This window comes from Strix uralensis, chromosome 13, assembly GCF_047716275.1.
Source record: "Strix uralensis isolate ZFMK-TIS-50842 chromosome 13, bStrUra1, whole genome shotgun sequence".
Lineage (NCBI taxonomy): Eukaryota > Metazoa > Chordata > Aves > Strigiformes > Strigidae > Strix > Strix uralensis.
In genome coordinates, this window is record NC_133984.1 from 22,419,704 (window position 1) to 22,563,882 (window position 144,179).

Sequence of the window (144,179 nt, forward strand, 5' to 3'; positions counted from 1 at the left end):
TCCTTTTAAAAAATAATTTTAAAACCTCCAATATTTAAGTATACATGGAGATCCAAATCTATTTAAAAATTACCTTTACTTTGATTAATGATTATCAAAGATGACAGATCATAAAATATAAAATAAGATACATTTTAGGGTTTTAGTAGAACTTTAAACCTTAAAATTTCTAGTCTGCATTCAGACTAACCCAAGTCTACAATTTATTCAATGTGTTTTACTGTAGAGTGCTTCAGAAAGAGCAATTTCTTGCTGCAACTCAAGTTTCCAGTCAACTGCAGACATCTTTAAAATACAGCTCTTCAGTAGATAGGATCCTGGCAAGCTAAGTATTCATGTTTGCAGCTGTCACTGCTTTCACAATCATTTCTTCACTTGCAAGCCTAGGCTGCTAAAACCTTTCTCAGACACGCAATCCACAATATTACAAAAAATGCATGATTTAAATGCTAATTTTCCCCACATCTAATTTGGAGACAATTAAATAACTTTAGAATGCACTGCAGATTTTCTTATAGCTGACTTTCTACAAGCAGTCTTATTACCATGTGGATCCCCAACCATTACACTAGTATCATTACACTACTATTAATTAGTGGATCATAGATTATGTGCCAATGCAGCAGTGCAATAGCAAACACAGAGAAAAACTCAATTTCTCTTTGTTACCCAGTTTAATGATGTGTAAATTATGTTTACCTGTATTCCCTTCCATACCACAACCTGTCAAAGTTTTGACAAGGAAGTGCTTTGCAGCTTGCTCTTACCTGGAAGTCTTTTAAATCAGATTACCTGAAACTGTTGTATATTCTACAACATGTGTAAAATGCCTTAACAGTTCAGTTTAAACAGAGACAAAGGTAGACCTTTCCTATTGAAATCAGAGCAAGACTTGATCTTAGCAGTTTATCCAACTCCATCTGTAATCCATCTGTATTTAGCAGAACTCTCTCCTTTCCCAAAAAGGTTAAGAATATTAGAATTATTAATGTTCTTCGGGACATTTTGGCTGATAATCTAGAGATTGTGGGGCTGGAGGCTCCCAGGGAGAGGTCTCTGTGACATATTTACCACATACAGTAGAGAATGCCTTGTTTGAAATATCACTTTTAACTCCCATTTGGCAAAATAAGCAGCAGTGACTTTTTAAGCTTTTTTTTTTTTAAACTATCTAACTAGCCTTTTAGAAGAAAAAAAGCAAACCTTCGTCAGCCACTCATCTGAAGTTCTTACTACTGTAATGCTCTGGGTAACGATTCTCACCCTGATCATATTTATTTTCTTCAGACCTTGAAAGTTTCCATCCATTTTACATCCTCATATCCCCAACAGGATCCCTAAACACAGCTCCATCTCATGCCATGGTGACTCTCCCTCCTGCCCCTGCCTTCCCACAGCTGTTGTATCCTTCTCTCCCATGTTGCAGGTCCACTCTCAGTCCATCCCACTTCTTGTCTCCCCCTTTCATCCTTTGCTTTAATAACCAGTGTATTTTTCAAACAAATAGTCCGGAAACTAAAAACACATGATTCCCAAGGGGTTTGTATCTCATGGCTGAGTGAATTTTAAACTGAATTATACTAAGGCTGCAGTCTAATAAGTCTTATTAGACACTAGAGACTCTACCCAGAAATACCACCTGAATGGCTGTTTAGATAACTAGCAAGGACATAGCTTTGTTCTTCTAAAGTAACAAAACAGAAGCCAGCACATACAGAAGTTCCTTAATTCATATACAACATTTAAAATGCTTATATGTAGCAAATATTTTTAAGTGCATGATAAATAAGTCCAGAAAATTTCAAGAGAGAACAAATGGGGTGTTGGAAAGCATTTATCTATTTCTTCTAATTAAATGACACCGTTGCAGGCTTGAGCTAAAGATGAGTCTGGGTGAAGATGCATGAAAGTCAGGCATACTAATCAGTCTATAAATGAAAACAAGAAAGATGTAGAAATAGTAGCAAGGACATTTTTATCTTTTTTAAGTGACAGGTCAATTGCTTTGTTTGCTGCAAAAAATGTTTGTATTTTTCTGTTAATGAAGACCAAGCTCTCAAAATGGCAAGTAAATGGGTTTTAAAAGTGTCAAATATTTTTTGCCTTATTTGTCAAAGGTACAAATATTCTGCCTGGGAATCATGAAATCATGAAGTCAGAGTTTTCCACAAGAAATAAATATATAAGCAATTTATCAGTTCTCACAGGAAATTAGTCATAATATTACTTGTAATTTTTCTTATGTACAGTTAACAATCACGTATATTAAAACATTTACTTTAAAATTCATGAGATTTGGACACTAAAGAAGTTCTGAAATTGGACATACTATTTTAGAAGCTCATAAATATACATGACTAAAAAGCCATAAATAGCAACATGTCTATCCAAGCTAAGAAATGTGCTACTTTCGTGTTTTTATAGTCATGCATTGAAATGAGATCAGCCAACTACTGTTGGAAAATGGGATATATACACACACCCCCTTGAATATCAGAAATGATGGCCAATGTGCAATGTTAACTAGTGGTCTGATTCAATGCCTCTTAAAATCAGTAGAATGAGCAGACTCTAAAAGAAAAGGTTCAAACTGATTGTTCTGGGATGTTTTGGAATGAAAAAAAGAAATAATAACAAAAGAGAAAAAGCAGGTTTTGGAGTATTATTATGACAAGTCCGTGAAATTATAAGGTAGGGTTGGCTTTGTATTGTTGTCTCCTAGAACCCATCTCATATATACAGTGGTATATAAGCAGGCTTGAACATACTGAAGGTTTATTTGTGATTTAAAGTAGTTCTTCTCCCTATGTACTAAGAAGAAAAATTACCAGAAGTCTTAGAGATTTCCCCAGAAAACAAGTCACTGTTCTTATATCTCCATCCCAAAATATTGCAGTGCTGGTGGAAATTTTAATGAGGCTTTTTAGCATATTACATGTTATAAGATATACCTTTAAAAAGCCATTTCATAATGAAATGGGATCTATTTTTTTTTTCTCCTAAAAAAGGAATGTCCATACTATCACATTTCCAAATCAGTATTTCCCAGGAGAAAAATATGCTGCCAGAAAATTCTCAAAATCTCAACTAGAACTCACCCTTTAAAAATACTATTTAACAAGCTTTTAGGTTTTGCTCTCAAATTAGATATTTGAGCTATTTTGGAAACAAAAACAACTTGAAAAAATACATCTTCTCCATATATATATTATTTTTAGCTTGTTTATGGGTCTAATCTTCAGACTAATGGAAGATGTCTGTCAACAAGAAGAGTTCTGTGCCCAGTGTTTCTGTCAACACGGAGAGGATAGAAGCCTGTGCTACCTGTGTCACCTGCTTCCTAACTGCAACCTGAGGCACCTCAGTCACTTTAACCATCAGCAGAGTAGCAGGATGTGAAGGGCAAGTTCACCGAACCTGGAAGCAGCCACAATAAAATCTTCACATACAGATAAGTGCTTTAGATTCCATCTATTTTTAATTATGCTTGTAAGAATAAACAGGCACTTAACATTATTATTAATGTCTTTTAAAAATCAAACATGAAATTTACTGTGAATACTAATAATTTTATAACTTTCTTTCCCCAGGTAATGCATGCATTCATGCCTGTCACAAAAAACCTGCAATTTACCATGCAACAATGAGCAGTGGAGAAAAGAAGCCCTTTTTTTTTTTTTTTTCCTTTTGCAACTGTTTCTTTGAAAAGTAACAAGTGCAAATTCCCCTACTGTGATTCCCCACTAGCACATATCCTCTTGCTTTTCTGTGTCTTTTGTGTAAGATATGCTCCTCTTCAACACAGAGCTCTGTTCACAGTACACAAAGCATGCTTATCCAGGGCAAAAGTCAGCAAGATGACCCTATGGCATGTTCTAGAAACCAAGCCAAAGAGGTATACATTTGAAGAACAATAGGAGTCAGCAATGCAACCTTAGCAGGCAGTTCCTACTCATGCTACTCTCTACTTTGTTCCTGTGTGATTTTTATTGCTCTTAAATTTTATCTTTGTTGATTCCTGACTGTATATTGGTATAGACTTACCGCCTGGAATGCTTTTGAGACTGCACACAGGAGCAGCGCTATGCAGAAAGTTTTTTTCCAGGTAAGGTTGAAACGTCTTCAAGGCAATGCCTTTGAATCCTTGGCTCTACTGAAATTCTCTCCACTGAGCTTCTCACTAGAGCTAGGACTTCAATCAGCCACCATGAGTCTCTGAAGTGCTATACTTGATAGACAAATGATTTAAACAGTATCAGATCTCCTCCAGAGCTTTCTGCTGTTGTTCAGCTTAAGCTTGCATGCAGAGTATCATTGCTGAAAGGGAGGTTCTGCAACTTCTACATTATCTGTACATTGCTGCCCTTAGAGAACTGGTTCAGGCATGCATGCAGCTGAAAGATAAACCAGGCTGGGGAATGCACTTGCTGAAAAGTAACCCCTGAGAGGCTGAGAGTTTCATGGGGGAAGGTGTCTGCTTCTGCAGAGGGAAGGGATTAGTCTGGAGTGGGAAATTATCGGCACCACATCAGCAGGTTTTAAGACTGCAGTGTTGTTTCCTAACTCAAACTGTTTCTTCTACATTTTACTCCTCCCTTGGCTTGATGAGCCAACAGGTCCCTCCTCCAGTGTTTCTGTCTGTAGAAATTACAATTAAGAAAATGCATACAGAAGTAATCAGCTTGTGAGCTTGTATTTCTCAGCAACTCTGTTCTCAGAGCTTTTCATTCTTTTGAATCTCTTCCTGCCAAGATACAATGCTAGAGCATGCAGCAAAATAAACTATTTTTGTATCGTGCAAAAATGTTCAGACTACAACTAGGACTATGTAAAGATCTTAGAAAAGTCCTACTAGGCACTAAAAAATGTTCTGAGCAGTCTAGCACTGAAGTCATGCACCTAGCATGCCGGAAGGCCTCGGTTTCAGTGTCTCTTCTAAATTAGGCAAAGCATGAAACTGGACCTCACTTCTTGTGAGTCAGGTAAGTGCCATAACTCTACACTCCGGGCTGTCTGGGGCAATGATGGGCCTTGCTGGTTTTTTTCAGTGTTCCCTGTTAGGAAACTTTTGATGAAACTAATATATTGCCACAAAGGTTTTTCAGTTTAAACAGATCTTTGTTTTCTGATGAAAAGCCACTCAGACGGGAAAAAAAAGAAATACCACCTTATTCTAAAAACCAGGAGATGCTGTTTAGTGCTCAGGCTTGACAAAGCCTGGCTTATACGGAGGGTGGAAAAAATGAACACCTGAAGTATTTTCATATTTCGCAGAGAAAGAGAAGTTTATTCCCCACAGTAGCAGCATCCTCTGTTCCATTCTGGCTGCAGCCAAGAGGAAAAAAAAAAAAAACAACAAAAAGCAATGGAGAAGACAGACAAGAAAAAAACTCTTCCTATTCTAGTTTTGAAACAGATATAGGAAAGTTGTGAGGGACCAGCTCATCAGGAAAAAAGATTTCCACCCACACTACTCCACACAGGTCAGCTCAGTGTGCGCACAGCATAGCCTGTGTGATGGAAAATAACACAGCCTCCCAACAGCCAGGGCTCGTGCTGGAAGAGACAGGACGTGATTGAAGAGGAACTGCAAAGCATGTGGGGAAGGATGGCACTCAAGGCTGCTGTCTGCTGACAGAGGTTCTATCACTACCACTCCACCCACCCCTAGCAGGAGTCACAGGCAATAAACTTGCATGGGAAGTCCTGACACTATCACAGTAAGGCCTTGGAGGACTGGAGTCTTGCTACTGTTGAACTGTGCCGTGATGTTTGTAGCCATCTTGGCTAATGCCTCCTCCAGCAGTGTTTCATAAGGCCCATGGGAAGGATATCTTCTGTAGGCTCTGGGATTTTCATAAATCCATGGTGCAATCCAGCTCATGGGTGCTCTCCCTGAATGACTAAATCAACAGTATCATCACATTTACCATTCTGAGGAAGTGTTTCATGTTTTTCTGAGGCTCTGAGATTAAGTATCTTGGTAGATAAACAGTATCTGCAGTCTGACTGTTATTTCTGAAGGAGTGTCAGACAGTGAGAGATCATATGGCTGGATTTCTGAGGATTAGTTGGGAAAAAAAAAAATAACACAAGTTGAAATAGTCACAGGAACTGTGTTACTACATGGAATTTGGAAACGACCCTTCAAATCAACAGTCTGACTAATGCATGAGTCATTATTCATATTCAAAATAGTTGCTTAAAAAAAACCCAAAAAACAAGTTCTGTGGAATTTTAGTAATATATGTATACAAGTTTTCTGTACAAACTAGAAACCACTTAGATTCTTAAGCCTTATAAATTATTGACTTTTGACTAAAAAGCAGACATAATGAAGTACCCAACCATATACTTCAACCATCATTTTATAGCTTGTGCCCAAATGGAGATCTTGTGTATAGATTTACTCTTCTACTAATGCATCCTAATATCACAACCAATTCCTCAGAAAAGACAGCTTGGAGTCTTCTGCAAACAGCTGGCTGAGTTAAATCTTAGTAGTTCTAACCTCAAAGCTTAATTGATTACAGTGAAGATTAAAGCAGACATTTTTCAACTCTGAGATTTATTGGTTACTGTACCAAAGATAGGTTTCTATCACACTAAGGTCAATAAAGACTTTCTACACTTGCAAACAGCAAGGAAATACAATATAATTGCACTTCAGAGTTAGATGAACATCAGCAAAGAAAGGACTGTGAATCTGTGTAGCTAGCAGAAAATATGTTATAGGTTCAAAAATTGAACAATGACTTGAAAGCACTACAAAAAATTATTCTAGATCTCTAAATTTCTTTGGATTTAGAGCAAGCATGATGCAAACAGATGGGAGAAAAATAACAGAATTTAAATTACTTTGTTGTTCAGTTACTGCTTAAAATAGCACCCATTTACATATTAAAGAATATTTATTGGCACATTATATAGAATAAAGAATATTTACTATGTGGCACATTATAAATAATTACGATGGCTTTCAGAAACCAGAGAAATGTTCAGAAGCTTTATGCTACCTCAACCTTTCTACAATGCTTTTGCAACCAAGAAATAACCTTAATCAGCTGAGAAAATTCTTTCAGGCAAAACCTACCTGAAAGCAGTTTTGCAGAAGCAGATTATTAAATTATTTCTTTGCCAGTCTCTCAGACGTTCACGGTGCCTTCATCTGCTTCTTGGGTCTTTGCAGCAAGTGATTGTTTATAAAAAATGTCAGTGTAAATTTTAAGAATTATTTGCTGTGTTTTGAGTACATCAGTGTGCATATGTAAAAACCACTGCCAACAGGGTCAAGTTGGATTTTTACCAGCAGAGGAACAACACAGGATAAGAAAAAAACACATTAGGATGACAAGATGGATGAAATGTAAAGATGTCTGGTTGTCTGAAATCACACACATACACACACACACACAAAAAAAAAAAAGGACAAAAAAATTCTGTAGAAGCCAGTCTTTTAAAGCAGAGGCAGGGTGAAAGACTGGTACAATCTCAGAGAAAAGACCCCAGAAGATGACAGTGGTTTCAGAAAAGAGTAGCCATGGCTGCTCTACCATGGCATGGGTGGAAGCCCCTTATCCAGAATAGTCACACCCAAGACAGGAAGATTCTCTCCAAAGAACATTTGAATGATGAGAAAACAGGGTCTGAAAATTGTACGCAAGTCTGTTTATAGTGTTTCACCCATCTTCCTATTTCTCTTCACCTAATTAATGCAAAAATCAGTCTATATTTTTCTTTTTTTTTTTTTTCTTTTTTCTGACATCCACGTTATTTCAATTACTAGATGGCATGTAAGAGACAAATTGTTAGCACCCAAAGAAGTATGCAGTCTGTGGGAGCAAAAGTCATCCGAGGAGCCTGTACCTGGTCAGAAATCTATTCTAAAAGTGTGCAGGAGGAGCCATGAGAGATGGAAGAGTCTCACACATGGAAAAATCTGAAATCAAAGAGGTCTAGTGGGCTAGGGCCTCAAATCTACACATTACTAAGTGTTCAGCTTACATTCAACGTTTGGTTGCAATATTAGAGATGGTGACACAATTAAGTCCAAGAATGACAGCACTAAGACCGAGTGCTTCTGGTGTGAGCTATTGATAGTTCACTGAAGTAAGCAGAATGACCTTGATTTACATTAGATCATCGCCTGGCTTTGGATAGCTCTGAGAACACAGGTGTCATTGTAGAAAGGAACATGGAAACATCATTCTGCTGACAGAAATCTGGAGTTTACACTGGGATTGCTGGCCTCTTCAGTGCAGTTATGCAGGTAGGAGAACAGTTACCTGTTAACTTTGAGAAATTACTGCTCCCACAAACCAAATACAGTGTGACAAATCCTTCAGGTGTCACAGAAAATTATGAGATTATGTGACACTACTACACAGACTTTTTGTCTGAGGTTACCACTGGTAGCTGTTTTTACCTTTGTGAGAGCTTTAATATCCAATGCATGATATTTAATGATAAATTATTAAAAATTATACATCTTTTTCACCTGTACTTTTTTTTTTTTTTTTTAGAGACTTGCTTTGAGTAGGTGGAACCTCCTTTTACTATTTTCCCACTAAAGATTGTCCTTTCATAGCTATTGCCTACCTCTAGTACAAAAACAATTATTACTGATTACAGTACTTACAGCCCCAGAATTCCTATGACACAAATCCAGGCCCTGTCCAAAGGCCTTATAAGTTGAGTGAATGGTAACAACAATCGAAATATAAACCAAGGCCTCCATAATAATTGCTAATGTTTTCTAAATTAGATTTACACAAGCATATACTTTGCAGGTAATTTTGAACTGAACTCTCTCCTAGGAGTGTGTGCACCAGGAAACTCAACAGCTCAGATGTGAATGATTCAGATGCATCATCAGGAACAACAAGATCCCAATGCATTTAGTCATATTTCACTGCCTCCTACATAACTAATTTAATTTATCTGCTATACTCTGAATCCACTTCTCCATTAGTACCAAAAGAACTGAGGCTTGAAAATCACTCCTGTATGCTATCTAGTGGTCGATCTAAGTACCCATGGATTTAGAAATACATTAGGACAGGAGAATATGCAAAGAGACATGGTGTGGTGAGATTTATTTCAGTTAGCTGTGACCACCCACTTTTTATAACAGCTATCCTGGCTCCCTCTTTAGTCAATAAGTCTCTTCTAGGAGAGGAATAAATGCCCTCTGGCATTAATTGTATATTGGTTTTGGATCCATTAATTCCCTCTAATTTCCGTTGGCTAAGCATGCTGAATGTAAGTCACACTAGGCAGCCTTTGGTAAAATTTAGTACATTGGAGTCCAGACCCAAAGGCTTTAAATTATTAGATTCATTCTTAGGGACCAGAAATTGCATGGCTCAGGTAAACAAATCTCTCTATATTCCTGGAATTGAAGGCAAGCAAATTTCATTTTCTTTTAGACTGCTTAGTTGCTATTAGTGTCACAAATTCTGTTCGTTATTGAATATTCCTGTGGGACAATCCAGACTGGGCCTTTGTCTATGTGGCACATGCTGCTCCACACAACAAAATAACCTGGGAGCAGTCTGTTCTCTATTGCTTTAGGTTACATGGCAACTGAAAGTCTTAGAGGGAGTTGAGCAGCCTGAATGAAAAGCTATTTTTCAGTTTAAAATAGGTGTTGCTGACCATCTCAATGTGTTATTGCCAATCCAATAATAACTTCCTCTGTATACACTTATTAAAATCACAAGTGACTCTAAGCAGAGAAGGGCTGCAAGTATGTTGGAAGACAGGGTTACAACTCAAAATGATGTGACAAACTCAGAAAATACTCCAGGGGGAAAAAAAAAAAAAAAAAGTGCCATTCAATAAAGATAGCTGTAAAGTTTGACACTTGGGCAGGAAGAATAAGCTGCAAAAATACTGGATAGGGAACAATTCATTAGGTAACAGTACTACTGAAAGGAAGCTAGGAACTATAACAGCTCACAAACTCCAAACTATAGAAAGAAAGGAAAAGGCCAAAGGAGGATGCGTAAGTGGGCATATTCTCTATTGGATATGAGACAAAGGCCTCCCCTTCACAGGCTGGGACCACAGCATCAACCTGGGTTCATATTGAGAACTGCACTTCAGGAAAGATAGGGATAATGGTGCCCACTGTAATTTTCATGTTCCTCAGTATAGACATACTCTTTATTTTTAAAATGTCCAGAACGTGTACATTTTTCTACAAAATACCATTGCTAACTGTATTTGGGAATATTAGAAATAATTTACCTTCTGATTTATTGTTTGACATTTAATACAGAGGTGACCAAAAAAGAATCCTGTCACATCAGCCTGGAATTTGTCATGTTTTTAATAAAACATGAAATAACTGTTATTGCTTTACCCATTCTATGCATAAAATAACATTAAAAATGCATGTGGAAACACCAAAATATTTCATTCTGCTTTGCTGACCTGAAATGGAATGTCTAATTTCAGCTAGCCATTAGCTGAGCTGGCCTATCTCAGCTACTTTTCTGCCCAATGGGAACCACAAAACTTCCTTGACCAGATTTCATTTCCTGTTACTTATTGTTGGCTCAAACAGACAAAAGCTAAGGTTGGCCAGAAACGAATTCATGACAGAGAATTTTACTGACAGACTTTTCTTTTGCAGCAACTCTGGAGTTAAAGGAAAAACCATTTAGTATTGAGAAAGCAATTGAAATGAAACCAAAGACCCTCAGCTTTTTCTATTTAAAAAAAAAAATCTTCCATCATGACTAATGTTACTTATCATCTCCCAGAGGTAGGGGTCTATCTTTAAATCCTCATGCATGCAGAGTATCCCACACTAAAGCTTAGACAACCCAACACTGCTAGACACTCTTTTCTGGAAAAAGATCCTATTCTGTATCCTCTCTTCATTGGCCTGATAACTCATTAAAACAGAAAAGGTCATGCTTTGAGTTTGACTCCAAGTATAACAACATAGGTTTCAGGGATTTCCAATCCTTTTCCAGTAAGATTTAGATTTTGCAGCTTGAAAGTGAAAGAGAGTTCTACCATTGACTTCCAAAGGTACATTTGCAGATCAGCTTATTATAATTTGCACTGAATTATTAACGCCGAGCTGACTGATTAATTCAAAATGTGTGTGCTGGTTCTATCAGAGCATACTGTGCTCTACAGAGCAAATGAAATCGGAGCAGATTGAGAGGGGCAGAATTTGTGCAACTTCTTTGCTGACCCCTGCAGGCACAAGCTGATTCTGTCAATTTTTACCTTTGACTACATCTATTTTGTACACTTCTTGCACAACACGGAGCTCAGGAGGAAATTAAATATGGCCTAAATCTACATTCTAATGCAATTCTAATGCACCACATTATTTCCAGTAATAATCTCCCCCCACAGAAAGAACTGATGCATATTATCAAGCATGAATATATTTAATGATTTAAAAGAGAAATGAGTTCATTAAAATATTCATTCACCTCAAAACAGTACTAAATCAGAGGAACAGATGAGGAAATCATTTTTCCAGGTTTTTAAAACAGCACAAATACAAATTAAAGCATTTGATATAAACAATGACATTGACATTTCAGTGCTCAAAATTTAAAAAGATTTCTTTTTCTTTAGACTTTGACCAATCTACCCTTTTGGGGCATATCTATATCATTCATACTTAGCCTCATCATTAGTGTTTTTCAAACTTTCTATCGCCTGGATTTCTTTCCTGGCATCCTCTTCCTGCCTGATTTGCTGTCTCCTCTAGCCCCTCTGGGCTGTCTCCTGGGCTCTCCAGCCCTGGGACACTTGCTGCTGCTTCCCCTCTCCCACTTCTGAGCCAACTCACTCATTCTCTTCCACAGATTTGTGCCCCCATTTCTTACTTCCAGACCTCTGCTTTTGCCTCCATGCTCAGATGTCTTCCATGACTCCTACTGTTCCCTTCTTCTCCACCTCCACACTGCATTTCCTTCTTCCTCCTCCCTCTCAGTGGGTTTGTCTCTGCTTCAGCTCCTCACATCTGCCTCCCACAGCTTGCCTTAGGCTGGTGTGCCCAGCTGGACTCGCTGCTGGGCTCCCCGTTCAGTCCCAGTGTGCTCCACACTGTTACCAGTACCTAGCACCCTTCCTAGCAAGCAGCACCCACCGATGGGGAGAGCTCAGCTGTCCTTTAACGCTATTACCATGAGGGCACCATCCTCTGCCGTACCCGTTCTATACAAGCTGCTATCTCTGAGTAGAGCGATCAAAGTAAAAAATGGAACGTTTGACAATTTTCTGAGTTGTAAGAGATCAAGAGTCCCTATTCATGGAAACACCACACCATATTTAGAGTGACACTTAAAAACAAACAACAAACAAACAAACCAACAAAAATCTAACGTACACAGCTTGTTTTGGAAATCAGACATATAGCTTTACCAGAGGGAAGAACTAGTGTGGACTCCTAATGAAATATAAATATTCCCTGTGGGAAAATAAACAAAACAATGTTCTTTTGCAACAGTAGGTATGAAATCTTACAGTATGAAAAAAAACCCTTTATTTTTTTTAAGCATTTCTATGTTTCCTGAAGCTGTTTACATCATGAAGCCTAGTGCCTTTCTGAAGCAGGTGAGTAATAAAAGATGATTAACCATAGTTCCTTTATCGTATGATCAGAGAACATCGCATGCAGACCTCAAATAAGCTGGATTTGAAGGGCATTCGTCCTATATAGACAAACCCACAATTTTAAGACAGGCGTGGATTACATAAATGGGCAATGGTCTCATGAGCTACTTGAAATGTGGACTGTTATTCCTTGGACATTTGTTCTTTCAATCTATCAAGATCATGAGAGTTTAATATGATTATTGATACCTTCTGTATTTCAGCAAAATTTTAATTGCCCCATGAACTAAGTATAATGGAGGGGAGGGGAATCCACGTAACTGTCTAAACACACTATTTCATTGAAGAACAAAATAAATCAATTTGTCTTACTGAAAAAGATGATGAATACAAATATTAGATAAAAATATTCTAACTTTAATCAGGCATGATTTTAGAATCAGATTTTACTGCAGTTACAAAAGAAGATAAAGCCTTCAAAAACCCCCCCTATTACTATATCTAAAAAAAATTAAGTCTCCATGCTTCCTTAGATGTACCTCTAGGTGAGATTCTCCGGCAGAGGAGGAACAGTCAGCTCTCAGACTTCAGTTGAGAAGGTTTTCTGTCTGGATTCTGTCTGAATTTTCTGTCTGGTTATTCTACAATACTGAAATAAACATAATGTTCCAGGCATGTATAAGATTATAGCAAATGAAAATTTCAGTGACAATATTTGGATCCATCTTCACGTGAAGAAAAGCCGAGAATTCACAGCTTCTACAAATCAGTCTGTGCCTGAGACTCTCTGACTGTGGGCAAGATTTCTTGATCTATGCAGACTGAAACAAAGGAGAAAAAAATTAATGGCTAACTGGAAGGCTAAAAGGTTATAGTTAGTTCTGAATTAAAGGTATGAAAAGGAAAATTAATTCTGAATATTGGGGAATTTATTTTAATTCTGTGTTCTGTTAAACTAGGGCACATGAATTCATGAAAGCAGTATTATGAGGTGACATTTTATAAATTTATGGGCAAACTAATTATAAGTATCCTTCAGGGCATAATTTTGCATTGGATAAAATACAGGAAGAGTATTTTGCTTTCAATTGTTTCCGTAATTCTAAAATGAACTGAAAAATTACTGGTCTTTAACCACTCCCTTCTCTATTAATACTTTTTTATCAGGTTATTGTTCTTTTTCAAATCTCCCCTTTCATCAGGTATTTCCAATAAGACAGGACCTGCTCCGGCTTTCCAAATGTGCAGTGACTTTTAGGTGTGCAGTAGACAGCAGGAAGACAGGCAGACAGCTGAAAGTGCTTTTTAGAACCATTAGATACCTAATGGCATCCTTATGTGCCTAAAACCAGAAAAATACAGCTCAAATTTCCTTCTCCAAACTTTCTAGCGGTATCTACAAAACTGTATATTCCCCTTCTTCAGATATGTGTTTTTCTAAACAGTATTGATCTTTCCAGATTTATTAGCTGCAGAGCATGAAAATACAAATAAAATAAAGTTAACATAAAGAAGGTAAAATCTACAGACTTTAACTAGGTAATTACCACTTGCTCCACCCATGCTCCTCCTGTGCAGTTACTGCCAAGGGTCTTAATCCTGGTCTGTGGCAGTGAACTGAAAAAGTCCTGTTAAAGGACTATAACTTGATCTACAAAGATGGATCAACGGATAAATGCTTTCAGAAATTCAGTTTAATATGTTCTCTAGGAGCATTTCTCTTGTCTCCTTACACGTGTATTTCTCATTCACTCTAACTGTTTAGTTTTAATTTGTCCTCTCTAAGCATATCGTTCATTGCTACATTGCTCTTTTTTCTGAAGGTGAAGAGGAAGTCCTTAGTCAGGTAGACTCTTACAAAAACAGACAATAGAAAGAAGGAAAATTACAAGGCAGTAAGACAATGTTAGGAAAAAAAAAAAACCCACAATTCTGTGAGAAAAATCTATATATTCTTTATCCTTGTAAACAGCTGCAATGTCCTTAGGATAGTTCCTTTTGTGCCTATTCACTCATAAAGATGCAATGTATTCAGTTTCTCTATCTAAATAGAGTTTTTTATCTAACTACCCATTTAAAGTAGTTTGGAAAGAGGTGGAGAGAATAACTTTAGTTTATTGTTTTTGCCCAGAGGGCAGGTAAAGAACAGCCTATTTTTCTATAGATACATAAATCAGAAAAAGGAAATAGATTGAGGTTCCCTGTCTATATCAAATTTGCTATAGGTTCCCATTTCCAATGAATTATTTTTCATTATTTTTGTTATTTTTATTTTGGTATGTGGTTCTTCTGTTTGTTGTTAATTCAAATACTATGAAACTTTGACTGGGGTTTGTATCTGTAAAATCTCCATTGATTTTGATGAAAGCAGAGGTAAGTCAATAACGAGAACTTTAGAAAATCCTCATCTCTCTCTCCAGAGCTATCCATTACTGGACAGAACTAGTATAATTTGATGTTATGCTTTGTCTCAATTCAGAATAAACTATGCAAAACAATTGAGCAAAGGTAAAAAAAATTCATAACAAGTTTGCAAAATTACAGAATATTAAAGAATTAAAAACCCTTAAAAACAATGACTGAATTCTGTAAATCTCCATTCCACAGAAATTAAGACGCAAATTCCTTTAATGAGAACAATATGCAACTACTCAGGTAAGTGTATCCAAAATAAGAGTATGCATGCATACATGATTGAATAAAGCCTCAAAGATTTTCTGTTATAAACTCACCTAGAAAGTGTTATTATGCACAATTTAGTTCATAATTTCAGCTCAGGAAGTCAGTGGTTCAATCCTACTTTACCAATCAAAATGGAGATCTTTAACAATTTCTTGCAAAAATGCATGTGATTCAGAAACTGGCAAAATTAGTGTACTATTCAGTTTGATTATGTTGCCATAATGTAGGTATAGTTAAATAATTGAATGAAAAATATGCTAACTGCCCCATTAAATTTTTATGGTTTCTTTACAGCTTAGATTAAAAAGAATAAGATATTTCAAGTCTTGTGGCCAGCAAGTCAGAGGCAATGGAGTAGTGACACATCAAGTGAAATGCTTCTTTAAGCTTTCCCAATAACTTCAGGACACTGCATGAGTTAAATCAGGCGGGCTGGTGGAGATGATGGAAGAGGTGCTATAAGCACTTGTTCACTGACTAAAGCAGCTTTTCTGGCTTTGAATTGACCTGATCCAATATACGGAAGATTCTCCTATTTCAGCTCAACCAGAATTTTAAAGTCACCCTCAAGCATTCTGAATCAAAGGTAACGTAAAAACGGCTTTTAGCAAAACTGAGGAAAAGAGCATCAAAACTTCAAACCTCTGCCAAACAAAACAAATGAACAAACAGAAATCCCAGAGCAGAATTATATTCAATGAAATCCTACATTAATGCTTAATCTGTTGAGCCATAGGGTACCTTTTAGGCAAGTTAGTTAATTTTTTTCTGTACTGCAATCTCCCCACATACAAAATAGGACAGCAACATTTGCTTGGTTGCAGTGGTTGTGGGAATTTAAACCCTGCACACATCCACGTTTTGCAGACAGTAACAAACATCTATTTGCATAGTGCTGGGCTGGGGAAGGTATTAATCATAAAGAACATTAATCATAAAGAAGAGATCAAGCAGTTCTCTAAATTGTTCTGAAAAGGTTATTAATTATAAAATCCAATATGTGAATTCAGTCTACTTGCACCTCCTCGAGCTTTGGGCATCTAGCTGACCTGCCTAAATCAGCGACCTCATCACTCTCAGCTCCCTCTTAAAACATTTTGGGAGGAGTGATGCTCTAGGTAGCATTCCAGACCCTGCCTGGTATGAATCGCCCTTTGTAGCTGCCTCTTCTTGATGCACACAACCTAAGGTGAGAACTTCAGGTGCTTTGGTTGGAAACCAGAGTTAAGTAGGAAGAATCCAGGTGATAAATCCAAAATTTATGGTAGGTATCCCAATGTACTTGGGATCCAATCCAATTTTGTAATCTCCAGAACTCATGCTTCATTTGTAATAGTACCGATACTTGCTTTGCTGTACAACTTAAGTTCTTGCCCTAACAATATATTACAACCACGCACAGATTTCTGTGTAACAATCCGTCCATTGAAAACTCCAATGTAAGGATGACTTTTACCCCAGTTTTACCCGTGTTGCATGTGCATGTCTTAAAGCACAAACATTTACACAGATCCATGATGCATTCATAAACATAAAAAAGAATGCTTTTACTCTCTTTCTTAATTTTTTGTAAAATGTGTTTTGAGGACTTGGACAATTCCCTTAACACTATTATGCTAGGATACATGTAACAAAAGTTAGAATTTTCACTGATTTAATGACCCCAAGTATGGGCTCTTAGAGACACTGTTATGCCAGGTTAACAGTGTTTTCCTGCAAAATCCATTTACTTCAGACTACAGTGATAACCTATTTAATAGTAATAAGTCAGGGTTGCACAAAGATTTCTGTCTTTTATAATTATATTTAGGAAACAGTTGAGGGGAAACATGAAAAGTGTCATTGATAATACAAGGCACCTGGAAAAAAAAAAGAATGAAAACATAGATGTAGCTGCTCAAATAGTCAAATCGTTGGTTGCTAGGAGGAGGATGCCTTTACTGTTACAAAACCCTCTTCTGAAGCCAGAGATGAAGGAAAAAAATAATTCAATGGGAACTTTAGCAAAACAACTAAAAATAGCTTTCAAATGTTCTCTCCAGCTTCAAGCATTGGTAGAATGGCTGTTTTTTTCCCTCTCTCACCTCTCCATTTTCTTGGTTTTTATTACTTGCTTATTCCTCTTTCAAAACCTGTTCAAAAAAAAAAAATATATATTTTAAATCAACACGTTCTCCTTTTTCCTAAAAGGACAGTGATACTCAGGAAATCACATATATTTTCCATCCAGTAGAGGCCACTGACCCACTGATTTTCCAACTACCATGTAACTAAAACCTCTGGGTTCTTGGTAACACATAGAAGAAGAAGAGTTTTAATTATATTCTTCTCCAGTGAGATGTTCTACTTGGAAATAGATTTTATGTAAAGGAATATTGTAAGAAAATAAAAAAAAAAGAATCACACTTCAATCTGTTCTCTTCCTGTCTACTATTGTTGAGGCAGCTTCAGTGGTTCCCCAGGGCAGTTGATCGACTCTCCCAGCTTCTGCAGCCCTCTGTAACAGCTCTAGAAAAGAGAAACAACTTCTTGGAGAAACAGATTTATGGAGCTACAAAATGGCAGGAGAATCAAAAGCAGATGTAATATTTGAAACTACTTTTATCTTTTTTAACTCACCAGACCTCAAGTTGACCTTGGGCCTTTAACTTGGACTTATTTTAAATTTTCTAAGCCAATTACTATTTCCATTCTATTAATGGGCTGAAAGGATAAAATGCAAGACATACTTGAGTTCCTTTTACATAGTACTGTATTTATAGAATAGTAACCGAATATAGAATATCTGAACAATAAAATCTTGGCCTCACTGATATTAGGAGATTTGCCATCAACTTAAGGATTCCAAAAGTGCTGCAGTAATACAGAATATAAGATTCATGGTGTTTTAAAGATCCCTGTAAGCCAATGATTTCAGTAATGACAGTATAAGCAGAACTGACAACATAGCGTATATCTAAATAGCACTAACACTGTTTCTGACTCCATAAGAAGTTTTGCAGACAGAAGGAGTATCAGGCAAATATTATTAGGTAATTTTATATAATTAATTGTGCTTTTCTGAATATATGAAGATTATTCATCATCTCCCTCATCATTCCTTTCACAACTTGCTGGTATAAATCTCTATTCTGTTTCTATTTGCCATTTCTTTTGTTTGTTTTTTAATCTGTCATCAGAGAAACAGGATCTTTGTCTGGTCAGCAGACTTAATTTTACTTGTCTTTTAGTTCCTTTAGTAATGACTTGAGTTGAGTTTAACCTTGGGAATTATTAATCACAACCTATATGTGCCCGTTTTCACCTTCTGATTACAAAACTGTTAAAGAGATAGTAGAAGCGACTTGTGCAGGACGTACTACAGCTGATTAGCTGACTGGAAATACAATTCAGATCATCTGATTTCCATACGCTGACATGTGTGCTCAATAACTGTCTCTAGAGTAGATAATGGACCCTATAGCCAAGGAAATGAAAGAGGAGCTTTTGCCATGAAGCTCAGGTCTTAAACAGGAGGATGTTCCACTACAAGGTCGCACTAAGGACTTATTAAAAATGGATTGAATAGAAGATCCACCTATGCTGCCAAACAGGCAAATTTTCCTTATTTGTCATCTCCACTGGCCTTCTGATAATATGTTTAGGTTTTCTTTTTATTTTCTTTTGCATTTAGCAGGTGAGAGAAAAAAATGGGATAGGAAAATTTGGCCACCTAAAAAGTGTCTGTTCTTGGCCTTTCATTCCCCTTAAGAACTTTCAAGTAAAAAACCCCAGAGAACTCCCAAATCTTCCACTGGAAATTCAGCTTACACAGCTCTGATCTTTATGATGTACAGCTTTTGCATTTCTGTTCTCTCCAAGAAACGTATGTGAGACTCAGAATCCTATCTAAACAAATCACCAAACATTAGACTCCCCAAGCAAAATAATTAACAAATGTCTGTCTAAATCATCTGTCTTGCATTAGGGTGAAAAAAAAAAAAAAAATAGAGGAAAATCCAGCCACATTCTTTAATGACTAGAGAAACACTCATATAGCAAGATGCCCAACCTGTTTATTTTATCAAAAAGAGCTGTGCCTTGATTAGATTGGGAGAAAATACAGGCTTTATAGTCTCCTTAATCTCAGGGAAAAAGCATAATTAGAACCAATGACTAGAAGCTGAACACAGATAAATTTCAGTTTGAATTCAAGCACAAAGCTGTTTTGTTTTGATTTGGAACAGTGAGGGATAAAGGAAGCAGTGGCTTCTTGTGACTTGCTTGAATCTGAAATCATCACTCAGGTAATTAATTATTGTTTTAACTGGATGAATTTAAATCACCTACAATATACCAGAATCCAGATTAGATGATGCAAATATCTCTTTGTTCCTTATACTCCACACAGACAGTATATGGCAGCAACTTTATAGTAAAGCAGGCTTCCTTTCCCTGTAATTCAGATTACATCATACATAGCATCCCTACATCATGATATTGATACATCATGATAGCTGAACGGAATATGAATTCAGGAAGTTAATTACAAGGAAACCATTTGAAGGTTTTCATCCATTCACCACTACAGCACAAGATACTATCCATGCAATAAGAGTAAAACTTTGAGTTTCCTTCATTTGTGCAAAACGAAAATGCTTTTAATTGTTTCCTGTGTCACAACTACTCTATGTACTTTAAAAGCCTATCAGTGATAGCCAAAAAATGGACAAATTTACCATTAACATTTCCTTATATCTGCAACATCAGCCTACGTAAGAAGAAATCAAATTCTGATTATTGGCTCTTAAACTTTAATTTTTTTAAACTTCTTAGCAAATTCAAGATCTGAAATGCAATAAAAGCCATCCTCTCTGATAAATGGCTTGAAAAGACAACCCTCGCCTTCTTGGTAAGGGTGTTTGTGGTTAGAGAGACAAGAGAATAACCTACCTTCAGCAAGTGTCTCCTGATTGTCTATCATTTTGATGTAAGTACCATTAACAAATTTCATATGCACAGGAATAAATACTTTCCACCCTGTAGTACCTCCTCTGACCTCTGTAGTATCTACTCTATATTACTGACCAGGATTCCACCCTGAGGAACAACATACTTTATAGCTGATCACAAACAAAAAAATTCACTTTCTACCTAAACCATCACACTAAATGTTATTTAACATCAGCAGATGTTTTTCTTCTGAAGCATTTTGCTTTCAGTTAGTAATAAATATCTATAAATAAACTCCTGAGATACTGTTTTGTCCATTCATCTACCCAAATTAAAGCCAAACTGAAATTCATCATTTGAAGGAAGATTTCAAATGTATTTACATTCAATGCTGTCAGATCTGAGTGAATAAACACAACTTCTGTTCTCATTAAAAGAAGGTGGTGCAAAAATAACTGGTGACTCAGCTACTGCAACAAGATACAGATTTATACAACAGTTGTAGGTAACAACACGGGAGCTATACAAGCAGGTTATAAGTCTTAGGAAAGACCTGAATAAGGAATTCCATTGAATTTTCAGGAATTGGACATGATTATTACTGGTTTTCCAGGAAAAGTCTAAAGAGGAAGGTTTTCAGTATATTTTTTCTGTGATCCCAGCTTTTAGGAAAACCAAGGACTTATCTGAAGGCATTGCCTTGAAGAGGCTAGTTTTGAATGTCAAAATAAGGCTTACTTATTGTTTGTTTTGGTTTGGGTTTTTTTGTTTTCTTTTTGGTTTTGTTTTTTTTTCTCAGTGTTAATATTCTCAAGCACACATGACTTGTGCAAAGAACAGCACTAGAAAACAAAGAAAACTCATAGATCTCAAAGCAGAGTATTTGCATACAAACTGTGTTCTAGAAACAGTTCCTGGAAAGTTATGCTAATATCATAGAAGCATAGAACGGTTTGGGTTGGAAGGAACCTTAAAGATCATCCAGTCCCACCCCCCTGCCACGGGCAGGGACAGCTTCCACTAGCCCAGGTTGCTCAAAGCCCCGTCCAACCTGGCCTTGAACCCTTCCAGGGAGGGGGCAGCCACAGCTTCTCTGAGCAACATGTTCCAGGCCTCACCACTCTCATAGTAAAGACTTTCTTCCTGGTATCTAATCTAAATCTACCCTCTTTCAGTTTAAAACTGTTACCCCTCACATGACATCCCTACACTCCCAGATGAAGAGTCCCTCCCCATCTTTTCTGCAGGCCCCCTTTCAGTCCTGGGAGGCTGCTCTAAGGTCTCCCTGGAGCCTTCTCTTCTCCAGGCTGAACACCCCCAACTCTCTCAGCCTGTCCTCACAGGGGAGGTGCTCCAGCCCCCTGAGCATCTTTGCGGCCTCCTCTGGACCCGCTTGAGCAGGTCCATGTCCTTACTCTGGCGGCCCCAGAGCTGGACACAGAACTGCAGGGGAGGTCTCACAAGAGCAGAGCAGAGGGGGACAATCCCCTCCCTCACCCTGCTGGCCACTCTTCTCTTGATGCGGCCCAGGACACGGTTGGCTTCCTGGCCTGTGAGCACACATTGCTGGCTCACAGTCAGTTTTCCATCCACTAATATGCCCAAGTCCTCCGCAGGGCTGCTCGCAATCCTCTTATCACCCATTCTGTATTTGTGCTTGGGATTGCCCTGACCCATGTGCAGGACCTTGCACTTGGCCTTGTCATGCCCTGGAATTATTTGGATTGTATTATTTGGCATGGACCAAAAGCCTTCCTGGGGCCCTTTGAACAGATTAGTAGCTCAGGTGAATAAGCTCTAGTACCCAGGATGGATGTTTCTTAGTCCTTAGTAGCAGTACTAGATGAAAGTCAAACTGCATCTCCTCCAGCACACTTCCAGATCAGATCAACTATATACGCATCAATTCTTTACAAGTGCTTGTTTACCTTGCTCTTTAAACTGTTTTGAACATCTCAACTACCCTAGATTGCTACTTCAGTGTTTAGCTATCTTGTGAAGTAGTTTTTCCTTCATGGAATAGAGTCCATAAGGATACATGAACAGTAACATATTCACAGAATTTATGGAAGCCCAGGGCAAGGAAAGTAACCTCTCAGGACCTCTTTTAAAACGAGGATATAAACCTCCACTAGCCAGTTATGTGGTATTTTTAATCTTCTCTTCTCCACAGCGTCTTGGTCTTTATTCATTGTGTGAATAGGCAAAGTTACTTTCAGCTTCCAGCACGATGAGACCTTTTTTCATCTTTTTGTCTTAAATTGCAAGAAAAATGAAATAAATGTATTATCTATTAGTTAATGATCCACTACCTCCGAATATCCCTTGTTCTGCTTCAATTCATGAGATATATTATTGGGTGCCTTAAGTTCCTGGTTAGATATTGAAAAGTTTATAATTTTCATACCTAAATTAATTTGCAAATTTGCATATGTTCATGGTTTACTTTAATGAATATCAAAGTGAAAAAGCTGTACAAACAAAATCCCATTCTCATACTTGAACCATTACTAACTTTAGCCAAAATAAAATAAGACTTTCTTCCATCAAGAGCCACAGGTTGGTATTTATTCATCTGTACCCCCAATTGTATTAGATATGTCTTATGAGAACTGTCCCTAACGCAAACATTAAGAATATGAAAGCTGCAATGACTCTCCTACAGACACTTTCATTAAAATGCAATACAGTAATAAATCATGCAGAAGCTGCATTAAAAATCCATATTTTTCACAAAATAGAACTCACATCTAAACCACAGATTCATTTTATAGGGGGACAAAGGCAATTTTTTGTCCTACTATTCACTTTTTCCCTGAGTTGCATGTTCAATTATCTCTTAATCAGGGAATGCATTTCTCCTTCCATCTCTCTATATGCTGGCACATAGCACAGGGACATTACTGTGACTTCTCCCCATACTCCAGAAATTTCACAAGTAGCCTGCTGTATGTTTTAGGTGTGATGGTTTAATTATGAATAAGAGTAACAGAGTTGCCTGGGGATTATCGCGCTTTTTTCCTAATTGGAAATAACTTGGCATGGAAATAGAGGAATATGACTTGCTCCAGTAATTAAAAAAAAGGTAAATTTACCTATGTAGAAAAAGCTTTTCAGAATAACATGCAAATATTAAGTGCATAGGCATATCATTAAATGAGAGGCAAAACCAAGACAGTGCTTAACTGGCATTGTTAACAATATTATGCCCACAGATTTTAAATCCTGTTTCACAAATGATATTTCAATGACTCCAGGATGAAAATAAGTCTATATTTCAGAGCCAGCTAGAAGGTGATGGCATTTAGAAACAATAAGACTCTGCATCCACCTGTACCCAGAATAGAAGGAACAGGGACTACTGAACATGGTTATGTTCCAGATACTATTTATTATTGCCAAATGCCCTGCTAGCATCAACTGTTGTGTACCTATATGTGAAGAAAGCACATTCCTTACATTTTCTCATTTTCAACTGTTTTGCCACAAGCAGAAAAGAAAACAAACGCAAAAGAGAGCGAAAGCTGAATCTTTTCTCTAGCCCAAGAGGTAAACTCTCAGTTATACTTTTTTGCCAGTAGCCTGTATTCTGTGTTAGAAAGACAGAGCTAATAAATCTGGATGGTGTATATGCAGGGGAAGTTGTTTTTCAGATTGGGAAAGTGGTACAGAGGCCTCTTCCCTATGATTTTTTTAAAAAGTAATTTCCAGTAATACGTTAAACAAATTCAATTACAAAGCAAATATATCTCAGCTAATGTGAAGATTGGCTGGGCTAGCAAGGAGAAAGAAAGGAAAGATAGAGTTACTGAACACCAAAAAGAGTGTTTGTTGTGCAAAGGCTTATTTCTAGGTTTATTCTCTTATACTTGAAAATCTAGGTGGCACTTAAGTGGACAAAGCAGCACTGAAAACTATTTCTAAATTCTTCAGAGTAAACTGAGAACTAAGAGAGCAAATTTAGGTGGATTTTTATGGTAATTAGTGAGAGATACAAATAAAAATTAAATCCCTCTTCATAACTTCAGTAATATGTGATATAGTAATGCTTTTTTTTTATTATTGTGTATACAGAATAGAGCTTTCAGATGTGATCTTCAGTGTTGAAAAATAGAGAAACCTAAGTGTACATGAAACAAAATGCTTGAAGAAACACAGAAGTGTGTGTGTGTATCTGGGGTTAGAACAAAGGATTTTTTTTTCACTATATGTTTTTGAAAATAAAATATATTTTCTGAAAAAGAAAAAAATAAATCCCAATATATTGCTTTTGGAGAAATGTACAGGCCCAAAATAGGAACCTTTACCAGAAGGGGGAAAATTAAAAAGGATTTCTAGTTCCTCACAGAAGCTGTAATTTGCTCTTTGCATCTTATTCTCTTCTGTGGATGCGGAACTTCAGCAGAACGATAGCTTCCACAAAGTGCCACAATCCTGGGTGCACAGCTTCTGACTGCTGTCATGGACACCAACACATAGTATGAGAGATTACGGAAGAAAATAACAGACATTATCTAGGAATGTTCTCAGGTTCTAATCCCTCAAAATAATTCTCAGATCATATGTAAATAACATGAAATTTTTAACTCCCCTATCTTGTCCTAATCGTACACACTAAAATAAACAATGGCAGGAAAAATAAATCATCACTCTCCAAAGAGCCAGAGCTTCATGGTTCACAGCTTTACATGGTAATTCCTTCTTGTCACTACCTGGTTTGTACACTCAGTGTAATAGATACACTCCATGATGACTGACTTATAAAACTTAGATATCTGGACAGCAATTACTGTCAAAAATATTATGTGAAAAAAACCAGGTAAATTATGATAGCATTTAACAACTTTCTAAAAAAAAAAGGTGCTTTTAGGTTCTAAAGGATGTTATTCCTCTTTTGAAACAATTTATCTAACATTCTTCTGAGGCATTCACCATATCTACCTCCAGTTTCTGATTTATAAATTCCCTGAAGATCTGTTTTCTATAATGCCCACCAATCCAGTCAATACTATCTTGGTCAGTATTAAGGATGACTGAATGTACAACAGACAGATTCCATGAAATTCACTTCATAATAAAGACAAATACATTAAAATGTCATCTGGCATAAACAGCTGAAGTTCAGCCAAATTCACTTTGTGAAAATTTAACTTGTGTTAAACCAACCAAAATGAATTATTATCACAGAACAACTGACAGATGACCAAAAGGTGAAAATAAATATGAGGTCAATTAAATCTTTGACTAGTAATGGATAACACACTTGTTGGCCATGCTGTTCTTACCAGAATAGGAGAAGAATTCACATATTCTGTTTCCAAAGGAAGAACAGAGGTCATAAATTTTAAGACAGTTATGAAGCATTTCTAGGAACAGTTGGCAGGCCATACCAGCATCTAAGTAATATGAGTTAGGAGTCTTCTATCATAATGATTTTCTGACATAAAATTCAGTTTCTGAAGGAACAAAAATTCTCTGGAAACATGTTGATTGTTCACTGGAGATGAATAAAAATGTACTATTTTACTAGGAGTCTAATTGACTAGGATATTTGGAACTACCTAATTGCCTCAAAATACCTCACTTCAGTCAGATTAACCAAGCATTAAACACCATTTTGTTGTGCTATATCTCCTAACATGTACAATAAGTCTGTCTCCCTTTTTTAGCTTGTCAAAGCCCTCAGAAGACATCTTTCAGGAAGCACTGCACCATTTTTCTTGCAGCCAAGCTCTGCTATGCTTCATGGAAACATGTGCCTCATGCATTAAAACAAATAGGATCCCATTAGATCAGGAGGAAAAACAGTGAGAAGATTTAGATTTTCATCAAGTATTAACTGTAATATGACAAAGGTACATCAAACTACATAGGAAGGCAGCTTATTGCTAAGATTAATTTAAATGAAACATCTCGGGTCAATCAGCATCACTAACCATTTAGATTTTATGAATAACAGAACATACTTCACTGTTTCCAAAATATTTTTTTTATCTTTTTCTTTTCTTTTAGAAATTGATTTCCTCTTCTAGTTGCTGAAATGTTAATATAATCTGCAGAACAAACAGTCCAAATACCAATTCTGATAGCTTCCAGTACTGCTCCTTACTGATCTCAGATAGAGCCATCAGAAGTACCTTACAGCCAGTGCTACACGAACATATGGCAACAAAATGTTGGATCTGAAGTGCCCAATGATAGCAGTTGATTTGACCTGAATTTATGAGCATAAAAGTATCTAGTCTACAGGATCTAGCTTCTCTCTGTGGTTAATGAAAGGAGGTAGTGGGAGGCTCATTCTTCTGGGTGATTCTTCTCTTTTTTCTCTCTCTCTCCCTTTACACAATAAGAGAGCACCCCTGTGATCACTCTACAAAATACATGATTTTTAGGTCTCATCCTGGGCTGCATCAAAAGAAACGTGACCAGCAGGTCAAGGGAGGTGCTTTCCCACTCTCCTGAGACCCCACCTGAAGTGCTGTGTCCAGCTCTGGGGTCCCCAGAGTAAGAAGGACATGGACCTGCTCCAGTGGGTCTAGGGGAGGGCACAAAGATGATCAGGGGACTGGAGCACCTCTCCTATAAGGACAGGCTGAGAGAATTGGGATTGTTCTGTCTGAAAAGAGAAGGCTCTGGGGAGACCTTAGAGCAGCCTCCCAGTACTGAAAGGGGGCTACAGGAAAGGGGGGAGGGACTCTTGAGCAGGGAGTGTAGGGATAGGATGGGGGGTAATGGTTTTAAACTGAAAGAGGGCAGATTTAGATCAGATATTAGGAAGAAATTCTTTACTGTGAGGGTGGTGAGACACTGGCACAGGTTGCCCAGAGAAGCTGTGGCTGCCCCCTCCCTGGAAGGGTTCAAGGCCAGGCTGATCGGGCCTTTGGGCAACCTGGGCTAGTGGAAGCTGTCCCTGGCAGGGGGGCTGGAAGTAGATGATCTTTAAGGTCCCTTCCAACCCAAACCATTCTGTGATTTTATGATTCTAAACTAAGTCTAAGCAACTTCTGAAATAGGACACAAGCACTTTTGAAAATATTGCCCGTTATATCTTTTGAGAAAATCATAGTCTTCCTGTCAAACCTAAAAATCAGATGAAAATGTAAAGTGCTGCGTTAGGTAGCTAACATAGTCAACACCACAGCCACTTGGACTGAAACTTCCATTTTAATCTTCCTAGAGTAACTTTCCTGAACTGTCTCTTTCTGTTTTTCTTCTCACTTTGAATTAAATAGAAGTTGCCTTGAATGACGACCAAAAGCTGTGTCCTATAGAGCTGGCTGTATCCACTCATGCAATTGCTAAGTCACCTACTACTGAGGGATCCAAGCACCCAGCCCTCTTCTTTCACGTTCCTTAGTCACTTCAATTTGCAGCTGCACTTCTGCTAAGGTTTTCTGTTGTTTCTTCCCCACTTTCTTTCTCCCTCCCCCGATGGTTACATTTACCTCTGACCTTCATACTATTTGCTAGATTTATTTTTTATTGTTGATTTTCAATCCTCAATTTCATTTTTTGCAAGATTATCTTTGCTGAGCCTTACTGTGCAGCAGCAGCTTTCTTTTCTGCATCTCAGTTCAGCACCGCTCTTGCTTATTTACTGGGAGGGCAGCCTGATTCTCCTTTCTGAGTTAGCATCCTAATTTGTACCAGTGTAATCAGGGGTAAATATATTGATTTTCTGTGAAACATATCATATTTTCATGTGAAAACAAGAGTCCAGTAAGACAAGGAACCATTTCAGAGCTGTAAACAAAATTTTCCTGAAACTTGCCTTATCCTCTCTTTCATTCTGTGAATTTAAGTGATATACTGAGATGTTGTGTGTTAGGCATCACATGCCTTTCCATCCCTGGCACAGAAGGAACTAAATCAGTCAGTCAAGACTATAAAAGGTTCTGGGGTTTAGGTATGAGCTAAACTCAAATATCACTGAACTCACTAAAACCCCTGGAGAAGCTGCATAATACAACCTGTCAAAACGTCAGTCATTTAAGAACTGACAAAAAAAATTACACTGAAAGTCAGTTGATGGAAAAAGGCAAATTTTCATGTTTTCAGACTCCTTTTTAATTGTTTCATTTTATAACTATAGAGTGAATTTGTCTGATTTTTAAAAGGTTAAGATTGCTCGTATGAAATGCAACCAGCTACAGATGCTCTGGGAAAGCAAAAGCAGGCATTAGCTGCTTCCAGACAATTTTTTTCCAACAACTATATGCTCAAAACAATGTAATTCCAGTCAAGACAGAATCTACTGATTGTGCTTCTAGTGTCTTTTGTTAAAGAATAACAGCAGCCTTTCTCTCCTCTATCCCTCCTCCCCCATTTTCTCGCATGAATCAGATTTTTGGCAAAGGGGCTGCACCCTCCTTCTATCTAAAATTTCTCCCCATATGCTGAACAAGATTTAACCTTTTGTACCCATTTATTACATCAGCAGGCCCACATCCGCTGTTGTACATTGGGAAAACAAGCAGTACAGCACTGAACAGAATGGTAATTATAGTACTGGCTTCCACCCCAGGCCTTTCTACAAATGTGGGCATGTGTGCACATACACACAGAGTCAGGAGGGAGAGAGACATTGATATTGAGAAACTAGCTATGGCTTAACAGAAGGGATCCATGGAGTTCATTTTCTTTTGAAACGTTTCCTTCAGAGGGAGCCACTTGGTTTGCCCAGGATGCACTTGGTGGAGATTTACAAACTGATGAGACTCACACACTTAGCACAGCCTTCTCTTTTCATGAGTATGGCGTGTCCCCATGTATGCACAATTCTCAGAAGCTGTTGCCCTGTTATAATCGAAACACAAATTCCTTTGCATTAGATCAAACCAAAGACCACCTACTTGTTCCTTGCAAGAGGCTGCAGCCCTGAGGGAGCTGCCGCACCGTGAATCAGATCACAAGTCAGTCAGAAATTCAGTGAAAGAAGGCAACTGTGACCCCAGACCTGGCTCTTGACTCCTGAAATCCCAGAAGCAAGGTTTCCAGCAGACAACTTTGAGAAATGCTACAGTAAAAAGTCGTATCATGTTTCGGTTCTTTGCATGACAGCCAAGAATATGGGCATCACATACACTCACTATTATTTGAACTGTAGTGAGCCTCCAGATTTGTAAATTTGTATCTTTAATAAATTGGAAATACATAACACACTGCCTGTCCCACCACTGAAGTCCCTTTTAATAAAGATTTATAGAACCTTACTGCCTTCAGATACAGAGGTTAACTACTTCAACGCTTGCTGATACAAAGGCTTCTCTCCCAGTCCATGACTCCAATCTTGCAAAAAGGATCATATCCGAATTTCTTGAGACTACTATCAGGAGTAACTGCTTAGAAAATGAGTGACTACTTATTCCTATAAAATGCTTTGCATACGTTTTAGTCCAAACAGTATGTGATTAAGCTGACTAGCCAGGTATGTAACAATGCAGAATTCAAATATTCAATAGGCAAATCTCTTTGGGAAAGAGATAACTGTCTTATCAGTTATCTTGATAATTTAAAAAATCAATTACAAAATAAATAATTTTTGTAATTTGAAAATTGAAGATGTCTAATTTTTGTGAATAAGTTTATTTCAGTAAGGAAGAGAAGCTTTGTTCTGAAGGTACTGTCAAAAAGTTAAAGCTTCATGATGTGAAACTTTGATTTTTCTAACACATATGTCTACCTTGGATACCAGTATCTCTAAAGAATCCTTTAAAAAAATAAGGATTTTAGCCCCAAACTTTCACTTTAACCTCAAACATTTGCTGGAGTATGGGACTAGAAAGCTTTCCAAAGCTTTTTTGACTAGTCTTTCCCTATTACAGCCCACTGACAGCTAGATTTCTCTATATTCTGATGTGAGGCAAATTAATAAGCTATGAAAAAACACAAGACAGCTGTGAATAACCTAAACCACTACTGTCTGTCATTGTTCTTCCAGCAAGGGAGGAAAAAAGACATTAGAGAAAATTTCAGTAATAAAATTTGACAAAATCTAAAACTGCACCTTATTATTCACGAAAATAAAACAAAAATAGAAAGGAAAAGAAACTAAAATCAGATTGTCCTGGCTAAGCAAAACAGTAGAATTTTCACGTGTGTATGTGTGTACAAACACACACACGTATAAATAAATTCTCAAATTAAGTTGGGGCCTTCTGTTGCTAGATAACTGCTGCTTCTACACACAGAAAACAATTGGGAATACAGTGGTATAATTAGGGACAGAATTTAAATATTAATTTCCTTAATTATGGTATTAGTTATACATTTTAAACAAGAAACAGAACTGATGGTCTTATTTAAGAATTATGCCCTAAAAGTTTTGTAAAACATGACTTTTCAAAGATGAGCTAAAGCTCTTCCTTTCTACTTTTTTGCTGCAAGATTGACCCAGCCTAGTTTTCTTGACTTTTGTTCTCATTATATTATATCTATGGCCTAAAGGAGCTCCATTCACCAGCATTTTTCAGCCCACCACCTGTGAGCTCCAAGCTCAGAAAATACTACATATTTCTAACAAACACATTACACACTTTCAGTTGTTTATATCCAGTGATTATGTACTTCTGCTTTCATTCGTCTGTCTCCTCAGGTCTTCACTAACCAGCCAACAATAAAACACCTAAAGCTTCACATCATAGAGCCATTTAACACCCATCTCTTACTTGCAGTTACTGGGCTATTCCCAAATCAGCACCTCCTTCCTAAATCATGTGGTCTCATAGATATTTATTGGATTGGGTCTCATCCCAGACAACCAGAACAAAAAGAAATGTACTCTACATCTGTTCCCCGTTTACTCTGAAGGTGAAGATATGTTCTGAATTACCCTCCTGCCTGGCTGGAGGCAGAGACTTACAACTAGATTTCATGCAAACCATGGTTATCACCTGACCATGAAGCTATGAGGTAGTTTGGACTGGGTTTCTCTCACTGTGTCCTGCTTAAGTTATTATGAAGCTGTAAATAAATAATTTCTTGGACTCATCTCTCCCATGTCCCAGCTGAATGCCATAACTACCAGCCTATAAACTCAGTTTTTCAGTCTTTATCTTTCATTCTCATCAGTGGTCCAATGAATGCTTAATTAAACACACATTCAATAGCAAATTACCCTGGCAATCAGACTGTCTGAAGCCACAGGGAGCTTTGTAAGTCTGTTATTGGGACTCAGATCAGAATAACTTTGAAAAGTCCATTTGTTTTCTCTCACATACTATTGTGTCTTTTCTTTACCAGGAATCTCTGAGAAAACATGCAAATCAATCTTGCCACTGGCAATTAATAATGTTGATAACTATGAATTCATAAACCTTGTCCATCAGGATCAAACACAGAAGCATGCTCATCTGTAAGATGCTGATGCAGAGGAACAGTTTATAAACTACTCGTTAATGGTAAGGAAAAATGAGAGATTATTTTTGGCCTCTATTTAGTAACAAAGTCTGTAATAACAGCTCCCATACAATAAATTATCTCTAATGTGAAGAATATCAGCAGAATGTCTCATTATGCTCCACACCTTTATCCTTATAAAAGGAGGACATACATCTGAATTTCTCAAATTACATTTTAGATGAGAGATATGTTATGCAAGTGAGTTAGACCATGACAAATGAGGCAAGGTGTTAATTACTGCAGTACTTTCCCTATTGTGGGAGAAATACTAAATCATAGCATCAAACATCCAGCAATACATGACTAAACTTAGGTAAGAGTATAATTTTCTCATTTCTTACTTAAACTTTGACACTATTTAATATACTATGAAAGTACTTCCTAGTTTGACTACCATAACAAACTAGCCATGAATGCTCGTGGCAAAAACTTTATTTACTGTTGACCTCTCCTGCAAGCTTGGATTTTTCAACTACTTGTACTGCACATTTCATGAAAATTTGGTACAACATTCTGGTCCATAGAGATCAACAGGAGACATGGTATTGATCATAACAAGGCCAGGATTTTACTTCCTGTACTTAAGGGAGGAGACAATTTAAGATGCTTTTTTGCAGGGATTGATGAAACTTTCATCAAAATCAATATTTGAAGCTCCTTCCATCAGTCTGTGAACTTGTCACAAATTATTTATCTGCTTATCTCTGCTCAATATGTTTAATAGCAACCTGAATTTCTGATAATGCTTCTTGTAAAATATCTCATTTCTTCTCTTGTTAGTGTCATATTAGGCTACCCTCTCAGTCTCCACTAAGGAATTTCTTTTGAAATGTGAGAGAGGAGCAAGGGAAGACTGTGAAATAACTGAAGTGCTTTGCAAATGCAGAGCTTTGGCCTAGTTCCTGTCAAGAGGAGGATCTCCCATCTTAACTGGGATCATTTCTACATGTTTCTCAGAAATAGAAGTGACGAGAGATGTTTGTTTAATTAGTTCAATACAGTTAAATCTTAGCAAAAAACCCCCATGGTCCCCAGCACTCTGCCCAGCAGAGGAATTTGCAATCAGGCACAGACATCTATGCAGACTTCAATTTCAGTTCAGTAATTTCCCATACCCACAGATACTGGAGGCTCTGCAATTCCCAACAGTATTTAGACCTTGAGCTCATTTCAGTAAGGTATGACATTTTTTATAAATGTTATAGGACGACTTCACGGACTTCAGAAAAGTTAATTTCATCCTCCAATTTAAAAAGAAAAAACCCACTCTCTCCTTATAGCAGCTGACACCAGCAGGACTAAGCAACCTGGTAATTTTCTAATCTGTGCTAATGACAATGATGATTAGCTGCAGGCCAGCTGAGTCACTAAATAGTTGATTTATATCATATTTAAATTGGAGCTCAGAAAACAAAGGGTTTATACTTATCTCTAGTCTCCAAAATTAAAGGTTAAATTTGACCTTGCGATTTGGGGGCTTTTTTTTTTTTTTTTTTTTTTTTTGTTCTTTACCTAGAGTACTTGAAGCTCTTCATGTTCATTGACAATACCATTTGGATATCCAGTTCCACTCTAAAGAGGAACTTTGAAAATTAAAGAATAAGGAAAACAGGGAGGCATTTTACTCCTTTACTAAATCTCCTGGTTTATTCTCTCCCTATTGAAATATAAGTATTTTAGCTAATAGCCATGTAATGGATACATTCCTTCAATTGTCTTGTTCAATAAACAGAATCCCAAGTTGACTGATTTCATATTTCCATGACACTGAACTAAGATTAATAGAAAACAGTACAACTTTAACTGCTAAAATCCCTCTTCCAGTTAGGTAATCGTAATTAGTACTTTGATTTTGCAATATGGTGAAAAATCTTTATTCTATATCTTGCACAGACTTTTAAAATGTTCATTTGTATAGTCCAATAGTCACAAATTGGTTATTTTACCTTATTATATTGGAAGTTTACGGCATTGCACCAAACTTATATAAAAGATCAATGAATTACTAAAATTTCAAAAGGAAAATAAATGGAAAACCAATCATATTCATCTTCACCTACTGAATGATCCGAGGAAATGAGACTTCATCTGGTTATTTTAGAGACATAAACTAATAATAAAACCTATTTTCATTAACAGCAGTGTCTCTCTTTCAAGAATAGGGGAAAAAATAGGGAAAAATTTCTGGAGAACTGTAAATATTAACTGTGGTCAATGGCTCGATGTCTAAGTGGAGAGCAGTGACAAGTGGTGTCCCTCAGGGGTTGGTGTTGGGACCGGCGCTGTTTAACATCTTTGTCAGCGACATGGACAGTGGGATCAAGGCACTCTCAGAAAGTTTGCCGACGACTCCAAGCTGTGTGGTGTGGTTGACACACTGGAGGGAAGGGATGTGCCATCCAGAGGGACCTGGACAGGCTGCAGGTGGGCCCGTGCAAACCTCATGGAGTTCAACAAGGCCAAGCGTAAGGTCCTGCACATGGGTCGGGGCAATCCCAAGCACAAACCCAGGCTGGGCGAGGAGTGGATTGAGAGCAGCCCTGCTGGGAAGGACTTGGGGGTGTTAGTGGGTGGAAAAACTGACTGTGAGCCAGCAATGTGCACTCACAGCCCAGAAAGCCAACCATGTCCTGGGCTGCACCAAGAGCAGTGTGGCCAGCAGGTCGAGGGAGGGGATTGTCCGCCTCTACTCCACTGTCATGAGACCCCACCTGCAGTACTGTGTCCAGCTGTGGGAGCCCCTATGTAAGAAGGACAATGACTTCTTGGAGAGAGTCCAGAGGAGGCCATGAAAATGATCGGGGGGCTGGAGCATCTCCCCTATGAGGACAGGCTGAGAGTTGGGGTTGTTCAGCCTGGAGAAGAGAAGGCTCCAGGGAGACCTTATAGCAGCCTTCCACTACCTAAAGGGGCTACAGGAAAGATGGGGAGGTACTAGAAGGGTATGTAGTGATAGGACAAGGGGTAATGTCTTTAAACTGAAAGGGGGTAGATTTAGGTTAGATGTAAGGAAGAAGTTCTTTACTGTGAGTGTGGTGAGACACTGGAACAGGTTGCCCAGAGAGGTTGTGGATGTCCCCTTCCTGGAAGTGTTCAGGGCAGTAACAGGGATAATCCAAAGTCCATGACCTTTTTTAAATTTCCCCCTGCTGAAATGAATTAACAGACACTTTTTCCCCAGTGTTCCACATGCTAAGAAAATGCAGAAAGTCAGCACCCCTCTCTCTCTCTCAATGAAATTAAACTCATCTATAACTCTCATTCTTCATCCGTCTAGTCAGAACAGGAGTGCTCTTAATTCAAAATAGGGAACAACCTCCATGAAGAATGATGAGGCACTAAGATGAAATAGTTTTTTGCATTTTTCAAGATGGGAGTTCTTATTTTTATTTTGTACCAATACATTCTGCTGCTACAGTATGTTCTTTTGCATAAGACAAGGATGTAATCTAGTTCTATACTATCTAGCTAGTATAATAGAAGGAAAACAGGTTATATCTCTGCTATAACTGTAGCAGTAAGAAAACTACCTGACTAAATTATCCACCTAATTTCACATGTCCAAAGTTAGACAACCACATTTCTGCTGAGACATTTGCAGACTAGTTCTGCAAAGTACTTGATCATTTGCCAGCCTAAAAAGACATAAAAAGCCAAATGGCCTATTTAGATGTTTCAGGGCAGATGCAAGCTTAGGTTCTCTGCCGAGTAAGATCATTACATCCTAGTCTATGCTTAGTCCTCAATCTTTACTGTAGCTATTTAATGCCTCTGAAACTAGGCCACCTATTTATTTGCCTAAGAGTTTGGTTGGAACAGAAGTAGTCATACTAGACTGAGGCAAGGCCTACCTACTTCATCATCTCCACGAGCACCCAACACTAGAGAAAAAAAGGGAAGTAACCAGACACTGAACAATCATTTTCCTCCATTTATTAATTTACAAAAGTCTCTGAAGGCTGAAGCTGGAGGTTTAATATTGTTTCTATATTTTTCTTGGCGTTAGATTTACTCTGAATACTCCTATTTTTTTATCAACGTTTTTGCATCTTGTTTTTCCCTCAACAACTTCCAATGTCAGAGTTCAAAACTAATTGTACGTGGTTTGGTTAAAGAGAAACATATTTTCTTTTTCCAGTTTTAAGCTAATGTCCTTTTTTCCCCATGTGAACTTTTATTGTTTCTTGTCACCTTGACCACCGAAGGCAAACAAGGTTCAAAAAATAACAGCACAGACCTCTAATAAATAGCATTTACAATACTGAATCAGAATGTCTTGTCTAATTCAGAGAGATATTTTGATAATTAATTATCAATATATGTATTCATAAACATGGTAACCCAGTCCCACTTCACTGAATTCACTGAACTTAAATGCATGCTTCTATGAAATGCTTTGAGGTTTAAAGTCTAATATGGTAAAAGTTAAATATAAATCAGCAGCATCTAAACCTTTTTTAAAAGGAAAAAAGAATTCCATACATTAAATTGATTCCTGTTATTAAAAACGGTAACAGTGGTAAAAGGTAATGTTGATGTTACCATTCTACTATTAGAAGAGATGAGGTCTGGGTCCTCAACAAAATATTACTTTTACTTCAAGTAAAATCCCAGTAGCATAGATGTAGACGCACTTTTCCTAACACTGCTAAAATTAAAGACTGTTAATGGTATTCCAGCCCTCTCCAAAAAATTGAGACTTAAGGGTGGTATAATCACATAAAAAGAAAACAGCCTTCTATCTGTCTGTGGCTGAGTAGGAGGCTGAAAAAACTGGATCAATTAAGAAGAATAAAGAAAAACATTTACCAATGTAATTGAGGCACTGGCACTATTATCAAGAAGATAATCCAATATTATCTTCTGACTGCCTTCAAAGAAGAAGCTCTTGTCCACAGATATTTTAAAATAACTAAGTGCACTATCAAACCATAAAACCATTTAAAGGGGAATGCTGAATAAGCCATATGGGACTAGGATAAACTACTCTGGGATTCTGTAGCAGTCACAGAGCATTTCAGATTATGCTCATAATATTTTTTTTCCTCAGGAAGGTTGTGCAATGTACCTTAATGAAGTGCTAATTTGCATACCTAGTATAGAGGTCTGATGAACTGAACCGTACTCAAGCATTTTTTCCCTACCAACAGTAACCTTGTCTTTAAAAAGAGCTACAACACACTATATGTGAGTCTATCTACTGATGAACCTGTATTCTTACAGAAATTTATGTTAAATATGTATCACAATAGTTGGTGTGGCAGGACATGACCCGTCAGGAGTTTTGTAAGTTACTTCCAAAGATATGAAACTTCTCGCAGGTATCAGAATGTATTATAGTGCTTTAAGAATCTCTGAGGAGACCCCTTGCAAATTATCTTCACTGTATATAAGTCATAATTTCATTGAAAGTATGTCTCAAAAATTACCCACATGTGATAGAAGCTGTTATTCTGTGAATTCTGAGATAACAAGAACAGACAGCAAAAAACCTCTAAGGCAGGGGAAAATAACAAAATCCCCCTCAACATAGTTTCTGATGCTCTTGGGTGCTTGCTAGTGTAACGTACAGAGATCCTCTTCAGGTCAAATGAAGGGGTAAGATGTTAACGTTGACCTCAGCTCTTCAAAAGTTAATTTCACTGCTTCTCAGTCAGACTTTACAGTCAAGACAAAATATGTCACAGTGTTTAAAAGCTACTAAAATATATATATCTTCACTTACTACTCCAAAAGAACACGTTGAGAATAGAATTGGGAAATCTCTGTAAAGGAATATAAATATTTTTCTCATATCAATAATCATACATCATCACAGACTCCTAGCATAGTTCAGGTTAGAAGGTCCCTTAGGAGATCACCTAGCCAACCCCCTTCTGTTTAATGCTTGATTCAGATGATGTAGTTTAGGACTTTGTCCACTTGTGTGTTAAGGAATACTTTGGAATATTTTAATCCAGACTGAGACAGGGAAAATATTCCTGTATGTGTGTCAGACAGAGTCAGCTATGGACACTGTTAGTATATCTATGTAGTTATCTAAAATTTAGCAAACTCGGAAAAATATAATTTTAATTAAAATTTTGTTTATACAACCATGACTCTTAGATGTCTGGTTTTTAGTTACACAAATAGTGTTCTGGATAAAGGAGAGATGTAGAAGAGCATCAACCTAACAACATTCTTTTTCTTTAATGAAAGAGAATGTACTACTTAATCATATGATAAGATAATATAGAAGTTAGTTAAGAGAATGGATACAAAAACTATGGAAAAACCTTTGATCAACAAAAATCAATCCCCTAGCCAGACCACTCGCCCCGCTACTGTAGTGTTCTAGCTTTTGAGTGAACTTTTAGACCAAATCTAGCAAACTGATTATGTTTTGACTCACATAACAAAGAAATATTTGAGCCCATGGATGAAGCTAAATTAAAATATATATTCCAGAAGCCTAAGTAACACACTTATCACTAATTGCTGTTCAGGTCAAAGGACCAGTCTAGTTTCAATGCTCAAATCTTCCAGACTAAAACGTATTAGACATAGAAAGCTATTAAAATAACAAACCAGCAAAACCTACTTTATTCCTCTAACAATTAGAAAACTTCTAATTTACGGTCTGAATTTACCTGTGCCCAGTTAACACCTGGTTGCTCTTGTCATAACCTTGTTCTTTAGTTTACATAGCTTTATTTATCCCTGATACATTTGTGGAAAAGAGTCATGTGCCCTCTGTATTTATATTTTATATCAAAACTTTTATAACATTATTAAAGTTAACTAATAATGATCAGTTAGTACTTATAAAAACTTCTGAACTTGAAAAGACATATATAAATATTGAATACCATTCGTCAGCAATAGCTATTATTGTAAATTCCTTACCATTTCTCTCCTGAAGCAAATGGTAGAGCAGAAATCTTAAGAAATTATGTTCTCACTTACATTTCTGACTAAGCTGCAGAACAAAAATATCCAGCTTGGACTGTTGTGAAAAACCTAGCTGGATGTTATACTATCAGTAACTTTTACAATTAATTGTAATCATCACGGTATTGATGTTAGTGCTTTGCTTTGGGGTGAAGGGCAAAGAGTAAACCGAGTTTTTAAAAAAGATACAGATATAAGCAAAGAGGAAATAAGAAAAAAAAGTAATTCCTCAAGCATTTTTGCAGGAAGCTCAGTCTTCATGAGCAGACCTATTTTCATCTTCTCTTTGACTAGAGTTTCTCTTCTCTTCACTATTCTCACACTGCTCTGTTCCAACAGCTGAATATCTGATGAAAGGGTTAATGCACATACTTTCGAAAGCTCTTCATCATATATGTATATATTTATTTATGTCTACCACCATCCTAATGAAGTGTCATTTAAAACACTAGCAATAAATAGTAATCTCAGCCAAGAAAGCAGAGTGCTCATGTGATGGTCTTCAAGTGACATTTCCCATACTGTTTATTAACCTGTCAAAAGCATAAAGTTTTTTAATACAGTAAAATAATTTCTCATTCATGACAGTAATTATGTCAAAAGATATATTTATATTTGAAGTCTTGATTGATTTAATTCTAAAAGGACCACCTATTAATATATTTATTCTATAAAATTAAACTACCACCACCACCTGCGATGACAATGACCTTGTGGGAAAAAAAGTGAAGCTCAGGTACCTTCTCTCTTCTATATATAACATACATTATCACAACAGAAGTTAAATATAATTTCCTTAATGGAAAAAGGATGTCCTTAATTGCTTTATATAAAAATCAATTTAAATAGCAGAATAGGGAAAACGTCAAACCCTTAAAAACTTACTAATTATATTTCCAAATATGATTTACCATTTACAGTTCTGTTATTGACATATTTAGAAGACAGAGATAATTCTGTGAGTCCAGAAGGAACACTAGTAATTTGTGTTGCAAAACATAAATGGTATATAATATTTTAAGAGATTCCACAGTACAGTCTATCTAAACTAAGGCATTTGTCAAAGTTCTATAAAACTTTTCCCACTTAAAAGGTACTTTGGAGCTAGATGAAGTACCAGATTTGGGTAGTGAGCTACTCACAGATTTTCAAGACCAGATTGGTTTGATTATGTACTTTTGCGTGTTATAACATATATGTGCATATTTGGAAGAACAAACACACATCACTATTAGTGTTGACAGATTCACAAATGATGACATGCAGCTTTGAAATCCCGGCATTTAACATGTCACAGAAATACTGATCAGCTCTGGTAGCATAGCTTTAATTCGCTATCATTTTAGTAGTCTCCAGATTCAAATAAATAAATGTTTTCTGTTTAACTGTAAATACCACTGGTAAGGTAATGACCTTACTGGCTTCTGTGTTGCCAATAATTTAAAAGTTCTCTTTCAAAAAGAAAATATGTAGTCCTGCCTATTTATATTAAATTGGCTTGTTGTTTTCCTAAAGTTTTTCTAAGAGCTTCTACAACAAAGGCATTCTCCTTAAAAGAAGGAAACATAAAACCACTTTACAACTCAGAAATCAGCAACATTAAACTCACAGACCAAATATACTGCTTTGATCAGCAAAGTAAAGAAATGAGGTGTGAGATCAAAGTTGGATTCAGACAAATTTAAATCAAACTATCTGTGAGGTTAAGTCCAGTCAGACCATCTCGAGTTCCTGGCAAGAACTGAAATAGGTCTTCAAAGTAGGCCTTTTGCTATGTAAAAATATGTATGTGGCATTATGAACTCAAATAATGTGTATATTGGAGTTGCCATGGCCAAAACACAACTTAACACTGAAGAACAGGTCTTCTTCTTTAGCTTCCAAGAGTTCCTTCCAGGATTAACCCCCCCCCCCCCCCCCAAAATACCCCACACATCCTCCCCGTGTATTCTCTATGCTTGAAAAACTCAGGTTATGGGCTGAAGACAGGCTCAGTCTCTGTGTTCTTTTCAATGTATGTCTTTTCCATGTCTTTTCCATTCCATAGCAATTCTACAAGGAAAGTCAAACAAATTAAGAATACAGTACATCTGAGAGTAAAATAAAAATATGCTTTACACAGCACAGTAGGAGTCCCGCTCTATGAGGGAGTCCATTCACCTGAACTGGTTGTGGAAACAGCTGATTCTCAAACTTAAAATTAAAATCGAGCATGTATCCAAATAGGGTTTTTTTGTTTGTTTTGGTTTGTTTTTTTCATGTTCACTTGTGTGGCTCACTTACCCTTCTTCCTTCCACTCCAACTGTTTTTTGCGACTTCTGAAGCATGCTAAGGATGTCTACTTACCACTGCATGTGACTTTGCAGAACTCTTCCTCTCTAAACTTGGTTGATGCCTGCCCACTTTTGCTCTCAGTGTCACAAGCCTGAAGCTAGAGTGAGCCCAGTGTTATCAGTGCCCTCCTGTTGAATCTACTTCAGAGCCAGTGAGCAAATAGTATCATTCAGTCAAAGATGGAGAAAGAAGAACAACATCAAGTTTTAATTAGAAAATTCAGTGATAGTCAACATTTCTCTCACCTAAGTTTACCATTTTAGCAGCTCTGCTGACTAAAAGAGTTTCTTCTGACCTATACTGGGGGAGATGAATCTTACAATATATTTCATGAGAATGACTAAGCGAGAAGGCTGAAATCAATCGTAAATCTTGTCTGGAACAAGAATGAGAGCAGACCCAGAGTACTAAGGCTGAAATATTATTCTTTTAACTTGATTGGTTTTGTGCTCTAAAAGCTTTTGGGTGAGGGTTGTTATACTCTTGCTTTACTAGATGCTCTTCTATAACAGACATGCCATTACACTCTTTGTTCCCTACAGCCATTTTATATAGTGATTCAGTTCCAACATAAAAATACTTCCCCTCCTCCAGATTGATTATGTTCTTTGCAGCTGTTGATGGAAAAGACTGTCCACCTAGTGATACCCTGAAGGTTGGAAGGCACTTCATAACACCGTCAGTCATCCTGTCACACCCTGCTATTAGAAAACCTCCTTTCACTTCTGCCATAACTGCTTTCCACTTCACTTCATGCCACAGTGAGTTTTCCTCAAGTCATTCTTGTTAAATTGAGTTCCACAACTGAAGAATTTAATGTCTAAGCACTCTTTAATGTGAACTCTGGTTATTACTTTTTTGTCTATTTTACTTTAAGCATCAGGGAATTCCTCTCAGATGAGACCCAGGGAAATCCAGTTAGTCTCTGATTCAGTAACCAAGTTGAATTCACGTCAAGCTTCTGTCCAGGAATTTCTAGAGTAAGGTGAAGATATTCACTGAACACCAAGTTGTCAAAAAATGTACCTTCTTCTAATAATATATCTTCCTGTATCTCCATTTTATCATCATTTTCAGCCTTTCACATTAGTCATTTTTTTGGTTGGAATTTAGTCAAGAAAAGCCCCCTTTGAAATTAATAAAGTTGAATGAAAAAGCAACAGAAGGGCAGCAAATCATGTCCCTTTACTCATACACTTGTATGAAAAATGTCACACTATACCTTGAAATGTCAGACTTATTGTTTGAAATAAAATATTTCTCTTGCAGAGTTTTAAGAACTACATATGTTTTCCAGGCTGTTCTTCTTCGGGCTTATTAAAAATGAAGACAAAATTTCATGTGACTACTTAAAATAAACATCTAACACCTGTAATATAAAAAGTTCATGTTTGTTTAGAATTGCAAAATAGCATATTTAAGATATCAGAAAACTGGCCTGCGTGAAGCTTACATAGATTTATGCTCTTTGAGCATTATTGCCAGACAATAGTATTTGTAATAAATAAAATTATAGGTAGAAATATATAACAAAATAATGCTAAGAAAATTTTCTACTGAACCTAAGCAAATTAAAAGCTGATATATTAAATAAAGTGAAAACAACAGAGCTGACATTTATGAAGAAAATGTCAGCTTGGAGAATGAGAACTGATACTGTTACTGATGCTTTTCAAGCAAAGCAGCATGTCACACTTTCAAGAGATATCAGAAGTGGTTAAAAATCAAAGCAATTAATACCAAAATTTTTAATTACTTTGATGGAAAGAGATTAGCGATTAGATTGCAAAATGAGCTTAAACAGGGAAACAGCTTAAAATGAACTATTTCTGTTTTCCCCTTTAAAATCTTTTTTCACATAAGCAGGAACAGAAATGAAAAACATTCAAGTGCATTTCATCTACGGAGTAACAGAGAGAAAAAATTTACTGTCACTTCTAACACAAGTACTAAAGTGTATTGGATGAAGTCAGTGTGTGACAGGCTCTCAATAAGAAGAAGGTATTTCTTTACAGAATGTTGCACTGTAAAACTTTTCAGGATATTTTGGATGTAAAATATTTTTGTGAGTTCAAGAAGCAGTTGAGCCTGTTTATAGAAATATCCGTCCAGGGTTACTAGTACAGAACCACTCGCTCTGACTTGGGAAGCACCTAGGCAGTGAATCACCAGAGCTACTCTGCACAGTATGCTGGAAGAGCATCACTAGATGTTTGTCCTGTGCTTACACTCTTCCCTTGGCATTTGCTTTTGGCAACTATTGGAGGTAAGACACTGGGATAGCCATACCTTTGGTAGCTGTTGGTGTTGTGTTTTTATAAGAAAGAAAATGCACTACATTCCTGAACTTCCAGAACCAACACCAACTCATGGCTATGCTCTGCTGCAGGGCAGGAGCAGGCAATTGGAACTCCCTCTGCTTCCCACCTTGCACACCAGAGACCCTCCAGCCAACAAACACAGGAACGTGGAAACTCTCTCTATCATGGGGCCTTTCCAGAAATAGAAAGACATTGCCTTGGTTATCTATGGGTAGGAAGAATAAGAGAAAGCAAAGGAAGAGCCAATAAAGGCGTGTTCAAGATTGCCAGGATAACAAAGAAATATTTTGAGCAGGCCCAAGTCTTAACAGGCTTTACTATTGGAAATCCTTTGGCAATCTATGGATATGCTCCTCATTTAGTAGTTAGTCCATGCACTGATCAAGAAGTGCTGATTAAAAAGTGTGTTATATGGCACAAATATGAAATCCAGCTTTGTTAATGGCATCTCTTCATTATCAAGTGTTTCCTTTCAGTACAGCTGTTCTTATTTCTGTGGTGCTTAACTATAGAAAGCTCAGTTAAAGCAGGATGTGCAATAAATCCATCTCCTTAACAAGCTGCTGTACAGCAGGAGTTTTTGGAGGCTCTGTTTATATGGACAGCAGCATTTTTAGTTAATCTCACACTAGCTTTACCAATCTTCTATGGAGAAATCCAAAGCACAGAAAACTGAAAGCATATTGTTTGTGAAAACCTCCATATGCTGAGAGCAACCTATTTCTTAGAGCAAGTGGCAAAACAGTTGGACCATTTTTCTTAAAGATGTGACAGCCAAATGCTGAGACAGAACAAAGACAGCGATTAAAAAAATTACATAGTGAGTGGGGATGAATATGGTCTATCATTATGAACTAGATTCACACTGTGACTGGCAGGTGACAGAGCAGATTCTTTGTAGTTTAAATTATTTTGCAAATGTTCATGCCAATTTATGTTCTTTTCATATTAGTGATGTTATTACAGTTGCAGTATTGTAACTAAATGTTAAAATTAAAACATGCCTATTTCTCTTTATTGCAACTAGACCGTGCTTTCACTGTTTGGACATGTGTAGAATCAGGAAAAATCTTTCTTTTCTTCTTCCTCCACCTCCTCCTGCACCCTTCCACCCCACAGTTCCAAACTCAAGATTTGTACTTTATAAAAGAAAAGCACGATCTCCATTTACATAAGCAGGCAGAATCTCAGCTTCTCCTGTGATTATTAGAACGTATAATTGCAGTCAATATATTCACTGACTTCTTGTTTCACTAAACATAGGTTCAGAGGGTTAGTGACCCTAAAGAAAAATACTGACATCAGCTTTGCCTCAGTTAATACTTCCTTTCCAAATTAATTGTAATTTTCTTGTTGGTCAAAATTAAACTTTATATAAAACTGTTATTAAAGTTATAAAGAAATTAAGAAGCTTTTATGCTAAAGTAGTAAAATGCAAAAAGTCAGGTCAGGTTCTTAAAACTGAAAGCCACAGCTCATTGGATTACTGATCAAGAACATGTCTTGATGCCTTATCTCTAATTCAAATATATTACCTTGTCGCAAAGTAAATGCAATACAAGCATTAGTTGACCATATTTACTACCATGGAAACAGCACTTCTTGCCTTTAAACAGCTTTGCAAACATTAACTAGTCTCCAAAACTGCTGGGGAGACAAAACCACTGTATCTCTAAGGATCTGAGCCAAAGCAGTAACTATAACCAATACAGAATTACTTAGCTTTAAAATACAGTAAAGTTAACTTCACTACACAGCTAACGTACATAACATGTGGTGTCAGTCTTGTAAACTTACATCTGAAATACATATGTCAACATTTCGAACAGGTCCTAAGTATTGGAATAACACTAAAATACATTAATTTATATTTTGATTTCTGGTGTAATTAAACTTCTAAAGTACTTCTTCACATTGGTACCAAACACAAACGTTCAATTACTTGCCTTGCACTAACTGTGCTTTTGGAATGCTTTTTATCATAGCATCACGACATGATTTTGCTTTCTCAATGTTACCAACATGAACAGTATAGGAACAACATGGAAATATATTCACTTAAGAGCACAAGAATTGTGGTGTAAGAGAAAAGTTTTAGTTCAGTTTTGTCTCTAACACAATGACTGGTAGGGGAAAACTAAAAGATGCATGAGCAAAGTGGTCCTTTGGATGACATCTCAGGTGACAAACTTAAACTTTAGGGACACCTGCAACTGGAGATTGTACCTGGACTATCTTATTTTATAGCTTCTGAATGATCTATCCTCCACCAACCTGTCTAATCTCTTGCTTCGAATTTATTTGTAATTCTGGTTTCCAAGACCTCCCATGGCAATGCTTTCCATATCCAAGTTAAGTGTTATGTGAAGAAGTATCTCCTGTCTGATAATTTTGGAGACATCCAATTAAATTACTGTATGTGACAACCCTATTCACTTTCCCTACAGAATTCATAGAAGTCTGCTGCATCTCCCTGTTGCATCTTTAATGCAGCTGTGGCTTGAAGCATAGTCAGAGATAACACTTCACAGGAGCACGGAAGACACAATTTTAAGTCCTCGATCATTCGTAATAGAATTCCAGTAATGTTTACCATTGCCTTGGGAGTCTTTTCAGTCTTTCCCGGCAGAGCAGACTACATTAGTTGCTCAAAGAAGAGGGAGCTGATTTGCATAATGCCATACATTAATATGAAAGGTTTTGCAGTTTGTTGGAAAGTTACTATTATCGTAAAAGCTGTTGGTTTGGGGTTTTTTTTCATGTTGCTACTGGACTATTAGCCAGATATCAGCTTTGTGATCAATGTTTCCTTCCTGTACATGCAATGGAGATGTACTTTTCCTCTCTCTCATCCCATCCTGTTTCTCCCAACCAAAACCTTAGAACATTTTTGTAGAAAATAATTTTATGAAACTTCCATTTTCTAACACAAAGAAAAAAAAATGAAATAAACCTGAAACTTTTTGATTCATGAGTCTATCTTTATGCAGCAATGATGAGAATGAACAAACCAACAAAAAAATCATTGCTTTTCCATCAGTGGAAGAAATGAGTTTTTAGTTCCTTTCTCATTTAATCTACAACTTTACTTTCAAGAGCCATGTGAAATTTGTCTACTTTAAGAACACTAACTTTGGGGTCAGACCAGGCAGGAGATTGAGCTCTTTTTGTGAGAAGGATCAGGAAAAAATAACATGATCTTGTGAATTCATTTCTAGTTCACAGAAAGCCACTTCTCTGTGGACAGGAAGTTGGTGATATGGGAACCAAAAATTCCACTTCCAAATGGAAATTAAAATTTGTTAGCAGGGAGGAAACCACAACATTAGAAATTTCAAGAAAATTAACAAAATGATAGAAAAAGTCACTCATTAGACAAATCAGTGCAGGATTACAGGGAAAAATAATTATTCAGCATAATTATACTAGGAAAACATAAAATGTTATGAGCAATTTTGCCTATGAAATTCACAGTGCTGTAGAAGTCTGGAAGAAAAGATATCATGGCTTAGTAGCTCTTCGTGTTTGGTGGTTTTTTTGTTTTTTCACTCTTTTCTGATTTCACAAAAGGCATGAAACTAATTTACTTTAAAACACTTATTTGATCTGATAGTGTTATATAAAGAGGTATATTGGTAACTCTGAAGGAAACTTCATGCTAAGAAGTTCTTTTTTCCTTTCTTCTTAGACTCATATGAACTAAGAATATGATCATAAAGTGAAAACACTCTGTTTACTGACTCACTGATGTTAATACTTCTCAGCATTCCTCTCAGGTCAGGCATTATGATAATCATAAAAAGTTGCTCAAGAAATTAATTCCCACATCTACTAGCAAAAATATTGAAAAACTGAATATACAAAGGCAAATACAGAGATTTTTACCTGTGAACCAATTCATTTACTTGTGGATGTGCTTAGGCTCATAAAAATGAGTTTTCCAGCAACCTAACAGCACATAAAGCACTGCTCTGAGAGGTGTTTTTTCCTGACAGTATGACTAACTGGTAACAGTGGTTTCACTCTTAGTTATCAGTGGTCTGGTAATGAACTTCTGATGTTTTTAATTAATGTTTGAAGGCCAGTTACATTTACAGCTGGCTTAATTAAATATTACATTTGCATGTTGAGATCAAATTTGGCTTTAAAATGATACTTCTTTCCTAGACACTGATATACTGGGCACCACAAGTAGTGTTTGTTAATAGTGTGCTGATGTAGATAGTCAAAAGCAGCAGCAGGAAAGTTAAAGGAAATTAAGTATTTGCCAGCTATAACAGCTACGACTGAATCTGATCTCCACAGTAGTGTGAGGTGAATGCACTACAGCTAAGCAAGGAGCCAAGGCTTCAGGTTGTAGAGAGCTCCGACTCCCCACTTCCTCCTCCTCCTTCTTCTGAAGTAGACACTTCTGCCTCCTGTTCGCTTTTAAAAAATATTATTATAGGAAATAGCAAAATTAATTTTGCAGTGCTATCCTTAACCAGCAGTGTTTTCTGTATCAGAGCCTCTAATAAAAACTGCACGTTAAATTTCAATTACTCTTCTCGTCAATTACTCTTACTCTGTATTTAGCAGTACTCTAAAAGAATGGAAGAATACAGAAAGGCTACTATTTGGAAAAAAAAAATGAAAGTTTAAATAAGCTGAACTGCTAAAGTGCGAGAAGCTCCCACTGAAAAAGCCAAACCCCTCTAAATACCGTTTACCCTGCAGCAGGGATGGACTGGATGACCTGCTAAAAACCTTTTTGTCATTCCCTGATGTACCAAGGAAGCCATTTGCTGTTCACAAGTGGTGTTAGATTTGTAACCTCGGCACCATACCACAATATTGAGCGCCATCTCCTGGCAATTTCCAAGTTAGGTGCTCAGACAGACGGACACACGCCTGGGTTCCGTACTGGGGGGGACAAGAGCAGCCTGTTTGACCATTGGAACTCCTGGAAGCATGCTGGCTGGATCAGTGACAGCATGTCCTGTCCCATGTAGCTTGTCCCATCCAACAATCAACAGTTTCTCCTTAGTCATTCAAAATCTTAAATAACTCGATAGCTAATATTTTACATCTAAAAAAGTACGCGGATCAGTTCCAGCAGTGTTTAAAGTCATCAGTGGGTTAAAATCCTCTCAAATGCATACAGTAATTCAACTGATAATTTTTTCCACTTAACGATCAAACAACCCAAAGTTGCATCTCTGGTCTTCCCACTACTACTCATCTGTGCAGTGCAAGCATTTTTGCAAGCAGAGGAACCAGCTTTGGAACTCAACCATCAAGCTTCCCATGCATATATCCAGAAAACTCTCCAGACCGTGTCTGAAACAGTTGCATAAGACCTACACTTTCCAACGACAAAAGAATAGGCATAGGCAGCCAACGTTCCTGTTCTGCAGTGTGTGCTATCCCAGTATGCACATAGCTGTGTTTTCATACTCTAAATCGTTGTGTTTGTAAAAAAGGTCTAACTAGCTCATGACAAAAAAACACCCCAAACTACCAAAAAAACCAAAACCAACTGCTCTCTTGCCATGGCACAGAGGAACTGAACAAAGCTGATTCTTTAAAGGTGAAAATCTTTGCAAGTTTTGAAGGTGGCAGCTCTATTTTAACCCCCTGCACAATCCTGTGGTATGAAAAATTTTGATACTATGCCAGCACCTTTTGTATATGACCATAACAAAACATTATTACTTGGAATACCACACCGGTATAAGTTCTCCCACAATCTTAATCTTTTCCACACCAAATAAAATTTGTTTCTCAGCTGGAAAATGTCCTGATAAGAGAAATAATTCTTTGTTTATTTGGTTTCTCATGTGAGACTTAGTTTACTGGTTTAGTGCTTCTTCCAGTGGTTGGTCTGATCAATGCATACCAAGAACTCTTAACCAAACCTCCCATCTTTGGAATGAGTTAATATCATTACACAGTTGCTATGTGTCTGTCTGTACAAGAGAGGCAAAGTACATCCATCGATTTACTTTATTTAAGTATTAGAAAATCATTAATTAGTTGAACTGGGCTTTGTTTAGGAATCTGTAAGGGTGGTTAAGTAGTGTTTTCCTTTGCCGTGCTACAAAAACTCATTCAATTACAATTCTGGTCCCTAATGGTTTGCCTCTTATCAGAGTCATGCCAGGAATTTGAATGTGTTCAAAAGTCTCCTTGTATCTTTATTTACACTGCCTCTCAAGGCCCTAATTTTTACATTTTGTTTTGCCTTTTTTAATAAATGTGTTCAGAAATGCTGGGGTAGATGAATAACCAGATTTCACCCAGATGCTTGTTCTCAATCATGTAATTCAAAGTGCAGTACATGAGAACCACATCTGCTCAGAAGCAAACCTGTGTCTGCAAATGTTCCTCTAAAGCAGGCCTTTAAAATCTCCAGAAATCTGCACAGGCCTTCTGGTCTCCCTACTAACCACAACATTATTCCAATTTGCATTTTCAGTCCCTCATGTTACCTTTTCTTCAACTTTATATCTTACTGTTGACCCTCAGGGATCTACACTAAAAGAAAAAAATGCAAAATATTGACACATGGTAAGATTCATGTATGGATCTTTGTCCCGTATCATTGCAAACAGTTACACTCTACATAATATCTTGAAAGCTGCAGAGCATCTGTCACCATGAGTGGTTTCAAGTCCTTAATTCCTGGATCAAAAGGACCAGACCTTGTCCCAGAGAGCATTGAGACCAGCAACTAAGTAACAGCAAAATGAAACCATCTCGGACCTGGACGTGCTCTTCTCTGGCTCAGGTTCTACCACTTATCAATGATTTTTATCACCTTAGAATGTACTAGACAATAGCTGGGTGATCTTTGGAATAATTTTGCAAGGCATAAAAGAGTAAATCCAGAGAAAAGTTGTATTTTTACTGCTTGTTTGCTCATTGAAAAGCATTTCCCTGAAGTCCTTAAAAGATATTACCTTAACAAGTAATTCTCTATAAATTGCTTTCATTCCTTAATGACTTACATCACAACTGCCCAGTCCTGTCTCCCAGTAAGGAATTTCGTCAAACACAGATTTGGGAGGAAAAGCAGAGTATATAGAGTCTACTGTTGTGCATATGAAGTCTTAAATGGGAAAGAGAAATCAGGGACAGAGTAGTAATTAAGCATGGACACTTTCAGCTAAGTTAAAGAAAATATGCAATTATTTTTTCCAGAAAAGACACACTTTCAGAGTTTTATACAAATATTTATAAGGACGTGTTGGAACTAGCTAAAACACAGCAACTCAGTCTGCAATTCAAGATTTGTAAAGACAGTTTTGCAAAGTGAGCTGCATTTGGTGGTTAGTCAGATGGCCTGAACCCCTTGGTGACCCGATTTATAGCACTAGTCTCAACATCTAGAAGTATTAACGTTCATACTGACAAAGTGGCAATGCAGAAAGGCAATTGTATATATATGTATATGGATATATTTTTATGAGTGTCAATTAAAGCAAACAAATTTTTCTCTTCAGGACTGAATTTACCCTATTCATAATACATAGAAATTTATAGAAAGTGATATAAAGTAATGAAGAAACATATTAGCTTTGATATGCTAGTTATGTAGTAATTTTAGATGTTATCTGAAGGATTACCTAAAAAGTTAATCCTGAATCCCACAACTGTTCTCAGATTTAAAATCCATCTCCAAATATGCTATGCTTTTCAATTTAAAAAAGCTTCTAATTGCATGAGTTGGAGCAGATTTCCTCAGTAGGGCTATTAATTAATGCAAAATTATTGCTGAGAGTGAGATTTGGAGCTTCATAAAAGCAAAGCTAACTTTAAAGGAGTTTGTTGGGTGTTCTCCTACAGAACTGTGCTTTGTCCCTGGAATAGGAAGTTGCATTGCTGAAAAATGCCAAGAGTTTGTAAAGTAACATGAGGGTGCCAATTTTTCTTATGGATATTTGTATCTTTTATCTTATACCAATGTTAAAATTCTCCAACAAGCCTGCACATTAGCCAATTGCCAGTGTATAATTAGATCTAATTGCAGAAGTAGGGTGGTAATCGGCAGTTTATAGTGTCCTGACATGAGGAAGTTGAAATCACAGTCATAAAGCTGTATGCTCCTCCAAAGAACTAGTAGAATTCTTGAATATTTTTGCCCTTTTACCCACTATCACACAGATCAGTTTATTCCTCCCACAATTTCAGTTTCTAATAATTTGCAAACAGGTACCTTTTGTGATGAAATCAGTCTTTTATCCAAAGTCTCATAATATTGTTGTCTTTTCCACTTGATGGTATAAGTGGTTGGTAGGGTTCTCATCCCTTTAAAACCAGGATGTTATCATCACAGAAAGCTGTAGTTTAAGACAATACATGCAACTTCAATACAGTGACTCAAAGGAACAAAATTAAACAGGTGAATATATGCTCACAAGATTAGATCCTAACCATTTTTACACTAGAGGGTCGAAAATCCATTAGAAATTTGGTATTGATACAGCTTTCTGTATGCGTGTATGTTTAAATCTATTTTTTTTGTCTGCGTGAATGATTTTACTGCACATTTATACCCCTGGAAATGGTGCTTACTTCTGTAAACATCTTGAAATGTAGCTGCACATTGTCATTAAGGTAAAATCCTAAGGAAAATATTATATGTTAATCTTATTATAAACTCTTTCAACTAAAAAGCATTTTGTACACGGCCTATACAGATTTTCTTAAATCCAATATGCTGTTACACTATTTCTTGTAGAATCATCTTCATTTCTCCTCCTCAGGTTTTATAGAGCTCTCTCTGAACATTAATCTTAGATGTTGTCCCTAATCAACTGAACCTGTACCCCAGTGGATCCACCCATAGAGAAGGAGCTGCATAAGCAAATAGTTCTAAATTTGGGAAGGAATATAGTAAGTAGGTTTGCTCTATCTGAAGCACAACAGTTTCTAATATGGTATTTACCATTCACTGTTCCTTCTCACTACTTCTAAAAATTACTTCTGGTGTAGTTGCTCAGAATTTTCAACCTAATTTTCTTTTTCCATCGGAGTACTTATAGGTTCTCAACTGGAAGTGCAGGACTAATCCAGCTGAACAGCACCAGTTGCAGTCTAAAAGTTAAGAGCATGTAGAAGGATCTTACTGAACGAGGATAGCTGAGTACTCCCACTGAGAAAGCAACACAGCTCCTGGAACAACCCTGAGGCTGGCAGCAAAAGCCAGCAGGAAGGCTGCATTTGCTCTTTGTGTCAGAGAGACTTCTGCTCTGCAGAATAGCCGTGCTGCTGACCTTATTCAGACAGTCCCAGCAGCCTCAGTGCCCCTACTCATGTAACCTGCTCCTCACCAGTGACTCAACCTGAACAACAGGAACATGAAAGCGTGAAAGTAGCAGGGATAAAATCCTGTCCCCTTGGAAGTGACTGGTTGCATTCTCAGTGACTTCTGTGGGGCTAGGGGTACTTTTTTTCTCTTTTTTTTCTGATTAGCAGAACATAACTAACATTGTAAACCTTCAATAAAAGACATTACTTGATATGACACTATTTTGTACATTTTAGGAAAACCCTCTACCTCGCTGTCTCTAGCAGCTATGCAAAGGAGCGCTTAAACGTGGTCCTAACTGAAGACACCTTTATAAAGCTTATTTAGGTAGGGTTCTACAATCCTAAATTGCTGGCCATTCACTTGTCTGGTTTCATCTACCACTCGATTATCTGGCCCTTAGGAATGATGATTTTTAAGTCTATTTCACTATGCAAGTTCCTTTAGTTTTCTTGAAAGACCAGCTGAGATTCTTATCCAATAGCTTACTCTTTAAAACTGGTACTTAAAAATACCAGCAGCTTTTAAGGGACTTGCAACAGCCACAAGTGTAGTCACTACTTTCTGTATTGCAATTTGGTGCAGACTTGAAAGATTTTTGCAACAACGTGGCTGTTGGAAGTATTGGCTTCTCCACATAAATGAAAGAACCAAGTCAAGAAATCAATACATGATTCATACTAATAAATATCTATTTAATATAATGATACTGAATTGCTATTAGAGCATAACATGGTTATATAATGTGAAATACTAAAGGTGATAAATAGAATCTATATTTGCTTGTTTACAAGAAACTCTTTTGATTGTTTATAATTACTGATGCGTGAATAACGAGCAGTCAGAAACCACTGTGCAACTGTTTTCAAATCATACAAATCTGCCAGCAAAACTTCTAAAAATGGAGTTAATATATTTCAAATTTTGCTTAGCATATGCATATTTTTCCTTCCCTAAAAAACAATTGTTTTAAATTCAGGCATCTTCTAGTAAGACTAGAAATTTTGTAGTCACTTGTGATTACATAGCGAGCACATATTTTTGTAGCAATTCAGAGATGCAAGCATAAACAGTTTTTGACTCTTGCACAGAAATGGGATGTTTCATTTTAATGAAAAATGAACAGTAGAAGATTGTACTGGCAGTCCTTCCAATGGAAATAATTGACATGATGGCATGGCCCACCTGATATCTAGCCTGAACAGATTGTGGGAAGACATTGAAAGAAGGAAAGGGGCAAAGAGTGCAGACAACAAACTAACCAGAGACATTCATTACAAGACTGTAACAATGTGCTATAAAAAAAAAAAAAAAAAGAAACTAATATCTTTAAAAATGTCAGAAAGGCCTATGCTTCAGTAAAATCTCTTCAGAGACAGAATAATATAACATTAACCTCACATACGCATATATATGCATTTCTAAAAACTGTGCTACATAAACAGCTATTCAAAATATGCTGCTTTTTCTCTAACTAATTTTTTTAAATGTTGCAAGCACTAAGATCCTCTAAAATATATTGCTCTAGGTTAGGGAAGAGCAGTTGACCAGTACTTTTTCCTCATTAGCTTCACAGGACTAGGCATAGACAAGAGAGAATGTGCGTAATTGCAAACTGCTTAAATATTCCACACAGATCTATTTTAAGCACTCATATTTCAATCAATGGTTCAGAAGGAAGCTGCAGTATAAACACACTCCGTTCAACCAGATTTGCATATTGGTGTCAGTAGTTTGAATCAAACCAATTAGACCATGTTGTTATCTATGGAAAACATATGGCAGACTGATAAAAACCTACTTCTATGTTTAAAATCTACAGTATTACGTTTGCATAGCAAAAAAGCAGCTGAAGGAGGATGTTATTCTTCAAGGACTAGACAAACTGATACAAGGAGAACTCCTTGGGCTGGATCCTCAGCTGGTATAAATCATGCTGAATATACTGGTGAATTGAAATGGAACTGCTCACTCTAAAAGCAGACACATGCTCATATAGACAATGAATCAAGCACTGATTTCTCTTTGTTCTCAGTTCTTTATCTGTAAAATGGGGCTATCCCATTTTCTCACTCATTCTTATTTCAATTAGAGCAAAAGCTCTTCAGAAAGCGCATTGGCTATTACTTTGTGTTTTTTAAAAAAAAAAAAAAAAAATTGTAAGAGGGACACCATCTTTTCTGAGCTACTACCCTAACATGAATAATGGCAATGGTACCTCAACCTTTTTATCTCCAAGTTTTCCCTTTCATGATGGCCTAAAAGCTTTTCTTAGCTCATGTTTATCTTCAGCAATAAATCATGTTTTCATTGCATCCCTGCCTCATTGGGGTTCAAATAACAAAACAATACAAATTAAACTGAAAAGCAGTTGCTAAGGAAAGAAAGAAGGACAGATAAATTAATTTCAGTGGGAAAGACAACACTGCCTCTAAACACCATCTTTTACTGTTGCTGCTTCCCATATTAGAAAGAAAAAAATCAACCCCTTTGAGCAGTCAATGATTTAGCTATAAAATTATCTGGGCTGCACAACAAGACTAATCATCTCATCAGTGCTGTGTTCAGATGACCAGACCTATATGTTGTTCTGGCAATATCTGTATGCTAAGCATTTCAGCCCTTTTTAATAATATGTTCATGGCTCCTGGGCTGCTCTTTTACTGAATAAAGCACCTGCGTGATTTGTTGGGTGACATCATTTACAAACAATGACATTGCTGCCTGGAATGCATATCAATAAAAAAAAAAAGAGAATGAATCCACTATCATCTATTTGAAATTCAGGCTTAGCACTGTATAAAGTGACAGTATATGCTAATTTTTCAGCCCTCCTACACATTCTTCAGCAAGTAAGTCACATTCTTCAGCAAGTAAGTCAGTTCACTGCAGATAAATTATCCCACATCTACTGAATCATGAAACACCAGGGGACATGACCATGGGCCAGGAGAACACAGAAATTTTTTATTTTCATGCCCCCCCCCCCCCCCTCCCCCCCATATATATATATATGTATATCTTTATAAAAGGAAGATCCTGGTATCAAAATCATCCACATCAAGACATTAGTTAGAGATCAAGGCGAAAACAAAATGGTTTTTTTTTCTCATTGATATTCAGATAGCAAATGCTGAAGCATGGAACTCTGCTAAATGTTGTCCTATCTGTGAACCCTGAAATAGCTTCAGTCCCTCGTGAAGATTTTACTAAGTTTCTATGAATTACATTTAATAGCAAGGTTGGTAATAAAAATAAGTTTTGGAAGTATTAAAACATTTCAGTTAAAGAAAAAATCCTATCACCTGAATGCTGAAGTTAATTGAGAATCACACAAATTTCTGCTCATACCCCAGGAAACAATGTCTCCTTCTTCATATCCAAATCAAATACTTTCCCAGACCAGGTGTTTTCTTTTAACATAGAATCATAGAGTCATTTATGTTGGAAAAGACCCTCAAGATCATCAAGTCCAACCGTAAACCTAACACTGCCAAGTCAATCACTACACCATGTCCCTAAGCACTACGTCTACACATCTTTTAAATACGTCCAGGGATGGTGACTCAACCACTTTCCTGGACAGCCTCTTCCAGTGTTTGAAAACTCTTTCAGTGAAGAAATTTTTCCTAATATCCAATCTAAACCTCCCCTGGCACAACTTGAAGTTCTTTCCTGTCTGTGACGGATACACTTGACTCCTTAACCAACCTAGAGGTAGTTTGGTTCAGGTTTCAAAGAAGGTAAAGGCCTAAGCCTTAAGTGGGCCAAGAACTTCTTTGGTTCCAATCTGTTCTCTGAAAACCCACAAAGCAGCAGAGTGACAGTGAGCATCAATGCATATGGGCTTAGAACACCAATCATATGATTAACACATCAATAGTGGGTGACTTTTCCGAGACTCATTTACCAAGGATCAAAGGAACTTGTGGGTACAGGGAGTCTCATGCATATCTTTCCCACTGCATGTAATTTGGCTACAAGCCAACCTCTTTATTCCATAAATATGGCAGCCTAAGCGAGCCTTCTTTGAGCTCTCCCTGCTAAGCAGCGTGGCTGCAAGGCAGGGATCTCCCCTTGAGCTGGGTCACCTCTCAAGGTTGCTCCTTAAGGCAGAGAGACCTTTCACCAACAGCAGATCTTTGGTAAGCAGCCGATATTGTGCATAACCTTGTATTGTGGTAACACGGATTTGTGTCTTGGTAACTTTGATTTTGTCTTGGTAACTTTGACTCTGCCTTGGTAGTTTTGAATCATTGTTCAAATGATTGTGCAGCACAGTAAGAGAGTGAACCTTGCCATCGATCTTTGTTAAGTCACAAATTTACAACTTCATACTAAAACCACTTTTGCGAATATATTTCACAGCAGAATACTCTGAAGGGCCTTGGGGAGGTGGTCAGCAAAATACTGTGCAAAGCACTCCATGGGATGCTTTACAATTGGCAAATTTACAATGAAATATGGCAGAAAGCCAGGTGAAACTGAAACTTAATATTTGTGGCGTGTCTGCATTGGCAGTGGTGACCAAATAATGTCAGGTGGAGAGAAAGCAAACAGTTATTGGGGTCTGAGAGTTTTCTTAAACCTAGGACCCGGCCCGGTAGATGAAGCCCATTCTGTCACCAGCAGGGGAGCCTACTGGGCTGGGGGAATAGATGCCTTGGATCGAGGGCAACCTTCTATGATTGCCATTTGTTCCCTAAGTGAGCTCTCCACTGCTGTCACCAAAGCCACCTGCACACAAGCTGTGCACAAACGAGGAGAATCCGGTGATACCCCACTACCCTCTACTGTAGATTACACTGTGTTAAGGCCACTAACTAGGGGAGCCTCAGCAGTTCTCAAACCCTATTTAATTGCAAAAGGGGATGAGATTAAAAGAGACACAGATCACAATGAGGAATTAGGCGGTGACAATCCTCACAGACAACTCCCTACATGGGCAGAATTAATGCACAGTATTGTAAACCAGGGCTGTGAAATGGGGTGGGACGATCTGTCGACTGAGAGATCAGACCCAAGACCCCAAGCGGAAAGCCACTGGTGTGACCCACAACACAAAGACCCCCACAAGGATTGGGAGGCAGACAAATGGAACATAAAAACAAAGACCCACAAGTAGAATCTAGAGAAAGAATAAATGAGTTATGGAGAAAAGCATTAGCGTTAAATGTTCCAAAGGTGGCAATATAGGGACAACCAGCAAGTATAATACTAAGCTTTAATACAATCATTCCAGAAATTGAGTGGAAATGGAGGGACTAAATGTCCCCCTAATGCCCGACCACTGACACAGACTCCATAGGGAGGCCAAATCACTTTTAAACCTCTTAGTAGGGAATTGCAAACCCTGAAGTCAAAAAGCGAATAGCATCAGGATAGCAACTGGACCTGCCTATCTGGTGAGTGGAAACCTACCAATGGCTAAATGAAGGAGGCCCTGACATTTTAATTCCAATTGACCTTCAACAACAATTGATAAAATTTCTAATATATACGAGAGCATAAATTTCAATTCTAACACAGCAGGATGCTGAAAAGCTGGACGTGTGACCCGGACAGCAGAGAGTTAAAGCCACTGGAGTAAAAGGAGCAAGTGTTATATGCCAAACTACAAAAGCTAATTTATGGCTCCTGGATGAGAAGCACATGTCATCTACTCACTTTGTGATGAAAAAGCACAATGAAAATATTTTGGGTTTTGATGTGTTGACCGCACAAAACTGGCACTTGCCAGATGGCAGCGTGTGGTTCTTCTGTATGAGTATCAACTCCAACCCTGTTAGAAATTGGGAGGCTATGGTACATGTGCTCCACTCAGCCCCTGTACACCCTGACTCAAAAATTACCCATGTCCCGCAGTATCTGATTTCTGCTGCAGAACAAAATGGAATTTCGGATGTAATAGCAGACTTGGATCCACTCCCCATACAATTCACCCATCTGGCCAGTTCGAAAGTCGGATGGGAGATGGTGTCTAACAATTGATTATCGGTGCCTAAATGCCAACACAGCTTCTCTAACTGCTGCAGTACCCAGTATTGCAGCTTTAACAGCCACACTACAAACAGCTGCACACCCATGGCTGGCAGTGCTGGATGTCAGAGGTATGTTCCATATGGGCCTCTTGCAGGAGAAGGATAAAGAGAAATCAGTGTTTACTTGGGAAGGTGTAAAATATACCTTTAACAGACTTCCACAGGGATATAAACATTCACCTACAATTGCTCATGTTGCACTTGATGAATTTTTACAGATGGTCTCACTTCCGCAGGATGTGAAACTGTACCAATATATAGATGATATTGTAATCGGCGGGATCTCCCCTGAAAAACTGGGAGAAGTGGCAGCAGCAGTGTGGCAAGCACTAACTAAAGCCGTAGTTGAAGTTCCACCTGAAAAATATCAGGGGCCAAGTAGAGAGGTAAAATTTTTAGGCACCTGGTGGACGGCAGATAGTGCAGCAATTCCACTGGACACCCTAAATAAAATGGAACAATTGCAGATGTCCCAATCTGGGAAAGAATTTCAACAGTTTCTGGGAACTTTGGGTACTGGAGGAAACATGTACCTGGATTTTCCATCATTGCTCATCAACTGTATTCAGTTTTATGAAAGGGAAGACCATGGAAATGGAAGCCAGAACATGAAGAGGCAGTCAAAATCCTAATACAGGAATTAAAGACATGTCAGTTACTGGGGGCAGTACACCCCCGCGACACTATTATAGCAGAATGGGGTTTTTGCAGAACATGGTACTTCTTGCAATCTACTCCAAACCAGGCCAAACAGGCCAAAAGGGCCTTTAACCTTTAGGTTGACCACATTTAAAGAGACAGAACAGAGATACTCTGAATGGCAAAAGGGACTTTTGTCTTTACTCTGAACAGTTAAACAAGCTGAGAAAATTCACCAGGAGCATCCCGTTCAGACTAGAGGGTCATTTAATTTGCTAGAAACAGTTCTAAAGGAACTGCTCTCCCAGAAGGAGTTTCACAGAAACCCACAACCAGGAAGTTGTATGCCTACCTGATGGGAGTAGCAGATGAAATGCAAAGAACTGAAGGACATAGAAAAATTTCCAAATTACAAATGCTTATAAACACTGACCCACTAGCACTAAACCAGCCATTTAAACCTTCTCCGATTCTAAATGCATCTATCCTCACTGAGAAAACACCAACAGAAGGCATTTGGATTACTGATGCCTCAGCAAAGAGGGTAAATGGTAGGTGGTGGTATAAAGCCTCCACAGGAGAAATTACCACCGGCAAAAAAGTAATAGAAGAAGGTGCAGGTAGTGCATAAGTAGGAGAATTAAGAGCAGTTGTTCTAGCAGCACAGAATGGAGCAAAAGTTATGTGGGCAGATGCCACACATGGCCTTGCCAATGGGAAGTCCTAAACTGGGAAGTAAATAGATCTCCAGTTTGGAGAACTGAAGATTGGCAATTACTGTTCCATATAGCTAGACAAGTGCCATTTAAACTAGGATGGGTGAAAGTCCATGTAAACCATGACCAACCAGCCACAAAATGGAACCGATGAATAGATGAATTAGGCAGAATTAGGGGAATAAAACCAGGAGATATGCCAGATCCCAAATGACACTGACTGGGGAAATGGCTACATCAGAAATCAGGTCACACAGGCTGAGAAGCACTTTATTTTCCAGCCCAGAGCTGAGGTTGACCTCTAAACAGGAAAACACATGAAACCATCCTTACAGAATGCACCCAGTGTAAATTGAAATTGCAAAAGGATCAGCCTGTTAAAATACCACCCCTACAAATTAATAAAGGAAAAACCATATGGTCAACATGGTAAATTGATTACACTGGACACTTTAAACCTTCCTTGGGATATTGGTAAATCCTCATAGGAGCAGAGGTTATCTTGGGCCTAATTATGGCAACTAAATGTCAGAAGGATAATGGTCAGAGCACCATTAGAGGATTATGCTTTTGGTTTTCAGGCCTACCAATGCCTGATGTCATCTAAAGTGACAGTGGCTCACATTTTTCCAGCAAGGAAGTGCAGGAATGGGCAAGCAGGAAGAAATGCAATGGGTATTCCATACCCACTACTACCCCCAATCAAACAGGATAGTAGAAAGAGCAAAGGGACTATTAAAAAGAAGTCTTAAACCACATGAGCCCCACTGGCTAGTCGACTGCTTAAAGTGTTTCACTATTTAAATAACTGATACAGTCTAACAAGGATCCCAGTGACTCACGCATTCTTTCTGTCAGCACTGCCATCAGATGTAAAGATATGCCCCACTGCCCTTCAACCAGGGCAACCTGTTGTGGTAGATTTACCACAAATTCGCACTATTCCAATGACACTAACAAAACCCCATGGCCCTCTGGCCTGGGAAGCAGACGACAACAATGGAGCTAAACATTTTATTAGCACCAGGTGGATACATCCTAGCCACTAACTAGAAGGGGTAACCAGTCCAGAAAAACCCCACTGAGACTTGTATTGTTTTCTCTTTCCAGGAACGATACCCAGAATGATACCAGCACACATCCCCTGGAGATTGGGTTAATGATCAGAAGATTGCTTATCCTTCTTGCAGGAGCAATCATCGTCAGCGTGGACCAAATTTGACTTATATGTCAACAAACTCAATGCACGGGGTGGAAACTGATCTCCACCTCACTACAACCTCTTTTCAGGTAGTTGTAGAGAGCAATATGGTCTCCTCTGAGCCTCCTTTTCTCCAGAGTAAACAACCCCAGTTACCTCAGCCACTCCTCATAAGACATGTGCTCCAGACACTTCACCAGTTTCGTTGCCCTTCTCTGGACATCCTCCAGCACCTCAGTGTCTTTCTTGTAGTGAGGGGCCCAAAACTGAACACAGTAATCGAGGTGCGGCCTCACCAGTACAGGGGGAAGATCACTTCCCTGTCCCTGCTGACCACACTATTCCTGACACAACCCAGGATGCTATTGGCCTTCTTGGCCACCTGGGCACACTGCTGGCTCACATTCAGCTGGCTGTAGACCAACACCCCCAGGTCCTTTCCCACCAGGCAGCTTTCCAGCCTCTCTTCCCCAAGCCTGCAGCGTTGCATGAGGTGGTTGTGACCCAAGTGCAGGACCCAGCACTGAGCCTTGTTGAACCTCATACAATTGGCTTTGGCCCATCAATCCAGCCTGTACAGATCCCTCTGCAGAGCCTTCCTACCCTCAAGCAGATCAACACTTCTGCCCAATTTCATGTTGTCTGTAAACTTACTGAGGGTGCACTTGATTCTGTCGTCCAGATCCTTGAGAAAGATATTAAAGAGAACTGGCCCCAATACTGAGCCCTGGTGGACACAACTTGTGACCAGCCGCCAACTGGATTTAACTCCATTCACCCCAACTCTTTGGGCCTGGCCATCCAGCCAGTTTTTTACCCAGTGAAGAGTGCACCCATCCAAGCCATGAGCAGCCAGTTTCTCCAGGAGAATGCTGTAGGAAACGGTGTCAAAGGCTTTACTAATGTCCAGGTAAAAAATATCCACAGCCTCATCCACTAAGTGGGTCACCTTGTCATAGGAGATCAGGTTAGTCAAGCAGCACCTGTCTTTCATAAACCCATATAGTTCCCCATATCCTCCTTCTGGCCCTTCTTGTAGGTGGGGATCACATTTGCTAACCTCCAGTCAACTGGGACCTCCCTGGTTAGCCAGGACTGATGATAAATGGTTGGAAGTGGGTTGGTGAGCATTTCCACCAGCTCCCTCCATACCCTTGGGTGGATTCCATCCACCCCCATAGACTTGTGTATGTTTCAGTGGTGTAGCAGGTCACTAACCATTTCCCCGTGGATTATGGGGCTGTATTGTGCTCCCCATCCCTGTCTTCCAGTTCAGGGGGCTGGGTACCCTGAGAACAACTGGTCTTGCTATTAAAGACTGAGGCGAAGACGGCATTAAGTACCCCAGCTTTTTCCTTGGCCTTTGTCATTATGTTTCCCCCTGCATCTAATAAGGGAAACAGATTCTCATTAGTCTTCCTTTTGTTGTTAATGTATTCATAGAAACATTTTTTATTATCTTTTATGGCAGTAGACAGATTAAGTTCTAGTAGGGCTTTAGCCCTAATTTTCTCCCTGCATAAACCCATGACATCTTTGTAGTCCTCCTGAGTTGCCTGCTCCTTCTTCCAAAGGTCATAAACTCTTTTTTCCTGAGTTCCAGCCAAAGCTAGAAAGGAAGGATAGGCAGGGAATGAAAGGCAGTGGGGTAGCCCTGTAAGTTAGGGAGTTTTGAGCATGTAGAGCTTGATGATGGTGATGGAAGGGTAAAGTGTTTATGGGTAAGAATCAGAGGAAAGGTTCTTTTTCAACCTGAATGATTCCATGATTCTATCTCTTCTGAACAGTCAATCAATCTCCATATTTTGGTTTTAGTTTATCTTGATACCATATCACATACTCTTCACTGGATATTTTCAAAGTGAAATTTAACATAAAAAGAAAAAAATAACGTCAGTATTTTTTCTACATGATCTGACATTGACAGAAACATTTCACAGTGAGTGATTCTATTCTCAAATATGAGTTGCAGGATTGAGTTTTGGTTTCAGCTAGGTGAAGAACTGGAAGTACTGGACATAGAAGAATGCAAATACTATATGGAACTGTCCATGTGTTTCAAGTGTAGGTGTTTGCTTCACAACTTCCCAAAAAGCAAGCCTAGATACTTACGCAAGAATGTTTTAACCTCTTGGCTCAAAAGTGAAGGAAAGTGCTATATCCTTTGCCTCCGAGTAAAAAGCATGGCAAATTTTATTCCAGGTGCTTTATCCTGTTTATTGTTCCAATAGATTAAATACTTACACAATTGAATTATTTTTGTGTTGGTGTATAATGTTTATCGAACTCTCTTACAACTTATCAGTGAACATTAATATTATCTCTTCTTTATTTATGAATGATTCATGCAGACCCTAGGAATATCTTATTGCTCTAAACAAGTGATTCTGCTTGTCCTCCGTATAACCCCAATAAACATTTTGCAGTCAGCTTGGGAAAACAAATAAACTTGTCTCTTGCCTTAGAGTCGAGTCCAGTTTTAGCTGATCTAAAAGGATTTCTCTGTTCTCCTACCTTCCAAGACAGCTCCCAAAACAAAAACTAGTCTCTGCTTTCCTTAAATTTTTTGTTAGAATATACAGAAGAAAAAAACCTGAGAGAAGTATAATTCTCTGAAAATTCATTTCCCTTTTGAGAGTGCATAAAAGTGATACAGCTAGACAAAATATCAAACTCCTATAAGCAAGCAACTGAGTCTGTAGTCAACCAGAAAACGTTGTTTGATCTCATTAGTTTTCACTAGACACAGAATTTTGATACAACTTGCTATGGAAACTCTGGTCTTTCTATCCTTCTCCTCTGTTCTTAATCTTGCTTCATGGTAGCTAGTATGGGGCTGTGTTTTGGATTTGTGCTGACAGCAGCGTTGATAATGTTTTTGTTACTGCTGAGCAGTGCTTACACAGAGTCAAGGCCTTTTCTGCTCCTCACCCCACCCCACCAGCGAGGAGGCTGGGGGTGCGCAAGGAGTTGGGAGGGGGCACAGCTGGGACAGTTGACCCCAACTGACCCCAGGGACATCCCAGGCCATGTGGTGTCATGCTCAGCAATGTAAAGCTGAGAGAAGGAGGAGGAAGTAGGGATGTTTGGAGTGATGGTGTTTGGCTTCCCAAGTAACCATTATGAGTGATGGAGCCCTGCTTTTCTCACTTTTACCCTTCTGATTCTCTTCCTCATCCCACTTGAGGGAAGTGAGCAAGTGTTGTGTGTGGCTTAGTTGCTGGCTGGGGTTAAACCATGACACATTTTTTGAACAGAATTGCTGACAGACAAGAAATTCCTTTATTCCATTAGGAAGAGCTACCTAATGTTGGTAACTTCTTAGGAGTACTCTTTGTTTACCCAGAAATTATATTTTTCTTATACAAAATGGATATTTGAAAACACTCTGAGAGCTGCATCATATTAACTATTCATAATGGAAAAAAAAGATTCAGCTATTTATACAGCCTTGCTCTATGATGACCACAGCAGGAGTTTCTAATGTAGGGATAGAACAATATAGTGCCAAAGTAACCTCTAAGCATTTTCTTGATTCAGGTCCCCTTTAAAATTCACTTAACACTGAATGAACTGAAAGAGCAGAATAACAGCCACCTAAAAAGAAATCAGCAGTGACTGAGGATGTATATATTAGGGTTCTGGGGTGATCCACATCTCTTCTATGATATTAAATATCTTCAAAGGTAGCACAGTGATGAGGAATGACAACAAAACTGCTGTATACATTGGCTTCGATCAGTGATTAGGCTGTGACCATTTTAATTTGGCTAGAGGAAATGGCTTAGTTGGAAAAAGGGAAAATAAGCCATGTAAAGAGGACTGAATTTGGAAAACAATAAATCCAGAAGTGAGTCTTGGATGTTGAACCTAGATAAATTTAAGTTAGGATTAAGATAAATGTTTAAATGGATTCTGTCTTCAAATTTGAAATAATCTTCCAGGGAAAGTCATAAATTTTTTCTTGGGCACCTTAAAATCAAATCAACACGGGCTCTTTTTGGTATATGTGCTTTAGTCCAATACAAAGTATTAAGCCTAGTAAAGGAGTGACTAGGTGGTTTAGACAGGAGGTCTGAATCAGTCTCATGCTCCTTCCTGTTTGATTTTTTTTTTTTTCCTTAAAAAAAAAGCTGGTACAAGAATGAATTTATTACTCTGAAAAGCCAGCTAACTCCTGGAGTTAAAACATTGGAGCACTGAGATCTCTATATGCGTCATTCTACAATGGGTGAACTGCTGCATCCCTCCCATCTCTGACTCTGCATCTTCAGAAGTATTTGGCTTAATGACTTCAAGAGTCTGTCAGAACTCCATGTTCACAGAATTATCAAAACCAGTGCTCAGTAACACCACAGCTTCGCACCTCAAAAATTCTCCAATGTCTAATGGCAACAACTTTACATTCTTACATTAAAAAAGTGAAGCAAGACTTTTATTAGTTCAGCTGAGGATGTGAAGAGAAAACATAATTATATTTAAAGATATAAGCAGGCAACAGTTCACATGAAATTATTTTAAATGTGTACATAACACAAAGAGAGGCACCAGTTTAGTAAACTGTCTGGAATACAGTAAATATATATTAAGAACAAACACAATCATTGAACTGAAATCCTTCTTCTATAATTTGTCACCAAGAAAACAACAGAGAAAAAAAAAAAAAAAGGAAAAAGGAATCCAAGAAACTTATTTCTTCACTACATACTTTGTCAAATACATCTCTCTAAAATCTTATAATCTTCAAAGTGATAACGCTGGGTCTTAGTGTATAAATACTTGCAGCAAAGCTGAATTTATTTGAGACTTACATTTACAAGGCCAGGTACTGTCCTTGCTCTCTAGAAGAATTCTCTGATGTCAACAGAAGGTAGATTGAAGGTCACTTATGGCTCAAATTTCTGCTGATGCTATATTGGAAGGATTTACTTCTGCATTGTTAACCTTTGCTTTCAAAGTTTTATTTCTTGGCCATAAAAAAAGAACATTCAAGGCTGTTACTCTGAAACATCACATACAAGGTGTTAGGCTACAAAAGTTGCTCTTTAAAATATTACCTTAATGTAAGAAATGGGGGAAAACCAAAACACCCCCCCAAACCACTGAAGCAAGCCTCAAATGTACTTGACTTTTATAAAAAAGGTAATGGCTTTATTTTTGTTTTCAGGTGAAGGAAACAGGTAACAAAATTTTATAAATTTCCACAAGTGATTTGTCTCAATTATGGCATACTAAATGCCAAATATGTCATGCTAAAGCACCTCTTTACCTTTTATTTCATGAATTCTTGGATACAGTGCAATGTCACAATGTATTCTGAAAATATGACAGAGGTGTTGTCAAGTGACATGTTCTCAAAGGAACTAGAGCAAGCAGTAGTTGACACAGGTCAGAAGAAGAAATCTGTTGGGATGGTGGAGAAAACTGGAAGGACAAGATTCCTACCGATGTTGAATGCAGAGTTTGAGCACTGCTATACTAAAGGTTCTGTTTCATGGAAATACCTTTGGATGTCTGTAGGAGTTGCTGCCTTGAAGTCTTCTCACACTCTGCCTTTCTTGGAAGTTCTCTTCCCACCCTCTCTGCTGGAATTCAGCTCTCTGTAGAGCAGCTGCTGAACTGCAGAACTTATAGCTAAGGACATGAAATTAAATCAGAACTTATTTCAGGTACCCTCCTGTTCTGTGCTACAAGTTGTGGCAGCTCAGACATGTTTGGAAAGGAATATAAATAAACTCACAGAGGGCTGCCCTCAATAGGATTAGCTGAGTGACCAGCTCCCACAGCTGGTTTCAGATCCACATATGAGGGCAACATTGGAAAGATGAGTACACTCCACCTTCAAGTGCATGAGTAACATTTCATTCTCAGCTGTTACAGGTTGAACTCATTGTTATTCTTCATTAGAATATCTAGCAACAGCTAAGCATGGTTTAGAATTGAATTTATAGGTTTTTGTAGCCCTTTTCTTTCTGTTGTGTACATAAAAGCCTTGAGTCCTACATCTTGTCTTTGATTTATCCATTAATCTTTTTTTTTTTTTTTTGGCTTTGTTTTGAAAGGCAAGAATATCTGAAACAAATGACAAAGTTTGTCTATCTTCATCTATAGATCAGTATAAACGGGAGAGTGAGCTGTCTCAAGGAGAATGATCTCTGATAGGTGCCTTGAGATAAGCTACTGGAGCTGAATCAACAAGCCCTACTGCTGCTGTCCTGGTTGGGTGTAAAGTGCATCAGCAGAAAGCATCAACATCAGCTGCCTTCAGAGATAGTTCTCCCAGAAAGGAGTTAGCAATGAGCTCCTCCTTTTATTCGCAGACAAAACAATTAGATAGTTGGAAAGGTAAGAAAAAGTGAAAGATACCCTCACTTTAGCTATTGTTCTACCTATAAATTCAGAAGTGTTAGGAAAACTGCATAATGTTACTATTTGTGGAAAGCACAGAAAAGAGTACTGTGCTGCCCCGTTAACCTGATGGAATGATAGCAATCAATGCATTAAAATTAAAACAGACATGCACTTAGGTTCTTCTTTCATAGTACGTCCCACAGTTTTAACCAAGCACTGCATCTTAAACATGTATGCCAGAAGTTAAAAATAAACCATCACCAGCTAAGGGTTTTAGGCCGTATTATACAAAATGTCTGATATTCATGATGCAACAAGATTAGACAGACCTCAGCAGAAGGTAGAAATTGCCTGACCCCTGTCATGGGGACAAAGCATAACAAACATTAGGAAACTTCCTGGAAATATCTTATTTCTAACAACATAAACAGGCACATGTATGAATTCCCCTAAAACACACTAGCTCTGGGTTGATGTGAGAAAAACAATGGATATATGTTGAGTACAGAGTACAGAGACAACCAAAAGCCATTGAGTACTGATGTCTTAACAAATTTTTTAAGCATCTGGGCCTTTAGAACTGACAGAAACATACATTCTTCCTCCTGATGCTTTATTCTGGAATTGGCAAGGAATGATAACAATGAAACAGCTGTGGCTCAAGCTAATGTATATTAATTTTCCAACACAATCCCTTGTGAATATACATCCATGCTTTTTGTTACATTGCTTTATGCACTATTATAAGGCAATGACTAATAGAGTATAGGAAGACAGAATAGGAAGAATCTTTTCAATCCCAAACTATGAGATACAGGACAGCAACACAGCAAGGAATTAAAATAAAAAAACCTCTAGGGAATCACTATCATGCAGGTACTTAACCTGCTAATTATCCACCACACTTGCAGATACTAATGTCATTTCAAGGATAGCAGGGCTGTTCATCATTCATCAACCCTACTGCTCCAACAGCCTGCTTTCCTGACATAAGGCAATGTAGCATAACCAAATACGACAATTCACAACGCTCTATTTTAGCAAAGAAGAGCATGAAAAAGCACCTCGTCTGAAAGGCACTTCTAATCTGAAGGGCCCTGAGATTTCAAACACTGAAATGTCACTTGGTGTTTTGGGAGAATGCATATGCATACAGGCACATGTGAGGAGAACCAGTTCCAGACCATATGCCGGAATTCAAAAATTTGCAGTTAACTTTATCTTTAGTACCTACCTACCACCTCTACCTACCTCAGTTTTAAAGCATGTATTTCCAGACAGAAACTTTAGATAACTAAAGGGAATCTGGTTGCAAATGTTGATTTTGACTTAAAGGAAACAGAAGAAGTATATATAAAAATTATTGCCAACTGATATACATACATATCACTTCTATTGAAAACAAAATACATTTTAAAAATGAATGTTAATATTATATATAGCTAAGAAAGTTGTAGAAACTTTTTTTTGATTGCTCAGCTTAGTCAAACATTATCCCACAACCATTTTGAAGCGGGCCAGATCCCTAAATATTCTAGTAATTTAAAAGCAATTCCTGTTTATTTTTAACTCAAATCACTGTAACTGCCCTGTCCTTCAACTCTTTAAATAGAGAATCCTAACTGAGAGGTAATTCTTACTTACATAAGAAATATAATTAATTTAGCTATAAATCAACATGGAATCTGTATGGCTTTTCCTGCTTTCTTGCTTTTATGTAGTCCTTTATGATACTCTGCTCTCTGACTGAAGAGTTTACAGGGAGAGCTCTGGGTCTAATGCACTAGCATGAATAAAATCAGAATAATCCAGTGAAAAGTCACCTGACTGAACATGTGCAGCAACCAGCGAAGTCTTTCCTGAGGAAATCGCTCCGTGAAGGCTGCTCTCCTCATTGTATTCCCTATCAGATAGCACTGATGGAGCCAAACTGCTTTAAAATATCAATGGTAACTATTTAACAGTATTAGGGTTTTGCTGAAGTAAAATTATTCTAATAAGTTGGCCAACTGTCAAACAGCAAATATTACTGACATAATGTTGTCTGGGTAAACAGTTTCCATTTCCCTTCTTAGATCTCACGTTGTTTCTTCTTGCATTTACGTCCTGAAGACAGAGGATATAACAAAGAGATATTCAGCAGTGATCAAAGAAGCGATGTTGGCCCATATTGTATTTCTGTGAAGAGGTTATGATCATAAAAAAGGGGAAAAAAAATCAGGTCTCTCCACTAGGTTCTTGGCGTACTTCCCTTTCTCTAATTTTTATTTTTTTCCTGGAATTCTTTTTACTTTATTACCCATTCCCCCATGAAGTTGCATTGTTTCCCAGGAATGTTTATGAGACTCCCATCAACAAGTTGTTGTACTTCATTAGCCTGTTGTTTCACCCCTTTTCCAGTTTACTGATGAAAATGTTAATTAACACTGACGGCATTTCTGGATCATTTGATACCTACTTTCCTGGGCCTGTATGGAAGATTTTTTACAGCACATCAGGCATATCTCCTAGAAATAAGTAGTTCTGCCTTGGTATCTACATCAGTAGTTGGAGTCTACATCTAGTAGGAGTGGACAGCCACAGCATATGTTCAGTTTGATCATCACTGCTTTGACCTTATTATGCTGTATCTCATCATTAACTTAAAATGCAGCATCATTTATCATATGGTACATTAGGGCTTGCAGCAGAGAGAGTATTCAGGACTATTTCCCCTTTATACAGCAGTACATTTGTAATATCCTGAAGGCACAGCAATGAATCACATTCTATTACAACAGCAGCGTAACATGGGCTTGTCATCAGTGCACACAATGGACTTGAATATAGACATTTTTGTCTGAAGTCAACTGCAACAGTCATGGAAGGACTGGAAGTTTGTGTGCAGTGATACAGCTTTTCAGGATATAGGATGGACATTGGGCAGTGATACAGCTTTTCAGGATATAGGATGGACATTGGGCGGTGTTACAGGGATAATACACCTCTCAAACTTTCTATCTCATTTTCTGACTACCGATGATCAGAATTAAGAAAAAAATCCCCTGAAACAAACACGCACACCCCAACCGTCCCTCTACTCAGCTCTAAAAATAACACATGCAATGAATAGAGGCATTTGTTCATTAACTTCCTTTTCATCCAGTGCAATCTTCTCCCTTTGATATTGTAATCTGAATGAATTTATCATCACTAACATACTTTTTAAGAACAGGAAAAAAGTAAAAAACTATTCTGCTGATTATCCTGTTTTAAATACAGTGATGACCAGTAAGGTGTCATTCATGCCTTTCCACCATTTTATGTTTTGACAGAAGATCCTCTAGGTGTAGAAAGGTAATTAATTTCCAGCAATTACAAACTGTGGATAAGTACACACCACAGTGAGAAATCGTAATCCTAATACTAACTGCATCCAGAATATACTTCTTATTGTAACTAATAATAAAAGCACACCCTCTGAAGTGTAATTATAGTCGAGCTTAAACTGTAATGAACTTGAGGAAAATGCTATTCAGCCAAATAAGCATGTTATATGTCAGTCTTCACATTTTCCAATAAAAGTGGATATTATCAAGAGTAGACATTGCTGCTTTTTAAATAGAATTGTGCTTCACATTGTTTACCAGACATATGATGATGATGATTATTATAGGTTGGGCAGGCTAAGCTAAATCTTACATCTCACTGCTTCCATGCCAGTTTAAAACTGTTATTTTAAGAGCCCTGACAGGAGCAATACCATGGAATCAGCAAGTCTCATCACTGTTGTTATATCCAAATATATCCAGATACTGGTACTGAAGCACGAAGATGCTGTAAGTGCACATGTTTTAGCCCTTTCACAAAGGCACAAATGAGGTGAAATCATTCAGAAGAAACCTATTGACTGTAGCCAGCTCGAACGATCGCTTGTTACCTTGTGGGATGTGGAGGCAAGTTTTGCACAGGGACCCCAGCACTCTCAGGAAGCAAGCAGCTAGCTGATTTCATTAAATGCTGTCATCCAGCAGGGCCAAGGCTGCTGGACAATTCAAGTTTCTTTCACATTTGGAAGATTTTTCATTTCTTTGTAAGAGTACTGCAGAAAAAACCTATAATGGGTAGGACTATCAATGGATAAGCCTTGAAGGAAGCAACTTGTAACTCATAGCCCCACAGGTGAGGCTGAAACTACCTACAATTTGAAAGGCCTAATCCTGTAACACGTAGGATATTTACCTAATTCCTATTACTGGGGACAGAAGCCTACCTAGATAACAAAGACTATCTTTGTACAAAAAGTAACTCTTAAGATATTCTGTAGGTTTGAGGGCTCGGGCAGAGATTTCTTCCTAAAAATTTATTTCAAAAAATTCCAGATCTTTGGAAACTAAGTTCAAATTTTAAACTTTATGTAATCTCAAATATAAAGCACCTCAAAATTTCATATTACTTGAACTGGGCCACTGCCATAGTAAGCTTTCCTGTAAATGAAATAGAGAAATGAAAAGCTGATATTTCCTTTGTTTAGCAGAAGTTTTTACTCATTCAAAATAGATCTTTGGTTCTGAATAACCTCAGAAAATAAATATTCACAAAACAAAGTAATGAACGTATTAATTCTATAGGAGACCTGAAACCAACCATATCTGATATGTACAGCTGATTTTGGATACTGCAAATCAACTTTCATTAAAAAAAGAGAGAGAAATGACATTTTTGCCTCATATATAATTTTATTCTACATTAATCACTGGTCTACCTCAGTTTCAAATTTGAGAAGTTGGACAGAAAGCTGAATACCACAGGAGCAGTTTGTTACCTTTTACTGCTGTTAGCACTTACCAAGCTATCTGTGGCTCAGATTGTTCTGTTATGGTCTGCTTACTGGATCTCACCCGGTCATTTTCATTGTAAAATATGGTATTTTGGCAGGTTTTCCACTTGCAATTTTTTTTCTTTTTTTTTTTTTTTTTTTTTTAATGTTCAAATGAACACCTTGAACAAATCAACAGCCTTTTAACTTCTGTAGGAAGAGTAGTTCAGTGCAGTCATACATACAAACTTGAGAATAATGACAAGTCTGTTCCAATATCTTGTCCCACCTCTTTCAGAAATGGATAGTTTTCAGTTACTATTCAACCTGCCAGATAATCAAAATTAAAATGATTCTCACTGAGATGACTTTCCCTAGGTTTGAAAATCCTATTTTTTAGAAGTTGGTTTTTGATGTATACCGTAAATTCTGCAAATACAGGAAAATATGAGGCTAATTTTTAATTACGACACTTTAGCTGCATTATCTTGACTGATCAATAAACTTTTAGAAACCTGGATATCTGAACATTCATTCTGGTCTGATAAGTACCTTATTGCATAATCCTTCTCTGAATATTATGCAATAACTCTAATTCTGATAAAGCAGCACAACATAATTTTTCACAAACATCTTTTCTTAGTCATTCTTCACATCACTGTGAAATCCTAAGATCAAACCCAGACCATTCATTCTGCAAAAATATAGCAAGTGTATGTGCTATGTCAGGGCAGAGAGACAAAGAAAGGAGACCAGAATGCCCCAGCTCTCTGGCAGGAGCTCCACAAACGATGTACCTGGGCTACCAAGGGAAGCAAGGGCCAGAGCCCTTTCTGTGAGAGCATCGATCAGCCACAGAGGCTTTCCTTCTCTTCTGTGCTGAGATGATCCAGGCACAGAAGAGCTGGATCATGGAGTGTAATTGTTAGTTGAGATGACATCCATTACTGCCTACCATAACGACAGAACATTTTGCCTTCCACCCTGAGGGTCATAATTCTCAGTTATTGCTGAGTTGAGAATTCTGCTGCAAGTGTTTAGAAATATTGCTTGCGTATAATGGATTCTCATACATTAGTGAGGCTCCTCTGGGACTCCCAACAATATAGCATGCCCTCTAATAATTCCCAAGAGTTTAGCAGAGCTACAGATGCTACCGTTTGCAGTGTTTTATTCTTATCTCACCACTCTGTGGCCTAAAATTAGTGGTACGGGGAAACCTGGCAGCTCCAACTATAGATAACTATGCCGCAAGTGAGGACACCTTTACCTGTGGCATAGTTGTTCCTTCAACAAGCTTGACGAGGGCTGTCAGACAGAGCTGTACTCTTGCCATGATGCAGTTCCCTCCCTGATCACTGCTGCCCTTAGCTACACTGTGCAGAAGAACAAGACTGACACTTCTCTTGACTGACAGTTTACCTTCAGACTCCTGGATATTACTGTTTAGCTGTTTCTTGAACATAGTGTTAAATGCCATTATTACCTCCTGAATTCAAGGGGACTGAAGGGGAAATCCTCCCCTCCATCTTCTAGGGACCACATCAGAGCTACATGAGACACGTGAGAGAAAAATGAGTAGAAGATACCTCCATAAATTTGATTTATCTTCTACCTCCAAGATATCAACCAGTACTGCATCAGTTTCAGAGGAGTGCAGCAGGCAAGAAAGAAAGCACAACCTGAAATTCAATTGGAACACTGGCACAAAAATGATTGCATTTTGTTACCACTGGAGTTCTGTTCTGATTTAATTTTTGTTTTACTTTGGAAAGCTGCTCTGGCGTATTGGAAAGTGAACATGGTGTGAACATTTGCTTTCTTGCCCTTCCACTATATGAAGGTCTCCCACATCTCTTCTTTTTTGGAAAATGTTTTAAAGCAAGAGTGCTATAGCACAGCAAGCCTCTTCCCAAGAGGCACAGTTATCTTTTGTCAAAATATGTGGAGGGTGTTTTTTCCAAGGTTAGTGAATGGAACGTTACCTACAACATCTGCTAATGGCTGGAAACCTACTGTGCCCCTGAATTAGATTCCTATGACAGAGGAGACATGCCTGCCAGGAAAGAGGCTTTTAAAATGGGCCATCTATTATTTTATAATTTACAGAGGCAACATACACTTCTTCAGATATATTTTAGGAATATTTTTCAGGAAAGGAAGAGAAAGAGGTGAGATATGCACAGAGAGGATGAAAAGCACAGGGAGAAGAGTCCCCATGATTATTTCACTACCTACATTCACTGTCACACCCTAGAAGGATCTAGCCCTTGCAACAAGACAGGTGCTACAAGGATGTTCAATCCCTGGGTCTTGGACACCTCTACCTCCTTTGGTGGGCTGAGAATATTGCATTTCTCCACTCAATTTTCAAACCTACTCCGTCATTAAAGCAGAAAAACGTAAAGCAATTTAATCCAACAGTTGCCAGGGCACCTAGGACCCCTCAGCCTGATGCAGTTCACAGTACAGACAGAAGAGGATTGTTTTGCTTTGGAAATATTCGTATATGCTGCCAGAACTACATATTATGGGATTTTCACCAAAAATCCCTTAACTCTAAACAAAAAACAGCCCCCTAACATGCACACATGTACATACACACAGAGTGCATTTTTGAAGGTGGCAGTAGTCTCTGCTGACTGGTATATGAAAAATAAAACCAAAAAAACCCACAAAAACATGCCTCCCTGCCTCACCCCCACAAACCCATCCAAACAAATAGGTTCCTAAAGATTGGTATGCAGAACTCTGGCAGCTTCAGTCATAAAAACAGACACAGCCTTAAGAAAAAAATAGCCCACATTCCAAAAAGATCATCATGAAAGATCACAAGATGCCCTACACATGGGTATTATGGATACAAAAAAGAACATTCCTAGAAAATCATGGGAAACAAAAATGACATGAGCAATCTTTAATTTTAACCAAACACTGAGTCATGCACTCCTTCATGTCTTCCTGGTTTCGGCCTTACCCCGCAGTGTCTCAGGCTCAATCCTTTCTTGTAGACACTCACTCATGCCAAGGTGTAGCAACCTGATGTTCTGCAAATATAAAGAGAGGATTCCCATACTCATTTTCATTTCCAGCTCCCAAGTTTGTACCAACAGAAGTACGTCTGCAATTTCTACTAGTTCAATTAATTTGGACTTCTATAACAAGCAGATGATATGGCACATGAATTTGAAACTAACGGTTCTAAAGTTTGATTTTTCAGCTGAAGTAATCATTTCCATGCACAGCTGTTTGGCCTCCGAACATCTTAATTAAAACCTTTTGGGAGGATAATAAAATTTGCCATTCAATCGAACATTGGACAATTTTACAGATGATACCAAATGTTATATGATAAACTTAGAGCTGAGTTTCAAAGCATCATTGGCAGTAATGACAATTAAAGAGTTGATCTAAAAATCCCAGGTAATAAGTTTCTCCTGCATTCATTACTGAAGTGGAAATATTTTTATAAACCAGTGTGAGACTTTTTTCTAATGTCAATATAAAAGCTAGTTCATGTGCAGTCTAGCTGAAACTTGGTGAGACCTGGGCATTAAACTCTGCATGAGCAATTCTACACACCTGTTATAGAAAACAATTATTTTTAAAAAATGGCATTCTGAAAACTATCAAGTCCCACTACCTTCAACACAAACCACCAACATGAGGGTAGCTTAACATAAAAAATACAAGCTGTCAGTAATACCCAGAATAATTACATGATGTGAAGATGGAATTCTCCATTAATGTGCCTACCTTTCAATTCGCCTTCAAAAAAAATTAAAGAAAGCTCTTAATTATGCAATTTGCATAACACATATACCAAAGCTCTTTAAAACCTGAACTTCACATCACTGAAGAGATGAACCACTGAAAATAAAACTTTGCTTTCATAATGTTCTTTGAGAGCCTCCTTACTCCAGGCTCCAGAGTATTTGTTTTAAAGTGCTGCACCCTGCTGCTGCCCTGGCGAGAGGGCAGCACTTCCCAGAGTGGCTCTCACCACCTTCACCCAGCCCATCTTAGAGGGAGAGGTAAAGGATCTAGCAAGGCAGACCCACTGTAAGACAGACCTTGGGGAAAAACATCTTTCTGACCTCAGCAGAAGGCTAATTTAATTTCCTGTATGTTGCCTTTCCCTATCAAGGCAAAACTAAAAGGAACATTACAGAGGTTTATGGATTCTCTCAAATGCCTCTGCACCAAGCCAGTGCTGCATAAGTCTCCAAACACCTGGGCTGGTGTCTCAATTACAACTCCAGCAGCGCAGCCTTTTTTTTTTTTTTTTTTTGTCTCTTCCATATTTAACAGACAATATGCTTTTGTACTCAAAAATTTTATTTCTGGTCATTCTCACGGTTGAAAGTATTAACACAGTAATGATTTAACAGGAAATCTAGATTTATTAATAACTAACAATTAATAATTATAAAATAATTTAGAAAATGTTATAGAAATAGCGACATCTACAGATTCTAAGATGACAAGATTCACACTAACTTTATGGTATCTTAAATCTATACATATGTACATGTGCATACACAAACACAAAACATAGAAATACACACAGAGACAAAAGTATTCAGATCCAGTAGAATGAAATATGTACCCACACACACCAGTAAGCAGAGAAAGAGTGGGTGAAAGAGAAGCTAGCTCAAAGGAAAATTTCCCTCCTCTCAAGTTTAGAGTAAATACAATGCCTTGGCGTTTCTCAACAGGCAATAATCGAGACTCGAGCAGGTGGACTTCACCCTGGACTTCTGTCTGGAGCAGGTGACACCTTAAGGGTTTTGGTACCTGAGAGGCGTCCCAGCTCAGGGGAGATGCTGGTCACAGGCCGCTGAGATCCAGGAGAGCTCAAAGAATCTCCCTTGTGGTCACAATTTATAGGGTCCAAGATAATTGACTTTTGACAGATACCATCTGGTGCCTTCCAGCAGTTGCACAAGAACTTGATGAATGTGCAACTCAGTTATTGTTCCCATTTGACCACATCCCAGGCACAGGTGTGCCAGGCCCTTAGGAGATGATGGGCTGTTATAACCGTTTTTGGGAGGGCAGGAGCCAGGCTCGTTAAAGGGGCACTGCTATTAGCAGTCCTTATCTCCACAGATTGGTGTATAGCTCGAGGGAGGTGGGTGGAATCGCACCTAGCACCAAGCAGACCAGCAAGAAGGGGTGAGAATTGCACCACCACAGTCATCTAACACAAAAAAGAAATTAGCTTTCAATGTTAAGAAGAAAGCCTATTTTATGTTTGGTTAGTTGGGGTTTTTTTGTTAACATTTGCAGATGATTTAAAATCTAGATAAAATTGCTATCTAGTGCAACAACAAAACAATTAATGTAAAACCACATTGGTTAATTACTTCTGTGAATAAATGAACAACTCAACACTTCAAAGTCATACAAGTAACTTTCCTGCAGCCCAGTTCTTATTGGCAAGAAATAAGGAGAAATAAACTGCTGCTGCTTTAGAAAATGAGGTCGAAAAGAAATTCATTATATGGACAGAAATCCTCAAGGCCTCAATTCTGCAATTAGATGCATGATATTGGAGACCAGTGTCTCTGGAGAACTCCACTACTTTGAAATGAAGTTTTCAGTTGACTGCCATGGGGTATCAGACTAGTGTGGAGGGTCTGTCTCCATCAGAAGAGCCGATGAACAGGACATACCTGAATCACTATAATTTGCAAAGTTTTATATTCAGTTTAAGTGAAGTAAACAGACTTCCTTTAAATTTCTGCCATAAAGAAAAAGTCAGGAAACTGTTAATGAACAGGATAAACAAAGACAGCATCCTAATTTCAGGCTTCGCAATAGGAAGAATTTCTTTGTTTTCTGCATACTCTTTTTTACCTTCCTAAATTAAATTGTTATTTGCTGGAAGAAAAACAAAACAAAACCCCAACAAGCCCTTTATACTTTTTCTACCCTCTGTATAACATACACTTTGAATGTTATCACCAGGTTCCCACGGTGAATTTAGTCAGGACCCTGCTGCATGCATGGACTCCATAAGAACAAGGATGACAAGACAATTTATGTCACTATAGATATTAAAATCTGTCATTTGAATTGCAGCATAGAATCACAGAGTATCTCAAGTTGGAAGGGACCCATAAGGATCATCGAGTCTAACTCCCTCTCCCTCGTAGGACTACCTAAAATAAACTATTTGATGAGGAGTGTCATCCAGATGCTTCTTGAACTCTGACAGGTTTGGTGCTGTAACCACCTCCCTGGGGAGCCTGTTCCAGCGACTGACCACCCTCTCAGTGAAGAACCTTTTCCTAATGTCCCATCTGACCTTCCCCTGATGCAGCTTCATTCCATTTCCTCACGTCCTATCGCTGGTCACCAGCAGGAATAGGACAAGTCCCAGATAGTTGAAATACTTATCAGTAATTTTATTTTTTTTTAAGAGTTCCTCTTTGCCCATGGTGTAGCCACAGAACTTGTTTCACTGTATGCTATGAAAAGAGCTTCTGAGTTTTCTCTAGGGTGAAAATCTCCCTTCCCATTTTTAATTTCACAGATTGGAAAGCTAAAAGGTGATGTTACTCACACATTTTAAGGATGCAAGACTGAGGCAAGGTGTTTATTGGCTTTGAAATAATCAGTAGCTTGAGCTGCTTAAACTATCGTTGCAAGAAAATGTAGCTTTTTATACTACCTTTCTGGCAAAAGCTTATAGAGCTAGGCCCATCGGGTGAACAAAGGTTTTTTGTATGCAAGCAATCCTGGTGCAGAAGTAATGTGCCTGTGCTAGTAGGCATCTGTGCAAGCAAGATACTGTAGCAGGTACAACACAGTGTTAATATGACTGCATCTGGACCAGAGATGGTGCTTGTCTGGCTGGGCCTAAGCTCATCTTTGGTTGCAGGTGATGCTCTGAGGACCTCCACAGAGCCTGAATGTTCTGAAAATGGGACTTATAGAGAGCCTGCAGGCCCATGTAGTGAGGACTGCTCACAATAAGGCCACCCTGACATTGCAAGGAACTTACAGAGGAAGGGAAAAAAAAAAATCTCTACGTAATTGTATTATCTTAATCATAGGACTGTCCTTTTTTCCTTCTACAACCACCTGCTCTGTATACTGTCTTCCACTTTCTGCAAGTGAGATGGCAGAAGTTAATATGTAAAAAAACCACTCTAAAAACTAAACAACCCCCAACTATACTTAAATCTTATAGGAAAAATCTTGTAGTCTATTTTTTTTTTTTTTTTAAGCAAGGATTAGCTACCTGAAAAATGCAATTAATCTTTCCCCAATTGTTTTGTTCTGACATTCGTAACATCTCTTTTTTACCTGAAGACCAGCAGGTATATGTCCTCTATTGAACAACAGGTTGTTTGCAGGTATTATCTTAGAAAAATTATACCATCTAGGAAGCTCACATAAAAAGGTAAGAACTTTGCACTTTTCCATTTCTCAGAGAATTGGAAGGGGACCACAAACCATCAATTTCTGGCTAAGAGAATAGAGAGGCTAAGAGAATTATTTTTAATTTAAGAGGGAATTATTCTGGACTTTGGAAAATCAGCTTCATAGGAAAGTTTAAATTAGAATAAAGTGAAAGTAAGCTTTCAAATGGTATTTTGTTGAGAGAGAGATTGACATTGTATTTGAAGAAATTAAATTCAGATTACTATAGGTCCATATGCTAATTATGAAGTTCAGATTAACTATAAAATCCCAAAGCATAATCAGGCTTCTTTATTTCAAAATCATGTCTTCAAAGTTGCTTGATTCAGGTTTTATAAATCAGTTCACCTTGCTAATTCTAGTAAATAAAAAGAGCTTTGTCCACTGCACTGGAAGTAAATAAGGGATCAGTCAATCACTGTGAGTGGTAATATTAGAAATTAGCCTTGAAGGGAGCAAATAAAAAATATGTAAAATCTTATAGGAGATCTTGTTCCTTCAGTTTCTCATGCATCAAGCAAGAAGAATACCCTACTGATAGGACACTGTCAGGCAAAACACGGAACTGCATAAGCAGGGCTCCCCTTGAAATCTGGACTAAGGAAGCTGAGTACTACTTAAGGACTAAACAGTACAGGTGACTAAAAGTTAATTTCTTCAGAGAGGCTGATTTTCACAATAAATAATGTTGCAAAGATATTATATATAAAATAAATGCAATTAAATACATACATAAAATTAAAACATGCTGAATTAAAGTAAAACAATTAAATTTCCATGCTAAAAATCTGACAAATGCTAAATACTGCTTACAGACTTTGAAGGCTTGCTTTATGCTAGTTAATACAGAGACTTCTGGGAGTCTTAGTAATTTAAGACAAAAGAAGAACTTCCTGAACTAACAACACAGGGGTAGAAAAGATTTTGTCCTTCAAAAGACAACTAGGAGAATCTGGGCAACATATTGGGTCACTACAGTACAGTAGATGAATATATAGTACTTTCGATACTCAAGGGAGTAACTAAGGCAGGAGACCTTGAGAGCGGAATATTTCTACCTAATTTAGATTCCAGAGCAGAGAGTTTAAGCTGCTTATCAGCCAACCAGGTAAGCTTCTATCTCTTCAGAAGAATATGACCCTCTCCCCTACTCTGCTTCAAACAATTACAGGTCATACACAATCTCAGTTTCTACCCGGGATTCTGATTTACCTAACTGCAGGCCTTTCCCCCTTTCCTCCATCCATCACAGACATTACAAATTTTAATCACCTCTTTGAGAATTTTTTTTTTTTTTTGGCCCCCTACATAGTTATGCTCAACAACAAAAGAGTACAATCAACAGCAGTTTGCACCTGTGACAGCACATTTCAGAAGCTGTTATTGAAAGCAGTCAGGTAGACCTTGTGTAGTTCTGCCACTTCTTGAACTAGAAAAAGTTTTTTTCATTTTTCCTAGATCTCTGTCACTGGACATACTCAAAGTTGTCCAATTTTTTTCATCAAAATTGTTGATAAAATATCGGGTTTTCAAATAGTTTTTTTCCCTAAAACAGATTTTTCAAAACTCTGGGTGTGCTTTGGAACTTCTGCCACTGGGTGTTATTACAATTCCAGTTTTTTTATATCTTCCACAAATTGGTGTGTTCCTCCTTCCAGTCAGGTATACCACTGTACATTGGCTTTGCCCTTCAAGTCTAATCAGGTAACCCAAGTTGCAAAAGAGGAAAGAAATATTATTTCACAACTTATTTGCACAGTTCCTAAATACTAGAATGTGGCACTCCACAAATGAGATTGGGAGTGTCAATGGCTCTACTTTTAGTTTTACAGAGGAAACAACAGTACTAGGAAAGTCTCATCTTCCTTGTTTAACAAATAACTTAATTTTAAGGTACTCCTAGTCTTATTACAAAATTCCTCCTTAAAGTATCAGCACAACTTGGGGCCCCCAGTGGGGGCCACAACCCACTGAAATCACTGGCCTTATTCCCAAACTCACCAAAATAGCCCAAAGATCTGAGCACAGTGTGAAAGGGTGGGAGCAACCGAAACAAACATTCATGTGGTATTTTAAAGAGGAACTAGAATAGAAAAAAGGATTTAAACAAGAAAAAAATTGGAATATTGAATATACATAATATTCTGCTGTACTGAACAAGTGAGCACACTACAGATTGTATCTTTCCTGTTTCTAACAGAATTGCATTGATGCAGGTTACCATATCTAACCATGAGCACTTTGTACTGCCTTGTGAAGACACTGATGATCACTGTGTGGTCAGAATTGTCCTTCTAATTTTATTTAGCAGCTGGAATACTGTGACTTTTTCAGTCTATGAATATTTTTTAAAATGAAATACCCACAGGATCAAGATGCAGATAAATATATTAGTAGCAGAACTTTACTGCAAAATACATCATTACATTTGGTAACTAGACTCTCTTATGACCCCTGGTTATGAAATGTGTAACATCCTTTGCCTCTAATCACACGCCAGGGTGGCAAAAATCCAAAACATCAGAAACATGTGACAAGCTCATTATTTCTCAAAAAAAAAAAAAAAAAGCAGTGTGAATATATATAACTATTTTAACTCAGTCTACAGTTAAATCCTTTTATGGACTGAAAACCAGACTTAGTACAGACTTAGTGTGTACTTTGAACTGGGACAGTTAGTGCTATTAAGAATAAATAACAGATTCCTGCAACTTCTAAGAATTTGCTACTAGTCACGAAAATCTTGATTCAATTTGGCTTAGCATTCATTAACCTGGCATAATGAATAGAGTCAAATACAGAGACAATATTTCATTAGCTGCAATTCAGTGTCAGATGATGTCATGCCCACTTAAGCATCTTGCCCACCTCCTTCTTCTCCAAGTCCACAGCTCTCCTTTGGAGCACTTGTGAGGAAACAGTTTCCCAGCCTAAGCCTACAAATTGTTTTCAAGCTGTCTGTCCTCCCTGCTGAGTCACTCAGCTAATTAATACTTAGCCCATTTGTCATTTTGTCTGCTCTTCCCACAAATAATCAATTCCCTTAAAATGCCGTGTTCTAGCACAAGGTAGCAAACCCTGCCCCTCACTACTCTTTAGGAGATGCAGCCAACCCAGACTTGGTCTCAATGTCAGTAGTTGTTGTTCTTTAAGAACAAATATTGTAGAAACTGCAGGCTTTAGGGATCTACACACAGAAAACATGCAGCTTAGTGTAAAGGAACAGCCAGCCTCTTCCTGACAATGTTGCTATAAATTTCAGATTCATCAGTTTGCAGATGACAACATGGAGTCCACAGAGACATCTTTTAAATAGTTCAATATAGAAGTGAGGTGAATTATTATCATTATTCCTTTACAAGTGTAAAAAATAAAATTTTAAATCAAACTGTTGACAGGATCTTTCTCTGATGTCACAGAAGGATTATCAAAGGCTATTTGAAATGCTGATACTCAAAAAAGCCTCTGAAAGATATACAGGGGAAATCCTCACTGCCTAAGGTAATGTTGTGGGTTAATCCCAGTAGGCATCTAAGCTGCACAGAGTTGCTTGCTCACTCCCTGCAGTGGGATAGAGAGCGAATTGGAAGGGTAAAAGTGAGAAAACTTGTGGATTGAGATAAAGACAGTTTAATAGGTAAAGCAAAAGCCACGCACGCAAGCAAAGCAAAACAAGGAATTCATTCACCACTTCCCATCGTCAGGCAGGTGCTCAGCCATCCCCAGGAAAGCAGGGCTCCATCATGCGTAACGGTGACTTGGGAAGACAAATGGCATAAGTCCAAACATTCCCCCTTCCTTCTTCTTACCCCATTTTTTTACTGCTGAGCATGACGCCACATGGCCTGGGATGTCCCTGGGGTCAGTTGGGGTCAGCTGTCCCGGCTGTGCCCCCTCCCAGCTCCTTGTGCACCCCCAGCCTCCTCGCTGGTGGGGTGGGGTGAGGAGCAGAAAAGGCCTTGACTCTGTGTCAGCGCTGTCCAGTGGTAACGAAAACATCCCTGTGCTATCAACACTGCTGTCAGCACAAATCCAAAACATAGCCCGGTACAAGCTACTATGGAAAAAATTAACTCTATCCCAGTCAAAACCAGCACAGGTAATATTATGATGACATATGCTCTTGAACAGTGTAAGTGGAGTGACTCTCAGGATTACACATTACTTGAGAAGGACTGAGGCAGGATTCATCCAGGCTAGCAAGACATAAAATTCATGCAGGCTTCATGAAAAACACTATTAATTCCAGTTGTAGATAAAATTTAACTGAAGTCCTCAATAAGATAATAGTCAGTCTAGAAGAGTGTCATACCTGCAGGCACATGAAGGTGATACTTGTACTCAGAGAGGTAATGTTTACTGAACTTTACAACCTTCACCCACTGCTGCACATCGGGCGACAGGCGCAAATCTTCAGCAATTGCAAGTCTTTGCAAAGCTATTCAGTGCTAACCATAACAAACAGAACACCCCTCTGGTGTCTGAGAGGAGAAAAAGAATGGGGCTGTCTGAACCCAGTATTGCCTGTGGATCAGAATAATAAAGGATAGATTTGTCTCAGATTACAGCAAGCATTTCTAGCCTAAACTTCTATAGAAGAAGATCTTAAAGGAAATGAGAAGTATTGTCCATTACCAGACAGACACTTATATCATTGTTACTTTCTTCCTTCTCTTCCTTTCTGTATCCTGCCTCCTCCTCAACTAGGTAAGTCCAAGAGTAAAATGGCATTCCTGAAAAGTAGAACAGAAAGCTTTTGTCTGGTTTACTGTCTTGTACTGTACTTTAATTCAGGCATTTGAGGCAATGCACAACGAAGAAAACAGTGTGGAAAAGGCATCGGAGCCAATGGGCACTAGAGCTATATTGACATAGTTGCCAGCAAGGATATCTGTGAAATGATGGCCTCACTCTGGCTGCCCTTAGCAGTTAACTGATATTTATTTGAGTGGAGCAAAGGAGATACAGCTGTATGCACCACTGACATACTAGAGAAGCAAACTAATGGGACAATTCAGTCATTAAATTCACTAACCGTGTTCAACTGAAATATTCCCACAATGAATTTGGAAAATACTACACTGAAACCTGTGCCTCAACATGACTTTCTAGAAATGCAGCTCTATATTCTGTATCATATTGCTAGACTGATCCAAGCTACTCCAATTATTTCCAGGAAGATTTTATATTTTGAATAAATATTTTCTCAAGGATTTCTAGATCAAGTAACTAAAATTTCTTCGCAGTTTTAACTCTGCATCTAAGCACAGGCTTTTCTGTTCAAATAGCTATTGGAGACCTAGACAAGGCTTGCTAACAGAAGCAGATGTCATCTTGCGGCTATTAAAATCAAGGGCAGTATTAAGGTGAACATACATTTACATGTTAAAGATGTTACAGCACCCTTTTTCTTGTCACTAAGATTTTGCTTTTGCAAATACCGTTGACAGAAGAAGTATCCAACTCAGTAAGAATCCTATGAACAATATTCCATATGCTGGGAGAATGACATCTAAATTCAGGAGAAGTTCACATATACCCATTAGGCAAAATTAGCTATAGCCAGAGGTTAATTAAATAATACAATCACTTCCTTTTACCGTTTCTCCTGATAGTTAACCAGATTTTCTTTCATAGGAAATAGAGAAAGAAATGTATATGTTACTCTCTTTGCCTTCCACTGTACATTTGAGTTTGGAAAGACTGAACATTACTTACATTGAGATTTTATTAGGCACTGTTCGAGAGAGCTTGAAACATTAGTGATAAAGTTTATGACCTTTCTAGCTTCCTGTTCTCTTTTCAAAGTAGAATGATGGGAAGAAAATGTCAGTTGAAGACCTATTTTGTTTGAGTTAGCCTATACTGAACATTTAGGAGTAATCTGAATAACTCCAGCACAGAACTTCATTATTTATGTAACAGCCGCAGTCAGAGGCTGAACCAAGATCATATCACACTACGCCCTGTACCATCATAAAGTGAGATAAAAGTGTCAGTCTAAATTTGGACTATGATCTTGCAAAATACTTTGGATATTTTAAAAAAAGAAATAGTTCAGCTGGTTGCAATGAAACTTCTTGGGTACTTCTCTGTTGCACCAAGTAGCCTGGTATTACCCTAGGTAAGTTAGTGCTCTGGAAAAAGTGTGTGAGCCTTTCTGACACAGCACTCAGTTCAAGCTGGTGAGCAAGCTTTGCTGTCCTGCTTCTGAGGCCAGGCTAGCCTCCACGGGGACACCAGACTGGAGATGTGCCATCTTGGTGGCCTTCTTTTTAAACATAGACCTCGTGTAAGCGCTGTTCATGTCTATTTGTTCAAAGACAGTCATGGTTCCCTAGAGTGCTTCAGGCAATAAGCTAAATATGTTTTGCCCTTCCTCCCCTCCCTCCCTCCCCCAACAGAAGTGTAAGACATCACTGTGGCAGTCAGTCAAAAATGATTGAATACATATGGTTAAAGTGCTGCCACCTTATTCCTAAGCAATTGTACAATTTGTGTAGCTGACAGTCTGTGCCTGCTTTGCGGAGTAACAGACAGATGACTGATGAGGACAGCAGATATACAGTCAGGTTGCCATGCATAGGTGAGACCAATTTGAATTCAAGAATAACCATCATAGAGTTCAAGGAAAGTGTGTTTCTATACTTCCAACCTCTGGAAATGGCACATCAAATTTGATGGAAGATCCATCAAATTAGTAAGGGTTGGAGGTTTGAAAATCTCATCTGTTTCTTGGAAGAAACAAAACAGAAAAAACAATACAACATTGCTCAATAATAGTCAGAGATCCCAGAATGATGTTTTCTGATCATCTGCTTATGTATTAGATGAAAATTGTAGTTCAGGGAAAATAATCAATGACATCCTATGGCTATAGCAAAACTGAATATATCAATGGCTTTTGGACTCCATTATTCCAGTTTTGGAATGGCTGTCCTGCAGGACCCAACATATCAGAGGAAACATATACACAGTCAGGACCCTCAGCAGATGCAAGTAGTATTCACTATCATTGTTGGTGCCCAATTATTAACTTTGTAGCAAACAGATCAATCTTCAGCCTATTTACAGAAGAATCCTTTATTTCTTACTGCTTCTATCATGCAAGTATTAGTAGGACATTGTTTTAGTTTTCTGCCAAGGATTTTTTTCCTCTCCCATCACAATTTTAAAAACTCATGCAGATAAAGCAAAAGCTGCTCTTTGACATATTTCTTGGTTTTTGCTCTAAAATTAAAAGAGTTGAATAATAAATGGCAATACCTACACCACAAAACAAAGCCCAAAATGTATTACTTTCCCATTAGGACTACTTAATTTCTGAATCTTATCTTCTGCTCATCACGTCCAGTGTTAAACTCAATGATTTTAAGAGGTATTAAAGTCAGCCTTATTTTTACATGCAGTCATTTACATGTTAAAAAAAAATGCTTGTCATTTCAACTGGACTGGAACTTTGAAAGGGTGGATGCTGCACCTCTTGCAAGAGACTGTTTTCCTTCAGTGCTTGCAAAAGCCTGACATGTGGTCAAGGAACTACTCAGGCTGATTAAAATCAAGCTGCTAATAATTAACTACTCACAGATGTCTCCTGCAAATCTGACATGACTTTGATTTGTATGCCAAAATAGAAATATTCTGGCAGGACACCTATGAATCATTTCTATTGTCATCTGTTTGAAACTTTAGATACAGTGATTATATTTAATACTCTTATAGGAAAATGAAGACTGAGCACAGTTATTATCCAGTGACTGTACATACTGTAAACACTTAGATTTTTCTCCACTTTTTTCAATCTACAGATCGAGTTTAAAAAAAAAATATTGAAAAATGTAGTGTGGGCACAGCAGTAAATCCCAAAAAGCTAATATCAGAAAGGTCAATTTTTTTTTTTCAATTCTGGTTACGATTGAAAAGTACTTCCATTTTTGGTATGTTATTAAAGACAGTGTTCTACTGCAAGAAAATTGAGATTCCAATAAAAACTGGTGTACACTGGGGATCTGACACCATTCAATGATTGAGGGACTTCTCAGTGAAACTGTATTTAATCCATTTCATTGTACTAACCTGTACTCCATACTATAGTATAGGTACATTTTAACTTCACCTTGATTTTTTTTAAGACTGTCTGTCATTTCTATACTTCAACCTTCACAATTCATTTTTAGGAACTGCCTCATTAGCAAACTGTTGGGATTTTCAAATTCAAACAACTAGAGCATAGAAGTGTTTTTCCTTATCCCCCAATTTCATCTGAATAGCTGCCATTATTTCTAACAGGCGCCTTTCTACTTTCAACTGTGCCCTAGTGCTCTGAAGAAGTATCATAATTGCAGCAAGGTGTAAGAATCATGGCAACAGATAAATATACATTAAGAGTTCAATTTGTTTAAATAAGGGCTATTTTATTACTAATGGAGCTACAGCCAATAAGGCAAGGGTCTGACACATGTTTCTCACATCAGGAGTGCACCAAGAGACTGACTGCCCTAAAGGACCTCTAGCCTCCTTTCTGCGTAATCCTCTGCAACCTCATCCATCCCAGCCCCAGAAGCTGAGCAGTTGGTGCTCAGTCTGCTCCAGTACAGCAGTCATGCAACCGCAGACCAGATCAGCAGAGTGAAATTGTGAGAAAGAGCAATAAGAAGCCTCATCTGGGGCCCCCATGCCACCACCCTCAATCTGACATCTGAGGAGCTGCCCTTGTCCTTGCCCTTACCTCAGCTACGCTGTAGGTGTGATGTAGGTGGAGCCAGCTGCCTGTCTTTCTCTTTAGCTTCTTGACCTGAATTCAGATGTGCCTTATCATTAGCCTTCTGTACCGTTTTCTGGACTACCAGCTGCACCCCTTTTCCTTGACTTCACTGTCCTGCCTGCCTTGCTGCTGCCCTTGGCTCCTCGCTTACATCCCTTTGCAGAGTCCCTCTTTTGCTGCTCCCTGACACCTTGTCTATGAAAGAAATGTAAATAATTCCCTACTTCCCTTGCCAACAAGAATTGTCATTTCATTAGAAAGAGTTAATTAAAAACTGAAGGAAAATCTACTCTTCATTTCTTGCTGAAAACATCTTTCAACATTCTACTGACAACTCCAGAAAGGAGGGCAATTGTTGGAATGATATTTTTGGTCTGAGCTTGGAAGTACACAGAACTTCATTTCACACATAACAATCTACAATCACAGAATAAATAAATTTATTGTCCTGCAAACTATTCTGGGCTTCATCTCAGAGGCTTGAGGTTGGCAGTTTACACAGCCTCCAGAAGGAGGGACCTCTAACAACTGCCATGCCATACGATGGCTGACAGCAGGCAGCAGCTCCATCCATTTCACAGTGGATGCTCCACCTGTTCCCAGACTTTTCTGAACAGAGATGTACAAGCAAGACAGAAGCAGTAGATTATCGGAGTTTGCAAATGAAGTAAAATAATTTTAACTCCCAAGGAAAAGATATTTTCGTAAAATTACCCATAAATGTACCTGAGGTAATATTTTGATCCCCATTAAAATCAGCTAAAGAGTTCCATCAGCTTTGATAGAAACAGAACTTCTGCCACAGCAAAATCTATTACAGTTCCTTCAGAACAGATGCTTTAGTAGAAGTAATTTTTAAAACTATATCATAAGGTCTACTCTCAGTTACATAGATCATCTTCCTGACTTTACTGCTCAGAGCAGAGCTCCTCAAATGCAAAGTAAGAACATTTTAAAAACGTGATTCTTAAGGATGAGTAAAGTTTTAAAGCAAATTTGAGTGCTATAAAAATTATTTAAAACCCAGCATGTTTTGCAGAACATTTGCAGAGTCATAATTCAGCATTCACATCTCATCATATTGATGAATGAAACTGGTCAAAAATTGTCTAAATTTATCACAGCTGCTGGTGTCTGAGGTAGCTCAGTGTTGTGATACTTGCATTGGCTGAGCACAGCATGAAACATCTCATGAAGGCGCAGATACAATTTGCCTTGTGTACTGAAGAGCTCCACTATATATGCTTCTTTTAAAATAGGATATGATCCCCACAGAGTTTTAAGGAAGCTCTGAGTATTCCTGACTTTTGCTGGCACAGTGCATCCATCTATCTATTCTCATTTTCCTTGGGCTTTTGTTCCTTAACAAGGTTTCTGGCTCAATAAAATTCAGTTCAGACCCCCATCAGAAAGTGCATGGTACACTTCCTAAGATGCAATTGTCTTACACACCAGAACTAAATTTGTCAGATTATGTGAAAATCATTTTGGTTCATACAGTTGAGGGTGAATAGATTAATGAAAAAGCTGAATTGGATGCTCTTCAGAATTCTAAAGGTGTAAAACAGGGAATTGGTAAAGATCATGGATTATCCCAAGCAGAGTCACTGTAATTAGGAACACATCCAAGTCTCAGAATGGTGAATAAAAGAGTCTTTTCACCCAAAGGTTGACCTGAGATTACATGAATACACCATAAAGACTGAAAATTACTGAACTGAGTACAATCTTGATAAAAGCTGGGCTTTATTAAGCCACTGCAGTATGAAGTTGATTTGACCTACTATGTAGGTAAAACACTAAAAGCAATTAATATAATCACGCCGTTGTTGAGAAGATTACATTAGGGTAGTTTTTGGTTTTCTTTGAAGTATTCCATTGCCCAAAAATGTTGGACAATGTTGTTCCACTCCATCGAACAAAACTGTTGAAGACTTATCAATTGTACAGCCTATTTTGGTAGTAACATGTCAAAACCAAATTACTCAACATCAGTCACTCAAAATCTATCTAGCATCAAGACATTTTAAAAATTATAACTATGACTAATTTAATAATGGTATGACATTTTTCAGCAGACAAGTTACCTAGATGAAAATATCCAAAACATACAAAGACAAGTTATAAAATGTGTTTGGAAGTGACCCATGTGCTTTTTGAGCATAAGGCAATTAGAATAAATGACAGGAAAACGTTTGCCTCAGTTATCACTGGAAGCATTCTATTGCTAAAATAAACATGAAATATTTTAGATTATGTGAAACAAAGCCTTGTAAGATCTGGTGCAAGTTTCAAAAAATTTAATCAAAAAGTCATACATGAGAATGCCTTTTCAAGCCAAAACAGTCTTCTGAGACCTTATTAAGGCTGAAAGACCCAGATATTTGCATGAAGTCAGTAACCACAACCTGTTATATTTTATAAGAATCACACCAGTAATAGTTATTGCTGAAATTTTATACCACAGCAAAACTAAAGACAGGTCTTTAAGGGTCCAAAGGGTAAATGGAAATATAATTAGTTTTGAAGACTGTCACAGTTTTTTGTTCTTTTGCTTGATGGAAAGTGTCCTACAGCAAAAGAATTTCTACTATTGCTCTTGAACTATACACTAACATCTATGTTCCTAAATAATAAATTAGGTTTTTATCTACATTTTAAAGAATGAAATTCTTTCAGGTTCACTGGGAAATTTATTATCTTTCCAACTGGTATCTTTCTTTGTTTTATCATTTGTACATTCACCATAAATAAAATAATATAATAAAACTTGAATACGTAATAAAACAAGTATTAGAATTAGTAACAATACACAGCTTCAACAGTGAAAGTGTGGCTGGTAGCATGACTGATGAACACATTATATTTATGCAGCAATTTAAGATTTTTCGTTTTTTTTTTTTTTTGATATTCATCTGTGATTGGTAATCAAAAGTCTCAGGGTGTTCAGGTTCTCATGAAAGAAAGCTGTGGAAGCACCTTATGTTTTCTTTTCAGAATACGTGTGGATGGGGCTCAGTGAATGCAAAAGAATATTCATGATACAACTCACTTTCTCCCAAGTCAGATCTGCTTCTTTCTTCTAAAGCATTCAGAGCTCTGCCTGACTTGAGAAATGGCAGTCAACATGCTTGAACATCAAAGAATTTTCACTTTAGCTCTGTATCAGGCTCTGGGACCTTCTGGCTGCATTGGGTCTAATCCAAGATTTACTGTATCTAAGGTCAAGAATGGTTCTTTAAACAGAATTAGGTTCTCAAATCCCTCTGTCCCTCAACATTTCTTTTTCCCCACAGAAATGCATTTATACTGAATAGCACAAAAATCCTTTCTGAAAGCAATCACACCACTTGTATCAGCTACCTATCCATGTGCCAGCACAAGTAGCTTTTATGATTTCTTTCATGAGTGTAACTGCATCTTTATTTTTGGAAATTTGCCCTTCATGACTGAGCCAATGTATTCCCTTTTTATTCTCCAAAGATACTCCTTGTCAGCTTTCCTATCTCTTGCATCAAATTAAAGTTTCTCAGGACAAAAAAATAATTTAACACAGTGCCTCCTGAAGGACTTCCTTGGGTACCAATAACAAAAGAATAACAGAGCAAAAAGTCACTTTCTTCCAGCTCACAGGTAACTTCATTAAAATTAACCGTTAGTCCCTAGCACTATGACTTGTTGTACAGCTCCATCTGCACACCTGAAGCATCATCTTTCCTGATTTGCTGCTCAGGGTGAAAGAAAGTATATGCACATTTTGCAAACTGAAATAGCAATTTTCATTTTTTTCCCCCATAAAGCCTCAGGCTGAGTTTGGTGGTGTTCAGTGCTTCCTATCACCTCCCTGTCTGAGCATCTTTGTGGGCATGTACAAGAGGAGAAATAGCAAATATGTCATTTTTTCACACAATTCTGATCATAAAGAATACATGTAAGGAACACTTTTCAATATACTTGTTTTAGTTGCAAGCATTTCTGAACTATAAAAATGATTTGACAGTTGGATCCAACAGGCAGGAGAGATCAATTGTATTGCTATGACTGAAGTAGATTATTACAAAATATATTATACTTCATGTCTCAAATATTGTACTTGTAATATTCAAATATGTCTGTTTTCTGAGAAACCCAGTGCTTCCAGAAACTGACCATACTTAAACAGTTTGACGTTCTCAGTATTTTATAATCATCGAGGTACAACCCTCTAACTTACAGATGTACTTTGAAAGGAAAAGAGGTAACAGTTACAACTTACAGAACAGAAAATTCTGGGTGGAAATGAGAAAAAGAAAATTCTTCACCATGGCAGTGGTAAAGTGCTGGAACAAAAGCCAAGAGGGGTTCAGGAACCTCCATCCTTGGAGGTATTCATAACTGCAACCTACTCCAACTTTGAAATTTGATATGCTTTGAACAAAGAGTGGACTAGAGACCTGCAGAGATTTAAATTATTCTGTGATTCTCTGATATGGTATTTACCATGTATACAAACCATGAACACATTTCTCAGTAAGCAGTGACACACGCTGGACTGAATGTCCATCTTTTGAAGGCTGCGTAGGTATCTGCTGTTGAGTACTCACTCACAACAGGGGAACTCAGTGCATCCCTGCTTCATAAATTGATCAGCTGGAATTGAGACACTATTGGAAAATGAACATCTGTTCATTCTATGATACCAAGCAGTGTAAACTATCTCTTAAGAAACCCTTTTAAAAACTATTTCCCCTTTTCCTGTCATGAGTACCAGAATAAACCCTCTGGTTTATATTGCTGCAGGCAGATTCCTTCTATCCCGAGCAGATCACTCTCCCAGCCCTTGTGGCAAAGTGCCCTGGCTTGGAAGGATTACAGTCTCCCTCGCCCCTCTTATTCTGGGTGTTTTTTGGTGGTTGCTGTCACACTTAACATTTTTCCCCCCCTGCTGCTGTTATAGCTTCAGGTGATGCAACCCCTTTTGGGTTGTTTTGTTTTCTTGAATTATGATTAGAAAAATCCAACAGGGATGGTGTAAGAGTACTATGTTCTCACCATATAGGTTTGTATAGCAGATGAACTGCTTCAGCACGTTCTGGATTTTTCAGTATTTTCAGGTACTTTGTCCCAGACCACAATCATATATGCTCTTCTCAGGAATTTCTACCTTGAAACTTGGTAAGTGGTTGATGAGTCACAAACTTGCACATTTTTCTACATCCCAATGGTTCCTTGTACATTCTTATATAGAACATAAGAGTTCACAAGCCCACAAATGTCTCCTAATTTTCCTTTTCCATACTGCAGCCTTTTAGCTCACTTTCTCTGAGTTAATGGTTTTAGTTGTCTTGGCTTCATTGTTCAAGCAATATAAAAATTAAGAAATAAAACTACTTTTTCTCATTTATTTTGCTGTCACCCATTGATTTCAGACAAAAAGAGAAATTTTGCTTTGCAGTCATCTGCTGCAGTTCAAGAGTGATTCACCTGACAGCAATTTTCATTGTGGCATTTTACTGTCAGTATTTTTCCAAGTTTGTTTTACTCTCAGCATTATGTGTTGTTCAAAAATTACTCAGAACCAAAGAGCTCAGAGGTCTCTTCTCTCAGACTGTTCTCATGTAATACAATAGCCAGTTCCAAAAATCTTATGCAAAAATCTTAAAAATAGTGTTGTTTTGTGTCCTCAGAACTGTGACATATTTCAGAATGAAGCACTGATGTTCATCTTTGCTTGTAGTTACTGTTGGGTGAATCGTCCTACCTGTAAGTCAGTAGAACAAGATAACAGTGTGAAGAGAACCAACACATTTCAGGGTTGTTAAAAACGTTATTCTCCTCTACTGTGTGTTATCAATTTACCTGAAGCAATGGTAACAAATAGTTGAAAGAAGACTGAATTGCCAGAATTATGTTTTCTCACAAACGCTCAACCATGCTCAATGATTTTCTAAACAAAACCAAAGCCCATGGGAGTGAGAACTCCTGGCAGAATATGCTGCATTGAGTCTTGATTGAAGTGAGACATCATTTTTTTTGTACTTGTTAAAGTAGCTGTTTGTATTGCTTTTTATTAGCAAAATGAGTCTTATCTCACATATTCACCTTCAGAATAGAGAGGAGTATTTTAAGTTCTAATTCTCAGTCAGCGGCTGTCACTTTCTTGTTTTTATTGTATTGAGAACACATTCAGTTTATTTTTCCATGCTTTTCTTTCACTTCTCACAGAATACTGACAAGCTGTGTGGGAAGCAGCAGCAAGAAAAGGAAGAAAAAAAGAAAAAAAAACCAAAAAAACCCAAACCCACAAAAACCCCACAAGGTAGACAGAGTTTTGGCCTAGACTTACTTAAAATCTTGGGGGCAATGGAAGAGGTCTGTCTTGGTGAAATTCCCTCAGTGAGATTTTAGTCAAACAAACAAAGCAGTTAAATACAGTGTGATCCCATGATTTAAGTCAAGCAGAGTCCCTTCAGTTGCTTCACTGAAAGGGAAATAGTTCTGCTTACAGAGAGCAGCCTAATAACCTCTAGTTCAGATGTTAAGGTATCATCTCAGGTACTGTAGCTCTGCAGTGGTCAGGGACTCCTCTTTGCCCAGAACTCATACGTAATGGGCAGGACAAAATTTGGTTTCTACTACCCTACCAGAGACTTAGGGAATGAAAAAGGTTCTTTCCAAGTGTATTGCTACTAGTTTCAGAGGAACAATAAAAGAAAGGATAAATCTGACTTATCGTCGTCAGTTATGATGGGTATAGTGCCATTCTCTTCTGTAGCACCTGAATCACAACCTACAACATGCTTTCCATCTAGTGAAGAAACAGGAGATGACTCTCTTGACAAAGTACAGTTTCATTTCTCTCCATTACCCATATCCTGAGATGAAAGTGATCAGTCAGAGTAACGGACCATAACCAGAAAGTAAGTAGTTCTAAACACAGAAAACAGATTGACAATCTAATAAATAAAGTAAGTCTATATCCTAAGCCTCTCTCAACCAGAGGGATATAAAAATCCCTCTTATTCTGGTTTTCCTTGCCCTGCTATCCAAAGATATGAAATTTTAAAAAGCTGTCTCTGCAACAGAAATAAATACTGGTATCAACAACTACAGCAGCAAATCTTTTATTAGGAAACAGAGATAAGAAGATCCTAGACTTTAATTGTTTCAATTTTGAATTCCCACAAGCACAGTGATGATTATATGGATATTGCATTTATATTTGTCTACTACTCTCTATAAAGCAGATGCACAGCATCTGATCCCTCACTGCGTATGTACCTGGTACTGTCACTTCCATCTGTGCCTCTACTGTTCCTCTGGTACTGTAAGGTCTAGCGTGACTATGACAAGCTCCCTGTTGGTTGTATAAACATCATTCACATTACAAAATCAAGGAATTGCAATCCACAGTCTGCTGCTGAAGGACTCCTGGTATAGAAGAGAACCCGATTTTACTAAACCTGAACTCTATATTGTATTTTACTATATTTACTATATTTTACTATAGCTGAACTCTCCACTCCCATCTAGTAGCAATGTTTTATACTCTACTTGTGCGTCCATAAATAACACGTTGAGGGCCATTGGAAAGGCAGCCCACAAAACAACACAAAACAAAAGCATGTCTAATGTAGTGAAAACTCAAATTTCATTCTCAGAAAAAAGGTCCATTTTGGGGAAAGGGAGCTAATATTTAAAAACTCAATAAGATAGCAAGCAAACACATGAAAACACATTTTTAAAAGTAAATCTTAAAAAAAAAAAAAAAAAGACAAAAAACAAACCAAAAAACCCCAGCGTTTACCAACAGCTACCACACTGTGGCATCCTATGACAACACAGTATTTGACTGTATATTCAAAAGAAATTAACACTCAGAAGAACAGAAACACCCTTGATAATCTACTTCAAGATATGTGGATAAATGTTGACCTTTTAACAGCAACAAATCTAAAATGGTAGATTTCTACTCTCTCAGAAGGCTGGGTAAATTATTGCCTTTTAATTAAAGAAGGACATTTAATCTATAACATTTGGAGTTACCTATGAAGAATTTCAAAGTTCTCAAGAAAAAAAGTCCGTAGTATTGACAATGAAAATTATTTTTTGTTAGAAGGAAATGGAAAAAATGACTGTCCATATTAAGTTCATTTGGCTGTACTGATTTATTCCAATTTTTTAGTGGTATAACAATATTCATGCTATTGTCTACAGCTTTAAAATAATAAGCAGTACTTTTTTTTATCTTTGAAAAAGGAGAACTCATTTTATGATCAAAACAGAAATATTACTGTGCCTTCTGTACACATAAGCCACTAACATTGGGATAAATACTTTATGGTGGATGTGAATGGTGCTAGAATAAATTGAAAATGTGAAATTATATAACACAGCTGCATTAATACCTAAAGATTTCATCATGATTAATGATACTATAATGCGTAGTCAAGGAATGAAAAATAATTTGTCTCACATAATGGGTTACCGCTTTGTCAGTTCAGGACACTCAATTTTGCTGTGACCTTCCAATAAATGCAATTCAGTCACAGGTTTGTTAGCCACATTTTTTTGTATGACCTAGAAAAATGCAATGGAAACCCAATCTTGAAGTCCATCACAAGTCTGCTACAAAACCTTTCTCAGTTTCTGGGCTGACAGCAATAATGGAACAAGTATATATTGGAACAGGTGACTGATCAGTAAGAACCACCCAGTTCAGTCCTATGGCTTTTCCTTCAGGTGCACCAGGCTCATCAGTTGTTCCTGTCACCTGCCAGATCATTCATTTTGTAGCATATGCTTCCTCAGAAGAGACATATAGGTATGTACACTTCCTTTTTTAATGGAATCTTACTTTATTGGAAGCCATCTACCAGAGTGCTGTTTTCCAGGACACTTTCAGAGGAGTGATCGTGTAGAATCTCCTTACACTTCGACACATCAGGTCTAGAAAAGCCACAACCTAAGTCTTTTGTTTCAGGTAAAGGTTTGCAGGCTGGATAATTTGTTCAAGTAGGGGGTATTGTTATCTGAAGTGCTGTAGATGGTTGTCACAGACCTATGAATTTGTTATCTCAGCTGGAAGAAAATTACTCTCTGTAGAATTGCTCATCTTGGCTATCACACCTAATACAATGTGGATTAAGACAAGGAGAGCTGGCGAGACTGTAGGAGGAGCACAGCTAGATCTGCCACCAAGAGCTTAGAAATGTGACATGACACATTGTATGTAAGCTGGGAAGTAGCAATACGGCAAGTTGGTTAGCCTGAAAAATACAAGCCTCTTTCGCTGAGGTCTGCTTGACATCACATCATGAATAGCTATTAAATTGCTTTTAGGTTTATTCAGTGCACTCAGCAGGTATACAACAGAAAGGATAAAAGATTATATGCCAAATTAGACACAACGGTCTTTCTTTCAATGTGTGAATGACTCTCTGAAACTTACTATCTGATGAAGTACAAGGTCACAGAGAACTACCCAGTTTTGAATCTAAATTTGGGTTCAAATTGGTACAGCTGTAATGATGAGATGCTCTGCCCAGATTAATAAAATATACACACTTAGTGTTGCTTGACTATATTACATACAACTGTACTGATTTATACCTTAGTCTCCAGCGCATGAGAATTTCCTCAGAGATCCTGATTTCAACATATTGCTTTGATAAACCGGAGGCAAACAAAACATACCCCCTAAATCCCACAAACACCCCACTCCCAGCCCCCAAAACAATGACGTTTGAAGTATGAGGAGAGATTTTTCAATGGCACAGAAAAATGGCAAAAAACCCCACTGAACACCAGAAAAAGTTAACTCAAGCAGATGCCTACAGCATACGCTACTACGTTCATTTTGGTTTCATCTTGCCAACAGGGATAACCACAGCCGCAAAGATGGAGAAGTGTGGGAGCTGATCTCATACCAATCATCAAAGCAAGTACTTCAGTATCTTGGGATACTTTGATTACTAAAACTCATGCAAGCTATAACCCTATAAGTTCTTCATATAGACAATAATACATCCTAAAGCAGCATATATTGTATTGGCACCTTTTGTCCATATATAGAGAAGATTCCTCCTGGCAATTTTTTCCCCCATTTGATCGTTATATTCAATATAGCCTAGTCCATGAAGGCTGGACTTTTCAAAGGCCCTCACAGATCTATAAAGCCTAGGGAAGACTTTAAGAAGTACCTACAGATGTTCCCAAAGTCAGGTGTCTTTCCAAACTCAGGTGGTTCATCTGGGAAGTCTTCCTTTCATTTTAATCCTCTTATCCTTTCTTACTCTTTTACTTTCCTTCCTTATGTTTCAAAAGTTTGCTGTATTCACTTAACAGTTGTTTATCCTTTAAATCCATCCCAGAGTCTTTAACTTCAAAGGAAGTAAAAAATTGCCCCCAATATTTATCTTTGAGTTTTTTCTAAGTTTTTTTCTCAAAGGTCTAAAAAAACATTTGAGGGAATTGTCTTTCAGTCATCAGTTCATATGGCCACATTCTCTTACTTGTGCTCAGTGAAAACTCTGTTCAAATGATCTCACTGATTTAAAAAAAAAAAAAAAAAAAAAAAAAAAAGCCTAAAATACGATCAAGAATGAATAGATTCAGGTAGCAGGAGATATCTCTCTGAATTCAGACATTTTGCCCTAACTACTCTAGGCCATTTCTTCTTTTTTTTTTTTAACTTAGTTGTTTGGTTCTGGTTGGGGGGTTTTTTTTGGATCTTTTTTGTAAAGCAATCAATTTATAAGTCTGAATTTTAGTGCATGTATAAAAATATTATGTATAGTCAGAGAAACAGGAATTTACTTCTCTGCACTCCTCCTTTATCCCAGTACATTTATTTTAAAAATGCAATAGCATAACCACTGATAATAAGGTTACACTAGCTCTTTCAATGTTGAGAAATTCAGAAAAAAAACAAACAGGTTCAAGATATGATTTCTCTATCAGAAGGAGGGATCTGAAAACAATCAAAAATACATTAGGATGGGTGACATGTTCAGTAAATTGAAGGCAAGACAATTCCTGTAAATCATCATGATGTGGTAAATTAAATTTAAAGCTTCCCAGGATGTGGACAACAGACTGTTCTAGCTGGGTTCTTATAGATTGACATCAATTAAGACTGTATATTTGTTTTTCCCCTCTTGCTCCTAGAATATGTCATGTACTTCTGATAAGTTGCTTTTTCCAGATGGGGGGAGAGAAATAATTGGAACGATGATATAAAGAAGAAACATTCTACCTTGGTCAGAACTATACCTCTAAGAGAATATTTCTTCAGGTAACTCAGAAAATTTTCTATTTCATTGACTTCATCTCACAGTAAGCGAATAAAATTTAGGAAATTAGTGAAATTCTAAAGCTGAGATGTTACTTAAAGAAATATTGTGGAGAAGGAAATCACATTTGCACTGTAGAACAAAGCAATATTCCAGTGTTTATTGTCAGAGAAATTTAAGTGTCCATGAAGGACCTAAGGTTACCTTGTAGCTGAGATAACACAAACAGGTACTAAAGCAGTCAAAGTAGTGGATGTCCTCTTTGGGTTCAAGTCAACTATTCCACTGGCAGCATGTAGGGAACACAGGTGCACCAGATGACATTTTCTTTCATTTTAGGGAGATAAAGTTTAGTATAGCACAGAGCCACAGCCTAAATGCTCATATTGTTTTGATTTAAATTCATTCACTATTTTTTTTTTTCAGGATCTGATCATTGTTAAGAAATAAAATAAAGTGTCGCTATTTGATAAAATTTTTTTATCACTGTCCAAGTGGCACTCACAACAGCAACAGAGTCTTGTTTGAGATCTCTGCTCAAGCATAGCACCTTTATTAGGGGCAAATGAAAAAATGATGAGCCAGTGACCCCTGTGCTGCCTTTCTAAACCATTCATGAACAGGCATGATTTTACCTGAATGAGACAGAATTTCGTAGCTTTTCCTCTGTAAATACCAGGCAATACAAAATAGTCAGGAACAGTAGAAGATCATAAGAAATGCCCTAAACAATCTCAACCTGCCTGCAAACTAGTAGGCAAGGCAGGACTATCTCTGGGCCCATCTTTTAGGATGCAAAGTATCTAGGATAAAAGTGCAAGATATAGACAAAATGACAGGTTCTGCAGATGCTTCAATGTTCTGTGACTTTTCCATACCAACAATCTTGCCCTGCTAACCCTGAATCTTATTGGGGACACACCCCCCAGTACCACCATCCCATATCCCAGAATTACCTCATTTAAACCTATGACAGATTATTTAATGAGAAATACCAGAGATTATGAAAAACAGCAGACCACACAAGACCAGGAAGAGACTATCTCAACTGAAAACTTTAAAAAGTAGTGAGAAAAACCTAGCTTTTTAATGTGATCTAGCAGTCTTTTCTGACTTGCTTTAGTGAGATTATGGCTTTACTTGAACTAATCCCAGCTCTTGTTTTCCAGCCCAGTCTATATATTGTTATGTCACTTGTGCAATAGCGAAAGATGGAATATGATCAAAGAACCCAATTTAATCAGTTACTCAATTTAATAAATTAAGTGGTATAGACTAAACCATTTCTGAATCTGAGTTATTGATGAGAAGGGGATATAAGACAACACTTAGGACTATCAGACTGTAGAGCATGCATATTAGTTACTAGTAAGAGCAACACCAGCAGCTTCAGCGTGGTACAGCCTTAGATCACCATACAAGGAAGACTGTGACTGTATTGAGGGTTGCAAGAGTCTTCAAGGAAAATCTAAATAAATAGTTTAAATAATTTTTTAAAAAATCCTGAAGTGATGTCTGTCTTCATCCTCTGCTTCCAGTGACACAGGTGTTACTGGCTGGGCAGCAACGTTAACTTCCACTCATTAAATCTTTTTTCTTAATCCATCTGTTGCCATGCCAATGTCATTCAGCAGCTCAAGATAAATAAAAGCCAAGGTGTCAGACCTTCTGAATTAGCATCTTCTGTCCATTTTGTGGAACTGAAAAGAATATTTCTGGCCAGGGTTAGTCAGGAACAAAAGAACTGGGCTTAGCTACCAAGGATACTTTCTGACAAGGCAAACAACACATGTTGCTGCCTCCCATTGCCTCATTCTCTGCTCCACAACTCCCAGGCATCAGAATGAAGGACAAGGAGGCTTGATAGTTACAAGCAGAACAGGAGGTATTATGTGCACTACAAAGCAAAATAACCCAACTTCAGTTACAGTAATCCAACATATAATGACAGAGTCATTAAGAGGTGTCCCTGCAGAACCAAAAAAAAAAAAAAAAACCTCCATACCATCTCTTGCCTAATTTGCAAAATCACCAAAAATTATATTCCAAGAAGGATTTCTGTTCACTCAGCACAGTATAAGTCTCACAGGTTGCTGTTTACTTTGGTCAGTGCTATTGTAATAAAGCCTTTGGTAGCTGTAATTCCATCAACATTTGCTGTAGTGATAAAATAGACCACCTATTAGTTTTAAATTATTGTCTAATTTCATTTAAAAGTACTCATAAAACTAATGAAAAATGATCAGCTATTTTTATTTTAAAACCACACAAAAAGCAACCTTTTTAAATCACAGGTAAAAATAAGAAGCTATATAAAATATTAAATCTACAGAAAGGCTAATTTTTGTATACTTTAAGAAGTAGGTCTTGCAGAACATCCCTGCATTTCTTTTTGAGACTTAACCCTACTACATTTGTAGGTCCAGTACGTAATGGTACAGGAACAAAGATACTGTCTATCATTATGCTGACAGTGTGTGAAAGGAGGACATTTGTGTTCAGATAGCCTCCTCCTACAGAAGTCAGAAGCAAGCAGGCAGTTCCAGAAGGTGTCTTAATTGACCCTCATGGGGGAACACCGTCCAGCCATCAAGGAGACCTGAAAAGCAAATACTGATCCTTTCTGTGTGTCTGTAGGGGCTACCGATAGTATTTCCATAGTATCACTCCAACTCTTCTCACCTCTGCAACCAAATGTTCACAATGTCTTGCTCTCACAATTGTGTTTGTGATCACACAGAAGGAAGAGACTGGGGAGCACAAAAAAAACCCCAAACCTCAGTATATTCTGACAACTACATTTTTATGATATTCTAGGAAGGGAGGAGCTTGTGTTTCCTTTCCAGTTTTTGGAGAGATGGTCAGTTACTTGTAGATAACAGGTAGAACCAAACACACAGTATAAATTGATCGTAGTTCATAAAATTTCTTCCTACAAACGTTTAGTTTAGCAGTAAAAAGGAAAAAAAAATATTTAAAGAATCATGTAGTTTAAGATACTTTTAACAGTATCCACTTAAAAGCAGATAATTACAGCACAGAGCATATTGAAAAACATGTCGGTATGACCATCTCAGATTGTAGAGTTGAAATACGAAAACCTACTTATGAAATTCACAGAAAGTGTTATTTTTGCTTCCCACACCATAATGAGGTAGTTTTATTTTTACATCAGAACTGTTTCATACCTCAAAATAAGTAGTCACTGAAATTAAAGGAACATGAAGTTGGTGGTTTTGTTGTTCTAAGAACAGATTGTTTTGAAGTAGTGCCATCAGAAGACAGATTTTAGAAAAAAAGATAGACAATACAAGATAACAGTGATTTATTCAGTTGTGTCCTAAGTAATCAAGACAATATATTGTGAAAATCAAGTTGATATTTAATTCAAAGGAAACTTTTAAAGGAGCTTTCTACTTAAGTGTTAATGTTGATCAAACACTGTAATAATTCAAGACGTTTTTGATCTTTGAGTCTTTGAGCTAAAGAGAAATCCTGCAGTAAAAAATTAAGTTACTTATCTGAGTGAATTTCTCAAACCTACTGTCTTACTTTCTAGTTGCATCTCAGAGACTTTCAGATTAAATGGAGAAGTCTTTCAACTGATTTCCACGGGAAGTTTTCTTCAGAGAGGTTTTATTAGCTACAAGCTGAAGAGATTCTTGAAAGTGTCTTGATGGTTCCCGAATTTCAGAACACACACAAGCAAATAAGAAGGTTCTAAAGGTTAATGGGATCAAATGAAGGAAGGAAGAAAGAACAAAGGAAGAAAAAGAATCATATTGGTGTCAAGCATGAAGATATCCAGTATCATCAGGGAAACGAAACTGTACCCTCTGCAACACACTTCCCTGGGTTTCAGTTGACTTATTTCCAAAAATGTAACAGTACTTATAAAAGTGCTACAGATGTGTCGCGGATGGAAATATTAACACGGTAATGATTTAGCAGCAAATCAAGATTTATTAATGACTAGCAGCACTCAATCATTAATCAATTTAAGAATTTACAAAATAATTCAGTAAAATATGTTATGATTAAAATAGCGACTTAACTACAGATTTGAAAATTACAAGATTAACACTAATTTACCATCATGTATCCTAAATCAATATATATATATGTATATTCATATACAAACACACAGACAGAAAAAAGTATTCGGATCCATTCAAATATGTATGTACCCACACTCGTGAAAATAACTGTGTATACCCAAACACATTGCTAGGTAAAGAGGTGGGTTAAAGAGAAGCTAGCCTACAGTTAAAATTTCCCACTTCTTGAGTTTAGAGTAAATACTCACAATGCATCAACATTCCTCAATGGGTGATAATTGAGACTCGAGGGGGTTGACTTCGCCCTGGCCCTTCATCAACTTTGATGGCAGATGGTACCTCAAGGAGTTAACATCTAAGAGGTGTCCCAACTCAGGGGAGATGATGGTCACAGGACCGCTGCAATCCAGGAGAGCTCAAAGGGTCTCATTTAGGGTCATGATTTATAGGACCCAAGATAATTGACTTTTGTCAGGTACTTTTCCACTCCAGCCCAACTCAAATGATGAAATATTCTGGTGTTTACCACCAGTTGTGCAGGCCCAGAACATGCTGAATGTGCAGTTCTGGTACCGCCCTCCCTTGGCCATGTCCCAGGTACAGATGTATCAGTCTGTCAGAGGTGATGGACTGTTATTACTACTTCCAAGTGATAGGGAGAGCAGGAGCCAGGTACATCAAGGGGGTGCCTTAATGCTCTGGTCCACTGCCATTTGCCAATCCATACCACCCTGGGTTGGTATGTGGCCCAGGAAGGGGGTTAGGATCACACCAAGCACCAAGCGGCCCAGCAAGGGGCGGAGGGAACTGCACCACCATAAGATAAAAAAGACAATGTGGAAGTAATTTCTTAGCTCTTTACAGAAAGGGAAAGTCAAATGGAAAGGAGACAACTTGTCTGAGTTGATTTTTTAGGCCTGGGAATGTCTTCCCCATGTCAGCTTTACATTCGATCCTAGCTCTAGTTTCAGTCCAATCACATTGTGACTACTTGATCCACTCTTCCCTACCTACATTTAGACTAATAAACAGATCTTGCTTCAACTGGATACTAGTGTAACATCACTAGATCTTTTCATCAGTATACTACCAGATGGACACTCACAATGAGCATCAACAAAAATACATACACATTTCTGTGTGCCTATGCCTCCATGCTACCTTAGTAGTGTATTTGATTCCAAGGATAAGCTACTGCAGAAAAACTAGTTTTGTCAGCTGAAGGAGGACCAGCATATTATTTTGAGTTTTAAGATATAACAATCATATTGTTGAGGAGCTAAGTACAAAGGAGCAAAATGAGACCTAGTTGCTAACGGACATGGAAGAGAGTCTTATCATTCCTATTAGGCACCAGGAAAGATCTAACAAAAATTTATCTCTTTTTGGTATTTTGTGTCTTTCCAGCTGAAAAGCTGATTGTGCTATTCTGTCAGGCTTCACCTAGTAGAAAAAGGTGGAATAACTGCCACAGCACTCTTTGGGGAATAAAAAAGTACTTATCTGAAAAAAGAAGAAAAGAAGTCACACGTTCTAGCTACTTTCTCGAATTGGTTCTCTCTGATGCAGCAGGCTGATTTGATTTGAGCTGGAGGGTCCACTCAGCACTTACCCAGATGTAGAATCAGAGATATGTGAAGTTGATATAAAAGCCATTTTATGTCTTGCCCCCAAATTTGATCATGCATTGAGTGCCACTTAGCCAGGTCCCATAAAGAAGATTGTTGATGAGTATAACATCTCTTATAATTTTATTTCATTCTGCATAGACACTAGACTGTATTCGGGAAGATACATGGAGAGGATCTGACCCTCAGATGAAAACAAGAAGGAAACAAGACAGGAGACAAATTAGAGGAGCAAATTCTCAGTTCGTGTAAAGCAGTATTGACAATTAAACTGACATGACAAAGACTGAAGCACATCAGCTGAGGACCTTGTCTACCGATTAGATAAGTAGTAAAAAATTACCTCTGCAAAATACTCCACTTTGCTCAGAAGAATGGAAATGTCCTGGGTTCGGTTAAAGCTGTGTCAAAGCTCCCCTGCTAAACATAACATTCCCTTACTGATGGAGATGAGCGCCTAGCTCAGATACATGTTTTCAGGAAAAGGGATTTGGCCTAGAGAATCTTGTGCATCAAACCAGCTGTAGCTAGCCTGGAAATATCTGGCTTGAGCCACAGGCTGAAGACTGGCAGGAGTCTGTGCGCGGCATGAGTCTTTGGACTAGGCTTCAACATGTTTCAGGTACCAGTTACCTCACTCAGTAAAACAGAAAGATGGGACTCTTTATAGTTTCTGTGGTAATAGTAAACCACAATTATAAGACAGTACAGGCATCGCTCACGGATGACCACTTTCTAGGTAGCTGTTATAGTCCACATCACAGAAGTTGAAGCTTTTTAGCAAATCAGAGAAGTTTCTCTGTTTAAGCAACCTGACTGTTTTCTTTCTGTGGTGCATGTGCTATAGTAAATTCTGGTTTCCACTTATATTCTAGATTTTCTTCATCATGGCCAGAGCAAAAGTTGATTCTTCATTTGGTTTTGTGCAGTAAGATACCCCTGTTTCAGTTGAACACTTGCTCAATGGATAAAAAGGTACTTTAAACTGCATAGCTTCAATTACGCCAGATAAAGAAACCCCTCATGTTTGATATATCATAAATTCAGTGCATCGTAGCACACAGTATGCTTTCATCTACCAAGAAGCTGAAACTTCTTAAGCCTATTGATTACCAACAGTTTTTGTAGATTGATACTATGAGGATACCTGTGAAGACCATTCCTGTTAAACAAGCATCTCCCCCAGATAAGATGTTGCTATAACACAGCTGTTTTCCCATATGTCATATTTTAATACAAATCCTTCTAAGTCTACCTTCAGCACAACAAATTCTGGAGCCTTGTGTCCCTCCTAGGTGAAGACCAAAGTCCCACCAACTCCATCCAGGAAAGATTTTTTTTTTTCCCTAAATATTCCTAGCCTTTACCTCTGACATTGTGCCCATTTTCAATTGTTCTTTGATTGTTTCCTGCATTAACCCCTTTCTTGCCATGTACGACTTAGAAACTTATAAAGGAGTACAGTGTAATAGTCATGCTCATGTTTTCAAGGATTTTAAAATGAATTAGAATAGTAACGACTGTTAGTACCAAATTTGAATTCCGTTGTATCATCTTGGGAGATGTATAGTAAATATTATTTAAAAATCATTGCCCGTAGAGAATACAAACTTTTTATTTAGTCCACGTATCATATGATTTAACAAAGCAAAAGAATACTACCAAGACTTGGTCTAGTATTAATTAATTATTTTAATATTAAAATATGAATGAAAAGTCAAAATGAAAACCAGGAGACATTTCTACATGAAAGTAATTGATTTATCCACTGAAAACAGGAAGTTGTTCTTCAGTGCTCCTAAAAAAGAATTACACCAAAGTCTTCATGCAAAACATTAATAGACAGATTCAAAGTTAAACAGCCAGCACAGGTTTTTCTTATATCCTAGCTGCTCATTTGGATCTGCATATACAAATCTCTAAAAATAAGGGGAAAAAAAAATGGCTTAAGATGTTTCAACAGAAAATCATGGACCAAATGTTTGCAAATTCAGCCCTTCAAACTGAAGGATAAAATTCCAGAAAAATATCTTTGCAATTTTACAAAAAGAAAATAAAAACTAAGTTCACCTTGTGACTAAAATTCAATTTTATGTAATATAAAACAAGATAAAGCTTTGTGGCCAAGGTATAACCCTCTGAAGATAACCTTTAGTAATCATACATCCTTAACTGCATTAGTGTTAGCTTGTGCATCCACAGATGCCTGTTGCTACTTAATTTTAAAAGGTTTCTAATCTTGTAATGAAACTGTATTTTTGACCAGCCACAAAGCAGAATCTGATTTGAGCATTATAATGTAATTAGTCATGGATTTTAGTATCTAGTTTGAAATAATTTATTCAGATCTGAGAAATACACTGCATGTCTATGATTACATTATATAAAAAGCAAATAAACTGCATAATTGAAAATGAACCACATGTATTATTTATCATAAATTAGAACTAGTTGGAGTTTGGAGCTTGGGCCCAACTCACTTGCACTTTGATTCCTGTTTAGTCACCTGTAGCTATAGAATGAGAAATTGAAACTTTGCTGCTTGATTATCAGCCACTTTAACAGTGCTGGGAAAGTGGCTGGAAAAGTTGGGTCCATAGTATTCAAGACTCAGAACAGGCTTCACATTTGGCAGGCAGATACCAATATTACAGTGCATCCTGTACCTTTATGAGCCTTTGTAGACTGCTAAAGGAATGTAAAAAAAAAAAAAAAAAAAATTGTATGACCTTTGGAGATGTACAGTACAGAATATAGCTGTTCGGATTTCCACCTGCAGGTTTTGTATCTTCGCATATCACCCCAAACCTAAAGAATATCTAGAGTAGTTTTGGCATGTTGTTTCTGAAAGCACTCTCTGATATGTTATCCACCAAGTCATCACCCACGACTGTAATAGCACATGGTAACTAGATGTAATAGGCCATTTTCAATGCATAACCTAGACAACCCATAGGAAAACTGGAAACTTGTGTGTGTTACTTGACAGCTTTCCTGGCTTAGCCAGTTACCTACAGTGTAGAACAGAGCTTTCTGGTGTTCGCCTGATGCTACGTATGAAGAAAGGTGAACAAGCAGACATTATGAGTGTTTAAAGCACGTACAGCTGAATGGGAGTGGTGTGAAAAAGCAAGACACCAGGCTACAGATAAGTGAATAATGTGTCTTATGTTCCAGCCATGGTAAGGAGGAATCAGAGATCATGCTGAGACTAAGAACACATGTTGCATAACCTCTGCTGGTGGAGTTTCTAGCTAGGAAAGAAACAGCTTTTCTACTTCCTTTCCTTTGTTTACACTAAAACACAAACAAAAAACAGAGTCAAGATTTGACTCAACTAGTAATTTCCATTTGATGTTAGGGAATTCAGGGTAGTAAAATCCACCTAGATAGGCTTGAGCAACTATGTTCTAATCTTTGCTCAGGAGCAAGTAGTGACCAGAACCATTCCAGTGATGAAAGCTACATGTGTATGTCAGTCTACCAGCTCACAGCCTTGGTACTTGTCTTCTACAACAGTAAAGTGTCAGCATTTGCATCATGTTATAATCCCATTTGATTCAGTACAGTCACATTTAAGCTGTACCACTGATAGCACTGTGAATTCAGCAGGGCTAATATTGCCTTCTCCCTCTCCACCTTGTACTTTTTTTTTTGTTTTTACACGTGTGCATATATCTATAACTATCACACACACACATGTAGACACATACTTTCTTTCCTTGGGTTGCACATAAAACCTAGAATTTTGTATCTTCTGATTGCATCTGTTCCCAAATGGATGTCATTGATATGAAAGTAGTAATCCTAAAAAATCATTATTTTTCTGATAATTCCTAACAAAGATAATGACAGATCAGCCCAGCTATTTAAAACAATGACTTGTATATCCAGTATTACTACTTAAAAGAATCTGATTTTAATTTTTTTTCCCAATTCTTTGCTTTTTCCCCAAACACAATTTTCATGAGACTTAGCTTTACAGTTTCCATGTCTTGGTTCACCCTTTTGCAGAACACTGCTGTTCTCAGGTTATTTTTTTCCAATTTCTTTTTCAAACTTCTAAAGCTCATGATAATAAATAGGTTATAAACTTACTTTTATTTTAAATGAAAACTATTATTTTCGTATGACTACTTGACTCATTGTGATTAGCGGTGCTTTAGGAGGAAACAGCTGTTATTAGGAGAAGTATGATGAAAGCTAAAACTCCAAGAACAAGTAGGATGCAGGCGAGATGATTTGTCCTCTGGTGACCACCTAGGATGGCTGTGTGCTCACTCTTTCTCAGACTGCAGCAATATATTCCATCTTAGAAGTGTTTGCAAATGACATTCACAAAGATGAAAATACAAATCTATGTGGAGATTATGTCCAGAGCCTACACAAATTTGATTGCAACAGCTTCTTAAACACCCCATGCTAATATCTTATTCTTAACAGCATTCTAACCCTTTCCAGGGTAAATCACATCAATAATATTTCTTGCTTTGTTTGTTCTGCTTCTTTTAAAATGGTGGTTAGCTGAGGTCTTTCAACTTCTCACACCCACTACAATTGCCATAAAATTAAAATGACTGTCAAACAAAATACTCTCTTTTTGACTCTCCTTGTGTTCCCTTCCTAATTACATTTTTTTTGAAAGCTTTCGGTTGCCATCATTGTATTTATTCTAGCAAGAATGTGGAGTACCCAGTGTAAGACCAGACTCTTGTACATGTACAATTGACAGAAGCACATTTGATAGGTGCAAAACATATGCACACATACTTGACTATCTGCCCAATGGACAGTTGGCGAAAGAGGTACAGAGAGAATCTTTAATACTCAATATAAAACCTGCATTTTACATATTGAAGTTCTTTGTGAGGAGATGCTGACACAGTAGAAGATACTTTAGGAAAGAAGTTTCCCCTAAGGCATCCCTATGCAATTTCTAACAAACTTCTACCATCTGAAATTACAGTGTGTTAACACAACTAAATTAGAGTCTCTATAGGCAAATATCTCCAAATGCTCAACTACATTAGTGTTGCAAAAGTTTTCTCAACTTCTAAATTGAAATTCTCCCGCTAAAATGTAAGCTCAAGGTATTTTATTCTATCCACTGTCAACAGAGAGAAAAGCTTATTCCTTTCTTTCAAATCTACAGACATGCCACCCTTCCATGTCTGCTTTTTTCAACTAAAATGCGCCATTTTTTCCATTCTTTCCTCATAGATTATGTTTTCCAGCTTTTTTGATCATTCCCCTTTTTTCCTCTGAATTTCTCCAGTTTACCTATCTATATTTTTCTTGAAGTACTGCCAAAACCAAAGCCTGACATTGACATTTTAGCCAATTTGAGTAGAATGATGACAATTCTGTTGAAGCATTCCAGGTACATTTTTAGGCTGTTGTGATACAGGTAACATCATTGTTGAGTTATTTTCAGTATGAGGTTCACCACAACATCCAACAGCATTTCTACACAACTACTCCCAGTTGCTTTCTCAACCATTTGTAAATATGGGCTCCAGCACATACTAAAAACTTACTGCAGGCTTTCAGTGAGTGTAAGCTTCACTACCATTAGATGTCTGTTTCTCTGCTTTGACGATACAGAAAATTTAGAAAATTAGCTCAGATGTCTACAGTGTCATCATCTCAAGTTAAGTGAAAGGAATCTCACCTAAAGTTTTTTGGATAGTTCATATCTCTCATCAGTCTCTCATTAGTACTAGGTTTTGTCCTTGTATTGGGTTTATGTGGCAAGGTTTTGATAGTGGGGGGGCTACAGGGGTGGCTTCTGTGAGAAGCTGCCAGAAGCTTCCCCCATGTCTGACAGAGCCAATGCCAGCTGGCACCAAGATGGACCCGCTACTTGCCAAGGCCGAGCCCATCAGTGATGGTGGTAACGCCTCTGGGGTAACAGATTTAAGAAGGGGGAAAAACTGCTGTGCAACAAGAGTTGGAAGAGAGTAATGAGAATATGTGAGAGAAAAACTCTGCAGACACAGAGGTCAGTGAAGAAGGTGGGGGAGGAGGTGCTCCAAGCATCAGAGCAGAGATTCCCCTGCAGCCTGTGGTGCAGACTATGGTGAGGCAGGCCATGCCCCTGAAGCCCATGGAGGTTAACAGCAGAGCAGATACCCACCTGCAGCCTGTGAGGGACCCCACATCAGAGCAGGTGAATGACCCAAAGGAGGCTGTGACATCATGGAGAACCCGCCCTGGAGCAGGTTCCTGGCAGGACTTGTTACCCTGTGTGGGACCCATGCTGGAGCAGTCTGTTCCTGAAGGACTGTACCCTGGGGGATGGAAGCATGTTGGAGTACTTCGTGAAGAACTGCACGTCATGGGAAGGCCCCACATTGAAGAAGTTCATGAAGGACTGTCTCCTGTGGGTGGGAGCCCGTGCTGGAGTAGGAGAAGAGTGTAGGAGAAAGCAGCAGCAGAGAACACATAATGAACTGATTGCAACCCCCATTCCGGATCTCCCTGCACCACTCAGGGGGAGGAGGTAGAGAAATCAGGAGTGAACTTGAGCCCAGGAAGAAGGGAGGGGTGGGCGGAAGGTGTTAAGATTGTACTTTTTTCTCATTTTCCTGCTCTGATGTAGACTGGCAATAAATTAAATTAATCTCCCCAAGTCGGGTCCCTTTTGCCTGTGACTGTAATTGGTGAGTAATCTCCCTGTCCTTATCTCAACCCATGAGCTTTTTTGCATATTTTCTCTGCCCTGTCCAACTGAGGTGGGGAGTGATAGAGCGGCTTGGTAAGCACCTGGTATCCAGCCAAGTTCAACCCATCACAGTCCTTTATGGTGCCCACTTCCTCCTCCTCCTCCCTTAATGGATACATCTCCTTTCTTAATTCCCTGCTTCTCATGTCCTTCCAGTTTTTCAATCAGCACAATATTTCTGGATACATATTTTAACTTTTTAAATTAATAGATAAAATAGCATTTTCTGTTTAAAAAGAATTTCAGTGAAAGACTCTGCTGTATTCACAAGGAAGGATCTGAGCTGTCCATGTCAATTTGTACATTTTCTGCCAAAACTAGTCAGAGATTATCATGACACTGAGAAAAGAGAAAAAACCCTATTGTCTTCTATGGAACCATTTATCAGGCATGATATTATGATGAACAATACATCAAAATTTGGTGCCACATGAGCAAGTGTGGCAGAAGCTCTATCATTCATTTTTTGTGTAATTCCATATTGGGCAAAGATCACATAATTTGACCCTTATGAGGACAGTATATTTATGAAAAAGTGCACTGAAATCATCTTGTCAGACTGTCATTCAAAACGAGGGCTAAGTAGAATTTAAGCATTATTGGTTTGGTGTTCAATTCTTTAGAGCCATCAACTTTTTTCACCAATGCATCAGTCAGCCAAAATCCCAGCACTCATTTGATTCTTACAGGGAGCTCTCCCACACTACGTGTTTTTGGCCCACTCCATCGTTTCCCCCCTTCATTCATCTTCTGCCTATGACCTTATAAATTTGTATGTCCTCTGAATATAAAGATCACATAAATGTCTTAGTTTACACCTATAGTAAGCTTTATTTTTCTAAATGAAGAAAAAAATTATTAAGATGTACGTACTGCAGTTGTCTTGAATGTCTGACAACACAGATAATTCTTGTGACCTGGCATCATCTTTTAAACAACTCTCCTACTGTTTTGTGTGTCTGTGTGTGTTCAGTTTCAAGCACTGTTAATGATTCGATTGCATACCATATGAAATCTTTGAGAGAACTATTGTCCAACATCTGACACTTCATCATTCATCTAAGGTAAGGCTTCCAAAGAAACTCAATGCAATTGCCCTGTGCAATTGTACTGCTCAACTGTTATGGACAATTACAAATTTCCTTGTAGACCAAATTATCTTCCTAGAGCTCAATGGAATGTATATCTGGATGCAAGGCAGACCTAACATGGGAAAGTACTTAAGGAAAACACCTATAAACTGTGCAAGTCTGAACAATTTATACCCTTCAAGAAAATATAGTCAGTGAAAGGCCTGAGAGGAAGGCCTTCTGAAAGGTAAAATAAATACATTAGATTCTGCTACTTTGGTTTTTTTCTGTGTGGAAAAGTAGTAATTTATCAGGATAAAAAAAAAAATTAATAATATATCTACTAAATTTAGAAGTCAAGCTGAATTCTAATGGCTTTTGTATGCTCATGAATTTAAATATTTTTTTCCATCTGTTTTGATACTGTCTGATGTTGAAAGATCTAAGGGAACGGTATAACAAGTACTTCTCAGAAGATGCTGAGCATCTTGCAGCTTTATATACTTAGCTATTTTCTGTATCATGCTTGACTTTGGTAATATAGATTCAAATTCTGCTGGGGGATTAGGAGAAATGATCAAATGATTAGAAGAACCAGAATATTCCCAGTTCAGGTTTGGAAAGGCTAAGTGATAAATACTGAGGTCTATAGTCCTTATGTGAAGTTCAAGGAGTCAGAGAGTGAAGTAGCAGAAAGAGGTTTAGAACATCGTCAAAATTTAAGGCCTTTCTCAGTGTTTAGTTATATTTTATGCAATATATATTACAAAAATTAGAGGGAATATCACTGAAAGAAAACTAGAGGAGAAATGGTACTTCTACGGCTCAGATAACTGCTATTGGGATTCACAGAAATCTATGGAAACTATGATTATTTACAGTGTGCCTGCAGGCAGATTTTATGACATCAGTTAAAGTTGTCCTATTACAAATCATCACATAAAAATTCAGACTTAAGTTGTTTTCCAGTTTCTGCTGAAGGGACACAAAGGAGCCCTCACTTCCACAAACAACTGCTAAGGGCCAGATCTATTTGTTAGGAAGCTAACAGTTTTTCATTTGTCTCTAAACCTCTTTTCTACACAGGGTCTTCACAAAATGACTGTTTTTACCAACACAGAGGCAGTATTTGAAGAGGAGACAGCACATACACTAGTAGTGTCCCCTAGAGAATGATCCCTTATGATTAATCAACTTGCCCTGCTTCAGATTTTACAATACTGTGGCCCAAAGTAGACCACATAACCCTTCCTAACTAGTAACGTGCTTTGCTTCAAAAGCTGATTGTAATGTAATTACTGGTAATGCACTACTCTGAATGAGGAAAACTATGACAAACTCTTTCCTACATAAAATGCTACCACCAGTAAAATGGGTGATTTAACATGAGGAATGCAATGAAATGCCTTGACTGTTGAAAATAATTAATTGCTAAAAGTTATTTTTAGACCAATATTCTTAAGATGGCTTTTTGAAGCTAATGATATTTCAGGTGTCATCTCCTGTATTAAAAGTGTGCTGCAGAGATCAGAATTACTTTTCTTCATGTTTATTAAATAGACATTTGTACTGTTCGCAGGTTGTTAAATTCCACATCTCCTTCAGGAATCAAAACACTAAATTCATTCCAGGACCCCTTCAGAAATGTCCATTGGAAGGAAAAATCAAAATCTCATGAGCAGTCTAAATAATTATTTTGATTAAATGAATACGTGAAAGCAATATTCACAAAATATGATAGTGCTAATGCCTTACCTACTTACATTTCTTTTAAGACCCAATCCTGCTAACCCTATTCATGTCAATGGTTTTACTGTAGTCAATGCTTTAGCATTACCAAATCAAAACTCAGTAAGCTTATTTCAAGAGTAATTATGCCTACTTTGGGTTTTAAAATAATAATAATATAGATTTAATACACAAATATATGTAACATTTATATATATTACAATATAAATATTATAAACACAATTATATTATTTATTATATATAGAAATATTATACACATTTTATATATAGCTTTAGGAGGGCCAAATTCCTCCAAAAACTGAGCATCTTTTACATGTTACTCACTAGCTTCTGTTGACCAGCTGAATGGTCACAGCCATATTTTACATATCAGGGTCAGATATGCTGCTTCCGTAAACTGGAACAGCTGAGTCGGATTGGTTCCTTCATAATGCTGTCTGTGTGGGGAAAAAGTGTGTACATCTGTCACTGCTTTAGCTTCTGCATGGGAAAGAAGAGAATACTCATTTCATGGAGTGATGCATTTTGCCTTCTCAAGCAAAGCTTCAGAATGTCTTTTTTAATTGCCTGCAGTTATAACTAAAACCAATAACAAATGTATGTAGCATATGCACAATGATTCAATGCACAATGAATCATACAAGAGACTTTGAAGATGTAAATAAAAAGTGGAGAAATTACTGTTTTTCAGGGCCTCCTGCCATGAATCTCTCTCTATGTACAACCACATCTATTATAGAAGAGAGGCCTGGAAAAATCCATACCATTTTAAGCACATGTTCCATAATATTTTATTGTAGAATATTTGTGGCTGCAGTGTGCCTTATTTATGATCCAACCACACAGCAGGTGCATTAAAGCAGCTGAGAACACTCCAGGAAAATACACACACCAGGAAAATGCTTTTCAAGGACTTAAATAGCTCCAAGGCAGTTTTGCTTTAGTTTCAAGTTAAACCTAATTAAAGCTAATCTCATTCTAAAAAGGAGAATGAATAACTTCCTATGAGTGTTGATATTATACGCAGTACTGCACAATTCTGGTCAACCAGCAAACCTATAGGCATAATTTTCTTTTTTCGCCCTAGGCTGTTTTCCTTATGTACTTTATATTGCTAGTGTAAACCTAAAGTATGCTAAACTAGAATTAGGCATATGTAAGTAAAACTGGATGTAGTTCAGTATTGTCTTTCACTCTTCTGTTGCCTTTTTGATCCAGAATAATCCTTTACAAGGATCATACATTGCAGAAGACAATGACTTAACACTGAAGTCCCAACCAGTTAGAGTGTAGGTAATAAAGCAAAGTAACATCAGGCTGCCTGTGGTATATTCCAGCTATCCTAGATTTGTAACTTATGCAAATGCAAACTGCCTGATGAAGTTACTTGTACATTGAAATCTAGTTGGGAAGGAATCCAAGAATGATAATGCCCAGCACATCTAAGCAGTGTTTTGTTTCGTTTCATTGCTTCTTTTGTATTCCCCTTGCTTTTGAGTTTATTGTAGCCATTGGTGGGCAAATATATGTCAGTGGCTGAAGATACAGTGCTTTCATGCCACTGTGCTGAATACGAATGAGAAAATACTCCAGTTCATCCTCAGACAGTTTAAAAAACCAACAACCCCAAAACACAAAACCTAACACATCTAGGTACCAAACACAACTTGCATTTAGGATACCAGGTTTCCCCAGTTACTATCTTAAAGTTTAAAAAAAAGATAACAAGTTAGAATTGATGATGCTGCTAGATTCCATATGTGGTATTCCCTCACTCTCCCTCCTGAAAAAACCTCAAACCCTATGTTGTATTTAATTCAGCTTCTTTTCTTACTACCTATTTGTGCTAATCTATTTTATACCGGAAGTAATTCTCTGGATGTCAAAGGGTGGGAGTGGGAGTAGCTTGGTGGGAGTGAAGCTGGTGTTGGGAAGAAGCCTAATGACTAGCCAGTCTGATGCCAAGACGTCAGGGAACATGGCTTTATTTTTGGCAGTAAATCAAGGAATGTCAAGTTCAGAATTCCACAGCTTCATTTGCCTTGTCTCTTAAGTTTTAGCTTTCAGATTTGGAGGCTTTGAGCACTTGCAGGAGATAAGGAAGTTTCTAGTCTGAAACCCTTTAGCAGCACACAGCTTGCTTTTGTCACACAGTAGGCGTTATTCAAGAAGTTACAAGCGCAGAGAAAGTACAAGTATAGGAGTTAAACATTCCTAGATTCCGCCCATTAAATGCATCCATGGTGACTAACATCACCTAAGTGATAATTTACAAAATAAATTTAAAAATATTTTAAATTAAAAAATTTAAAGGAAACCCACATTATTTGGCAAGAACACGCTGGATCTCTGGTATTTTAGACAGCAGCTGGGAGGGAGTGCAGGGGAACACACATGACAACACCAAAACCGACCAAATACAAAATCAAAAACATATTGCAAAAGAGAATATACGACTTGAAAAGGCTTGCTATGCACATAACATGAGGTTTCTTCAAGTCCCATTTGATAAGAGTCCTTTGGCTGAAACATAAAACTGTAGATTTTGTGAAACAGCCTGAAGGAACATGAGGATGTAGCAGTACTTATACTAGAATATAAAATACAGTAAGAAAGAGAATGATAATATGTCTACATTCACGTTAGCACAGGGCCTGTCCTGGAAAAAGCGTGTCAGTGAATGTTGTGGTTTACCAAAGTACCACGTGGCCAGTCCTTTCCTTTATTAAAAATGAGGTTTTTTAAGAAACCTTTAATGAAATTTAAAATATCCCTTCACGCTTGTTTCCAACAACCAGCAAGAGACTTCCCACTCTCATAGTCTTGAGTAGAGGACAAATAGAATATATTTTCTTCCACATTGAACCTGAAATCCTTTTTTTGCCTCCCTCATCTATCAGGCTTATGAAAAACAGTGGTACAAAAGTGTCAGAAAATTGAAATCACAATAATTATTTAAATTAATTGGATTTAAAATTGTCAGTTTGAACAATTTGGACATTCAATACTGGTAACAACTAAAATGGAAAGTGAAATAAAAACCAAATGCTCTTAATCACTCCTGTAAATTTTTTGCTTGATTAAGAAAAACTGAACAGGCATTTATGGCCACACAGGTATTTAAGTGTTCAACCTTGAGCAGGTAAAACTATCCAATATTATATCTAACTTCTCACATAAGTTAGATGGGGTACAAAAGCCACAGTATTCCCTGTAGTAAACATGCAGAACCACATCATGACTGCATTGGCATTTGGGATCCCATGGTCACTCTTTTTACTTCTCAACATTTAAAAGTATGAACTCGAGCTCCCCAAACCAAATGCTTTGTAACTGTATCTAGTAGGTAATAAAGAATGGTCAGAACTCCCTTTATAAACATCTTTGACTAATATGAATACTAAATAATTGAAATAGGAAGTATTTGTTATGGTCACCATCTCATTTGTTATGGTCACCATCTCTCCTACTCTAAGGTACTCAGCAAACTCTGTCAGGAAGAATACAGAATGCTGAACTGTGCAAGGAAGGAGTAAAGAGATAGGAACCTCATGACAACTTTGTGATTGACTGAGACTTCTTTGGTCCGTAGCACCTGTGTAGGCAGTACAGGACTTTCCCTCATATACATCAGTGAGCCTGTAAGACCCAAGAGTCAGTGGGCATGAGACTAGTAATGACACAAGTACTCCCACCTTAGAATGTATCCTATTCTTTCCTCAGAGAGGGTCCAGCAGGGAGGATCCATTTGCTGCTGGGATCTGTTTGCCAAGATTCTTTCCGTCCCTGTAAGTGAAACTCCCCTGCAGCAGGTTGCAGTTGTTAACATTAGAGGGCAGGATAGCTTCCTGTTGCTGCCAACAGACTGCAGGATAATCATGCACTGCAACCCCTACCAAGTACATGCAAACACCACCCAGCAACACACCCTCTCAAGCATAAGGAACATGTTATTAGCTTATTGATTTTGCAGCAAGTTGGACAACTCACTCTGGAAAAATTATTTCTTCAGAATAAGTCATGAGCTTCTGCTTTTCACCCAAAACATTCAAGTAAAATCAAGCTTAGGATTTATCATAATGTCTCATTTTATTGCCACACCAGGCAGATAATTTCTTATTTTAAGTTCGGGTAAAAGTAATAAAAAAAATATTTTTCACACCAATACCTCCTGAAAAGACAAATTAATTTATTCATGCTAGCCTTTACAGAAGCCGTGGCTGTTAGTTAAGTAGTATGACAAGAAATAATATCATAGCTTGCCTACATACTTTTTTTCCAAAAAGCATCCTTAAAAATACCCCAGAACATTGAGATCTGACTTCCTCCAATTGCCCCTGTATATGTAATACACTACACTCAGTTGGTATTGCTCCTAGAACTTCCCTATTTTTTCAACTGGAATTCTTCTTCAGCTGACTGTTCTCCTGTATTCAGATGTCAGGTAAATACATAAATATTCCCTACTGTAATGAACAGTTCAAAACTGGTGAACATCTTTATTTCATGTTGATACTACTTTTACTGCTACTGTTTTATTCCCAATATTTGAAGTACATATTGAGCTCACACTTGAATCATCTAAAAGATGTCATACACACTTTCTGAAGAACTAACAAAATTAGTTTGCCCTTACTTTCTAGTTTTAAAGCCTAATAGAAACTTTTCTGCACAGATTTTTTGCAGAGACAAACTATATGGGTATTTCAGTACCAGGTATATGAGTAGGGGGCTTCTTGCTTGATATATTGACTTGAAAACCAAGCTCAGAATGCCTTTCATGGTGCATGTGATGAACAAAAGATCTCGGTTTTATTATTCTAAAACTTAATGGAAGGAAAAGAACTTAAAACAGCACAGCATTCACTTCTGTTGACTTCCACCTAGGAAGTGTGATCTTAGAAAGCTTTCAGAAGTTTTCAGGGTACCAGAAGACTACCAATCAGATAAGAGTTTTTCGTGAAACTTGTCTGAAACTTTTCATGACACTTTGAGATCATACACAATTTCTGAATCCATTCTCTGCACTCATTCCTTCTGAAAAACTGAAAAATTATGCTGGCATAATTCTAGACCAGTCTCCATAAAGTAGTATCCTAGAGAACTTAATCACCACAAAAATTTACAGCTCTCCTCATGAACACTGTTGTGAGCTAAAAAAAAAAAAAGAAAAAAAAAAAGACTTTATTTAGGCTTCCTCTACCAAACACATCTTTGAGATATCTGCTTTCATAAACAAGATACCACATCCTCCTGCCCCTTAGAAATCTGTGCATTTGTGCCACTGCCAGCCACCTCAGGAACAGGGAGCTCAACTAGAGAATAAAAAGCAAAAAAGGAAAAATAGTTTAAGGTCCAGAGATGTTAATTTCCCTTTAAGAGGTATGAGTATTCAACTTGGCCTGAAAGCTAGTGCTACCACCTAAACAGGAGTCTCATTACCACAAAAATACTAACATAAATATGTTTTGACTATATAATTTTCTGCAAGGATATAAACCAGATAAATGCATTTGTCCTTCAGGTTGGTTGTAAGAGAAGGTCAGGTGAGAGCTTATTCTAAGGGCAGTTAGATAAAATACTGTCACATCCAAAGCTGGCATAAATCTCCACTGTTCCATTCACCTTAATCAAGCTACAAAGATTACACTACCTGAACAGCTGGTCTATTCTCCTTTTACATGCAAACTTTCTAAAATTTCATATATGGATAGTAAATTTCAATATGTGATCACAAAAATTGAGTAGAGTTTCTGTTTACTGACTTCTCTTCATAATAGGGATAAGCAGTGTTTTGAAATCCTGTCCGAATCATTCTTGCAAGCTGAACCCTTGGAAAACCTTTTGACATTTGTAAAGTAAAGATTAATTTGATTATTTCTGTTCATGCGAGTTATTAACATCTTAATATGCAAAAATGTGACCATTTCAAAATAAACACAATAAATCCTTTACAATTCAAATAGATTTAGTTCCTTTCATTTAATAATGGAAATAAGGCTTTCGGTTCCCAGCAAGTCACAAGCATACTTTTACTCACAAAATATGTTAGAAGAATTAGAACATTAAATGTTCCTGAGACCAATTCATTTATAATTTCAGCCAGGAACATTTGTAGTGATCATTTGAAGGAGAATAAGATGAACAGAAAAAACCATTTTTATTCAATTCCGAATCATCAATTTCCTACAATTAAGGGTTTACATTGACATAACACTTGCCTTCTGGCTCTTTTCTGAGTCAATTATATTATCTGCTTTTGACAGAAATGAGATTTGACTTAGATATTGAAATTTCATCAACAGAAAGTGCTTAGTGAAAACAAAAAGCAACTGAGGCTGTTTAGAGAACATGTTTTGCACTGACTTGTGTGTCTCTATGCTTCTTTCTCTTCCCCATACAAACACTTTAGATTTTCTAGTATGCTGCTGTAATTCTGGCCTTTTCCCTTATCTCCTTCTGCTTCGTTTCAAAGCTGAAGGAATATATTGCTTACAAGCCTTTTCTGAAGTTTCTCCTAACAAGTCCCATCTTAGGTGCTTTAGTCCTTATTCAGTTGCAAGTCAGTAAGATCAACTGTTCTTCCTTCTCTGTGGAAGAGGACAATACTTTTTTCAATACTTATTCCAGTGTCTTACTAAAAGAAATCAAGAAAAATCCCCGCTATTTTTTCTTACTAATATTGTTTCTTAACTGTAACTTCATAGATGAAAAGCTGTCTAGCTATGGACTGAAAGTGAAGAACAGACAACCACAAAACTAGATCAGTGTGCAAAAAGATGCCAGTTCACAATCAAGACAAAAGGACCTTTAAGAGAAAGATAGGAGCTATTATCTTTTCTTCAGCACTTGCTTTCTTTGGCATCATGCAAATTCTCTAAACATATAATGTACTAGTTTCAGAGACGTAGGCACATTTAACTCACAAACACCAGTAAGAGAACAAATCAGAAAAGATTCTACTAACAGAGAATCTATATCAACAGAGGGTCAGGTAGCCCTCAAGCAGCTAAATAGTATTAATGGTCTGAAAATGCCAAAGCAGATTCTCAAGGAATATACATTCTGAAAATTATCTTTAGACTACCTAGCAATGATGCTGTGTGATTAATAAGCGAGAAACATTAGAAACACCATTTAATAGGAACCATTCTTTATACAGCAGCAATTACAATAGCTTTGATTGAAAAAAATATTAGGAAAAATAACTCTTTTGTGGTACTATCTGCTTCCTAGATTTTAAGTAATTGCCTCCTATCAGAAAATTTTTGCCTATTATATGCTTCAGTACTTCAGTCTGCTTCATAGCATTCTCTGACTCTTTGTACTAAGCTATGGAATCCTACACTTCAAAGATCCTCATTCCTTTGACTTTCCTTAAATAAGCCTATAGACCCTGTCTTGATTTAAAATGCTTATCAATAACATGGCAAAGGGTTTACTTAACCTAAGAGCTTTCCACTTCTTTTTTTTTTTCGTATAAAAGAAATCTCCAAGACAGGCTTTTTATAGTACTTTCACAAAAGATCATAGCATTACTCAAATATTTTTGTACACTCCTTTTCCTTCCACTTGCTTTTGGTAGTGTTTACATTACTGAAACCCAAATTTGGTGCAAAAAAATGGAAGAAGAGGTGCAATCACAAGTTGGCAACAGACGAGAGGTGAAAGGCAAAACTGGCCACCTGTCTGCAACAATGACATTTGAGCACTTGCCAAAGCTTCATCAAATTCCATCATTCAAAAACATCTTTAAGGGTCATAATGAACACATGAATGCTGAATATTTGCATAAAGCATTGTGGCTTTGCTGTATCTCAAAAGCTGTATTCTTAAATTTTATGTTCCTTTTTGTCCAAACTGGACTTGGACTACAGTTGTAGAATCTGAAGCAAAAGTAGGACACTAAGGAGGAGCTTAAATAACTCTTAATTATATCACTAAGGTCATTTTTTAACACAGATGAGCCATGCACAGGAGTGATTATATCTTGGCCTCTTCTGCAGCTAATTCATCTCAGAGCGTGCTTGAAAGTGAGAAATAACACTTAAGTTCAAGTAAAATGACCTTTTTTTGGAAGTTTTTCATGTCATGCATTTAAGACTTTACAAACTATGCATCCATGAGACGTTACTTTTTTTTTTTTTTTTGCATGTATTTCCTCTTGTACACCTGTTAACTGAAAAAATAGCTCCTGTGCATTGTGCTAAGAAACTACTAAAGATAGGTTAGAAAACATCTGTAGTGTAATAAAACTTTAAAATGTAAGTCTAGAGGTTTACTTTAAAAATGTTGACTTGTGTTACTTAAGTTATCAACCATCATATGATACCTTAAACAGACAGTGTCAAAACATATCAAATAATATCTTCTGACTCATTTATATGTAACTCACCAGGAAAGAGAACTCTGAAGACTGAGGACCATGAGCATACACACACATTACTATCTTTAACCTGAAAGAAAATAAGTCTGAGATGGTTTATCTCTTCTACATATCCTGTCTCTAGAAGGCAGATTTAATATTTAAAACTGACTCTCATTCTAAGGTAAGTACATCCAACAGAGGCAAAACCACAATACATAGGTACCAAAACTCTCTCTATATATGCAGTACATAATTTTTTTGGCTTGTGGAGTCAAGGAAAAACCTGTAAGGTTTAGATTCTGTTTATATGACATGGGGTCATTTAAAAAAAAAAAAAAAAAAAAAAACCACACAAAAAAAATCCCCCCAAAACCCCCAGGCAAGCAAAGTAGATAACCCACTGCACCTGAATTACACTGTCATTTGAAATTTAGCAAGGACTGGCCTCTTCCATTAGGAGCCACTTACAGCCTCTGACTGGAGGCCTCTCCCGCACAAACTGAGGTGAATTGTTCCTCTCACAAAACTTAGCTGAAGGCTACTTAATAGTACCTGATCTTGCATATTCATCTGTCAGATATTCCTTTAAGACTTTTTTAGCAGACATGCTAAACGTTCACAGTCAATGAATTATTTCAGTAAGATTACTGACAAATATTTATTGGTCTTTTTAAAGTAAGATTACCAAATGAGTTTTTTCCTCCACTGTATCTCTGAAATCGAGCTACTCAAAATCAACTGGCTTTTTACAGTAATGAAACACATATTTAAATACCTGTGACAAGTTAAAGCAGAAATGGAGAGCAGTGACGAGTGGCGTCTTCAGGGGTGGGTGTTGCGACCATCACTGTCTAACATCTTTGTCAGTGATGTGGACAGTGGGATCAAGTGCACCCTCAGCAAGTTCACCGACGACACCGAGCTGTTGGGTGCAGTTGACATGCTGGAGGGAAGGGATGTGCCATCCAGAAGGACCTGGACAGGCTGGAGAGGTGGCACTGTGCGAACCTCATGAAGCTCAACAAGGCCAAGTGCAAGGTCCTGCACATGGGTCGAGTCATTCCTGAGCACAAATACAGGCTGGGTGAAGAGTGGGTTGGATTATTATTTCAAAATAATGCAGTTCATCATGCAATGTTTGAATACGATTCAAATAAATATTCAAAACTAGAAAATAAGAACTAATTTTAAATGACTTGGTTCCTTCAGACTGATTTTTTCCCATTTCATGGAAAATTTAAAATCCTAATTTTGTGATGAATCAAACACAAAACATGTCAAAAATTTTCCATGGGTGCACTTAAAAAAATAAAATATTGAGGCAAACATTGAGGAGGATCAATTACTTTGAAATTGAAGATTCCTAAATATTTTAGACAGCAAACCATTAAAAAATCAAACACAATAAGAAAATAATGATGATAATCCCTTTTGATTAGAACCTTCTAGGTTTATAATCTATAGTTACATTTCCAGTTACATTTCAAATGCCCTTCTTTCTCTTCCTCTCTCATCTGACTCCTAGTCTTTAGCAATGTCAACACTGTTAAAATCGCATTTCCTTAAGATATTGTCAACACAAATTAAAATTATGTATCTCTATTTTTTATCAACATGGGAAAAATAACCCCAAGCACTGTAACAATTAGGTATCTTGTAAGTTTTGGAATAATAATAATAATAATAGTAATAATAATGATGATGAACAAAAACATTACTTAAAGCTAATAGATCACAATGCCCTTCACCAGGAAAGGAAGACTATCACTCAGGATGCCTACATTTTAATTAGATTTAGGCACTGAAAACACTGAAACTTAGGTTTTAAATTTAAAATTTAATTGAATTTGCTGCTGCAACTGCATGAAACGTATCCACATTATTTCTTATTTAATTTACTCTGATCATGCTTAGAGTCCCTGAATCCCCCATCAGTCCACGCAAAGCTTCTCTTGGCCGACAGAGGATATCCTTATTTATTATATCACTTTGCTCATCACTCTCTCCTAACATGAATTTTGCAACGCTACTGATTCGGAAATGATCCAAGTTAACTCTCTGACTGCCTCTTTACAACAGGAGTGGAATTTTTCTAGTGAAATCTAACAGAATTTAATTGTCTCTTGAGACATTTCCATTCAGTTTGCCTCCAACTGTATTATCCATCTTCAGCCAGGTTTCTAAGACTGTTAGACATATTTAAAATCTAAGCTTTTTTTATCAGTTAACTATGCAAAACAGGGATTGCAAAATTTGCATATTGTATTTGAAAAAGTGTAAAGCTCTTTGCTAAAATTAATGCTTATTCTACATGAAATAAAAAGACATTCCTAAAATTTTAATTGCAGCCATAAAATTACATTCAAATTTTTATAGTTTGGCCATGTTGCCTGTATCAAGGTACAAAGACTCAGAACTTCAGAGAAACCGATGGATAAATGAGGCAGAGTCAATCAAGTACTTTCTGTGCCTGTTTAGATGAAACAGTTCTGGCATAATAATTGTAAGATTGATGCATGGGAGAGGGAGAGGGAGAGGGAGAGGGAGAGGGAGAGGGAGAGGGAGAGGGAGAGGGAGAGGGAGAGGTAATGTAAGGTCTCTTCCTGGAACTACTGATAACAGGATGGAGAATCCCAAAGACTGCGTAGGATTTTGGAGTCACATTCAGCAGTCTGCTTAGTTGTCCTGGTTTTATTGATTTTTTGATCTCTGAGATCATGGACTTGATGTGCTGTGTTTTGGTACAATGTAAATAGATTTCCAGTTTACGAGACAAAATGGTTATGTTGTCACTGAAGTATATAACCACACACACACTTTCAAACATACCTGGAATTAAAAAGAACACTCAACGTTAAAAAAACATGAGTTTAGAAAATGCCAGGCTTGACTATAAACTGATTTAATAGCTCTGGATTGTACTGGTAAATACAATCAGTATCAAATCTTTCATGATTGCCTAGAGTTTAAAGAATGAGGGCTGGTCTAGACATGAATAATTCTGGAAGTCATTCTTTTTCATGTGTATAAATAATATATTCTAACAAAAAGCTTGAAATAAATTTAATCAAAATTCACACTATTTTTTTTTTAAATCAACCTAAACAAGCAATTCTTGACTTACTCCCAAGCTGAGACATTGTGATCCATTTCTTGGCTGGAGGTTTTTTTTTTACGGTGAAGTCACAAACTCTTGAAAATAACGTATTATAATGAACAGTCTGTGAGACCCTGAAGTGTAGCAGCAGGAATAGTACTCCTATAATATTAAGAACAAATTCATACAGCTGCTTTAAAAGCAGAGTAATAGCCGAACAGCATAAAATGACATCAAACCCAAAACACAGCAGCATTTTAATAGAAGAGAGAAAATTTATCATTCTGGCAGTCAGTAATTTTATAAAAGCTCCTGTTCTCATTATGCCTTTTAGTGTTTTAACTACAGATGAAAAATAGAAACAATTTTAGTCTATTCCCGGCAGACTCAAGTAGGTTTAAGGGTAGCTGACCAGATGGAAGAGGCTTACTTTTAAAGCACTATATTTTACCTTCCGTTCCCTCTGGCACTGAAAAGAGAGGAAAGCACTTCTGAAAATTTCAGGCTCTGCTTGTGGAAACAGTAATATATGTTTAGCTAAAATTATTTTAAATAGGCTGCTGTTACCGCTGAATTTACTATAATAAAAACAATTGAAACGTGTTTCATGTAGCACAGGAAGTGGCTGGGGAAACAGCAAACTTTGAAGAGCCTAACTTCACGTTGGTATAGTGAAACCAGTGAGAAAATAGATGTGTTCCGTAGTGAAACACGAGAGGCCATAGGTCAGGAAAGGTTTATATGGAACATGCATAATAGATATTTAACGCTATTGTCAGGAAAACCTTACTTCTGGAGTAGTGACAAAATTATTATTCTCTTGGCCTGTGGTTTGAATCCTACCTCATGTACATGAAAACAAATTTTGTCTTCTGAGTGTCCAGTGCAGACAGGTTATTCTTAGTCTTAGCATGTTCAGAACCATTAATGCTGTGCAGTATAGAGTATGAAACAGATTCATTCATCAAAACTTTCTGACTATTTTTACAAGATATAGTCAACAGGACTCTGCTGACTCCTCCCACTCCATCCCTATGATAAAATATCTCTGACGATATTAATTGGGATCCAGTTCTGATCATACTGACACTAGTATAAATTCAATGACAACAGTGGGATAAGCATAATACTCCCTACCCAAACCATGTTCATCATATAAACAGCAAATTTTTCAAACGTTTTAACCTGGAATGGTCACTAAAACCCTCTATTAGGCTTTCAGCAATAAAATGACAAGAAATAGAATCCCCATCTTTTATTATGCTAAAAAAGTTTAAAAAGAGTTGGCTTTTTTCTTTTGTTGTGGGTACCAGCATGAGAGAACTCACGTCACAGGTAATATATTTGTGACTTTTTTATTAACTGCCACTCAGAGTCAGCGATGTTGGATGCTCTGTGTTTGGCTGTTATGTAAAACTAATGGATTTTGAACTTTTACTAAAAAAATGTCCTCTTCTCACTAGGATGCAAGTGTTGGGTACAATGGCCAGCCTGGACATCAAAGCCAGTAATAAGATTCTCTGCATGATTTCTGTTGAAAATGCATTCAACAGTCCACCCTGAGCTATTGTGTGGTGCTTCTGGGGAGGGTAAAACTCATAATGCTTTCAAAGTAAGGAGTGACTTTTGAAGTAGAAAATAAAAGTGGAAGGGATTCCTGTCTATTCCGCAAACTGTGAGTCTAAGTATAAACAAGAAATTAGTAAGTTGAGAACACAAATAAAAATAGTCCAAACCTGTTGGAGCATAAGTGACCCAATGGCAACACACCAGTTCCAGTATCTCACAAGTGCCAATACGACTGGTCACCCTTCATATAGGCAAAACAAACTCATATCTATTTTTTGTTATTGAAATGAATTTCACTGCAAATGCAGAGCAAGGCTTCAACTCCTCAAATAATATAAGAAAAAGAGACACTTTGTCATTTTATCCAAAACAATACAAGTTAGCTTGTGCAGTTCCATTGATTTCATCACTCCAATTCCTTCCTGACCTGACTATAACTGAAAGTAGAAGATGAGTAATTCAGATCCATGGATGAACATGAGAGATTGGCTAAGAACAAGTGTTTGAAGCTTGACTGTTAAGGACCTAGAACGTTACTGATTTTTCCACTGACCTTTATATAAAGCACAGCATGTCTAAAATAAATTGAAATAAATACTAAGAAATGAAGCCTAGGAAATCCAGCAAAGTGATTAGTCAAAAAATAGTAACTTTATTGCCCAGTTTGTTAAAAGATGCAATTAATAGCATTACTGTAATTGAAAGTTGCAGACATTACATGTTTGAGCCCATGGCTTGTTCTCTTTTTGTGCTCATGATACGTTAGTTTACAGAAGCTGAGCTACTGAAATCCATGGGGGAAGATTTTCTTTCAAACATATTGCCCGCTATCAAGAGCTGGGCTCTGATAGCTTTCTGATATAACTACTTGCCTGGCAGGCATCTTGGTCTTTTTCTTATATATCAAACTGAATAGAAGTTCCTTTGATTTACAAGTCTTTAAGGGATAAAGACCTAATTTACACCTTTAGAGTAAAAAAAAAAAATAAAGCTGGATGAGGGTTTTTTAGGAAGAAGAAAAACTGAACAGGAAACAGAAATTGGGAACGAAGATTCTGGAGGAGAAAATACGGGAACATCCAAACCTGAGCACTAATCTAAGATGTGCTTGACAGAGCCAGAGTAAGTGTGCAGGTAAGCAGCAGGAAACCAGACAGAAACTGGCTTTCACTTCCCTATCTTTTATGAATTTATTTTAGGCTAATACTTATGATAGTTTTCCTATGGGCAGAACCAGTGGCTTTGCACAGTTCACTGACTATGATGCTCTGAAGTACTCTGATCTTACACATCTTTAGAGTTGTTATGACTTATTTTTAGATGGTTGTTCTGGTTATATGCTGCAGTGACTATGAGAGTGCCTTCTTATTCCTGCAACTTCTGGCTGTGGGAGTGTATTTCCATTTTACTACATAAACGTCCAGCATGAATAAACAGGGAAGTTAAGCAGACATTCTGATTTTCTTTTCATTGCACAATCTTAGCAGTAGTGCTCCTGGGACATGTTCATCTATTGCATGGACTATATCACCCATTTATACTTATTTTGAGCAATGGCCTCTTAAATACCTGAGTATTGGTATGCCCATGTGGTTCAGTCTGCACAGCACAGAAGAATGATGGGTAAATATCAGGGCAGAGGTCAATAGTTGAGACTGGAGAGGTATAAAAGGATTCTAAAAATCAAGTTACAACTTGTCGTCCTTCCCACACATCTCTTCTCATCAAAAACACATAAAAAGAAAATCAACAACCACAGTAAGTTGATGAATTCCACTTATTTGACTTTCATGAGTACGGATTGTATTGAAGGTTTTCATAGGAGTAAAGTTAGCAGTATTTCATCCTCGCCATGTAAACTGCAGTTGTCTAATTCAGCTAATTAGGATAAAAGCCAGCTTATGTTGAACTCAGCAGTGAATTATGTTCCTGAATCCAATATTTTATCCGTAGTTACGATTTAAAAATACTGACATCAATTATTAGCACTTCCACACACAGTACTGATCAGCTTATAATACTCACTTATCTTGGGCATTGTACATTTAGGTTTTACAACACTCAGGCAATAATTGTCAGATCATATTCACCTCAACGCAACTCAAATATGTGGGCAAGACAAAGTTTTACTTCTCCGAAGATAAAAGGAGACAGACTAAGAAATTAATCTAGTAGCCCTAAGAGGAAGCCAGGGAAACAGTAATGGAGCCAGGAGGAGATCCTTGAAGATGTGACTGGTAATTGCTGCTGGCACTAGATAGTCCTAGTAATTACAGCTGCTGCAGCCCCATACAGACTTATTTGTCCATCAGTGATGATATGGCAGCAGCTTTCTGCAGCCCTGCAGTGAAGGACTTGGGAGTAGTAGTGGATGGAAAACTGACTGTGAGCCCCCCCCTGCAGTGCTGTGTCCAGCTCTGGGGCCCCCAGTATAAGAAGAACACGAACCTATTGGAGAGGGTCCAGAGGAGGCCACAAAGATGCTCAGGGGGCTGGAGCACCCCCTGTGAGGACAGGCTGAGAGAGTTGGGGGTGTTCAGCTGGAGAAGAGAAGGCTCCAGGGAGACCTTAGAGTGGCCTCCCAGGACTTAAAGGGGCTACAGGAAAGGTGGGGAGGGACTCTTTATCTGGGAGCGTAGGGATAGGATGAGGTAATGGCTTTAAACTAAAAGAGGGTAGATTTAGATTAAAAATAAGGAAGAAATTCTTTACTGTGACACTGGAAGGTGTTGCCCAGAGAAGCTGTGGATGCCCCCTCTTTATAAGTGTTCAAGGCCAGGTTGGACGGGGCTTTGAGCAACCTGGTCTAGTTGAAGGTGTCCCTGCCCATGGCAGGGGGGTTGGAACTAGATGATCTTTAAGGTCCATTCCAACCCAAACCACTCTATAATTTTATATTCTATGATTCCAATGCTCTATGGTATGCAAAATACTCAGAAATTTGGCCATTTTTCTGCCCCCAGCAGTGCAACGTCCACAATGCAAAATCCAGTATCACATAATTGGAAGCCAGGACCCCTAAAACAGAGCTCAAGTGGCTTGTCCAAGGTGAGTAGATAGTGGGAATTCAGCTTGTGGTTCCTAGGGAATTTTTCCCCCATGGATTGCACTCCCAAGACAACACATTTTGTTGTTGATGTGCCCGTTCAGAAAAGGATTTAAATACATAATTCATGAAAAGAAATTTAAGCAGATGGTCAAAAATCAAAGTGCTGACAGACTTTCCTGAAACAAGCCCATACGAATACCCAGAATACTGCTTGCAAAAAGTTACCATTTCATTCATGTCACCAGTCACTTCAGTTTTACAGTGAGAACTGCAGTTTCAGAGAAGCCATGCATCTTGAGAAGCAATTAGATGCACAAATTAAAAGGAAGAGTCTGACCATAACTATTTTTTCTTCATAATCTAGTATCTATATGACAAGAGGATTTCTAAGAGTGAAGGTCATCTTTACTGTTGCTGGAAGCCACACAGTGGATGCTTTTATATAGCAGCAGCAGCACAGGCACAGTAAATTGAACCATGTCAATGAAAGTTTCATTGATTCTTCTTGCATGGGCTACTTGAGGGCGTTAACCCTGAAGATTTGTTGTGATTGTGTTCCAAGCTTATTGAAGACAGTCATTAGAGAACAGCAAATCGTCATCCCTATGACTGCAATCTGCAGTTACTCTGCTATGTAAGTCACATCCTCAAGCTCACTGTTTGCATACTCATTAAAGCTTGGTCTTAACAGTTTGTCATCTAACTTTCCATCCCCATATTTTATGAATTCTATCATTCAGTGACTGTTCATAATTTCATTATAAAGTCTATTTCTCTCTAGTGAACTCTTAACAACTGATGATAGGTCAGAAATTGGCTAGTCCTCTTGGGAAATAAGTGAAAATTTCAGCCTGTAACAGAATTAGTGTAATTTTTGTTTTAGAGAATCTGGCTAAACTACATTGCTATTACTGTATAGAATATTAGGTAATTTTTAAAGTTTGACTGGAAAATGTCCTTATGTCATCAGCTATTCTTGTGCATTTTTAAAGAAATATTTGGAGATTTCATAGGTATATCCAACCTTCTTTCCCACTAATATTAGCAAGAATTTCTAATTAATGCCTAAAGCTATAAAAATCTAGAATGAATTGTAGAATGAAGTACAGTACTGCGAAGAAGATGCTGCCTAGCTACATCAGCTGAGCAAAAGATACAGTACACATGATTCCGGTGTGTATATTATAAAGATTCTGCTAAACAGAGATAAAGATAAATGTAGACTCTGTATCGGAACACTTTATCTATAATTCTCCAAAGCCAAAGAACTGCAAGAAGTTTTACTGAGTTTGAAGCTGTGCAGTTCAGTTACACTAAAGACGTTCTGTTTAGCAGAATAATCACTGTTTTGCAAATTACACTCAATTTATGCCCAGTACCAGTGGATGACTAGTTAATGTTCGGATCTTCCACCCATATTGAGAACTACTGCTCTGCATGAGTTTGTGTTCACATTCCATTCACAGCAAGCCAGGAAAGTCTTTAGCAGATAGTACTAAGCCTGGAACTTTTCAAAATAAATAGGTCCCATAACATATTAAAGCAGACTTTACAGTCCAGGTCCCACAGTACTTGAACAGGATTGGGTTCCTCAGGCCCTTCTGTGGAGATATGCTGTCAGCACACTTTGCGTATTGCAGGATCTACCTCATGCTATGTAATATAGGGACATCAACATACCAAGTTGACTTTCTTCATTGAATGTCCCATAAAACTTAGAAATATCGACAACGAAGATTGACCTTTCTTATTATACGTTTATTGATTGTGCTTTTTATTATTTAATGGATGCCTTTATGGAGGGACTGTTATAGAAGATCAATTTTAAATGATAAACTTGGCTCTGATAATTTTTTTAGCTATAAAGAGAGATGAAGTGTAACTATGATACTTCTGTGGGTTAAATGAATTGGTAAATATGTGTGAAGTAGTTTTCATAACTCTTAAAGAAAAATATGGTGGAAATAAGTGCAAACTATACTGAAAGGATGGAATAGGTTTTTCTAAAAAATGTGAACTTTAATTTAAAGAATAATATTTCTATTTTTTTATCTTTTAATTATTCCCATCTTTATAATGTTCAAGATTCTTTTAAATTATCACCTTTATCTACAATGTTATATTCTGTATTCTAGAGCGCTTTTCTTGAAACACTTGAAAAAAATAACTTAGGAGGATCTTATCAGGAAATGGTTTTCTTATGATATTACACTTTTTGAGATTTTTTGGGGAAAAGGTCATGTAAAATTACAATAGATTTTTAAACTACAAAGCATTCATAGGTGGAAAAACAACTCTTCCTGAAACCTCATCTGTAATACTAGACATATATATATATATTTCAATTCTGAAATGTTTCATTATAATATGAACAATTTTGTCTTATTTATACATGTTTTTCATTTCAAAATAAAAAATAATTTCAAATCATACATGGGCCTTGCCTTTTCAAAAATATAAAAATAAAATATTTTTATGTCTTCAAACATTTTACATTTAAATACACTGACAATCATGTATTTCCAAGCTTTTTATGAGCTAACTTTTTCTGAAGGCAAAATTTCCAACTAAATCTGGTGATTCAATTTATAAGATAATTCGATGTTATTTCTCCTTTGTAGGTCTCATTAAAAAAAATCCCAAGAGTTTAGTGCAGTAACGTTGCTTTTAAAACCGATTTGTTTGGTATCCAGAAGAAAAATATCTCTTTTGGTAAGATAAATGTCCTGCAAATATCTGTAAATTAGACCAAGATATATAGCAAGGTGACATTTATCAGTATGGCTTTATCCTGCAAATGACTGAGCATACTGGCCTCAGGCCAGCTAAACAAGCAATGGGCTATTCACTGTAGGAAGTTTAATCCATGCATAAACTCTTTAGGATATTAGAGAATAGCACTCAGCATCTAGCAGGTGTACTTTATAAAAAGGAGGTTAGGAAATGTACAGTGGACTTCAAAATTTGTTCTGAAGTATGCAGAAATTCAGCAAAGGGACCCCTTAACTCATAATCATATAGGAGACAAATGTCAGTATGATTCAATGAAGTATCACAGAAATGCTCAAGCTGTACCACTAGCACATTCATGAACTAGCTCATTCAGTGCTCTCCCAGGCAACTCTCTGATGTACTTTAATGGGTAGTGTAGATATATCTGAGATTTAAACAAAGGAACTTGGACTTGGTGAAGCTTAAACTAGACAGTCAGCAAGGGTGAGAGTAATTAAAACAAATGACTAAAGAACCATTGTTGACTGTATGGGTTTCATCAGTATAGACTATTTCTTTTAAAGGGTGTTTTTACAGTTCAGCACATCGGCCTAGATGAATGAATGTGAACGTGGTCTGTGGAGTGCAGTAGAATCTATTGTAACAATAATTCCAACTAGTTCTCCAGTTATTCATCTATGAATATTGGCTGCTTTACAAAGAGTAAATTCAAAGGCTACAGTCAACTAGTTTTGCAACCAGGTGCAAATACAGAATAAATACATTGAGTTCATAGGGCCTTATTCGTTGAAAAAATGAAGAGAAAGAGGAATTTAACCCAAGGTATCTTGGCTGAATGGATGTCGGAGTGCTTGAGGTAAAAAGAAACATGCATGAGATAAATTAATGGACAGTACGTTCTGTTCCCAGTGCTGAAGGCCTAGCCAAATGATACATTCAGGTCTCAGAGCCTTAGTGTCATGCCATAAGCATTTCTACAACTTGCAAGAGCAAAGTCTAGCCTCTTTTTCTGAGAGAGAGAAACCAAACATGCTACTTAAGGAGAGATCCAAACTTTCTAGATCTGCATGGGTTTGCACCCACTGCTGTATAGAAGTAGGGAGATCCCAGATATACATCATGGGTATGTACCCATACAGTCAACAATGGTTCTTTAGTCATTTGTTTTAATTACTCTCACCCTTGCTGACTGTCTAGTTTAAGCTTCACCAAGTCCAAGTTCCTTTGTTTAAATCTCAGATATATCTACACTACCCATTAAAGTTCTGGACACTCTCCATTAGACTGTCTCCTTCTGCTCCATCAAGTCTGCTTGTTTATTTTCTTGCTGTCATTGTCTGCCACCCACAAAGCAGAATGAAGACTGGCTTGGATGTGGGGCCCAATTGCCTTCATTACATTTGTGGCCATAGTAATCACATTAAGCAGCACTGTTCTATGGGAAAGAGGTGAAGTTTTAACCTGGAAAACAGAAAATCTTGCAAATGAGAGACTTCATAATTCTCAGACAAGCCTGTAGAGGCATCCAGATCATACATATTATATACATAGAACAGCCTGTGAAGTCACTACCGTGTACATAACAGGAAGATCAAATCTTTAAACTATAGGTTTTAATTTTCAGCAATTTTTCTTCTTTTGTTCACTGCAGTTGCTATTTCACTGAAGTGTTGAAACTTAACAAATGACCCCAAAACACGAGTTACTCATGAACAACTTACTCATGAGCCACATCAAACCAGCGTTGCTTCTTGCAACTTCCCTACAAAGAAAACCATGGGCAATCCAAATTTGTCCAGGAGCTCAGTGTTAAATACAAGGAAGTTGTCTGCACTCCAGTCACTTAGAATTGACTCAAAAACTCTAAACTAATCTGATGTTTCTGATCTTTTCAAAACAGTCTTAACAAAAGGTGGCAGCGCTGTATGTATAGGAATAGGTTGTGATGGCTGCACACAGCGTTTTTCTGAATTCCTGCTCTGCCCTCTCCCGGGACAGCCAGCACACTGCTGAGCCAGCCCACAGCAGGGGTGGCGTGGGCAAAGCAAACGTGCTACCTTCCACACATGAGTGAAAGACCCTCAGGGAATCATTTCATTTTCGTGAATATCAACGAGGAGAACGAACAATCTAAAAGCAAGACAATTCACATACATATCTGCTATTTACTGTCTCATTCTAATTATTATAATAAATTAACATTATTATTATAATAAATTAACATTTTTAAAAGTGCAACATTTTTTCTAAAAAAAAAAAAAAAATAAATCCATAGTAAGAGTTCTTTACTTTTTCTGTTATATTACCGGAATATTTTCTTTCAAATTTTGAACTTCAAAAAAATAATGGAAACTAGAAGATATGTATGTATGTGGATTTGTAAAGAGATTATTACTTTTTATATATGCAAAACTGTATGTTGATTATACCATTTGTGGGTTGGTTTTGACTGACATATATCCTTCTTTTTACTTACTTTTCAATGGAAAGAGGCATTTCTAGGTAATTTTAGATTAATCACTCATTGCTGGCCATCATTACAAGTAACAGTTTAAGGAAACTAAAGGTTAGCATTTTAAAATGAGAATGCTTAAACATAAAGTCTGAAATACATTTTAGGAACCTAAAATAATCTACTGTTTCCAAAGTTGCTGAATGCTTCCATGCTATTTTGGGGAAAAATAACCCCAAACCAATTCAGAATTGTTTGAAAGCCTAAAGTAAGGTACCCTAATTTAAAACTGTCAGTTTACCAGCATTTGTGAAAACTTTTAACCAATTGAGAAACAAGGTCAGAAGTTCACATAAGTACAATTTATTTTTTTAAATGAACTTTTTGTGGTAACTGCCTTCTGACGGGCCAGTCAGCCTTTAGATCTGTTCTTTGTACAAGTTAAAAAGCATTCTATTAATAACGCTTGACTGAGTAACTGTCACTTTACAGCACCAATATCCATCAGACAAAATGTGTACATCTACTTCAATTACAAGCATACAAGAGTAAAAGTTACAAAAGTAAAACATTTAAGAGACAGCAGGCTATTTTCATTGACAAGATCTCTAGAATAGACTATATGCTCTCCAGGTGAGGTAGATCTCTTGTCTTTTTGAATTTTGATCTACACTTTTTACAAAGTAGAGGCCAAGAACTTAGACAAAAACTCATCAGCAATTCATCAAGGCACAGCGTAAGTACACTTCATGAATTGTTCATTTGCCGCTTAGTTAATGCAATGACCTGTTGTACTGAGGATAAGTTATTAAGTAATGAAATAGGATGATTGGATTAAGCTAATTACTTGCTTTGAAATGACATTTGTACATAGATTCTCTGGCCTTGCCAGAATGAATTATATAATCTAAATGGTGTTTTTTGCATTCCATTTCACAACTTCCAAAGCCACATTTTACCTGATAGATGGGATCACTAAAATTGTGATTAAAAAAAATAGGTCACATAATACACTATGGCTGTGAAAGACTCTATACCAGGAATCACATGCTAATCAATCTAGCCTGAGGTGCCTAGGCAGAGGATATTTTAATAAATATCATTATAATAATAGGTCTGATCAGATTATTTACCAGAACCAATATTCTATGCAGAGGGATATAGAATCTAGGACTGCAAAGTTTTATATTGAAAATAATCATACTGACAAAAAAAACTGAAGAAATGTTTTTTATTTCTGTTGAATTTTACTGGTAAAACCAAAGTTCAGAAGGTAAAAGAAGGCTTTACTACAGTATATCTGCTGGGGACTCTTTGTGAACAGGCTAGAAATTCCCACTGGTCATGCTCCCCATCTGCTCTTTTTACTTTGTGTACATGAAGTGAGCAGTTAATGGATCTCTGGGTAGGAGTACAAGCCTGGTAGCTGTTTCAAATTTAATCCTACAGCAGAAACAAGCCAAATGAGAAAATGTTCCTGTAGTACATCTCTACCTGCATTGTATGTCCCATTACCTTAATCCACCCTGACGATTCTGCCACTGTTTCTGACGGGTTTTCTGACAAGAACAACTGGATGGAGAATACAGCATCCATAATCAATCTATCATCAGCTCAATGGTTGCAGCCCTTAGCACAGAAAACAGTGGGATTAGGGTCAAGAGAGGCAAAACATGTTGAAGGGGTGGAAAGAAGGGGAAGAGAAGAGATAAAACACTGCAGAGGAAGAGAAAGGAATAAAGTAAATGAAGGGAGCTGAAAAAAGATGAAATGGGTCAGAAGCAGCAGATGCTCGCCATTGCTGTGTTGCCCCAAACTGGCCCATTCTTGTAGAATCTGAAAGACCTGCACTCGCAGGGATAGCTGCCATGGGTAGTTTTTTGAGTAATTTCTGTTCTTGGACTAATTTTAAGGTTGACAAAGGTGAAAGGAGCCCAAGAAGAAGTGAATAATCTTTCCTTGCAATAGCTCAACAGATACTAGTGCTGCCCTATTTCCCAGGGTAAGGCTTAGGGAAAGGTAGGTGTCAGGGCACTGCTCCATCCACTGTTCCTGCAGAGACCTACCCCTCCTCTCAGGAGATCTCAGGGTCTCTGCTGACAGCTGCTCACTGCTGTACATGTGGTACAGACGTGCAGCATGTCCTACAGCTTCATGGCATGGACTTTCTTTCCCTTCTGTAGCTCATCAGTTGAGATACCAAGTTGTGACATGACTTGTTTCAGCACAGACTGAAAGGCTGGCATTTCTGGGAGTAAAACCATGCTACTGAGTTAGACAGCCCAGCTTCTTAGAATGATTCTGTCTTTCCTTCAGGCCACCTGCAGCTTAAGGCTAAATTAACAACCTCTGATATTTTAAGTGCTAATATTAGGCATAAAAAAATATAATTATCATCTAGTATTCATTCCCACGCACCTGTATACATATTTCTTCCTCAGTGTGGCAGCAGAAAAATATAGTGAGATTTTAATGTTTTAACCCAGCTCAAATCATCTCCGTGTTACACTGATCAAAGTTATTTGAAATTGCACTAACAAGCAGAATTTATATTTGAAGGGACTTTTCACAAGTTTTTCATTGTCTTAGGGTAGAATCTGAGCCTTTGTATACCCACAAGACAGCTAAGGGATATTTCTTGTCTCAAAATCTTGGGCTCTTTTCCTCTAAAAATAAGTAATGCTACTTTTATCTATTTTAGTTTCTAATTCCTTCCTGAAAGAGAATTCAGTTCTTGCAAAGTGGCTTGTTCTTTCCTTTGGTGTTAATCACAAATTGCATGTCACCTCAAACTTTTATCTTGTTGTATACTACATATTCGTGACTCCATTTACATGCATCTTGGCTCTGATATAGATGCTCTGGAAAGAGTCCTACGTGAAAGCTAGTGTTCTGCTTCTCTTGTAAGATGTTCTGTTATATCCTAATGTGAAAACAATTTATCAAATTTGTCAAAGGGACTTTCTGCTATATCTAAACAAGAATCTATCTGCAATGAAGTGATGAGCTGGTAGTGTTAAATATAGAAACTCAGTGAAAATGGTTACAAAATAGGATCCTGAAGAAGTTGGTTAGTAACATGGAAAGTGCAAAGCCATGAAGTTTAACACAGCTAAAACACTGAAGAGGTTTTGAATGTTAGCTTGTTGGCGTGAATTACACCTGAAAGAAAAAGGGGTCTCTTTTGTAAATATTATCTTTACAATCTAACCGAAATCTTGAACTGTGGATAAGTAGTTAGCATGATTTTTCGTGTTGTTTCTAATTATTTTTAATAGCACAGTACCACCTAGAGGCTCTCTTGTTCTCTTTGCTGCTTAGGTGAGAAATGGGAAGCAAAACTTTCGGAGCATTTTACCATTTGCATAAATAAGACAGACACAGCATGAGAAAGGAAATGGAGCTCAAAGGTGGGGAGGATCAAGTTCCTTCATAAAAAAAAAGCAGTCAAATGTGAAAGAGAACAGAAGCCAGGTTTCCTCAGTCATGACATTTCTCCAGTACAAAACAAATACCCACTCAAATTGGTGCAAAGATGATTTTAGATCTAAAATAGATTTGATATCCAGCCCTTTTGCATGTCTCATGTCGTGCCATGTCATATGAATTTCCTACCCCAACTGCATGATGGAGTAGGTGCAGATTTTTCCCTCTGGCAGAGTTATATGCTACCTCACTCTCATCCTTGCAGACATTTTCAACCTGGAGATAAAAAGCATGATCATTTCTGCAACACAATTTTACTTTATGTCAGAGAAAATTTTCCTTTCTGAATCACTAAATGGAACCATTAACATCAGCCATACAGAATACTCATTCTAAATATAAGCATGCCATCTTATTGTCTAAGAGTCTAATTCTTTCACAGGCACCAAAAATTACCAGATTAAACAAATTCAAAATATTTTAATGTTTGCCAGCATAATGTTGTGTCTGTCATATTTATCATATGTCATGCTGCCTGATCATTTATGCTATTTGCAGCCTGTGAAATCTCCTGGATGTTACGAAAAAAGGTAAATAGGACCAGAGTGATTCTATTTAGCAGTTACTGCAGATAATCCGGGGGACAGGGCCTCAGAAGACTGTTGCCTCCGTTAAAGAGAAGTAGAGGCAGTGTTTCTTGCCTCCTCACTTACAAGGTTTCCACTTTTTGTTAACTCCCCCTTGTTGTATTTCAGCAATCGTTATTTGTCAGACTCTCTTCAACACATTCCAGGCAGGAAATCATGTGCATACAGCAATTTCCATGAACAGGAGACTGCATAAATAGGGCTCTAATGTAGACAAACAGAGTTCTTATGATTGTATATTGCTTTAAGGGTGGGATTTTCAAAAATAGCTATTAACTCTTCTCCTTTTATGGTCTCACCTGTGATTTGATGCTCTCAGTTTTTCCTATTTGAATAGCCCTTATAATACAGCAGAGACACTTGATATTTGCAGGTATTTCATATATGCAGTTATTTCACATGGTTTTCTGGGTCCTCATCCTCCAAACTGCCAAGGGCTCTTAAGGGAAGCTGATAATTTCCCTTAACTACTGTAGCTTATAGAGCAATTTCTGTGATGCAATATTATCTGTTCGACAGTGACATTGGCATAATCACGCAAAACTCGCTCCACTGCGAGATAAAAGTCTCATAAATAGGTGGTGTAATCTATTAATATAGAAACAAGATAGAAGCAAGCAATTCTTTGATGTTATTCCATCAAACTTTTAGCTCATAGAAAACGCTACTTTCTTTGGGCCTTCACAGAACACTGTATAAAGATAATGACTACTTAAAATTGGAATGTCGAATAAATAAAGCCTAAAGTAGCTTAATGTGTTCCCAGAATAAAATTTCTATTAGTTATACAGGAACATAAATTATGCCAAAACCTGTAGCCATTATTAGGATGAGTAACTTATTTGGGATAATTTAAGAGAATAATCTAGTAGCGAGGTTTCTAGTGTTCCTCTCTACCTATGACTTTCTCTGAAGAACTCATCAAATCATATAAACAGCTCAAGAAGTTGCAGTTGACCCTTGGAAAATGAAATCACATTCAATGGAGCCAAGTATGCTTACATGGGCTATCTTATCCACTCTGTCTCCACAACCACAGAACTTACTGTATGTGTTCTCTTAAACTAAAGGAGATGGTACTGTTTTCTAACGTTAGCTGAGCGTTTAACTCAGGCACTTACACACTATCTCCAGCTCTTCTTGCCACATGCAGTCAATGTTAGGCCCAAAATTTAGAGTCCTCTCTAGCTGCACAGTGCCGCATTTTTGATTATGGTTATTATTTACACTAGCATAACTTGTGAAGCTAGCATATAAAACCATACTAATGTTCTCTGTGAAGAAAATATACTATGTCTAAAGAGAAAATAGATAATACAAGTAGTTTTTGGTTTCTAAATATTTTCTTGATTATTAGAAATGTTAACAATGTTAAAATGGCTAAGAAAAGTTGTTGCTAAAAATCTTGTCTTTCTCACTAAAAATATTAAAGTCAAGGTTAAGAAACTGGGTGAGAGAGAGACAGAGGATTTGTCATTGCATGTTATTGTTTATTTACATAGTTGTGATTTAAAAGATATGCTGTTTGTTAGATACCACAGTATCTTTTTGAGAATGAAAGCAAAAGGACGTAATATGAAAGCAGACACAGAAATTATTTTTCCAAGTACTGATTCAAAATACTGAGTCGGTGCATAGGTAATTATAATAAATTGCTGTAAATATGCAAGCTAATATTATCTCATGATAATCATGCCATGAATATCAGATAAATTAAAAATTATGCTTAAATGAAGAATGAACAAAAAAGAAAATATCACTCCAAACAACTCACCTAAAATGGATGGCTTTTTAGGAATATCTTATTATCTTCTATTCCCAGCAGTTCAGTATTTTTTAAAATTATAGCTGTATTTGAGCTCGCTATTATTCTTCTGATTACCAGAAAATCACATGAAAAGAGTTTGGGTCCAATAGAACTCTCGCTACCACTCCCCATCTATTTCAGGATATTAGCTAAGGGTATCAGATAAATACTGAGCAACATCCAACATTACATTCTTAAGTTACAATAATCTGAATATCAAATAAAACCCATTCTTATATAGAGATGTGAAATGAAATAATGCCATATGATAAGAAATACGCTAAAAAATTCCACAAATTTGGCCTTTTAGCATGTCAAGCAGTGAGATTTTATATAGGTCTATATATGCAGTTATAGTATAGATTATATAAAGTTATATAATGTATATAAATATTATATACATACAGTATATGTGTGTGTGTACATGTGCACTATGTACATGTATATATACTTAAACACAATTTTATTATCATGATAAAAATGTCACACTACAGTCAGGGAAAGAAACGAAGTAGCTGGGGAAAAAGCCTCCTTTGAAGGCAACAGACTTAACTGTACATTTTCCTAACCAGATGTCCAACGAAGAAATTGCAACACTGAAAGAATACCCCTGAAGAGGAGTTTTTTAATTGAGTCTGAAGCATTTTGAGAAGCTGGACAAATGCTTCTGAAACGTTGTTTGAATATTAATATTGCCCAGACCAGAACAGCTTTTCCTTGCACAGCAGGTCTCCTTCCTCAAATGCCTTTATAAAAGCTTTTTGAAGATTTTAGTAGAACTGTCTGGTATATTCCTGTGGGTATGTCTGGTTTCCAGGTTCTCTCAATCCAGAAAATGTTACTCTGTGGTGAAGCTTTAATGAGTAAATTTATCTTGGATACAGAAAGACCTGAGAATCATTTTCTACTGCCTTCATAATTTTTTCCTCAGACAAGTAGTTGGATCAGTTCAGAGGTGGTTGACCAAAGGTGCTCAAAGCAGAGCAGGGATCCTAATTTGGGTCTTTTACATCCTATGCAGGTGTCTCCAACAAAGAGCAAAACTCCTGGGCAGTGTAAGCTTTTCCTCTTGATAAATGCATTACACTTTGGATCTAAGAAGCATCCTCAGTGAAAATACTGTTTAAAAAAGTACATTTCTGCAAAAACCTACTGCTTTGACAAAATGATGTTTGTTACAAAAATCTAAAGAACAGTGAAGAAATCCTAAACGGTTATACTAATTTATGTTGTGATAATAATTTGTTATTATAAGAAATATATCTTGTAAATACAGGAAAAAAAATGTGTCAGTTCTGCAAAATATCACTTATAAGCCTTCAATAACAAGAGGTATTTGCTGTTGTACTAAAGCCATAAGGTAAGGAGCATCATGTAATGACTAAGCGATCTGTAGTCAGTGAGCAGAGAGTTGACTTCCTGAGCTTTCCTGGCAGCTGGCTGCCTGTGAGGCTGTTATGAGATATTCTGGATTGGACTTGTCAAATAACAGCACAGGAAATCTCGTCTTGCTTATTAGACAATTTTGCCATCCTGGATTCTTGGTTCAGAAGGACATATCTTCACAGCTGCAGCTGGCTACTGAATAAAGGCATACTGACATGGGTAATGTCATCACATTTTAGCACACTCCCATGGAATTAAAATTCCTCCCCATTTGAGGAATTTCTGTCACACCCTGGAGTGCAGCTCAAGGCCACAGCCAGGGCGCAGCTCCCTGGAGGGCAGACAAAATTTCTAGTCTCTTAAGATGTCTCCTAACACCCTATGAGTGAACCCAAAATGTACAGACCCATGGAAGGTTTTTGCAGGACCAGTTACCTAATTGCAGAACCACTAATGCAAATTGAAATAGAATGAGCATTCATATTTTAATGAACATTGTGATCATCCTGCGAAACCACGTTTACCACATTATGCATTTAGAAAAGCAAGTTACAATTAATCTTTGCAGAGTTTTCTCCTCAGTACAGTATTTCATGCCGAACAATTAATGAAAAATCATATGATATATGCTTATTCCATTATGAGATCATTACTTTCCGCTGTTATTGTGCTAGTTTCCTTTGTAATTGGAGGTTTAAAAAAAAGTGCTT

The 144,179-nt window shown here is 37.5% G+C and overlaps 1 long non-coding RNA gene across 1 annotated transcript; it reads right to left on the reverse strand.

The window, feature by feature from the left end:
- Positions 1 to 13,312: 13,312 nt before the first annotated feature.
- On the reverse strand, positions 13,313 to 83,378 carry LOC141949474 (uncharacterized). The gene is made up of 3 exons (XR_012630785.1): positions 83,327 to 83,378; positions 17,680 to 17,781; positions 13,313 to 13,412 (listed from the first exon to the last, which is right to left on the reverse strand). It is a non-coding gene; the product is annotated as an uncharacterized LOC141949474 (long non-coding RNA).
- Positions 83,379 to 144,179: the final 60,801 nt, after the last annotated feature.